Below are 115775 nucleotides of genomic sequence, written 5' to 3'. Positions count from 1 at the left end.
ATTTCTTGTAACCCCCGGGGGTGCCTTGGTGAATAAATCCTCACCAATTCCCTTCTGTGGCCCCGTGATGAACTTATAGGCAGCCACAAGGTCGCCTCTCAACCTTCTCTTGCGGAGGCTGAAGAGGTCCAGGTGCCCTAGTCTCTCCTCGTAGGGCTTGGTCTGCAAGCCCTTAACCGTAAGAGTGGCCCTTCTCTGGACTCTCTCCAGGTTATCCGCATCCCTCTTGAAGTGTGGCGCCCAGAATTGCACGCAGTACTCCAACTGTGGTCTGACCAGCGCCCGATAGAGGGGAAGTATCACCTTCTTGGACCTATTCGTCATGCATCTGCTGATGCACGATAAAGTGCCATTGGCTTTTCTGATGGCTTCGTCACACTGCCGGCTCATGTTCAACTTGGAGTCCACTAGGACTCCAAGATCCCTTTCCACCTCTGTGCCACCCAGCAGGTCATTCCCTAGGCTGTAGGTGTGCTGGACATTTTTCCTCCCTAGGTGCAGCACTTTGCATTTCTCCTTGTTGAACTGCATTCTGTTGTTTTCTGCCCACTTGTCCAACCTGTCCAGGTCTGCTTGCAGCTGTTCCCTGCCCTCCGGCGTGTCTACATCTCCCCACAGCTTTGTGTCATCTGCAAACTTGGACAGAGTACACTTTACTCCCTCGTCCAAGTCACTGATGAAGACATTAAAGAGTATCGGTCCAAGGACCGAGCCCTGCGGGACCCCACTGCCCACACCCTTCCAGATCGAAACCGACCCATCCACCACGACTCTCTGGGTGCGACCCTCCAGCCAATTCGCCACCCACCGGGCTGTGTAGTCATCCAAGGCACAGCCTCTTAACTTGTTCACCAGTATGGGGTGGGATACCGTATCGAAGGCCTTCCTGAAGTCTAAGTATACGACATCCACCCCTCCTCCTGTGTCCAGGCGTTTCGTAACCTAGTCATAAAAAGAGACCAGATTAGTCAGGCACGATCTGCCTGCCACGAACCCGTGCTGATTTCCCCTCAGCATAATTTGCCCTGCCGGGCTCTCACAAATGTGAGCCTTGATAATTTTTTCAAAGACTTTGCCAAGGATGGAGGTGAGACTGACTGGCCTATAGTTGCCCGGGTCCTCCTTCTTCCCTTCTTGAAAATGGGGACCACACTGGCCCTTTTCCAGTCCTCCAGGACTTGGCCCGTGCACCACGAGCATTCGAATATTCCCGCCAGTGGCTCTGCAATGACGTCGGCCAGTGCCTTCAGCACCCTCGGATGGAGCTCATCCGGGCCTGCCAACTTAAAGGCATCCAGTTCCTCCAAGTGACTGCACCATCTCAGGATCTACGCATGGCAGTCTGGCGCCTTGCTGCTGCCTCTCTACAACCCCAGTGAGAGACTTGTCGTGCCCCTCGCTTAGGAACACTGAGGCAAAGAACTCGTTGAGGAGTTCAGCCTTGTCCCCCCTGTCTGTCACCAATTGTTTCTGCCCATTTACCAGGGGTCCTATTCCTCCCTGGGCCTTCCTTTTACTCCCTATATATCTAAAAAACAATTTCTTGTTATCCTTTACTTGGGATGCCATCCTCAGCTCCATGGTAGCTTTGGCCTGTCTAACTGCCTCCCTACAAGCACGAGCAGAGGAGGTATACTCCTCTTTGGTGATCTCTCCCTGTTTCCACTTTTTATGTGCTCCCCTTTTGGCCCGTAGGCTGCCCTGGATTTCTCTGGTCAGCCAAGGAAGCCTCCTGGCCCCTTTCCCTCTTTTTCCTTGCATCAGGATCATCTCCCTCTGTGCCCAAAGGATCCTTTCCTTAAGGCACAGCCACCCTTCCTGGGCTCCCATCTCTTCAAAACTCCTACTCTGCAGTGCGTCCTTGACTAATCACCTGAGTTCATTGAAATCAGCTTTCCTAAAGTCTAGCACTTTCACCCTACTAGTTACCTTACCCCCTCGCCGTCTTATGATGAATTCTATTATTAGGTGATCACTGTCCCCCAGGTGACTACCAATCTGTAGGTCCCCTACCATGTCATCCCCCGTTGCCAATACCAGATCCAGTATGGCATTCCCCCTAGTGGGACCGTGTACCTCCTGTGTCAGGTGGAGGTCCTGTACACAGGTTAGAAACCTGCGTGAGCGGTGGGACTTTGCCCTCTGTGACTCCCAGCAGATGTCTGGTTAGTTTAGGTCCCCCATGACTACCGCCTCTTTAGCTTTTATGGTCTCCGAGAGCTGCCTCAGGAGCCCCGAATCTAGCTCTTCCCCTTGGTGTGGGGGTCTGTAGCAGACCCCTACCACCAAATCCCTTTCTCCTTGCCCCCCATGTAACCTAACCCACAATCCTTCTACTTTCTCCTCCTCCGATTCCGTCTTGATGAGGGTTGATGTATATTGCTCATTGACATAGAGCGCCACCCCTCCACCTTTCTTCCCCACCCTGTCCTTTCTGTACAGCCTATAACCCTCAATGTGTACCGCTGCAAGCAGGAGCGCTTCCTGCTTGTTCCCCATGCTCCTAGCATTAGTGTATAGGCACTTGAGCCCTGTGACTGGTGCCTTTGCTGCCCCCCAGCTCCGATTCCCAAAGGGCCCCTTATTGCTTACCTGCTTATTGCTTACCTGTGCTGTAGTGCTGGCCGCCCCATGGCTTGCAGGTTCCCAATGTTCTCCTTCAGGCTGGGCTGTCCTTGTGGGTGCCACATGGTTTGGTGGTCCACAGCTTCCCTCGCCCTCATCTTCCCCTTCCCCCGACGAGCCTAGTTTAAAGCCCGCCGGAACAGGTCCAAGACGGCTGGGCTAGACATGTGCAAAGACGCGTGCAAGGGCACCCGCAGGTCACAGCAGATTCTTCGTAGTTCTCCGCAGGAAAAAGGTAAACCTTTTACAACAGTAAAACCCCGCATGGGCAAAGCTGCCCAGGGACAGGGTATAGGGGCTGGCAGAGGTGGTGCTGCAGGCGGGTCTGCCTCCAGCCCGCAACCATGGGTGGTCGTGACCCAGCGCAGGGCAGGGCAGCTGCTGTGCAGCCTCGAATGGGGAGCATCAGTCCCCAGGGGCTCAGTGGTCCCCCCACAGCCAGGGCAGGGCTCTGCCCCCAGCGCAGAGCGGAGCAGAGCATCCCACAGGAGGTGTTGCTGGCCTGCCCCTTGCGCAGTTCCTGTGCCTTAGGATGGCAGAAATTCCTGGGCGCAGCGTTGGGACCCCTCTATGACAACAGCAGGCCCTGGGGTGCAGATCCAGGTTTTGCCCAGTGGCCACCCAGCTTATGGCCCTTTGGGGCCCGAGAGGCAGCTCTGCAGCTGGACCTTGGTCTGAGCCAGGCCCTGGGGGAGGGTGTTCGGGCAGGCGGTCTTCTCTGGGGCCCCACATATCTGCGCTCTTCAGGACACGGCTGTCCAGTTCCCAGAGCACAGCCCAAGGCTGCTGCTGCCCCCAAGCCCAAGTCTTACCCAGAGCCAGGTAGCCGGGCCACGGTGCTGCACAGCACGGGCTGGGAGTCCAGATTCCCGTGTGGCTGGAGGCCTCTGAGCCCCCCTTCTCTGCACCCCCTTGGCTGGGCTTGCGCAGGAGCTGGGACCCTGCAGTGGAGAAGCCCAGGGGGACAGGCCGTGCGGCTTTGCTTTTTCCTACCAGCTCTATGGCCGCAAACAAAGGCAAAGGCAGACCTCCCGGCCTCCAGGACCACCTCTCTGGACTCGAGCATGGGTGGCTGGAACAAGTCCTCTCTGGCATAGCAAATATGATGGCCCTCGGCTCGCAGCGGCTGGGCAAGCACCGCTGGGGAAAACAAGAGTGAAAGCCGGGGCCAGAGGATGCTGCCCCTGTGCAGAGTCAAACCCACAGACCCTGCCTGACAGTACGGGCCTTGAGAGGTCGGCTGTGGCTGTGGCCTTCCCGGGACTCTCCTTGTAGTGGGGCCAGTGCGTGTCCACAGGGAAAGAGTCAAGGGGCCCAGAAGTGAGGGTTTGAGCCAGCCAGGCCCTGTGGTGCATGGTGCTGGGCCTTTCAGTGTGGGTACTGAGGTCCTAAGTTCTGGTCCCAGCCTCCCCTGTTTTGCAGGGAGGCGCCTTCCTCTTTCCATGGCGGGGCCTGGCCGCTGCGCTTCATGGGGCCCACGGCAGCAGGAGCTCTCAGCCTTCCCTGGTACTCTGGTGGTAAGGGTGCTACCCTAGGTGGCAAAGGTTGTGGGTTCAAGCCCCAGCCTGGCTGGAGCCCTCTGGCCCCTTGCTCCTCAGTGAGTCCCTTGTGTGCACAAGGAGGCTGTGCTGGGTTGTGGGGAGGTCAGGGGGGGAAGGCTGGGTGGGGGGCCTGAATGAGTGACTCCCCTGAGTGAGCAACAGGGGGGTTTTTTTTGCACTTTGAACATCTTGGGTTTTGCTTTTTGGGGGCCTGGGGCCCAAAATCAAGGCAAAAAAAAACCCAGCGAGCCACCGGGTGGTTCAGGACATTTTCCAACTGAGCTGCACATTCAAGTCCCCTCCGTCTTGCAACTGCGATCACCCCTGAGCTCCAGCTAGTAGGCAAGCGCCGGAGGGGGAAACGGTTGCGTAGTAGATGGTGACCAGGGGACTCAAGCCTTCGGGGACTTGAACCTGCAGCCTCTGCCACCGCTGACAGTGTCCCGAACCACCCTGCCAAAGGGCCAACCTAACTGCAGGGCCTTCCCACGGGTCTCTTCACCCGCCTCGCTGCCTGCCCTGCAGGCAAACATGCACCCAGATGAAAAGGGATATGCTGCTGGCATCAGGACTTAACCCCACAGCCCCAGGGCAGGGCAGTGCTTCGCCAGCCCCTCTCCTCCTGGCCCCTTGACCTGCCGCCTGCACCGTGTACTGGGCCCACAACAAGGGTGCCCCTTGGCAGCCAGCCAGCAACCCAGCCCCCCCACCTTGCCCCAGGGTTTAGGGGCAGGACCCCCCAGGGCATGGTGTCTGCATGTCCCGTGTCAGCTGCTGTGGTGGGCTTCCCTGCACAGGTGGGCTCTCCTCTCCCCCTGCCTAAGCAGCCCCTTCTTTTCTGCTGCTCTGTGGAAGGAGGCAGCTCCTGCTGCTAAAACCTGCAGCAACAACCAGTGCAACCGATGTGCACCCCCCGAGCTCCTGCGCCCGGCTCGGGGCAACCAGAGGGGCTAGCACGGCCCGTGGCACACCAGCTCTGCTGTCGTGGGGTAGACATTTGTGCAACCCCTCCACATAGTCACAGCATCATCCACGGCCGCGGGGCTGGAAGGTCCCGTAGCCATAGCCCAGCCCAGCCCAGCTCAGGGGTTGCCTTCTCCCGACTCCAAACCCTCCTGCCTGGAGACTGCGCCGACCCCGGGGTCATCTCCCCCGCGGAGGCAGTGAGAAGCGCTGCTCAGAGCCGGACCTTTGGCAAAGGAGCCTCTCGCTCCTGTCCTGCCCCCCCCCGGCACGGGGCCATCGCCGCCGCCCTGGCTTCCCCCGCTCTGCTCGGGGCGGCTGCAGCCCACCCTGCCCGCCCAGGCTCGGGGGGGCTCGCTCCGCACAGCCAGGCCCCGGGGCTGGGGGCGCTTCCTGCCCGGCCCCCGGCTCAGGCGCTGCCGGGCCCCGGGGCAGCAGGACGCGGCTGCGGGCGGGCGGGGAGCGGCAGGAGGTCCCGGCCCCGCGGGACAGGAAGGCGGCTCCGCCCCGCGCTCCTCCCGCCCGCACCTGGCCCTGGCCGGGCGGAGCTCGCTCCCGCACTCCGCGCTGCTCCAGCCGGGCCTTGTTAGCGCTAATTGCAGCCCGGGGCGGAGCTGGGCTCGGCGGGCTGCTCCTGCCCGCCGGCTCCGCGCTGCAGCCCCGCCGGGCCGGGAAGCCGGGTGGGGGGGCGCTGGGCGGGGGTTGCGGGCAGGAGTGCGGGGAGCCCCGCCTGTGCCCGGGGCTGCAGCCGCCCCGAGCAGAGCGGGGGAAGCCAGGGCGGCGGCGATGGCCCCGTGCCGGGGGGGGGCAGGACAGGAGCGAGAGGCTCCTTTGCCAAAGGTCCGGCTCTGAGCAGCGCTTCTCACTGCCTCCGCGGGGGAGATGACCCCGGGGTCGGCGCAGTCTCCAGGCAGGAGGGTTTGGAGTCGGGAGAAGGCAACCCCTGAGCTGGGCTGGGCTGGGCTATGGCTACGGGACCTTCCAGCCCCGCGGCCGTGGATGATGCTGTGACTATGTGGAGGGGTTGCACAAATGTCTACCCCACGACAGCAGAGCTGGTGCGCCACGGGCCGTGCTAGCCCCTCTGGTTGCCCCGAGCCGGGCGCAGGAGCTCGGGGGGTGCACATCGGTTGCACTGGTTGTTGCTGCAGGTTTTAGCAGCAGGAGCTGCCTCCTTCCACAGAGCAGCAGAAAAGAAGGGGCTGCTTAGGCAGGGGGAGAGGAGAGCCCACCTGTGCAGGGAAGCCCACCACAGCAGGCGACACAGGACGTGTAGACACCATGCCCTGGGGGGGTCCTGCCCCTAGGCCCTGGGGCAAGGTGGGGGGGCTGGGTTGCTGGCTGGCTGCCAAGGGGCTCCCTTGTTGTGGGCCCAGTACACGGTGCAGGTGGCAGGTCAAGGGGCCAAGAGGAGAGGGGCTGGCGGAGCACTGCCCTGGGGCTGTGGGGTTAAGTCCTGATGCCAGCAGCATATCCCTTTTCATCTGGGTGCTTGTTTGCCTGCAGGGCAGCCAGCGAGGCGGGTGAAGAGACCGATGAGAAGGCCCTGTAGTCAGGTTGGCCCTTTGGCAGGGTGGTTCGGGACACTGTCAGCGGTGGCAGGGGCTGCAGGTTCAAGTCCCCGAAGGCTTGAGTCCCCTGGTCACCATCTACTACGCAACCGTTTCCCCCTCCGGCGCTTGCCTACTAGCTGGAGCTCAGGGGTGATTGCAGTTGCAAGACGGAGGGGACTTGAATGTGCAGCTCAGTTGGAAAATGTCCTGAACCACCCGGTGGCTCGCCGGGTTTTTTTTTGCCTTGATTTTGGGCCCCAGGCCCCCAAAAAGCAAAACCCAAGATGTTCAAAGTGCAAAAAAAACCCCTGCTCCTCAACCAGGGAGTCACTGGCACAGGCCACCCCAACCAGCCTTCCCCCTCTGGCCTCCCCACAACCCAGCGCAGCCTCCTTGTGCACACAAGGGACTCGCTGAGGAGCAAGGGGCCAGAGGGCTCCAGCCAGGCTGGGGCTTGAACCCACAACCTTTGCCACCTAGGGTAGCACCCTTACCACCGGAGTACCAGGGAAGGCTGAGAGCTCCTGCTGCCGTGGGCCCCTTGAAGTGCAGCGGCCAGGCCCCGCCATGGAAAGAGGAAGGCGCCTCCCTGCAAAACAGGGGAGGCTGGGACCAGAACTTAGGACCTCAGTACCCACACTGAAAGGCCCAGCACCATGCACCACAGGGCCTGGCTGGCTCAGAGCCTCACTTCTGGGCCCCTTGACTCTTTCCCTGTGGACACGCATTGGCCCACTACAAGGGGAGTCCCGGGAAGACCACAGCCCAGTCTGGCCTTGTGGTCAAGGCCCTGTGCTTTCAGCCAGGGTCTGTGGGTTTGACTCTGCCCAGAGCAAGTGCCCTCTGGGTCCAGCTTTCACTCTTGTTTTGCCCAGCCTCTGCGGGCCAAGGGCCATCATATTTGCCATGCTGGAGAGGACTTGTTCCAGCCTGCACCATGCACGGGGCCCACAGCAAGGGAGCCCCTGGACCGCCAGCTCCCCCCACCATTGCCCCAGTCCCCATGGGCAGGGGCACGGGCCATGGAGGCACACTCCTCTAGTTTGACCCCCCCCGGGGCATGGCAGCTACACATCCTGTGCCAGCTGCTATGGTGGGCTTCCCCGCATGGGTGGGATCTCCTCTCCTCTCTGCCTAAGCAGCCCCTTCTTTTCTGCTGCTCTGCGGAAGGGGGCAGCTCCTGCTGCAAAAACTGCAGCAACAACCAGTGCAACCGTTGTGTAGCCCCCAGCTCCTGCACCCAGCCAGGGGCAACAAGAAGGGCTAGCATGGCCAGCAGCGACCCGGCACTCACCGGCTCTGCTGTGTCCTGGGGTAGACATTTATGCAACCCCTCTGCATAGTTACCACGTCATGCACAGGTACACAACTGTAAGGTACCATAGCCATATTCCCGCCCAGCTAAGGGTTTGCCTGCTTTTGACTCCAACCCCTCCGAGCTTGGAGACTCCACAGACCCTGGGGTTCTCCACCCCTGGGAGGCAGTAAGGAAGCTCATCCTCAAAGTCAAGCTTTTGAGCAAATTAACCTCTTGCTCCTGTTCTGCTCCCCCGACTGTGAGCACAAGGCAACCGCTTCCCATCCTGCCTAACACCACCGCTCTGCTTGAGGACTGCTGTCAAGCCCAACACCTTCCACCTGCCAGGGCTCTGGGAAAGCCTGCTTGAAATGCTGGGCACAGGCAGGGCCTCTCTGAGCTCACTCCCCCCTGCACAAAGGCTGGCCCTGCCCTCCTGGCCAGGCACTACCTGGAGCCCTGGGTGCCAGCAGGAGCTTGCTGCTGGTCTGGGAGACGCTCCTGCAGTGAAAGCAGCTCCTTCCCAGGGCTCCCCAGGTGCTAATTGCAGCCCTGCCTGCAGCCTGTGCCTCGTTGCGGCTCTAGGAGGAGCTCACTGGCCCTTCAATCAGAGCTGGTGGGCAGGCCCTCGTTACCACTAATTGGAGCCCGGGGTTCAAGCCCTGGGCTGAGCAGGACTCAATGGAGGCTGCCCCTGCCCCAGTGCAGCCCTGGTTGAAGACTCAAGGCTGCTCAGTGACTTCACCTGAACTCCTCGAGCCTCAATGAGGCATAGTCTGCAGCCAGGGCTGCAATTAGTGCCTGGGAAGGAGCTGCTTGGCCAGTGAGCTCCTCCCAGACCTAGAGCAAGGTCCTGTCTGCACCCAAAGCTCCAGGTAGTGCCTGGGCTGGGGGCAGGGGCAGCCTTTGTGCAGGGGGCAGTGAGCTCAAGGAGGCTGTGCCCGTGCCCAGGGGTCAAGCAAGCCGTCCCAGAGCCCTGGTAGGTGTGAGGCTTTGGGCTTGCCAGCCGTTCCCAAGCAGAGTGGTGGGGTTACACAGGATGGCAAGCACTTGCCTCTTGCCCAGGGTGGGGGAGCAGGACAGGTGCAGGAGGCTCATCTGGTAAAAGCCTGGCTCTGGGGATGATCTTTCTTACTGGTTTCTGGGAGTGAGATTACTGGGGTGGGGGTCTGTGGAGTCTCCAGGCAGGAGGGTTTGGAGTCAAAAGAAGGCAACCCCTGAGCTGGGCTAGACTGTGGCTATAGGATCTTGCAGCCCTGCAGGGGTGGCTAATGCTGTGACTGTGCAGAGGGGCTCCTGTTCCCTGGGTGCATAAATGTGTACCCCAGGACACAGCAGAGCCGGTTCCCCCTAGGCGGGCTCTAGTTGCCCTCAGCTGGGCTCAGGCTCTGGGGGTCTGCAAATTGGTGGCTTTGGCTTGTTGCTGTGCCTTTTTGCAGTGGGAGCTGCCTTGTTCCACACAGCAGCAGAAAAGAAGGGCCCTGCCTAGGTAGGGAGGTGAGGTGAGAAGAGGGGAGCACACTCATGCAGCGAAGGCCCACCAGAGCAGCCCACATGGCACGTGTAGAGGGGCTCCACATGCCCTGGGGAGGGGGTCAAAACAGTGGCGTGTGGCTCTGCCCCTGAGGCAAAGGTGGGGGGAGCTGGCTGCCCAGGGGCTCCCTTGTTGTGGGCACAGTGCAGGTGGTCAGGAGGGAGGGGCTGACAGAGGTGGCTGGCTAGAGGTCTCCAGCCAGGCTGGGGCTTGAACCCACAACCTTTGCCACCTAGGGTAGCACCCTTACCACCAGAGTACCAGGGAAGGCTGAGAGCTCCTGCTGCCGTGGGCCCCATGAAGCGCAGCGGCCAGGCCCCGCCATGGAAAGAGGAAGGCGCCTCCCTGCAAAACAGGGGAAGGCCAGGACCAGAACTTAGGACCCCAGTACCCACATTGAAAGGCCCAGCACCATGCACCACAGGGCCTAGCTGGCTCAAACCCTCACTTCTGGGCCCCTTGACTCTTTCCCTGTGGACACGCACTGGCCCCACTACAAGGGGAGTCCCGGGAAGGCCACAGCCACAGCCGACCTCTCAAGGCCCGTACTGTCAGGCAGGGTCTGTGGGTTTGACTCTGCACAGGGGCAGCATCCTCTGGCCCCGGCTTTCACTCTTGTTTTCCTCAGCGGTGCTTGCCCAGCCGCTGCGAGCCGAGGGCCATCATATTTGCTATGCCAGAGAGGACTTGTTCCAGCCACCCATGCTCGAGTCCAGAGAGGTGGGCCTGGAGGCCGGGAGGTCTGCCTTTGCCTTTGTTTGCGGCCATAGAGCTGGTAGGAAAAAGCAAAGCCGCACGGCCTGTCCCCCTGGGCTTCTCCACTGCAGGATCCCAGCTCCTGCGCAAGCCCAGCCAAGGGGGTGCAGAGAAGGGGGGCTCAGAGGCCTCCAGCCACACGGGAATCCGGACTCCCAGCCCGTGCTGTGCAGCACCGTGTCCTGTCCCGCCCCCGGCTCAGGCGCTGCCCGGCCCCGGGGCAGCAGGACGCGGCTGCGGGCAGGTGGAGGGCGGCAGGAGGTCCCGGCCCCGCGGGGTAGGCAGGCGGCTTCTCCCCGCACTCCTCCTGCCCGCCCGCACCTGCCCCTGGCCGGGCACCGGGCACAGCTCGCTCCGGAGCAGAGCGGGGGTAGCCAGGACGGCGGCGATGGCCTCGTGCCGGGGAGGGCAGGACAGGAGGGAGAGGCTCCTTTGCCAAACGCCTGGCTACGAGCAGCGCTTCTCACTGCCTCCATGGGGGAGATGACCCCGGGGTTGGCGCAGTGTCTAGGCAGGAGGGTTTGGAGTCAGGAGAAGGCAAACCCTGAGCTGGGCTATGGCATCACCCCAGATGCTTGCAAGAACCAAGGCAGGGCCTGTGGCTGCCTTGCACCAAGGTCCCTTTTGCCACAAGGTGAGAGGGAGCATCCTATCCTGTATGCTTGGGATGTGGCAGGTGGCTGCTCAGAGCTCTGCTGCCTGTTGTGATGAAGTCCCCACCCCATTAGCCCTCACCGCTGAGATCAATTAGAGGGCATAGGGAAGGGGAAGGTTTAATGAAGTTTAATTTGGTGCAAGGGGGTCAGCTCTCAGGGAGAACTCGAGGCTAAGGGGCATGAAGGAAACCCCGAGCTACAGGCCTCGCCTTCCAGCCCCACCAGTGCCCTTGCATGCAAGCTCTGCTGGCACAGGGCTGGCAGCACTGACTGGCACGGGAGCTGGGCCTTGTTCAGCTCCATGCCAGCTGAATGCTCCCAGGAGACAAGCCAAGCCCGACTTGGCTGGAGAACGTGAGTGCGCCTGGATACAGCCCAAGCTGAGACATGAGCTGCCTGATCCATGCAACGGGGCAGGAAGCTGCGCTGGGGCCCCTCCAATGCTGCTGACCCTTGTGGTTGCATTATCAGCATCTCCCGGGCTAATGAGACACGAGGCCCATGGGGCAGCCTCAGACTCGGGAGCCCCAGATGTATCCCTTGTGCCCCATTTCAGCAGAGCAATGTGCAGAGAAGCTCTTCCACATTCACAGCTCCTCAAACCTCAGATGAGCCCCGCGGGTGAAGTGCCCAGCTGCTGTCAGCTCCCAGCCATCGCTCTGCAGCTGGAGTGGGTTTTCCCCGCGGTGTCTGCTGTAGCCCGAGGATCTGAATTTCTCCGCTTGGGCATTTTTTTCCCCGCTCTTTGATGTCACATTTGGTCTCATCTGAGCTGGAAGAGCCCATGCCCCAGAGCTGCCTGCCTGCGTGCGGATGACAAATCAGCCACGAGCTTTTCCACGGGGGTCAGCAAAACCCTCCCTCGGTGCTTTCAGAGACAGCAGCAGGGCACTTGGAGAAGAGACGGGCAGCAGCTAGAGGTATGTGCTGCCAGGGTGGTTAACGTACAGGATTCCCCGTACACGGCGCCTGCATCCTAGCCCTGATGCTTGGTTTCCGCACACCCGGCTCTGCTAATGCACCTCGTTCCTGCCTTGTGTGCTTCGGAAAGACTTGGGTTGAGTCTACGCTGCAAAGTTTTGCTGCCGTCACAGCTTTGCAGGTCACGAAGAAAGTCACCCTGTCCCCGTCCTAGCCATGCTTTCAGAAGCCCCTGTGTCTTGCCACCCTGGCAAAGAGCCCTGGCATCCACACCTTGAACACTGTGCCCACTTCTGGCCCCCGCCTCAAAAAGGACATAGAAGACGGTCCAGAGAAGGGCAGCAAGGACGATCAGGGATATGGAGGGACTTCCATGTGAGGAGATACTGAAGACGCCAGGCCTGTTCAGGCTAGAAGAGATGCTTGAAGCGGGGGCATGAGAGAGGATTACAAAATACTAAACGGTGAAGAGAAAGCAAATAGAGACGGTAATATTTACTCTCTATCACCAGACAAGAACTGGGGGGGGGGGGGGGGGGGGGGGGTCATAAAAGACAGACTAACGCAAGGAACTTCTTTTTCACAAAGCGTGGGGCTCGTTGCCACCAGACACAGCGAAAGCTGATAGTTTAGCCGGTCACAAAGGGACTGGACATGTTCTTGGCAAAAAAGGGGCATTGATCACTATTGAGCATGGGAGCAAGGAGCACGGCCTCTGAATCAGAGCTCCCCGGACCTTAACAGCTGGAGGCTGCAAGGAGGAGAGCAGTCATGGGGCAAACCCTGGTCAGAACCAGTTCACTCATCCTTTCAGCAGCCGCTCTGCTGCCGTGCGACACTGGGCAAGACGGATCCATGACCTGACCCACTCAATGGCACATCTTATGTTCCTGTGGAGCACGGGTGAGCCCCAAACAGGGACACTGACCACAGCTCAGGTCCACTTAGCCACTATCTCCCGCTACCCATGAGCCGTGTGGCCCCGCCAGGCCCCATCGCTACGCAAGGTGGGAAAGACAAGTCAGATGCAAAACGTGCAAAAAAAAAACCTATTTTACTGACAAACAGCAAAGGACGGGCTCAGTTTCAGGCGGCTAAATCAATCACCAAAGATACAAACGTGGGATCGCAAGGGCTGGTCCGGCTGAAACGCATTCACTCGCTGACCCACGTGAAGTCACAGTGTGCTTTGTTTTTTTCTCCCGCCCTCAAACCCAAATTCACTGCAGCTTTCAGGCGGAGCTGCTCCACTCGTTCACCCTTCCTTCTCGTGCCGTACCAGCACAGCGCCAAGCCCGTCTTCCAGGAGACTACAAAATGCAGATGACAGTCTCATTTGCAAGTGTATTAAAAAAAAAAATAGCTGTTATTGCTTTTCAAATCATGAGAGAGACGAGTCTAGAAGCTGCATCTCCCTCCCTCTCTTCCGGTTTATACCAGGGTATGCTGTGCCTACTTCCTATTGCATGTGTGCAAAAATCGGTTTTGAGTGCATAAACCCGGGAGCACGGGGCTCCGGGCTGTGGGGAAATGGTTCTTCCAAGAGCTGTTGGAGGAGCCCCATCGAGTGCATTGGAAGCACCTTTTCATGCTGGAGAGAGAAAGCCCCCTGCCACCCCTCGCCCCATAGCAATCGGGAAGGGAAAGCAGCCCCCACCTTGCAGAATTGAGGCCTGTTGGGGTGATGCCTGCTCTCTGCTGCACCCACACCCCTGTGCTCAGCTCGACTCCGGGGACCGCATCCGCCGTCTTGTGCCAAATGCAACGTGGCCCAGAACGTGTTGAGAATGGGCCTGCGAGAGCAGTGGGTGCACACGCCGACACGCAGAGATAAACACACACGCGCACACACAGACGGCAACGGACACAGCTGGAACATGACTGCAAAGGGTCAGCAGCGTGCGAGAAGCTGGGGATTCATGGCACCACCTGCCCACCCTTGCACCACCGCCCTTTCCCCCGCACAGGTGGACACTACCGAAACGGCGCCTCGGCCCCGCATGCATTGCAGTCCTGGCATTTTCCAGTAGTGCAGCCAGGCCCTGGCTCATGGACTCTCAGCGCTGGGATAGCTGCAGCTCTGCTGGTACCACTTGTCTGCATTAGTCACTGCAGCCGTACAAGGGGGTTTTGCTGGTTTAACTTGCCTTGAGCCCCGTCTAACTAACTCCCTCCAGTGCTACGGGAGCTGTGAAGCTACAGCTCATTCTTTCGGGCTGTGCACAGGTGAGGAGCTTTCCCTTTCTAAAGGGGAGCAGGTCAGAGCCCCCAGCTCTGAGGAAACACTTGCACGGGACCAGCGTCCCCTTTGCAATAGTGTTTTCTCCAGTGCTGGAAAACTGATGCTAATCCTAGTTTTTCTTAGTACAGAACGAGTGCATCCCCCATCCCAGCATGAGCTAATGCAGGAGGGCTATTGTGGACAAGCTCCGCTGAGCTATTTCCTCCTGGAGCTGAGCCCCCAAGGGTTTGAATATGGTAAGAAAAAGTGAGTCCTTGCATGATCTGCAAAGAGCATCACCCCTTCCAGGGAAACACTGGATTTTCCTGCATACAACATGTACTTTTTCTCCAAAAAAACACCAGCTGCTGGCAATTTGAGTGCATATGATACACAGGGAAATATGGTAACAACTGTGTCTTCTAATTAGGCTTTGGTGCAGAGCAAAGGTGAAAGTAAAGGCTACACCCAGATCCACAACCTGCAGGCGCGGGTCCCTTGCTGCTGCTACCCACTTCCTTTCTCCACGGAAAGAGCTTTTCCTTCGTTCTGCCCTTCTAAAACAAGGTGTGCGTCTCATTCTGGGGTGTATTGTATGTGAGAAAATACAGTAAAAAAATCCTTCCCAAGAAACGATGCCTGGATGTTTTGCAGAGTAAGTAAGCCACCTTCCTCCGCACTGCTAAGGCCAGGGCAGCTGTGCTGGGCTCAGCAGTGATGGGGTGGGGGCGAGGGTCTCGCGTAGCAGGACCACCGGCACGGTAAGTACTGGGCAGATCAGCGTTGCTGTTGCTAACCCCACTATCCCGTGTTTGCATAATACCCGGCCACACTCAAGGATTTGCCACGGCTGCTCTGCAACGCACCCATCACCTGCACCTTTGGGACGGCCGCTGTGAGCCCAGCACCCACTTGAGTGACCCTAAGCAGGGGTAACTAGCAGCTGGAGCATGAGGCTGAGACCCAGGTCCTCAGTTCTGCCCCAGGGCAAGTTGCATCCCCTCTCTAGTGCTCTGCCCCTTCTTGCCTATTGAATCTGTGGGGCCTTTCTTCACAAAGGTACTTAGGTGCGAGAGCACCATCCCTTTCTGGCCCTGCCCTCTCCGATTCACTGGAGACAACCCCAGCAGCCATCGGAGCTAACAAGAGACCCTGGCTGGATAGGCAGGAATTGCTCCCAGCCAAGAAGGGATTAGGCTGTCAAACCCCCTGCCTGGCACAGCTCCACCTGGCATGAATTTGGCCCATTCGCTGCCATTTCTTCTGACCCGTGAGGTCATCAGAAACCAAATGTGATGTCAGCGGTGACAATGATGTCAGATGAGGAGGTAGAGGAGCTGATTGGGCAGGATGGATTCTGACCCAGGGGCAGGGGGCTTTTTAGCAGAGCTGGGAAGACAAGTTTGAACGGGGCAAGGGGCGGCCGGCTGGTTTGATGGGATTCCCCCTCCCGGTGGTGCCCACACGCGCCAGGCCATTTAAGGCAAGGCCACACTCCAAAACGCTTCGCTCCAGCCCCCGAGATCGCCCAGAGCCGGTTTCTAAGCTCCGTCTCGGCTCTAAAAATAGCCCCTCCTGCGGCTGCGGAAAAGTCTCCAACTGTCTAAGTCCACAGAAGGCGTCCTCAGCGCTCCTGGCCAGCAAACCTGCCACCTCGCGGCACGGCCCGCTCCCCTTCCCCGCTGGACTCATCATCCCTGCTCGCTCCCCCTGCCTAAAGCTAAAGCTTCCAGCGATTCAATTCGGATTTGTAGATTCAGCCTTTGAATCACCCGAATCCAAATCATGATCCGAAGCTTTGCACAGCCCTAATGCTCAGTGCTGCAGAAATTCCTCTTTTGGGGAGAAAAAAATCACCCCAGCCTTCCTGGGGTTTAACCATTCAAGCAGAGGACATACTTGTGAGCCCAGATCCTGACCTGTGTTACCCTGGGGTAGACTGGAGGCAGCTCCACGGATGTCTGCCCCCTACCATTGTAAAAGCAGCAGGAGACGGGGGTGGGCCCCAGCATAACTCCCCCCATCTTTTCCTGTTGCTCCCCTGTTCAGACACGTCCCAAGGGCACAAGTGATGCACAGCCCTCATTGCACAGGGGAGACGACTGCCCAGGCCCCGATCCAAGGTGCATTACAGGCAATGGGGCTGCTTCCATAGACTGCCGTGCATGTTGGATCTGACGGGCCACATCCCAGGGGCTCTGGCTCTGAAGGATTTGCACGTTACTCCCATCGCTCTGGATATTTGAAAGCATCAAGGCTAGGAGCAGAAAGGCCCTGAGCCCGACCCCGCAGCTGTGACGGCACCGGGGACCAGAGAAGCACACACCTTGCAAGACGACCTCTTCTCCTCCCTGAACGCCTCGCAGGGCTCAGACTCAGTCACCACCAGCCAAGGCCTCGTTCTTGTCCTTTGTCAGGTTCGTATTTAATGATGCACCCACTAGCAGCGATTTACAGAGCAAGGCAGAACCGCGCTGTGCATTCGGCCTGGCCTGGGCGTCACCGCTCTCTCTCGCTCGCTCGCTCGCTTCCCTGGAGGAGGTGCCGAAGAGACGGGATTTAAAGCCGCTCGAACAGACACATCACATCCCACCGGGTCTGCAAGCTGTCCCGGCTTCGCCAAACTCAGCCAACTGGAGCTTTGGCTGGTGTAAATCCGCAGAGCTCCACTGAGTCACCGCTGATTTGCACCAGCCGCAGGAACTAATGCACGAGGAGAAGCTGAAAACCCCTCAGTCTAACACGGCCAGGCACCTACGGAGGTAGCACGACCATCGGGCGCCCAAACGGCCAACGTCCCAGCAGACGGACACCAGCACAGACCTCAGCTACCATCAACCGGGGCTGGGGGGTGAGTGTGAAGGGAGGGGGCACACCATGGCAGGGACAAGGCTGGCTTCTTGCTTTTGATCTTAGATTGATCCCCAGGCAGAGGAGGTCGATTCAAAATAAGCCACAAAGGGACGAGAGCGGTTTCCTGGGTTTGGGGGTTTCCTGGTTCTTTCTGCCCAGAACCGCGGGGACGTACCAGGCTGCCGGACACAGACCCGCTGTATAAGCATTTGGGAACGCAGGAGAAACGGCAAAAGGGGCAGGGCTCACCGTACACCCCCCGGGCCAAACTCTACCCCCTCCTCCTCCCCGGCGAGGGCCGCTCGTGGCAAAACAGCCCCGCTGCAATCTAGTCTGGTCGTCTCAGACGGGTCCCCGATGCTCAGACCAGGCTCCCTGCAGGATACGTGCCCTCGGAGAGGAGATACTAGGAGGTCCCTTGTCTCAGGCAGGCCTGATAGGAGGTTAAGGCTGTATTCCCATAAACCGTTGCCGCGCCTAAGAGCGAGGCCCGAGGCAAGGCAGATGCCACGTCTCCCATGGGAAAGGTGCCATCAGCCGTTTCCAGCTCTTACAGCCCCTTGGGCTGTTTGGCTCTGGGGTTTAGCGTCTGCTCTGTCTGTCTGCACCTCCTCCCACAGCGGATCTCCAGTGCCGATCCCCCTGGAGCCTCCAGGTGCTGATCCCTACTTTGCCCCCGCGTGATCTCAGGCAAATTGCTCTGTGCCTCAATCTTCCCCTCTGTCAGAATGGGTACGACCTGTCCCGCCTCCCCACGGCAGGCTGGATCATTTCATGTGGGCAATGCAACGGGGCCAGATTGGGGGCCTGGTTTTCTCCACCCTCTTTACATCCGTGAATTCGAGTCTCCTCTCTGTCTCGCTCGAGCTCTCGCCCCCTCTCGAAAAAAAATAACAGGCAAAGGAAAAGGGACGCACCGCACCTTCGGACCGCGACAGCGAGCGCCACCCTGCAACGGGAAGTCATAGCCAAGGAAACAATACAGAGCCAGCACGTGGAAGGGAGCATTACCTCTCCGCTGCGAAACTACGTCTTCTGTTAGCGGTCGCCTCCGATCCCTAGCACAACCGGTTCCCAAAAAAGGTACATTGAGTATGCAGGACAACTTCCAACACTGGGGACGGGCTCTGGAAGTATAATGCAAATCTCTTCCCCCCCACCCCCCATTTTTTTTTTACATATATACAGAAGTCCGACAATAAAACGATGAACACAGTGCAAAGTCTTGGCTGCCTCGGATCCAGAACGGGCTTAGTTGTGCATTCTCCATCTGCCGCAACGACACACCGCATGGGCAAATCAAATGGCATCCTCCACCGGCTTCCGCGGAGGAGCGAACGTGCGGGTGTGCTCCTCCGAGAAGAGCAAAGTTCAACCTCTCCGCAGTCTCTGGAGGGCAGGGCGGTTCTCAGAGGTGTCTGGGGCTCGGGTGCCCGTTATGATACAGCTTCTGTTTGATGTGCACCATGTTGCCGGTGGCCTCCTCGTACTGCCTGTGGTGACGTTTCCTGAACTCCTTCAAGTTACAAAATTTCGGAATCCAAGACCAAGAATTGTCTGGAAAGAAAAGGAAAGAGCAGGGTTTAGCGGCTAACAGAGGCGTCTCGGGTTGCTTGGCACGTGCGGAGATTGCGGGTCGGCTACGTGCCCGCTGGGACAAATCCAGGACCTGCAGAAACCAGGGGAGGGAGTTTACTCCTGGGAGCCATGGGCCCCTCATTTGCAATCCTAGCACTGCAACCGGGGCCCCTACATCCCCTCGGAGAAGCAGACGTCGCCTTGAGCAGAGCGGAGGAGTCCAGCCCGTCAGGGAGCGCGGACGCAGCAGCGTGCCCGTGAGACATTCACCTGGGCTAACGACTGGCCTTTTGGCAATCTTGTCTCCTTTTCATGCAGGGGCTCAGTTTGCAGCGGGGCCCAGATGCCTCCAGGCATCTGGACCCAGGTAGACTCCCTAGCAGAGGTGTAGGGATGGGTTTAAGCCTCCTCGGAGGGCTCTGTGCAGGCCTGAGTTGAAGGCTGTTGGCCCAGCTGGCAGCTGCTGAACATTAAAGAGGCCTTGGCAAAGAGGGAGAAGTGATGCAGGGGCGCAGAGGCCGCAGCCCTGGGGGGCCACGTGAAAAGCAAGCACAGGAGTGAGGCGGACCCCACTGCAAGCCAGGCAACACATCGCACGTCCAGGCAGGGACCTGGACCCGACCCAAGCCACAGGCCCAGCAAACACCTCCGCTGCTGCCCTGCTCCTCTTGATCGGATGAGTCGCACCAGGGCCCGGCTCAGGGTCCCAGCTCTGCTGCCAAAGAGGACAACGGGCTGCAGCTCGGAAGGGGAACAACGAGGACAGGCTCAAGCCCAGGGTTGCACCCATGGCAGGCCTGCAGACTACCCGCTGGGCTGGCAAGGCCGGCTTTCCTTTCAGTCGGGGCATGCCGCTCTCACCCCTGCCCTTGCAGGGGGAGGTTTCAAAGGACAAGGCAAACGGCCCCTGGAGCTGCCTCGCCACAGCCCAGCGGTCGGTTTGCCCAGTGGACAGTGCAGATGAAGGACCAAACTTCCCCTTCTCCACCTGGTTTGTGCTGGAGAGCGACAGGCAATGGCTTCCCCTCTCTGTGGCCAGAGCTTGGCCCCGAGGCAGGAGGCAGCGATGTTGCCCACCCCTCTTTGGGCTGTCAGCTAGAGCCTCTTGCTTTGAAGCAGCCCTTGCCAGTCCCGTCTGGGGGCCCTTGACCAGTGGGCTGGAGAACCACCCCGAGCCCCAGCACTGGTAGGACAGCGAGTGACCACTCAGGGCTGCACTGGGTGTATGTCCCACCTGCGGGCCAAAGCCATTACCCAGGGAGCAAGACAAGACCCAGACACCAGCCCCCGGCCTTCACTGACGGTCAGCAGCAACCCAATTTAGAGGTAGCCCTAGGACGGCTTCTTCGGTGTCTGCCTTGCCCTTGTCTAAGCAGCCTGCTACTTGTCACAGAAGGATGCTAAGTTGCACGACACAACTTTCCTTGGCTCCAGCCACGTTGCGTATTGTCCCGGTTCTTTTTAGATCCAAATCCTCTCTTTCCAAACTGGGTGTAAGACCTTTAGCTGACAGGCCTCTAACTGCTTGGGTCCCCCCTCCTCCCTTTTCTGAATGCAGGCACTACATTTGCTAGGCTCTGGTTGTCAGACGCTATCTTCACGCCGATAGTTTCGGGCAGGATCCCCACTAAAGGAACTGCACGAGCCAGTTTGATGGGGAGAAGAAGAGACCCGGGTTCCCATCCCCACAACGTGACGAAATGGGACAGCTTCATGTTGGACTGCCCCATGGCAGGCCTGGGGCTGGTACCTTTGCCTCCAATGTGCTGAACCCCCTTTGCATCCTTCAGAGCAGAACCTGGCCCGGCCTCCTGCCAGGGGAAGACCTCACTCCACAGGTTAGCGTGGCTCTTGCCTAATGCTTGCATGACAGAGTCTTGCAAGGGGTGAGGGTCTTCCATGCAAGCGAATTCAAAGCCCCCCCTCTCAGGGGACTGCTCGAACTGGGGGACTAAGTGGCAATTAAAATTGTAAACAACCATTGGCCTCAAACCAGAAAATCTTCTGGTTCTTCCTGAACCTTGAGGAAAACCTTCCTCAAACCAGCCCCCAAAGCAGTTCTGGGCGTAGGGGCCGTTGCTGGTGGTCAGGAAGCCCCCGAAGAGCCGCTTGACTACAACTGCAACACGAATGCGGTGATACCCCTGGGAGGGAGCACAGTCTTGCGTGGTTAAGCCCTGACTGTAAAGTCTCATCTCACAAGGTGCAGCCTTCTGCATGATGTGGAAGTCAGACAGAGGGACAAGGGCCATGGCGGGTGGACTGAAACAGTAATAGTCTCATAGCTGTTCGGGGCTGGAAGGGACCTTACAGATTATCGGGTCCAGCCCCCTGCACTTGGGCAGGAAAGACCACCAGGATCAGATGACCCCAGCAAGGTGAACGTCAAGGCTTTCACTGATAGGCAAGGGGGAAGCTAGCTGCGGGCATCCCTGTTAGCTTATGACAGGATGGTTAAACAGATAAAGAGGTACGTTTTTTCTGGACAGCGATGGGTTTGTGCCTACCCCGGCACCTTTCCCCTGTCAGCGGGACTGACCGATCAACTACCGATAAATAAAAGCCTCCCGAACCAGCAAGTTAGAGCCAGGCTCCTGCTCGCTAATCCTGTCCCCCTAAGTCATCCACTTCCTTGTGCCCAGAAGCTCAGTTTCTAGCAGAGCGGGGGGCCCAGCCTGTCACCTGGAGGTTCGGGGCCTCGCCGCGGAGGTGGGAGATGCGGACGTGAAGGTCCCCGAGGCAGACGACCCCAGGCTGTGCATATTCTGGGTAGGTTATCTAATGGCTAGATTGCTAGATATGCATGGCGAGGACTGCATTCCCCACCAGCCGTGTGAAGAGAAAAGGGGGCGACCCTGGCGAGTTCTTCAAATGAAAGGACACAGACACCTGCTGCCCGCAGAGGGCTGGGGCTGCGGACCCCAAGGAAATGGAGGTGCTGCTCTCCGGCCATAACCTGGGCCAAGACTTAAGTCACATCCAGCGCTCACTATTCCCGGCCAGCTAGCTCCGCACAGTTGTAGGAAGGTCCCCGGCCAGCCTGCTGGCAGCCTCCTATCCCCATACCCCGTACGGCGCCCTGCAGGGTGCTGGATTCGGGCTCTTAGGCGTTCATCCCTTAGTCTCTCTCTGTTCTTCCCTTTTGCCACCTGGGAAACACAGCCCCAGTGATAACTACTCCCTGGGCTGGTCACGAGAGGGTCCATTAAGAGGCTACAAGTCTGCACACAGCAGAGCCGCTGGGCTGCTTTCATTTCCAGCCCCCGTCACCTACAGACTTCAAGGCCATACGGTCATTTCCCTCCAGCACCTGGGCCGTTGGCGACAGAGCCCATGTCCTACAGTGGTTTATAGCCCTCTGCACCAAAGCCACCTCTTTACCCCCAGGCAGAGTCCCTGTGCTGGCTTCTCAATCCAGATGCCAGCAATGAAAAGCAGCCTGTGCACCTGTCCTGCCCTGAAAGACCAGCTGCCTCCCCAACCCCTTGAGGAGGGGAATTACAGGAGGCTGCAAGCACGGAGAGAGGGCTGTGATGTCCACGCTCGTGAGTGTGCTGCTCTGGGATTTACCCTGGAGAGAGAGCCCAAGCATCCTACCGAGGGCCTGGGTCTCCTGCATGTCCCCCACCAGCCCTACAGCTTGTCCATCCATTTTGCTTCACAGCGTTGACGCAAAGAGGAAGTTTGGACTAAACAGCAGGGGAAAGTCCCGTTTTCTGAACTCTCATTCAAGAGAACCTGAAAACGTCTCATTCTGGATGTTGAAACCCTCTGGGTCTTTTTCTTCTTTTTTTGGGTGCAAATGAAAAGCCTTCAGTTTGCTTCGAAAGTACTGTTGTACAGAAGAGGAATCCCCTGGCCTGCCCAGCCCTGCGTGCGAGGCTCTGCCGCGGAGGGGGCAGCAGGCTCGGGCCAGGCAAAGACAGGTAGGTCAGGTCTGCCACCAGGTAGGAAGTGGGTCCTGCCCTGAGCCCAGCGACATGGGTATGAATCTGGAGTCCTTCCACCGGAGTCACTTCAGATTTCTCTCCTGAGTTAGCAAGACGGGGCCCAGGGCTGGAAGCGGAGTTGTTCCATACCTTGCTCTGTCAAACGGACTTAATACTATCTGCCTCCTTTCTTCCCCATGTGACATGATCCTGCCTCGTGTGCTGGGAGCCCCGGATGGGAGGGCACCGAGAGGAGGCTCATGAATCAAGAGGCCCATGCGGGTGGGGGCGCCCCTGCCGCTTCCCACCCCTCCATCTGCTTCCCCGTGCGCCTCCACGGAAAGTATCAGCCCCGGGAACCGCTTCTCCATGCTGCACATCCATCTGCTCTGAGAGCAGATTTCCTGGGTCCCTGGGGCTAATTACCACTCCTTCTGCTTTCTTTGCATCTCAGCAGTATGTTGAGAGTGGGGAGGTCAGGGCACCATTGAGCTACATGGTAAAGCAGGCCCCTCAAGTCTGCCAGCTACAGGACTCTGGGCATCACCTGAGCAAACTACCTCCAGCCAGCATGACTGGGATAGGAGGGCGCCCTTCTGCCTGCTCCAGACGGGCTTGACCCATCGAGACTTAGACTGAAGGGCTGTGGGGGGCTTCACCCTGCCCAGAGCCAAGAAGGCTTCTCTGGCAGAGGCAGGGGTCTGAGCCTGGACAGTGACCAACTCAGCAGAGCCAAGGGACCGCAAGGAGGCCATAAAAGCTACCGGTGACATCTCCTCCCCACTCCTGTTCAACCCCCCCGCACCCAGGAGTTGCTCTCTATTGACACTTGCAGAGCAAATGAGATGGTTTTGGGTGCAACGGGGCCGGGGGTTCAGCCTGCATCCACCCCGATGCAAAGCAGACCCCTGCAGCTTCGCAGCAGTCTCCTCCCTCGCTGGCGCCACCAGCCCCAGGAAAAGCAGAGGGTGCAGGGGAGAGGCGATCTGACCGTCCACCTGGGAGCAGCGTGGCATGGTCCAATGGTTAGCAGCACTCCCATGTCCCCGGCGAGGGCCCTAGGACAACCAAAGGAGAAGCTTCCCCGGCTGCTGTGTCGTGTGCAGGGAGACGTCCTGGCCTGACGGAACATCCCCACAGCAGGGCCGAAGGGGTATTTCCCCAGGGCACAAAATGAATACAAGCTCAGAGCAGTGTGCCCCCGGGGGCCTGTGATGGGAGCTGCTCTTCTGTCCCAGGATTTTCAAGGGACCTGCTCTGACGGACATCAGCGACCCTTTGGACCCTGAGCACAGCCCAACATCCCCAAATTCCCTCGGCTTGAGAGTACTTTCAGGCCCCTCCCAGTCCAGGGGTACACGCGTGCACATTTTCTGAAAGTGCACGCATTCAAATGCACACGTTCGGTGCCTTGCACGCGCTCGCACACAACCCGCCAACAGCGCTCGGGCACAATGCATCAGCTGCCAGGCGGAGGCACTCGCACCTCTGCCCAGGAGACGGGCTGCCTTGGTATTGCGTGGCCTGCCCTCCCCAGCCCCAGCCCCAGCCCCAGCACAGCCACCCTCTCTGCAGACTTGAGGGGCAAACCCCCGTTCGCCCGCGAGACTGGCCCAGCGGGAGCTCCCCCAACTGCACAGCACAGACTCCAGGGATGTCCTGCTAGAGGGGAAGGGACTGATCTTTCCCACCTGAGCCCTACTTTACCCCTCCGCACATTTCCATCTCCGGCCTGGCAGGAATATACGGTGTAAGTCACCGCCCTGGCGGCTCCCCAAGCCCCTTGAAAGGTTGCAAAATATTCAGACACAGAAAGAAAAAACAAAGGCACAAAGAAAAAAGAACAGCTAGAACCAGTCTGTTCTTGCCTTTGGGTTGCTCGATACCGCCTGTGCGGACCGTTTCTAGGGGGCTTTGGTTAGGGAGTGAGCGCACTTCGCTTTCTATGCCTCAGCCAGATGCGTCACCGAGGAGCTCGCTCGGCTCTCCAGGGCCGTGACACTCCTGCTTTCGCTCGCTCGCTCGTTTTCTCTGCTCCTGCCCCAGCCCAGGCCTGTTTCCACCGTGACTCCCGACATGCCAGCCTGCCGTGCAAGGGTAGCTTCGATCTCAGAGGACTCCCCCTCCCCACCACAACCACCACTAAACATTTGCTGCCTCTTCCAAAGCAGAAGGCTAAGCACCCTCGAGAGAGTCCTCATTCAGAAACGGACCGCTCCAGCAGGCTGCTGGGGATATGGAAAGACTAATGAGAAATTAATGCACTTTTGATGGAAGTTTTTGGAAAGAGGGAATGAGCCTGAATAAGCAGAGGGGTTTTTTTTAATAGGTTTCCAAATAACTCTCTCTCTTTTTTAACCCAAGTTGTGATTGAATAGACGTTATAAACCGGGTTGCAGAGAGAGTGCAACTTGCAGAGACGCTGATTATACAACGGGATTTCAAGTCACCCATTATTTCCAATCAGTTTTCTCTCTCTTATTTTTCCTCCTAGTCGCGACAGCAGGGAAAGACGGTGGTGGGAGAGCATGGGTTGCGAGGGCAGAGAAACAACAAGGTGTCTTCCCTTGCTGCTAGGGGAAGGCCAATGGACTAGCTGGGCCGGGGGCTTGACGGGTATGTGGAGCCCTGAGTTCCTATGACGGACACTCTCTGCTAGCAGTGGTGCCCATCTTACCCTGTCCCACCTCGTTCATCCCACTGCCAGCAAGCGCTCCCCGGATTACATGTGCAACCTTGCAGACAACCAACACGGCAAGCGTCCACGCAGCCCGCCACGACGCATCCCAAAGTCCACACAGCCTGACCGATTCACAGAGTTGCACCGGTTTAGGGCTGGAAGGGACCTAGCGAGATCATCGGGGTGTGTTCGTGTGCATGCCTATTTCCATCTGATCTCACGGCCCTTGATTTATAGAGCATCTTCCCACTGCAAGGCTCTACCTCGCTGTGAACAGAAGCATTAAAGACTTGCCCATCGGTCAGACCTTCAGCTCACACATGGACACAGGCAAACACTATGGTTTTCCATGACTGTCACATACATTTCATTTTCCAGCAAACACCCCCGGTTGCACGTTAATTCTGGTTTGCTGCAAATGCCCCTCCTTGAAAAAGGGGGACTTTCAGGTAACCATTTAAAGGTACGCCAGCAGAGAGATTGGGACTCCAGCAAAGCAATACATACTCTCTGGAAAGTGTCTTTAAACCAACATACTTCCTACAACCCCAGTCAACAATTAAAACACCCTCGGATGAGCAAGAGGGCTCCAGCATTGCTGGGGGGAGGGGGTTGCGGCACCGGGAAGGCACTTACCATACCGTCGGCTGGTTCTCCAGGCTCGCACGGCGTAATGGAGAACCCCGTCCATCCACACCAGAAACCAGCTTATACAAAAGCCCAGCAAAAGTCCCAGCATCAGATCAATCTCCTGTTTGGTTACATTATCGGTGACAAAGTAATTCTCCGAGGAGTCCACCACCGACTGGTCTCCGTCGTACGGAATAACATAATGGACGTGATGCCTGTGGGGAGGACAAACAAGGAGACACAGTCAGCGGGGGCAAAGCAGAAAACATTCGTTGTCCAGCAGCCTGGATCTGCTCTGCCGGGATTGGGGCATACACTTTGTCTCTGGAGAGCTACCAGCTCTAGCAGAAAAATAAATGCTTTTCTGGTCTTTATTTTTAACATCAGGGATGCCCAGGAATCAGGGCTTAGCCTGGGTTAAGTCACATCGCCGCTCCCTGCCCAGTTTTCCCATCTGTAAAGTGGAAATAACAGTGCTCTCTCCCACAAAGGCAGGCTGAGGAGAGAGCTGCCAGTGCAGGAAGAGGGAAAGTATTAGAAGAGGCCAAATTTGCAACAAGTTCAGCTTTATTTCTGTCAAAGGAGACGCACCTGCTTAAGCCGGTGATTGTTTTGGCCCAGTCTGCACTAACATTAGCATAGTTTGTTCACGTACTACTGGAATCACCAACACAACAGCACCCGTGCAGCGATACGAGGCTGATGGGAGCGATACAAAACCAGAGGAGATGCAGCGGTGCCAGCTCTAATGATTTCATTGCACATCTCATGACTTGGGTTGTTTCTCTTAGAGCCCAGCTCCTCGACCTTGGCATACGGGAACAAAGTACCTTAGTAGCTAGAGGAGCTGCAGGAAAGAGCTGGGAAATGCGGTCTGGGAGGACTCGAAACTGGAATTCACAGAGGAAGAAAAACCCAGGAATTTCTTGCTATTGCAGTCGCTCGGGATTTCGGATCCAACCACCCCATTTTTTGGAGGCTGCTTTGGGGTTCTGCACATGCTTTGGACTGGTCTCCGCGCAAGTCTTCACACTTTAATTATCCCGATGCGGTTCGAGCAGCACAACCCCTTGGCTGGACACAGAGCAGCGCGGAAAGCCTAGCTCCTTTGTGTCTGGAAAGGGGAAGGCGTGATACCGGCAGAAGGCAGCTTGGCTTCACCTTCTAGGAGTAAAGCAGGGCCAAGCACACCACGGGCTGCCCTGCTGTGACCCCAGAGGCAGAACAACCCCCTGCTCCCAGCTGGACACAGGGCAGCACTGGGACAGCCCCGGCCTTGAGGCTGGAAGCACGGCACGGCATGGGTTGTGTGATAACAAGCCTGGGAAAGTGTCTAGCACCAGAAAGTGCAAAGATCTGCTCCCAACATAGTCTTAAGCTGAAAAGAAACCAAGGAGGATGAGGAGCACCCATACCCTCTGGCAAGGACCTGTCCCCGGGAAACCTCCCTGCTCCCTGGGAGAGAAGCGGACACGTCAGCGTGGTGACTCCTGCTTTGTGCTGCCTCCCATCCCTCCCTGCAGTGTCCTGGGACTGAGGCATCCTCTCCAGGAGCAATGCAGGAAAGGGCATGTTGCATGGATCAAGTAGCTGGCGGGTAACGGGGATGGGCAGCTGGGCTGTGAGGAAGTGACCGTTAGACCCTGCACGAGTGAAGCAGGTGGGAAAGCCACAGAGACGTTCCCCCCTAGTCCGGACAGCGAGACACGCTCCTCGCCAGCTCAATGTCAGAGCAGCCGGCCCTACCGACACTCCCGGTCCAAGCCGGCACGCTCCAGCTCCCTCCACAATACCCCGTCGCTTTGCAGGCACCAGGAGCTCACAACTGCATTATCAGTGCTTGGCGTGCCTTGCTCCAGGATCCCGAATCCCTCTGCTGACACGGAGCCAAGCAGCTCTCTCGCCTGACCCTGTGAGCTAGATGCAAGGGCTGCTTCGCTCACCTCCGAGATGCAGCCACCTCTGGGGTGGGGGAGGCTGCACTTGTTCAGAGAGCAGACCACAGCCATACCCTCCTGCTGCCCAGAGGCTGGCACTGCCGTGGCCCCCCACAAAAGCTTGGCAGACATCGGGGGACCCTCTTGGAGCAGGCAGGGTGCATGCAGCTGGCATCCCTAACAGCTCCAACTCGTCAGAGAGAGAGAAGGAGAGAGTCCAAAGGGTGAACTCGTGGAAGGAGCCTCCAGGATGCTTTAACGCCCAGAAGCTGGCAGGGACGGCGCGATGGGGATACGGGGCTACAGCAGGGAAAGCAGACCAGCTGAGGGGGGCTGGGATACAGCGAGACAAGGCAGGGTGAGAGCGTCTGAGACAGGATGCCGTGAAGCTCCCCGGTGCAGCCAGGCCCCTGGAGCCCGCGCTCAGCTGGGCTCCCGCTTGCTGGGGGACCGGGGCTGCCGTGGCATGTGCTGTCACTGCTGCTCCACAACCAGGGAGCCCGCGCAGGCCAATCAGCGGCGGGGACGAGCGCTGGTAACCACCACGTGCCTGTCAGCATCCTCCAGCCTGCATCAGGCCACTGCAGAAGCCGAGTCACTGCAGCGCGGAGCCCCAGCCAGGGCTCCCCGCGCAGGGGGGCTGGGGCACAGCCGGCTCCCTCCCCTCCCCTCCCCGCCCCCCTCCGTCACCCAGGCCTCCATCCCATATTCACGGGGGAAAAAAAAAAAAAATCATTCGCTGGAGGCCTCTGAATATGCATGAGGTGCAGGATTCTGAATAATCACGCCTGAGAAACGTCCAAATATTTACACAAACAAACCGCGGCTCAAAGGAACCTACTGAAAACAGCCCTAATCTCAGCAGCGACTTAATGCGGGCCACCTGCGGGAGAGGCGCCAACCTGCCAGCCGCGCCGAGGGACCCCGGGCCTGGCGAAGCGGGGCGCGAGGCATGGGGCTGGCCTGCTGCCCACTCCCCGGTGCCGCGAGATCAGGAGGCCGAGCCTGGCAGCACCCCAAGGTGACCTCGCAGGGTCCCTGTGCAAAGCCAGGGGGTGGGGGGCTGCTCCCGAGTGACGGCACTGCCCGGTTGGCCCCAGAGTCGAAGCGGCACGAGGCGGCTCTGACCCTGCAGCGCGGCCGGCTGCTTTATCGTCAGTACGGGGAAAGCTCCAGGGGCTTCAGAGCTCATTTCCTGTCAGCTTCAGGAACAGCCCGTGGGGGAGAACGAGGTGCCAGGAGTCAAAGCAGACTGCAGCTCTCCACACACAACACATCGTGTGGCTGAAATGCAGCCACTTCTGGGGTGGAGGCTGGCAGAAGTTGCCTCTGTCTGCACCAGACGTTCAGGAGGCGCTCTGCTCCTAAGGACAGGGCCTGGAGATTTCTGACGGTCACCCCGAGCCCTGGCTCTGAAGGTGTCATGCTGCTGGGAAAGCATCCCACAGAGGCACCACTATGCGCAGGATCATTGGGGAGCCTCCAGACATCTCTGCACAGCGCAGGGTAGAAATACACTGGGGTGTGTGGATGCTGTCACCCCACACCAGGTGACAAGGCCACTTCCAGCTCCACTGATGACGCATTTCACCCACAAAGACCCCCCAAGGCCTCACCACCACACACACACCAGAGCTGTTTCATACACCACTGAAATGCAGCCACCTCTGGGGTGGAACGCAGCAGCTGTTTACCAGCACACAGACCCAGGTGCAAGGCAGGGTTAGCTATCCATCGCACGAGGTGCTGAGCCAATGGAAAGCACAGGAGTGATTTTAGGGATGCTTTGAGCAGGGGTTAATAGGGAGGGAGTCCGAGTTGCAGGGGGGAGACGAGACCTCAGGCTGAGGTTTAGTGGGAGAGACAAGCCGTCCATTAGCAAAGCATGCCGTGAAAACCCTGCTGCAGCATTGACTCAGCACCGAGGGGCACATCCCGAGCCTCCGGCACTAGACATCTAGATCCATGCTGCTAACGCCCCGGAGGGTCCTGAACACCTGCCGTTAGGAGAAGAACCGCACGGCCCTGCCTGCAGCGCTCCCTGGCCCCTGCTCCGGTCAGGAAAGGGGCTAGATGCAGGAAAGGGGCCCATCATATGTCAAGAAAGGCAACTTCTGTCTGCCAACTCCCCCCACGCCAGGGTCCAGAGAAGCCCCCGACGCTCTCCATCCCGCCCGAGTCCTGGGGGCCTTTGCCGGAGTTATTTGCCAGACACTGATACATGAGCTCAGCGAGCTATTAATAGAGCACAAAGACCCGGGGTCTCCGCCGGATGCAAAGGGAATTTTAAACCGAGTGTGGGCTCCACGGCTCCGGGGTTTCCACCGACCAAGGGAGCTTTTCACCTCCAGGGCTAAATGAGGCCTGGCCACCGCAAGCCGTTACCATCTGCTGGCTCTGAAATTAGCCCAAGAACGTCACCTCTAGGCCAGCGCTGAGCCCTACAGAGGGATGGGTGGGCAGAGCGATGCCCCCTTTCCCTGTGCCGGGGCTGCACCCCGGCCAGCCTCTGCATGCACCTGGGGGGAGCTGGGCAGGCAGGAAGCCCCAGCCTTGCCCTGATGTGACCTCCATGCCTCCAGCTCCTTGGCTGGGGTGGACGGTTTACGACTTGCTGTGCCAGCTCTGAGAGGCCTCCAACCTCAGGGCATGGCCCAGGGGCATGCTGCAGAGGTGTTGCCAGCATCGATCAGCCACAGCACAACCACGCAGCCCTCCCTGCGCCGAGGCGAGGTGCCAAGCCATGCACAGGAGCCCACGACTGACTGGGCCATGGAGCCAGGTGGGCTAGGGGCAGGGGTTGGGCAAGCGTGAAGGTGCCAGGCAGGGCCCGGAGCCAGCATCCAAGGGTCAAGCAAGGAGAAATAAGGGAGGCTGTGCAGGGATGAGCTCATGGCACACAGAGGAGCTCCAGCATACCCCAACCTCCGGAAGGACCCCCCCCTTGGCATCTCCCAGCTGTCCCCGCAGAGCCAGTGTCTCTGCCACCATGGGAGAGGCTCCCAGATGCTGACTGCAGGTGCAGCAAACCTGCAGCCGCCAATCGTCTCACTTACATAAGGGCCCTGGGGACATATTAGTGCTCTCTCGGGCCCCTTCCTGGCACTCGGAGCCAACCAGCGCATCATAGCGGGCTGGGAGAGGCTGCTCGGGAGCCAGAGCTAAGGATCTTGCCTCTGACCCGCTGTTTGCTGGGCTGCTGAATGTGCCCTGTTCCCGGGCACTGCAGGGGGATGCCCATCGCTCCCCATCCTCCTGCCTGATGCATCCCATGCCAAGGGTTATCGTGGCACGCCAGTGAGGCTGGCAGGCCCATGCCAGGCCATGCATCACAGGTACGACCAGCTCAGCACCCCTCAGACGAGGCTGGCCAGGGGAAGGGGGTGTCCCAGCTTGTGCTGCTACAGCAAGCCATCACCAGCGCTCCTCCAGGGAATCAGTCTGCCCGTTACCCTGCTCCCCACGACCTCTGCTTCTGGCTGCCACCTGCCGTACAGCACTGGCGCACAGACAGCGGCAGACCATTTGGGTCTGGGGTGTAGGAAACCCAGGGTTGGGTCGCCGGATGCAAAGGTTTGGATCCTGGCTGGAGGCTCTTGCTCTTCTGCTGCAAGTCAAGCTAGGGCTCAGGAAGGACTTTTCCCCTTGGTCACACTAGCAGGGCCCTCAGGTGCCACCCATGGCACAGCGGACGCCGCCTTAGCATTTCAGGGCAGCTAAGGTTTTATCCTGGGGAATGACTCGGGGCAGGTGTACCCTGCAGACTGGAATGGGTCTAGCCTGGACAAGGGCCTGGCAGCTCTGTGTCCTCAGGTGGAAAGCAGGTGAAAGGAAACCCTGCCCGCAGCCCCGGGGAGCGAAACACCCTCAAGGAACATGTCAGCTCCCTGCCAGCAGCGAGGGGGACGAAAGGCTGGACACCCTGAAGACGCCGGCACTTATTTTGGCACAGGCGTGTCCTGGGAAAATAGAAGCTGTGGGCTGTGAGGCGCTTTGGAAACAAATCCCAGGTGCAGGGCCCCAGTGCCATGCTTGGCTCTGCCAGGCCCACGTCCCAGTCGGATCAGCATCCTCACCCCTCATTTCATGCCAGTGGAAATGGCCACGCTCGCCCTGTGTGTACGAAAGGGGTGACCAGATGCTCTGTCAGATCTGGGGTCCCTTGTTGCTTGATGCGGCCCATGCACAGAGCTAGACGGTAGTCCCCGTGCATGCCACCCCGACTCAGACAGGGCACAGAAAGGAAGGTGCACGAGCCCCTGCTCTGCAAACAGAAGCTCCCCCAGGGAGTAAGTGGCAAAGCTGGGAGCAGCGCCCCATCTCCCAACCCACCTCCAGCTCCTAAATCCCCAAGATACAACGTGGGGCCGTGCGTAGGGTATGGGGAGACCCGCACCCTCAGGGCACAGGCATGCCGGAGGGGGTGCAGCCGGAGGGTGCTGGGGCTCCTGACTGCCGCTAGATGGTGCTGCTCCTGAACCATTGCCTGGCATCACCCACTGGCCAGCTGCCCGGCGCCTGGGATCGCTATCGCTGTTGCACTGCCCGGGCTGAAGGTTAGTCGTGACACCCAGCACACGGGAAAGGCCACAGCTAGCAAGATGCATCTCATCCGGGGCTGTTGTGCTCACCCTTTGGAGCCTTCCTAGCCCCCATCTGCAGAAGTAGGTCAGGGACACTCCCAGGCCATGGAGGAGGAGGTGTTGCAGCACCCAGGACCCAGGAATCCTGCACCCAGCTCCCTGACGGATGAGCCTTTCCCTGGGGCTCTTCAGCTGCCTGGAATTTGATTTCCTACCTGGCTACTGCAGCAAGCCTGAGGACACCTGATGCTGGGCTGGGCTGGGCTGGCTCTCCTGGGGACCGGGCCTCAGGGACATCTGCAGCTCAACTGAGCTGCACCAGGCACCGTACGGGCAGTGCAGCCCTGCTCCAGTGTCTCCAGGCAGCGCTGGGCTTTGGCATGAGCACTGGGGCATTCCAGCTCCAGCCCTTCCCCGGTCAGCCCTGCCGCCCAGGTCTTTGTTTCCACACTGCCCATGTCTCGCTAGCTCCTGCCTAAGCTAAATGTTTCTCAGCCCTTTCTGACTGCTCTCTAGAGACGAAAAATATGCACCAGTGCCAGGCTGTACGCACACCGACACCAAACAGAGCCACCGCTCTGCCCTGCCACCTGGCCCTTGGAGCACTGCCAATGCCCATCCTGACCCACAGCCCCTCCAGCTTTCCAAGCCACATATCCACGAGGGCTGCTGGTGAGACCAAGTGCGATGGCAGGCTGATGTACCGGGCACAGCTAGGACTCCCGAGCTGCCACCCCAGGGACACTCTGAACGCCTTCACCAGGCCAAGCCACAGATCTGAGAAGCCAGGACACAGGCCATCTATTCTGCTCTCACCGTACCAAGTGCTCTGAACAAGGCAGCAGGTCCACGTGAGGCTCTTCCCATGGGATTCTGGCTGGCTTTCCTGGAGGCCTGGCCAGACCCCTTCAAGAGCCCAGGCTTGCTGCCAGGGCAGGGGGCCACGCTCCCAGTTCTGGCACGTAGGTGGGCACACAGCCGACAGCACTGGCACAGGGGATGCCACGCTCCCTGTCGCCCAGCCATGCCACTTCCTCCTTCTCTACAGAGAACCAAGGACAAAGCAGGATCCTCTTCCTTGGCCTCTCCACTGAGGGCAAGTCCTGGCCAGGCTGGAGGGATGCCCGCCAGCTACCGTCAGGTCGGAGCTGCCCTGCTCTCCTCCCACACGGCACACCATGGAGTGAAGGGATGCTGTGAGCTCCCAGCCTGGGAGCCAGGAGAGCTGGGCTGAGTCCCAGTCTGGCAGGCGACCAAGGCCACAGCTCTGCCACAGACTAACACAACTCTGCCAGGAGTAGGAAGGAGCCAACAGAGCTGCGATGGCAGCAGCCTCTACGGCAGAGATTACACCAGCCACAGGATGCTTGCACTGATCTGGACAGGTGGGAGCCCTGTGTTGGTCCAAAGCCCAGCTGTGTCAGGCAGACTGTGCCCAGTGCTGCTGGCAGAGCGTATTGGTGCTCTGACACTAGTACAGGTGCCAGCATAACCACAATCCAGGCTGCCTGGCCCTCCCTGACCTGCCTTCTTCAACCATGGCGGAGGGGGACGAAGGCAGAGGCTCTGTGCTTGTGCGACCTCCCGCACAGTGGGACCCTGATCTCCTGGCTGTACCAACGCACCCCTCACTGGGCAGTGGGTCAGGACTGAGCACGGTGCAGAGGGCAGCAGGGACATCTGTGTCCCACCTCCTTCCCCAGCATCACAGAGAGAGAGGGAGACCACCCCCCATCCTACCGCTGGGAAACTGAGGTGCACATGGAAAGGGGCTTGCCCAAGGTCACTTAGCAGGTCAGTGGCAAAGTTGGGAATAGAGCCCAAGGCTCCCACCCCCAACTTGTGCACACAAGTGCCTGCCCCATGCCAGCCCCTCTGTGGAGCAGCCCCAGCTGCTAGGGCAGTGTGTGTCCTGCATTGACCACATCTGGACAGCACCGATACCCTTCGGTGCCTCTCCTTTCTGTGATGTTACCCAGCTCCTGAGAGGCTGCCAGGGGACTTGCTGCTGGCCAAGAAGGTTCAGAGGCGGGCAGTCCAGGAGGGGCATGCTACTTTCTTCCAGCCCAGCCACCTCCAGGGTCCTTCCTGGCCAATACCTCCAAGCAGCAGTTTGCTGTCAGGGCTGACGTCCCGTTTGGGATGGATGTGTGGCTGGAGCACTCAGGCAGGACAGGTGGCTCCTGCACACACAGTTCCTGCCACCCCACCTGCCCAGTGGGACGCTTCTGGCCCTCTGGTTTGCAGCAGGGAGTAGTAGTAGGGGAAGCCCTGCCCTGCCCTGCCCTGCACAGCTGGGTCCCAAGAGATACCGCAGCTCCACAAGGAAACCCAGCTAGGGCCGTTCGGAGAGGTTTCATTGCCCTAATCACCCACAGCTCACTCCTGGGCCGCCAGTTTTAATGGCAACGGACAGACTGTTATCTTAGTGCCAGTCTGGAGAGCCAAGGGTCACCTTGCCCAGGAGGATCCCACTGCAGGATGCAGAGATGTCAGCTCCCACCGTCTCACAGCGTGAGCCTGGAACGAAGGGGAAGCAGCAGGGATGCCTGGACACCTGGGGTTAATTGCTGCCTCTCTTGCAATCAAGGAGCACCTGGGCTTCTACACCGTCTGCCTCCCCAGCTGGGCATGGGCTGACAACAGGCCTCAGCCCCGTGGTGTCCCATGCTGAAGGCACAAGCAGTGGGTCCCTCCCACCCCTGGACCTTCCTCGCTGCTCCCTTGTTCCCAGGCTTTCACCTAAGGGGCAGTGCAGTCCCCGGACCATTTGCCCTGGCCTCAGAGACCCGGTTCGAGAACCAGCATAGCACCGCTGGGTGAATGGCAGCCCCTGGAAGGGGACAAGAGTACCTTTGCTCCCAGTGGAACTGTCCCCTTGCAGGGGAGCAAAACCTAACAGAAAACACTCCTTGGCACAGCCCGCCCTGTCACCTGCCATCTCTGGCACTGCAGACAGCTCCAGGCAGCTCCCAGCTACTGAGCTTCTTCCACACGACTTTCAGGCCTTGCTTGTGCTGGGGGCTGCGGCTGCCAGCGGTGACCAGTCGCAGGCGTAGCTTCTCTGGTGCCAAACACAGCCCCCGTCTGCAGCCTGCCCCAAAGTGACACCCCCCCACCATGTCCCCTTCTGGCTAGGGGGCTCTCTGGGCACAGCAGGGAGCCGCCAGCACAGGACTCCATCAGGAGCTGGTGCTGAGACCTACAGGACAGCATGTGCACTTAGCTTTTCAGCATGCAGGGGAACAGCTGGCATGGCCCAGTCCCTGCCACACCGGTCACCTCTGCCACAGCTCGGTATCACCAACGGGTGCCAAGGTCATCATGGCCTCTCTGCCACCGCTCGCCATATGGCTCCCTGAACTCTGCCACAGCTGCTGCCCCAGCCCTGAGCCCAGCAAAGCCTAACAGGTGCCCAGTGGATGCTGAAATGTTTTGGGCTACTAGCTTGGATGCAGAGACGGGTTCCAGTAACCACCCAAGGTCATGGGCTAGGACAGGGACAGCTCTGGGAGGGGACACGGGGGTCTGTGCTCATGTACGCTGCCCACCACCGTCTGACCATGCTTCCTCCCCTGAGCAGAGCCAAGCCCAGGAACCCAACCCCTGTTAGCCAGCAGTCCCCTTCCACCTGGAAGAGCAACATGCTGGCCTCTGACCGGAGCAAGGCCTGAATAAGCTGGAGCTCCTCAGGGATGGTTAGTGCCTCAATCCCACAGGCACTAGGCAGCCCTTTCGCCCTGGCCAGCTCCTCCTACAGGCCCCGAGCTGGGAGAAGAAAGGCCCCACCAGAGCCAAGGCTGCTCCCACCATGCTGCGTCCCTTCCTAGGGCTGAAGCGGCTATCTTGAGAACCCCAGCACTGCTGAGATGAATCAAGGATTTCCTAGTGGCGTTTTGGTCTATGGATGAGCCATGTTTGCTCAGCTTCCCAAGCATGCCCCGATCAAGTGTCACGGACCCAAGAGAAGTCACATGCATGGACCCGTGTTCCCGACGGAGCCCACACAGCACGGAGAGAGGGCAGCAGGGTCACCCGGGCTCCTGCAGCACTGGATGGCACCAGTGACACCTTCACCATCCACCACAGTGTAAGAGAAGCCAAGCACCCAGGCTAGTGCCCCGATCCCAGACTCTGGCTATTGTTAGGAGAAAGCCCTTGTGTTCCCCTGCAACTGAGCAAGTCTCCTCCAGAATCACAGCCAGGAGCACTACCAACCTGGCTTTACAGTCAACTTTCAGGGCAGGACAGACTGTCAGCCAGGTTGCAGGCCAGAGAAAGAGCGGGCAGGGACAGGATGAGAGCTGCCTCGGCACACAGGCTCCCGCATGCTGCGCTGCAGGTCCTTGCACTGGGAACTCAGCCCTCACCTGGCTTGCACCCTGCCAGGGGCAGCTCTCCAGATCACGTGGACTCCAGGGGGACCCCAGCATGGCAAGGGTGACTTCTTCCACCACTATGAGTCCCAAGGTCCCCCATGCAGGGGTCTGATTCACCCCCTTCTCCTCAGACACACGGGAAAAGGGGTGCAGGACCCTGCCGTGCCAACACGGAGCGTCTAACAGCCCTGCTGGCATAAGATCCAGTCTGCGTTCGTGCAGTGCCAGCCAGAGGAGATAGACATCTCCCCTCTCCCGCCTGTCCTCAGCTAAGAGGGGGCTCAGCCAACAGTGCCACAGCCCAGACTGCTGCCCCAACTTCGGACTTCGTCTGGGGTTGTCAAAGAGCCTGGTCAAGCCCCTGCAGACAGTGGGTTAGTGCTGGTTATGCAAGGACACTAGCGGACCCTTCCCAACCCCACACCGCAGCCGTGGCCCAGTGCCTAGGCCTCTCCTCAGTGCAGGGGCCATGTGGCGATGCCATGCTGTGGGCAGCACGCTTGCAGGACCGGGGAGCCGTGCAGGGAGGGTTGTTAGGTTCCAGCTCCCGATTACCCCCAAGCAAGCCCTTCCTGCTCCCTTGTGGCCCCATCATCTCCTTCTCTGCTCCAAACTGAACTGTTCCTTTTCTATACACCCCACTCCACCCAGGGACAAAATCTGGTGCTGCCTTTGCTCCTTACCCCTGCCAACCAGAACCCAGGACACCCCTGCAACAGCTCCCCGGTGAGCTTGGATCCTGTTATTCCCATCTGATGCAGCAGGGACAGCAGGAGTTACAGCAGAGATTCCCATCCCACAACAGTTTCCCAGCGAGGCTGTAGCTTGTCGGGGTGAGAGTGATGCCTGCATTACCACCCCCCCCAGCAGCAGGCCTTTGGCAGCACATGTAATCCAGCTGCTTCACCCCATCCTTGGGGACTGGACAGGGACCAGCCACAGGTCTCAACATCAGCAGCCACACAACCACACCATGGTCCTGAGCACCCGCTAGGGGCAACTGCATGTCACAGCATTATCTGTGGCTTCAGCTGGACCTCAGCGCACCTGATGTTGGTGGGAGGCAATTGCTACCTATGCAGCTGGGTGGAGGGGAACACCTGGGCCATGTTCCCCTCACATGTGCCTAACACACTTCTCCAGCTCCCTAAAGTATGCAGCAGACTCTGTCATTAGTCTTTCTTATTCCTAAAGCACCCTAAATGGAAAAGTGCTGGCAAGAACAGTTGGCGCCAACCCACAACAGAGCTTCTTCAGAGCAGCATGATGCCCAGGCTGGTGGCAGAGGCAGGATACAAAAGGGTTAACTTAAAAAGCTGATGCTCTCCCCCTCGCCCCCAGCCCCAGCATACAGGAGGGGCTGTGATAAGGTGCTCCTTGGCCCGGGGTCAGGGCCCTGTGGGTCCCACATTGCCAGGAGAGATGCCAGCCCACAGCCCGCCTGCTACACACCGGATGGGGAGCCCCTGCAAGGGCCGAGCAGCCACTGCCCCGCTCTGCTGCTTGCCTGACTGACACTAATAAGCACGAACCGTCTGGTGGTGGACAGAGCTGTTGGTACCCCTGGTGACAGCCACCCCTACAGCCACACCAGACACAGACAACACCCGGTGCACGCTTCCCCAAGCCACAGCCTGCAGCTTGCAGCAGGCAGGGATGTGAGAGCAGACGGGGCCTGGAAAGACAAAGGCCTGACAAATACAGCCAGACGCACACCCTCCTGCCTTGACAGCTGTGCAATCAGGGTCCAGATGGACCAGGGGCTGAAAATACAGCCACCCCTCCCAACATAGACACACACACCTCTTCCCATGCGGGGGGCTGTGGACTGAGGGTACCGACAGATGAAGGGCTGAAAATACACACGCACGCACGCACGCACACCCCCTTCCTGTTTGCGGGGTTGTGGATACAGCATAAAAACAGATGAAGAGCAGAAAATCTCCCCCTCTCCCCACACAGCTCCTGCCAAAAGAAGCTAGGAGAAAAAGAGACGGAGAGCAGAGGCCAACAGAACCGCTCTCCTTCTCACCTGCCCCGACTGAGACCTGGGAATGGATCTGCTGGGGTGGTGGGCTTGGGTTGAGGGCACTTGGCACGCCTGGGGCTGGGCTGACCACACGAGCCGGGAAGGTAAGGACCGACATCCAGTCCCTCGCTCTTGCCCCGAATCAACCAGTCTCCATAGCTGCCACTTGTGCAGGGAAGCCAGGAGGCCGGTGACTGCCATACTGTGCTGTGTGGACCCGCTTGGGTTTCCCAGCAAGCAGGTAAGACCCCAGGATGAGACCAGGTCTCCCCCTTCCTTCACTCTCCAGGCTGCCCACTGGGCATGGCCCTACATGATTTCCTCCCGGGACTGGGTGGGGGGACACAAGGGACCCATCTGGACACAACAATTATTTACCCGGGTTAAACAACCCCCTTGACGGTGAGGGGACGCTCCAGGGGTCTTGCTGGGTTTGACACGGGGTTGGCACATCCCTGTGTGCTAGTGCTCCCACCTCCGGCCTGGGATGTGCTTGAACACGCTGAGCTGCCCCCACGCTCTCGGGATCACGGTGAAGATAACACGACCCAATGCACAGCACAGGAGAGGGGAAAAGCCGCCCAGGACGCATAAGCTGGTGTGACTGCCGGGCTGTAGACGGCGCCACGGAGATGGGACTCAGACGCGCTCCCAGCTGATCACAGGGTTTCTCCCCCTTGGCAGGTGCCTCTAATTTATTTGGATTTCCCCCTCCTCTCTCCTGTCCTTTCCAGCGCTTCGCCATTCGCTCACTTCCCCAGGAGTATGGCCTTCCTCCGGGTGTCGGGTTTTTCACTGTAGGACTCCATTTACTTCTTACTAGAGAATTGACTGAGCCCTCTAGTAATGAAGATCCCTCCTCGAGTGTCGTGTGGGCAAAAACCTCAGCTGCTGTAAACCAGCATCACTCCACCGCTTTCAGCTATGTACTTCGTATAAGCCGATGATGACTTCAGCCAGACAAGGTAATGCTAGTCCCATTTTAGAGTCCAGGAAACCAAAACACTGAGCAGGTAAAGCCATTTTCCTCCAAGACAGAGCCAGGAGCAAAAGGGTCCAGTCTGATCCTAAATCTACTAGATCACATTGGCTCCCCAAACGAGCAGAGTGAAAGACAAGCGTCTCCATCAATCACACCTAGAGACCAGCCCAGGGCCACAGCGTTCCCTGGATTGACATGGCCATTATTTCTTCAGAGCAAGGGAAAGTGGTGCCATTTCCCAGAGCTGTGCCAGCCTGCCTCCTCCCTCAGGATCTCTGCTCGCAGCTTTGGAAGATGGTCGTGGCTCTTTCTAAGAAACCAACTAATGTCTCCTGGGGGAAGGGGGTGTTTAAACAGTGCCCCTGGCGACAGGCGAGGAGGTTGGGGCACAAGGACGGTTGGGCAATCATAAGCTCTGGCACTGCTCTTCCACCCCAGAGCAACCCACACTCCTCTACAATCTACATGTCCTGAGAGGGCCTGTGCAGTGCAGGGCAAGGGAAAATTGGGGACAAAAGGACTGATACAAGCTCCTGTTATGAAAATGCCAGGTGAATTTTAATGCCCTACACACAGAGCAAAATCAGTTGCAAGGAATTCTGTTCCTGGGCTGTGGCTCACACCCGAGGACCTTGGTCCCTAGGTATTTTGCACCTGATAACTACACTGCCCCAGGAGAGTCCTTAAATGCCTGCAGCATCGGGTCACCCAGCTAGCACAAGGGGATCCGGGGGACCCCTGGAAAATGGGCACTCGAACCCTGCCTTGTACGGGCCCGTTCAGCATTTGGGTGGTGCAAGAAGGGCTCTGCTAGGGCCAGGGCTGAAAAGGGACAGCAACACTGGTCACCTTGGTGGAATAAAGCACGGGAAGGAGACAATGAAAGGACAGAGGCATTTCCCCTCGCTAGGCTGGTCCCAGCCCGCTCCAGGCCTAGCCCGCCGGCCGGAGACTCGGAAGGTGCGCGACGCTCGGAGAACCGGATGCAGCCCCAAGCGGCGCACGAGGACCGCTCCGAATCCCTGCCTGCGAGGGCTCCCTCGACATGACCTCTACTCGGCAGCAGCTCGGATGCGCTCGGGCCCGCAGAGCCAGAAAATCATTCTCACGAGCCAGCAGGCAACTTGGTGCAGAAGGGGCCCGTGGAGATGACCGTCTGCCAGGTGCCGCTCTGCCCGGCCTCCCGCAGACCCCGGCGTCACAGCACAGAGACCCATGCCTAAAAAAACCCACGGCACGCACCGCTCCACGCACAGGGCAGCCAGCCGCCAGCCCCGGGCGACTCGAGAAACAATCTTGCACGGAGACAGGGGACGAACCTCACGGTTACACAATCCCACACAGTGCAACGTCTGTCCAGTCATAAGCTCGTGCCCTCCTTACAAAAAAAAAAGGCTTTTCTCAAGAATCCCACCCTGTATCTCCTCCAGCAACCACCGAAACCAGCACCGGGCAAGCACCCCGATACCAGGCACCCGAATCAGAGGGCGAAAAAGCACGAGGAGGGGGTGTGGGGGGGATTCAACGCCAGACAGAGATGGAAGAAAAGCCTCAAAGTGACACCGTCCTCGAGAGCGCCGTGCCGCCTTCTTGGGAGCCGCAACAGCGAACGCCCCGGCTCCGCGCGCACGAATCGGTGTCGCGTCCCCGGGGACGAGGGAGAGGGGATGACGAGCTGAAGTTGCTCACTTTCCGAGGGGGCTGCTGCGCGCGCGAAGGAAAAACCGGGGCGCCGGGCTCGTGGGGCGGGGAGGAAACGCGGTTCGGGGTGGGGGGAGGACGAGACCTCCGCCCGGCGGCCGTGCCCCGGCGCGCGGGGGGAGCGTCGTGCGGGCGGGGGGACTTACCGTCCACAGTTGCAGTGGCAAACTCGGTCCTCTCCTCGCAGATGCGGTAGGATGTAATTGTGAAACCGGTCCAGCAGCGCGTTCATGTCCATCAAGCAAGCTATTGCCTGTAAGAGCCCATAACCAAGGCATCGGGTCAGCTCTAGATGGTGGAATAAAACATTGACTCGAGTTGGCTGGCGAGAGGCAGGAGCGGGCAGACAAGCAGACACGAGCACACACACGCACGCACGCAAAATAAGAAAGGGGGAAATGCGGGCGGCTTTTTTGGAGGGGCGGAGGGGGGTTGTGTCTGTGCGGGGACGCGCGCGGGGATGGCCGCGGCTCTTACCATCACGACGGAGGCGCCCAGGACCATGAAGATCATGGTGTTCGCATTCATGGGCGTCAGGCGGCCGCGGACCCGGGCTGGCTCGGCCGCCCCCGCCTCCGCCCCGCTAGTCCGCGCGGGGCCGCGCCGCCGCCGCCGCCGCCGCCATGCGCCCGCCCCGCGCTCCGGGCTGCGGCTGCGGCCGCCGCGGGCCGGACCCGGGCAGCCGCCAGCGCCGCCCGCCCCACGGCACGGCACGGCACGGCACGGCACGGAGCGACCAGACCGCCGCGGAGGGAGGCGCTGCCGCCCGCCCGCCCGCCCGCCCGCCCGCGCACCGCGCCGCGCCGCGCCGCCCCGCTACCTCGCGCACGCGGCGCCGCTCCAGCGCCCGGATCGCGGCTGCGGAGCCGGCGGGGGGCGGGAGAGGGGAGCGGGGCCTGGCTGCCCCGCACGGGCCGCCCCCGGACCCTTCATCGTGCCCCCGGCCCCGTCTTCATACCGCCCCGCACCTCTCCTAATAATGCCCCCCAGCGCCCTCTTCATCGTGCCCCCGGCCCCTTCGTCATACCGCTGGCGCCCTCTTAATGATTCCCCCAGCCCCATCTCAGTGCTGCCCCCTGACCCCTCTTCATCATGCCCCCAGACCCCTCTTCATCATGCCCCCAGACCCCTCTTCATCATGCCCCCACCCCTCTTCATCATACCCCCATCCCCCTTAATCATGCCCCCGGCCCCTCTTCATCATACCTCTAGCCCGCTCTTCATCATGCCCCCAGCCCCTCTCCATCATACCCCCATCCCCCTTAATCATGCCCCCGGCCCTTCTTCATCATGCCCCCAGCCCCTCTCCATCATACCCCCATCCCCCTTAATCATGCCCCCGGCCCCTCTTCATCATACCTCTAGCCCGCTCTTCATCATGCCCCCAGCCCCTCTCCATCATACCCCCATCCCCCTTAATCATGCCCCCGGCCCTTCTTCATCATGCCCCCAGCCCCTCTCCATCATACCCCCATCCCCCTTAATCATGCCCCCGGCCCCTCTTCATCATACCTCTAGCCCGCTCTTCATCATGCCCCCAGCCCCACTTCATCATACCCCCATCCCCCTTAATCATGCCCCCGGCCCCTCTTCATCATACCTCTAGCCCACTCTTCATCATGCCCCCAGCTCCTCTTCATCATGCCCCATCCCCCTTACTCTTGTCCCCATCACCTTCAATCATGCCCCCGGCCCCTCTGCACCAAGCCCCCGCTGACTCGGAAGCCAGGCAGGTGAAGAAGAGCGAGGCCCTGCCAGCTCCTGACTTGGCCCCAAAGGAGCCACGCGACATTGGAGGGATCCTGCAAACACACATTTATTTGCACCTCACGGGGCCGCTCTTTGCCGGGGCCGCCTGTGCCTGGATGCCGGCGAGGCTCCCGTGACGGGGACCGGGGCAGCGGTTGGCGCCTCCCTGGTTGTTTGCGCGGCCTTTGTTCTCCGAGCCGCCATGGCGTCTCATCAGCTCCCCTTACGTAAGGCCTCCTGTTATGTAATCTCCTTGCTTTAAGGAACAGTCATTAACCTACTACTGGGTACCGAAAATACCAAAATGCTGTCACATAATTAAAATTACTAAATTGTGTCCCCAAATTAGAACACAGATTACACTGCAGCTTATTTTTGAAAGAAGGTGCACATGCATAAAACATCGGCGATTCTGGGTACGTCTGCGGGCCGCGAAACCTCCTCGAGCTGCGCCGGGATGGGTGTCTGCGTGGGATGCTTCGGGGCCAGGGAACCACGTATCCACACAGGAGCCCCTGGGATGCCTTCCAGTCCTGTGATTCACGCAGGCGACACCCGAGACCAGCGTCGCCTTGTCTCAAGTGGTCGCTGCGATCCTCACCCCTCTGACCCACAGCGGCCTCTCTTCAAGTCTCACGGAGCTGCAAAATGGTCTTCATGGTCTATAGGCAGACCTGGGTGAGGGTAATGCAGAGGTAATGCAGCTCGGGCTCTGCTCTTTGTAGAAAAAAAAAAAGAGGCATGCATTTTTAAAGTAACAACCCGAGTAAATCAAAGCGGAGAACAGTTGGCTTTTAAAATGACTCCCAAGGAATTTGGTGCGGCTGGAACTTCTGGCTGGCCCTCGGCCACGCCGGCCTGAGCTGCCATCCTGCCCGGCCTCACCAGCTGGACGGGGCTGGCTCTCGGGGCAGCAGGAGGGGCTGGCGGCAACCCAATAGGTGGCACTCTCAGCTCGAGTCAGCCCCGAGATGGCTTCGCACCACGGCGTGGTTCAACTAACGTCCTGGTTGCATATGAACCGTTGTCACCAAAGGGAGGTTCTCAGGAGAGTGGAGTTGTCGAGCTTGGTTCCCCGTCTTTTTTGCACTTTTCTGGGAAATCCTGTCCCCTGTACTCCCTTGCAAACCCAGCACTGTTCATCCTCTCCTAACCTGGCGAGTGGTGGTGCTGCTAAATAGCCAATGCTTCCCATCTCAGCCACAGCCAAGGGGATGTTGGTGGAAAAGCCCCTTAGCTCCCAGCTGGAGGAAAGCAGCTCCCGCTGTTGAAGCCACTGCCGTTTTCCTACGGATCAGCTTGGAGTCTTTTGCACGCCCACTGGCACTTCCGGAGGCCTGGGACTTGATCGCCGCTATTAGCTTGCAAAGCTCTGAACGTTGTGAGCAGCTGTGAAATTCTCCTGCTCTTTGTTAAATCCAACCACAGCGCAGTGTGTCTGAGTCAATGACCTCCCATGGCATTGAATGATCAGAAATTCCTTCTCCTATAATCACTTCATTTAGTGGCTGGGAGCGAGCGGGGACAGGTATCATTCCAGCGCCAAGAATGGCTGTTTCCTTTACTCCGCTGTGCAAGTTGCAGGTTACATGACCTCCTGCCTCGCTCCCTGTAGCCTTTTCTTCATGCCATTGTTTTCCCTGCAGTCCTTCCCCTGACCTGCTTGCCTGAAAGTCCATCCCTTTTCCATGATATTTCATGCACGTTGCGCTAGTGTCAGTTTTCTGGAGTACCGGTATGGCAAACGTGTGAACCAGCAGATCGCCGGCTGCTGTGTCTGCCCTTGCGGCTGTGACAATGCCAAGCTTTTGCTTAATAACATCCCCCACTCAGTGGTAGCACTACCCTGGACCAGGTTTTTATCAGAGGGTTTTTTTCCCTTCACTGGCAGAAGACAAGATGCTGGTGTCTTAACTGCTGTGCTCAGAGCAAGGGTTAAAGGCCTTGATTGTTAACACGCTGGTGGCTTAACAAGTGTAGTGCTACCACCAGCGGAGCTCCTGGGGGTACTGCAGCAATGGGAGATGTTAGGAGGAAGCTGACTGTGGACAAATAGATGCAGGCTGGCTAGGCCTGCACAGATGAAAGGACACCTTGCTTCCCATTTCATTTGGCACTTAATATATCTGGTTTGGGGAGTGAACCTGATTCTGATTAGCTGAGGCTTGGATAGCAACCCAAGGCAAAGGGTAGAGAATGAGGGCACGCTTCATCTCTGCACCCAAGGAAGCTAAGATCACCAAGGGATTTGTTTAGTAGCAGCAACTGAATGCAAAATGGCATCGTGGATACACATCTGAAGGTGTTAGTTACTGCAAAACCCCTGCCTCTGGTCTGTGCAATAGTTAATAGGTTCAAAGGGCTGCTTAAGCCCTTATGCTTTAGTAGCAGAGCAGTTTATAGTGAATTAGCTAAACCTGTTACCAATCCACCCAAGCTCGTTGGAAATCGGCCAGAATGAGTGTTCAAAAAGCCTTTTGCCCTGATTGGCTCTTATCAGTCTAACCCCTTAAGCTATGCTGGTGCCATCCATCTCGCGGAGACAAAAGCATCGTCTGCATGACAAATGCCACAATGCAGTTTGTAATCAAATCACCAGGGTCATTTCCAACCCAAATGCCTCCTGAGCCTGTTCTGGACATCCAGGCTCTGGCCATTAGCCTTTTGATACCTTCACCAGCTTACAACAATTGCATCCTTCCCCCACCATTAAACAGGCCTTAAACACCTCAAGTGCATTGACTGAAATGGTAAACAGGTGCGCTGGCTGAGATGTCTGCTGGGAAGCCACAGATCTCACTGCCCTATCTCTGTAACCCCAGCTGGGAGTGTTAACACTCCATGCTGGTAAGAATCAGGCTTTTCAGTCAGTGTTTGGGGGGAAAAAAGGAAGAAGGAATAACGCCTTGGAAGTGAAAAAGAGCAGGCAGCGCAGAGAGGGTGTATTGAATTCTCCCACACAAGAACTGCACTCTCCTGGACAAGTCCTTACACTGGCCCTCATCCAAACATAATCCAAAGGTCACTGAAATCCTTTTAAGCCTTAGAATCATAGAAAATTAGAGTTGGGAGGGTCCTCAGGAGATCATCTAGTCCAATGCCCTGCTCCAAACCGGAACACCAGTCAGATACACCGGGAGGGTTAAAACAGCTCAGCACCTGATGCAGAAGCCAAATCTTCGAAAGCTCGAAAGGATAAGTACTGAACTCCTTGGTAAACTCCAGCCTTTAGGAAACACCAAAAGGAGAGCTAAGGTCTTTTAATAATTTGAGTGCTGAACTCTTGGAAACCTGGCCAATCATGTGCATGGTTTAGAGCTGATTTCTGTGTTTGATTTGGTGGCAGATCTTCTTCATCACTGCCAACTATTCTCAATGCTCAGCTGCCCAGGCAAAGGTGACCCTTTGTTCTGGTTGCAACACCATGGCTGAAACAAGAGCCAACAACTTTGCACGGTCCCAGTCTCCAATGCAAACCCATCGAAGGTCCTTACCTTCTGTGACTGCCCACGCAGGATGCGTACTGCGGCGCCCAGGCTGGACGAGGAATGTGAACTTGCGTGCTTCCATGTTGGATGGTTCACAGGCAGATTTAAACATTTTCAAAATCGTTTCTGTTCCCCCGGTGAGTTGTGGGTCCCAGCCTAGCAATGAAAGCTGTTAGGAGACGCACGGGAGGCTGCTTACAGTAGAAGTCTTCTAGATCTGCTGTATAGTCATGGACCAAAAAACAGCCCCACTTTGAGGGGGAGAGAGAGAAGCATCGGACTCAGGATAGCATCATGGAACTACTTTCATAAGCAGCAATAAAACACATAGGTGCTCTGGTTTGGGTGCAGAAGTTTCTTTTCTTACTGGTGCTTGTCTATCAATGTTGTTAACTAGGGGCTTTCCCCATTGTGGGCCAAGGGCAGTTATCCCTGACGCAACCAACAGTTCTCCCAATATAGGTGACTGGTTGAACAGCATACATCGCTCCTGACACTTGCAGACATGGGACAGAAGAAACCAGGAAGGGAGGGTGGGTGGCTCCCATCCTCCAGGGCAGCGTTTCTCAACCTGTGGGTCGCGACCTAGAAGTTGGTCTCAAGAATATATGAAAGGGTTGTGAACAAAGTTTAAAAATGGATTCTCCTTTAAAGGAGAAAAACATAGGAAACCGTAGCTTTTCCCTTGCAGGCTGGCAGAGTCCCTACACACACCTCCCTGCCCCACACGCTGCGGGGCCTGGGGCCTGGGTGCAGCAGGTCCGGAGCGAGGGGCTATGTCAGAACTGGTCATCGATATTTAATAAATGGGTCCTGCTACAAAAAAGGTTGAGAACCGCTGCTTTAGGGCATCTGGTCAGACTTCTCAGTTGTCTCCAGCAATACTGCAAGCCTAGGGAGATGTTCTCTGCTTCGCTGTAGTGCAAATGATTCAGTAGATCTGCCTTACTCCTATGGCAACAGTGGAAACCCATGTAGGGGGGAAAAGAACATGCAGAAGATGAAAGATCAGCAGTGTCCGCCCAAGAACACATTTGCCTTTAATCACCAATTCTTATTTCCAGAAGCCCGTTTGAAAGACATTATCCTGAGGCCTCTGACAAAAGAGAAAAATGATCCTTTATCAGGTTTTAGGAAGTTCGTGGACAAGTCGAGATAAAACACCCAGCAGGAAAAACCGAGACACTGAACCAAAACAACTTGTGTACAGAGGGGTGTTAAATTGTGATCTGGAGGCTGACACAATTCCACATCTCTCACAGCAAACCCCTAGAGCCATTAAGGCTAGAGTGTCCAGAGGACTCGGGCCCCAGGAGGTCAAAACCATCCCAAATTCATGGATGGGTGATCCACAAGCAGAAGAAATAATGCCGACCTCTTAGCAACAAGAGGGAACAAGCCTTGTAAATACTTGCACATCAATGTAAACGATTCTTAAATCAATGTGGCCTTTCACGGCAAGTCAACATAGTGGAAACAATATTGACAAAACGTGGTCGCTAAATTTAGAAAGAGGAAGAAATCACTGGGAGGAATCTATCATTAATGCCACCTCAGCTGGTTTATGGAGCCTGGAGAGAGAAGCCAGATCAGCCAGGACCTTTCCACCAATCACTCTGTGCAGCTGAAGGCTGAGCAACTGTACCCTAAGACCACATTAGAGCATTGCTTCTTGGTGGTTTCTCAATCTTGGAATTGAGAATATCAACTCTTGCTGCAAGGAAAATGAACTGACCACGCTTCAATGCAGAAGGCAGGCAGCAACTGAGCTCTGTGCGGGTTCCCAAGATGGTGGGGATTGTAAAAGTAAGAGAAAAACACAAAGAGAAACACAGACTCAGCAATCTGGTGTTCTTCACTGTGTGGATATCTTGACATGCCTGGGAGGGAATTTCACAAGGGTTTATTCAGGAGACTATTTAGTGTGAATTCTTCCAAACACACCCTTGCTAAATCCCTTCTCCGCAGCAACCTCACAACGGCCATGCAGTGGAAACCCTGGAATCCTACACCCGCTTTCATTTGGACAGCCTAGTGAGAAATGCAGAATTGCATCTCACAGCTTTTGTTTTCCTCCCTCACAACATAGCCCAGTAGGTTGATGAAGTGTCGCCACATTCTTCAAAATGGCAGACTCATCACTCTTCCTTTTATTCTCCTTAGTCCAAAGCTTACCTTGAAAAGCAGTTTTTTGGCAGCGATGTTAGTTTTGACCTTGATTGCTCAAGAAGGGTCGGGGAGGTGTGGGGGGAGGGGGGGTATTTGTATTGTTTTTTGTTCTTTAAGGTAAGTACCCAAAAATGTTCCTTCAGTCACCAGGCTCCATTGTGGACTTGGGTAAAGAGGCACCGGGGATCAGGGGAGAAACGCACAGCTCTGTTTAGAAGGCAAACCCATCTTGCCTCTGCCATCGCATACATTTCATTTTGAATCAACGTGTGTCAGCGCAGAGTGACTCAGGCAGGCAGCGCAGCAAGATAAGACTGAGAAGCAATCTCCGTGCAGTGCAATTAGAAAGCCTTTGCATTGGGCTGTGGGCCATTCTTAATAGTCATCTATACATCCAGGCAGCTGTTAACTAAACACGCTTCAGCACACAGCTTGGTAAATGAAATTTGGAGATTGGTAATATCGGCACTCTCTCTCCTGCCCGAGAGAATTTATTAGTTCCAAATTTAAATTTCATTTGTGAGCAACAAGACACAATTTATAAAGGAACAGGTTGTTCCATAATACCCATTTCCCTTATCATTCCTTTTGATCAAAGCTTCCTGTGTGCAATTTTTTTTTTTTGGCGGAGGGGGTTGCAGGGGAGGAAGAGGGAAAGAGGAATAAGACGATATAATCTGCTAGAACAGCAGCTTCACATTTTGCAAAAGTGAACAACCTGGGTCAAACTACTAAAGTTTCTATACATTAATCTACACTTAATGGCTACAGTCGGGATTCTCGTCTACAGTTGTACACATAGATAGTAGTGTTGTGAGCGTGATAGATTTTGATTCCACAACACTTTATATACAGACACACACTTAAAGCAGAAGCTACCAAAACCCATGTTTATTGACACATGTCCAATAATATCCTCTGTTTAGACTTTTCTTGCAACAACAAAGAGTGTTTAAAATGAAGCAGATCACTTCAACATTAGATCTCCTGGACGGAGTGGTAGAAAACAATCCTACCTCACCTCTATTCGGTCTCTGGAAATTAGTCCGGATGATGGGAGGGATGCACGGCATGTCTCATTCTTAAAGGGATCCGTCTCTAGGCAGTTCGGCCCTTCCAGAGTCATTTTGCCCTTCCGTCTTTGATTGCAAATATTCTCACAGCAACCAGCTATGATATCACAAACCAACAAATAAGCAGCAGACAAAGTTCAGTGAAGTCCTGCCTTTAAGGAAATAGCCTCAAGGAACAAAATGCACCAGATGAGAAGACAAACACAACATGTTTTTGCTTAACAGATACCCTCTTTTAACTCCCTGCCCTCCAGCATTTTAGACACCCGACATTGAAACAAGCAAGTGTCCTTTTTTTAAGATATCCGTGTTTGTTAATAAAGTAGGTAAGTGGCAGATCGTGGCATTTCCAGGAGACTTCACATATAATCTTAAGGTAATCATCCCCAGACAACCTGATTCAGGAGAACACTTAGGTACTTGCTTAGCTTCAAGCAGGCACTGAAATCCCATGGACGTCAACTTAAGTGTAACAACTCCCGTGAAATGGGTCGGGTTAAGCGATTTGTCCGAGAGCACATGATGGAAACGAAACGCAGGAGTCTTGAGTCCTACCCCAATATTGGGTTAATAAGCAGAGGCCTTCTGCATTTCCTCTGCATACATCATCAGTATGGGGGACAAATCTAGTTCTCAAAAGCCTCTGGGTGTTTTGAAACGAGCCATACCAACCAAAGATTGTTCTGGCCTTTAAACAGCTAGTAGCACTTCATTTGGTAATTCCAAATTTATATTAATCCAGTTTACTTTTCACTGTTCAGGCTTTTTCTCTCTGGCATTTCACTGTTTTGGCAAGAAGACTAGACTGAGACATTGCCCTTTTTATAAGAAACGTGTCAGTGCCTAAGGCAAGCTTGCTTTGTAACTCGCCACGTTGGAAGGGAATATTTAGACCCAAAAGACACTGCTTTAATATCTTTAAACTATTTCTATTGCTATCGAGGACCCCGTCCTTCAGACTGAAGACATCTGTTATTGTGGCTCTTAGCCACTGTAATTTTAAGGCCTCAAAGGCTTTTTTTATACTCTCGTAGCACCCCAAGGGATACAGGGCACATAGGAAAATGAGGCACAGAACTTGAGGCCTGGATTCCTGCAATGAGGGGTTCGCAGGCAGGGCCCTATTGACTTCATTTCATCCCACAGCAGCATCAGAGATTCAGTGAGTTGCCCGAAGTCACATGTGAAATCTTTGGCTGAGCTAGGAAGAGAATCTCGATTTTCTGAGGTCCTATTCAGGGGCCTTGACTACAAGACCATCCTCTTCAATAGGGTAATTTGTATGGAACCACCTTTTCAACGGTGCTTCGGTTTCACCACAAGAAGCAAATGCCCAATTTTCCAGCTTCTGGTGTGAAGACAAAGAGATTGGGCAGAATTGGAGATTTCCACTTTTATTGGATGCTTCCAATGTTATACCTAATAATATACAGATACTAATTTTCCATTGTTCCATTCACATCTTCACATATTCCAGCCATTCAATCAGTTACATTAAAATAAGGAAAAAAAAATACACAGGTGAAATAAAATAAATTTGTAAGCTGGAAAAATACAATATAAACTGTATCATATTCAAGAAACATTCTCTTTATAATTAAAACCCCACTTGTAACAATTAAAGTAGGATTTAAAAAAAATCTTGATTTGTATTTTTAAATAGATGGCCTTTACGTATATTTTTAATCATTTGCATATGTACAATTCAGCCAGTATCTCTGCCTGCCTGTGGCAGAATACCTGAAACATACAAACAAAACACTGAAAAGTAAAATTATTAACAAAAAAAAAAAAAAAAAAAAAGGATCAAAGTTCATCTTCCAGGAAAGTACAGTATAATCAGAACCTTACACACATGCTTCTCTCATCTGTATTAAGGCCTAAGACAGAAGTGCTTTAATAAAAGCAGACAGTGTGAAGAAAAGTCCTTCCACTTTTCTCTTCAAATTCCTGTAACAGCTCATCTATTTCGTTTTCCATATCTTCTGTGTGCTGTATCTAAGGAGGAGAGCAAGAACATATCAGTGATCAGAACCGAGCAATGCTGATGTCGTTTGAAACCCCCCTCTTTGCTAAGGGCTATTTTCCAAGTTTAAAATAGCAGGATAGATCAATTTATGCTTTGATGAAGATTTACTTGGCAATTAGACAATAATTCCCAAAGCATTTAACACATAAAAAAAGTGACATGCAGACTTAATATTTGCAAGTAATTTTGTACCACTTTGATACCAAAAAAAAAAAAAAAAAAAAAGTTGATTTCACAAAACACTAGATCACAACTCCAAAAGGTCTTACACAGACCTTCTCCGGCACATTTGGCCATATTTACACTGGGAACAGAATCTGGTTCAAATACAGTAGTCCCGTTCACATTAGGGCAGCTAGGCCAGGGGGGCAACTTACAACCTCATTACATCCTGATCCACTTACAGCTCTGTTCCAATCAGCAGTGCGGATGGCACCCTAGCTTTACGTCAAGATTAATCCAAGCCTTCAGTTTGATTGCAAAACACAGGTCACGATCCCACCTGCACTACAGCTCCACTTCTTGGCAGGTCTATTTAGAAGGGAAACAGATGCCTGTGGCCTGTCCTATGAGCAGCCTTTGGCCATTGTTTCTCTAACCAGCACAGCCAGGCATCATCTTTTGCTGCAGCGAGCATACATATGGAATTTTAATCTACAGCTTTCACCTCCTGTTCAAAAACATACTGGTGATGTCCTTACCCAGGTCAACATGGGCAACTATAATACAGAATCATCTCTAGCCTAAGGACCTTCTTAGCAACATATAGGGTGGCTGTGCTCCTGACATGAAGAAAACCCTCTCAAAAGGAACCAAACCAATGAGTGTTTCACACTATACGTGTAAGCAAGCCCAGGAAACCTGGAAGCTGAGTCGCACCATCAAGCCCACAATAGGTTTGTGCATCCAAAAAGGATCATAGCAGAACAGAATGGACAGGCCAGCGGGCAGAATTACCAGTCTGCCGCGACTGTGGACTGTTCAGGCTCATTAGCTTAAAACCCTCTAAAAAGGTGAACAATATTTCTCTGTGCCCGAAATGGACTTCTCTGGAACAGAATGCATCAACCAGCTCATGCATTGCTGGCTCCATGAAGCCTTCTTCCAGGTGGTAGGTTTAAGAATTGTAAGGTAGAAAATGGAAGGGTCTAACTGAGACTTCTCCCACAGACACAAACAAGGGATTCTTTTAGGCAATTTGTGCAAGATATTTTCCACCTATTTGTAATGACTCAGAACATGACATGTAAACATCAGTCATTCATAATAAGAACCACTTTTATAAAGGGACAGTTCTACTAAATAGAAATAGTCTATGCATGTATAGTGAGTGCAACACTGGCATATCCAGAGCTTGATGTTTAATAAGTGCCAACGCATCCAGTGCTGTGCAATATTGCATTTAAACAATAGTAGCCAAAAGCACTGAGTATTCGTCAAGCACAAGTATCATGGCTAATTATATATTTGCTTTGAACATTCTTTTTCCCCCCTAAAAAAACATTAATTCAATGATGATTCATCCATGTAGACTCATCAGCGCCAAAGAAAAATCCCAGGGAAAGATTTTGGAAATGATGTTGACATGGGGTTTGATTTAGGTAAAACTTCGCCTAAAGCTTAATCATTTTCCATAGACAGCACACTAAGTAGTGTCTTTCTTTTTATTATTTAAAGAAATCAACCAACTTGTAATCCAGTTAGAAAAAAGAAATCAACTACGGCCCAGGCATGGATAGGAAACATGACTTTATACTTACACACTGACATAGCTCGCAGATAAGGAAAGCTCCCAGGGTTGCCTCCTCATGATTATCCTGGATGTCCACGTTGATCACATGTACTGGCTGGCACGTCTCCTGTTCTCTGGAGTTTAAATCTAGTTGGGAACAGACAGAGAAGAGTGACCCTTCAGGAAAAATCATGTTTCACGCAGAATATTCCTAAAGGGAAGGTGGCAGGGAAATAAGAAAAGTGGCATCCCAATTTAGTTCTCCCTCAACCTTGTTTTAAGAGCTCAGTTCATTGTGTGGTTTTCGATTTTGTTGTGCAGAGCCCCAAGGGACTTGTGAGACGAGAGATGGACTAGAGAAATCAAATGATCAATCTGCCCTGCAAAAGGGCCATGAGAGTTTATCAGTCCAGACAGAAGAGCTATTTGCCCAGCAGTTACTTCAATGGCCATTAAAAGACCTAGGCCAAGATTGTCAACAGCGCCTTGTGACTCAGAGGTCTGATTCTTAGAGAACGCTCTGCACTCACACCATGAAGACTGGGTTGTTTACAGGTGTCTCAAGCTGGATTCCCCCCCCAAAATCAAAGCATTCAGGATTTCTAGTCACTTTAGAAAATCCAGATCATAATGCATTTAATTCAATGAAAAACAAGTAGCTCTTCCCAGGTGAGCAGTTTTTGCAAGGTTGTGGATTATCTGATATTGTTGTACTTCTCTGCACTACAGGTTTCCATTAAAGTGCCGCGTATTAACAATGAGAGGCTCTCACTCCTGCCTGCGTCCTGCAACATCAGCTTGGCCAACCCGTCCAGAAACTCCACTTTAAAATTTCAGTCTCCATTCACAGCAGGAGCCACTTGGCAGACTTCAAGCTCTTTCATTTGCTATTTCTGAAGGGTGTCATCACACAGAGAAAGAGGTGCACAATGTGTGAATTAACAAGTGGCGGCCCTCTCGTCCCAACCCCTATGCAGGAAACGCTCTCTTAAAATACCAGGGCAAAGACTGCTCTCTGATAGGATATTCATTCAGATCTCAGAGCTATTGCTCATAAAACCTATCAGTGTCGTTCCAAACCAGGTCCCTTAATAAGCCCTGAGTTCTGTCACTGTTCAGATGACAAACCTGAAACAAGTGCAGAGTGCTTTGTACAGCTGGCAACATGACGATGGAGGCTATGAATGCAAGCAGGAACTCTCTTCAATGTATAAGATCCTAGATTCACATGGCTGCCCCGTGAATTTAAAGGCAACTCCCTCACCATCGTGGGAGACTGTCTAGTGAGTACAGCAAGAGGCTGGGTGCTGTTCCAGGTACTGACACTGACTCACTATTAAACCCCAAGCAAGAGCTCAGTTTCCCCATCTGTAAGATGGAGACAATACCTCCTACCTCTATGATGGATAAAAAACGCCATGACGGCAAAATGTCATTACACCTATGCTGTATGGTTCTCTTAGGACCCTCGCCTGTACTCCATGCTGATTTTAACACCTTGTGCTGGAGCCAAGCACTCTGAACTTACAGGGATGGTTAATGCAGGAGTTTTTAACTCCTATGGAGTAGTAAAAGCCCAGCCTCATGAGGCAGAGTGCACAGATTATAGTGATGATAATGCTGAAAGGATTTGTTAGTAAAATAATGGAGCAGAAGCTTTGCTATGGAGCTTCACAGCTTTATGCGAGTTACTTTTCTTTTTAAGGGTCACAGGAACCCGCTTTCCTTTTTTTCTCCCTACATACTCTCAGTACTCCTTGATACCACCACGCGATCTGGAGAGCGTTCAGACTATGGGGTCATTTGTGCTACAGCTTTCAGTGAGTTCACAGCCAAGCTGGTGGACAGGTGACTGTGGGCCTGTGTGGGATTTCAAACCATGGCTCGTGACTTCTGGCATGCCTTACTTTGACCCTGCCTACGACTGTTATGGTGCAGCATGGATGGGACCAGCCAGTTTCCCAAGTAACTCATGTACTCTACATTGAATGTGGGAGGGGAAGAAGGAAGAAAAACAGTGAGGAGACGACCAAGATGTCTGGTTTGAATACTCTGCTCCTGTGAGTGTCGGGCGGGATGGGGCTACTTGGCGAGCAGGGCCCAGAAATAGGATGTCTCATATCTGCCACACGTTCCAGGGCCATTTCTGAAGCTGTCAAGACAGACTGAGGGTAATTTGCCTGGCAGGTCATACTCACTGCCAAGGGCTGAGCCAGGGCACAGCCTAAGGGGTGGAGGGGGCAAGGCTGTTATAAATGCAGGAGTGAAGGACAGCCCTAGGGACTCTGCAGCTGATCGATGCTGAACCAAGAGACATTTCTGCTGTGAAAGCTAAGATTCAATACTGGTGTCACACACTAGCCAGAGGAAAGCATCGTCGCAGCAAGGCCCTTCATGAGGATAATGGGTGGTTTACCACGGTGTTTTATGGATATAGACGGAAAGCCGAGAGGGAAGCATTCATCATGCCTAGAGGCTGCTCAGGCTGTGGGATTTACAGTTGGGTATTAAACTGCAATTCTCTTTCTGAACCTAGGGAAGAGTTCAGTGAAGAGAAGATTTGTAAACTTTTTCCTAACCTAGCTGGGTTACAGGGAAACAAGGGTGGTCTGCAGAGACAAAGGCGTAGGGAGACCCAGAGAATGGCAATTTTGTACATTGCTTTGGATGTGTTTGTTGCAGTGAACGCTTGCACGTTCGCTTTGGAAAACAGCTAGATTCCTTTCACCTGTACTGACCAATCTTCAGTGGCTAAGGCCTCCGCTACCCATGAAAAACTCCTGACGGCTTGATGACTAGGCTCAGAAATACCTAGAAAAGCAACGAGAGGCTCTCATGCTCCTCACACAGCAAGAGTCTAGGTGACAAATGCTACATATCAGGGCCACGCTATGAATGGAGAAACCACCTCTGAAAAAGATCAGAGGGGAAAGTATTTTTGTGCATGGGCACAAGTAGACAGGTGTTGTGTTCTGCTGAAACCTTGCATTTAAGTGTAAATACTTAAACAACAAGTAAAGGGGAGGGGACTTTCTGTGAGACACCACTAAATTTACTGCCCAAGCTTGTATAAAAAGTGTCCATTGCCTTCCAGATGCTATTTACAACATTTTCTGCACGCCTAAAATGCCTGTTTGCTAACAGACCACTGAAACCACATGGCGCTTTTTTTTTTGTCTGAAGTTCATTTTTAACACCTCTGACACTTCATTCTGTGTAACACCTTGTGAGAAGTCCAGAAAACGACATAACTCGGACCTGTTCTTTTGCAACAAATTAAACTGAGTGCAGGGAAAAACACAAAGGAGCCAGAAGCATAAAAATCATCTCGGTCCTCCCAACCGTGTCACACTTGGATTTGTGTGGGCAGGAGAGACATCACGTGGTGCTGGGCTCTGTGGAAATGACACCCACAACCCTCTGCCCCTGGCATCTTCAGCTGAATCAATACCACAGGGAAAATCTAGGCAGCTCTCCCAAGATATTCAGACCCAGTCATGTAGTGTGGCAGATCTGGTCAGGCCAGCATGTCCAAACCATGATAGTGCCAAAAAACACACTGTTGTGTGGACACAGTGCAGTGGGTTAGCTTTAGTTATGAGATCCTGGTTACTCTCAACATGACCTTGACTGTATTACTAACGGACACGCCTGGTCTTCTGTATTGCTGCACGTGCAAAACACAACTTTTGTACTGAGTGAGGTCAGATGGTTCCCTCATCTGACTCACAGGGAGGTGGCCTTGTCATAAATCTAGGGTGCCCATCATATCCACCCTGCTACATTTCCACCCCAGGAGCATTTTGAAAACCATACTTGGCCAGAGCACTTGGGTTCCCATGACTGCCTTTCCAAATCCTGTACCTAGAGCAGGAAGAATGCCTGCTACCCTCCAAGGTGACACCTGCATAACACACTGAAGAGCTACCAACGCCTTTTGCAAATAAATATTTGGTGTAAATATTTGGCCAAGGCCCCTAAATCCTGGTTTCCAAGTGCTTTCCTAGATGGATCTTCCAGCTAACAGCAGTTGGGTCTGTCTTCAAATTAAGAAAAGGAATCGAAAGAAAATTGGTTTAACCATCCAAGGTCCTTACCTTCTACTACTTGATCATAGACTCTCTCTTCACATGTTAGGATCAAATCAAACACATCTTTGCAGTTCTGGAATCTTTCTGGTCGCGGCTTGATTCTCTTATTTCTGTCCAACATGTGTAAAATCCCATTCTGTGTATATCTGTTGTTGCTTGAGTTAAGTAATTTTGAAAGTAACATTTTGTATTTTCAGTAAATAAATTAGTGCTTCCATTACTATGGACTGTTCCCCATTTGCTTTGAAAATAATTAGAAGAGGAAAAGGCAAAAAAAGAAAGAGGAAAAAAAAAAAAGTGGTCTCTTGCTTGCATATATAAAAGATCAGGGATCTCTGTATTATTCCTAAAAGGCTGGTAACAGCTCAATTGGTATAATTTGCAGAGCCTCTGCAATACACAGACATCTCCATAGAAATGTATTACTACTGTCAGTACATGAGTATAGATGACTCTAGAAGAATCTCTGAAAAATGCTGGGTTCTTTACGAAATGTCTGTCTTGTGGAGCTATATTTGTAGCTATAATCCTTGAAACGAGTGCATGTAGCTGTTTTATATAAACCAGATGTCTTCTGTTCACATAAAACAATACTTCCTCTAATAAGGCTCTCCACCTTACAAGCCAGTTATGTACTGCTCCTAATGCTGATTGCAAAAAAAAAAAAATGTGTGGGTGCTACTCACATCTAGGTTTACATAACTGAATTTGCACAGAAGGATTTTTTTTTTTTTTAAAGAGCATATTGCCTTAAAAATGTTACCAGGCACATGGTGGCCTAGCAGAAAATACTGATTTATGCATATCAGAACTTTATAGTCACCGTGTGAAAGGATTAATTGGCTCTGCTGTTTGGCATCTATTTTTGTGGTATTATTGCAACCTTGGAGTCTGGATTTATACACTGTATCCCATCCCCATATAGACACTGGGCAGGCTGCTGTCAATGCCATCATTATTTTCCCAGACTTCTGCAATACACAGCTTTAGTGACATACGCCAGGGTGCAGTACCATCTGAACCTGTGGCCAGGATGTTAAATTCAGCACACTTTAGTCTCTAGGTTTGCCATCATTATCATAATTCTTATTAACAGTATTATTCATCTATTCTGACATTCTACAAAGCCTTCTTGTAATCTGAATCCTTGCAAAGGTCATTTGTCTATTTCCAGACATTCTTTTTGTAAAAAATCAGTGTTTAATAGTAACATACCTAAAGTATTTAGGCAAAACTCTCTGAAGTTAAAGCTTCAGGAATGGGCCAAGAACACCAAAAATATCTAGATGGAAGAAACCTGGAAATCAATGCCCATCTCTTGTCTCACTTCCAAAGCAGCAGCACGCCTGCATTCTCCAATTACTTATTTCTAAGTTACAAAAATAAAAAAGCCAAGGTATTCTATCAGTTCCACACAAGGGAATTAATTGCATGTAAAGAAAAACGATCAGCCCAAAACCCTTCCTAATCTTGCATATCGCAGAAGGCCAAATCTACTATTTCTTCTCATTCCCCCCCCCCCCCCCCAAAAAAAAAAATCACACCATATTTCCCAAATCCCTTTTATATTCTGTAAAGGACACAGACTTCATTTCTAGGTTCTGGAAATAGAAATCAGAAGTCTCTGTATTATTCATTCCAGTTACCTTCCAGAGCAGCGCTTCTCAACCCGTGGGTCACAACCCAAAAGGGGGTTGCAAGAATATATGAAAGGGTCATGAACAAACTTTAAACATGGATTCTCCTTTAAAGGAGAAAAATGTAGGAAACTGTGGCTTTTCCCTTGACAGCCTGCAAGAGACTGCTTGGAGCTCCCCCTGCCCCACACACTGGGGGGCTGGGACCTGGGGGTAGGGGGCAGCAGGTCAGGAATGAGGGGCACTCGGTCAGGACTGACCATTGATGTTTCCAAATGGGTCCTGGTACAAAAAAGGTTGAGAATTCTCCTCCAGTAACTATATCTGAAACCATCCCAACTCCATCCACGGAGGTCTCGGATATCATTCAAGCTATTTCACCTTTAGCTATAACTGCCTGAATTCTGACTTCTCTCCGATGTTTAATAAAATAGAAATGTTAATGACCTGGATAAAAAATAACCCCAATTCCTTTGCCAGCTTGGGTTTCTGATGAAGACTGAGAACATTGTTTCTATTATTTGGTCTTTCACTGTCAGCGTATGGTTTTCCACAGTGCATTGCATAGACCACTTGTTTAACAAGTCACTCTTTTTTTAAATTCCTTTGCTCTTCAAAAGAGAGTGGTCCAGTCAATTTGGGATCAGGCAACAAACATCTTGCTGTATACATTTCCTCCTTCTAGCTCAACAGTAAAAACTGTTCTTCAGCCTTATACTGTCTAATGCTTCTGGGTGTAAGTGTCATTGGTGTACAGCGATAACCCTTCTTCAAGACTGACCAGGTCCACAGCTTCACCCCCAGTGACACTCTTGAACATCTCCACTGGATTTGTTGGACGTGTTCCTCCTCTGAGTGGTCATGTCAACCATCCTACAATTTAACTAGACTTCAGATCTCTGAACCTGCCTAAAACATGTACCCTGCTACTTGTCACCAATCCATCAGTGCTTGACTGTCCCAAAGGAACTATAAACATCTGGCTTGGATACTTTCTTTAGGAATCTGGGATGGGCCCCATTTGGTCCTGGATTCCTCTGTCTATATACTCACATTCTTGATCATATGCTATGGCACAGGATCATATCCGCTGGTATTTTTCTTTCCAAAGATGAAATGCATCTCTGGCATCTGTCCCCTAAGCTTTCCTGAGCTAACAATGAGGCAGAGAATTAAAATTTGCTAAAAAGCCCACACACTCCAGCTTTACTTCTGCCAGCTTCCAACTACTCTCTCCAAGGGACCCATCTGCCTGCATAAGGAGGCCTGAACCAAGAATTTTTAATTGTATGCCACCTTCTGTGATGGTCTTAATGACACACAAACCTGGAAAAAAAGCCAAGTGACATACACAAGTGAAGGTGGCAAGGGTGGGTATTTCCATTATGTAATCATGGCCTAGGCTGCTTTCCCTTATCAAGTGACCTTACAGAAATGCAACATTTTCAAGTGACTCCACTATCTTGGCCCACATGTCTTCAGGTCATTGGCATCAGACCTCATTTCAAGCAGTGGCGACCATCTCCTACTGCTTTTCACCATACGCATTCCCAATAGATGCATTGCTTTGACTCTAACTGGTCTCCAGAAAGTTTTCACCTGACTTATGACCAGTACTGCTGTCATCTAAAGCAATACTCTCACTGCTGTGATGCTCAAAAAGTCAACACCTGAGGCACAGAAACCCATCTGTGGTGTTATCTCTAATGGCAAACCACCACTTGCTGTTCTGGATGTTCACCCGTTTACATCCCTGACCCAACAGCCTTATAAAGTAAGACTGATTCTATCCTTACACCAAAGTAGCTGCTCTGAAGTTAGTGGGATCCCAACAGGTTAGGGCCCCATGTATTTGGGGAGGGGGGAGGCAGAGTATGCTGCCCATGTGAGCACCTTGCTTTTCCTATACCCCCAACACTAGAACCTCAATTCCTAGTCAATCAGCCACGGCCGTTCTCAAAACACTCTCTCAGTTTTACAAAGGACATTCTGTGTTAATTTTTTGGTACAGAGAAACTTCTCTAGGTCTCTGCAAATTTACAAGAGCACTTACCAAAAAGAAACCCCCAAAACACAAACCCCACTGAACAAACCCTCAATCTTCCTTCCTTTCCACCCAAAGCCAAAGAGAACACATTGAGCAGAATTAGACTCCAGAAAAAGAAAAAAGAAAAGGTTTTCTTCTCACAAAAGTCTATACGTTTCCTGCCTACTCCCTAACCCACTCCACACAAACAAGCCCACCCACAATTCATCCATCTAATTTGAATTCAGGTGCCCATCCAAACACAACCCAGGTATAGACGGTATTAGACTATTTGCATTAGTTGACCGAAGTGCCCATGCAAGTCCCTACAAAGTGAGAATTTCCAGTCGGTCATAATAATTAGCATCCTTAATATCTGTATTAAAGCCACACAAACCATTCAAAATGTGAGCACGTGTGCTGAACAGATAGACTACTTCCAATTGTTAAGTCCAGATCACGGGTAAAACAAAAGGAAGTAGATTGCATAAAACGGTCTAAGTGTGTTTATTACGCTGCACCTCTTCCATCCATTTCTCAAACCCTGCATCCAGTCTAACAGTCGTGCTGTCATCGGCATGGGAGCATCTCATCTTCGTGGCCCATGCTGAAGGATGTTACAATGCCCTGTCACTGTTTACGATGGTGTCTCAGGTTAAGACCATTTCTAAAAATATCAGAATGCTTTGGTGTTTTAAATGCCATTCTCCGAGCTTTCCAACAGGGTGATTTAAGAAAACCAGACAGAGATATCACCCCCCATCCAGAAGAGGATCTATAGGATTAAAAGTCCGAGTTGGGTTTGTTCAGCAAGAAACACTGCTAATGATGGAGCCACGCTGCCAGGTCCTCATTCTCTTGCTGCTGCATTGTTCTTTCTTCTGAAGCAATTGGCCAAAAAGCCCAATTTTTTTTTCACTTAAGTGAGTACAAAACTGAACGAACCCCATTGCTTTTAGGGGAGTCACAGTGGGGTAAAGCCAGTGCAAGAAGAATGGGGCTGGAGCTTTGTAAGTTGGAAATATCTGCAAGGACCCTTTGCCTTCTAAATCATCTCTCTAAATATTTGCTTCCTGATTTATGGATCTTTTAAGAGATTACATACTTTTCCAGAAATATCAAAATTATGTGCTCTGCTTGAACTATAAAGGATGTTTTAAGACAGATATGAACCAGGATGCTGTTCATTGAGTTGTATTCCTAAGAAATGTTGAACCTGTGCACAAAAAGTGTTACACTACATCAGACCAGTGTATACATACAGGTCAAAGATTTACTGAAGACAACAGGGCTTAGTGGCCAAGTACAACTTTGGCCTGCCTCTGGTTTGGTTTTGCTAAAAGTTTGAGGAGTAAAGAAAGATGCTGCTGCCCTATTCAGGAGTACATCCTCAAAGTCTTAGACGTAACCAATCCAGCTATTTGAGTTGAGTTAAGGTTGTAAGAGCAGCCATCAATATTTGGTATTGCGTGTCCATGTAAGTCTCCATTACCAGGTTTCCTTGTGTACAGTATACAATTCTCAGTTGAAGGCATTTTTTTCCATAACACTAATGACAACTAGGTATCTACCTTCCCTTTATACCTTTGATAACTCTTAAACCGTTCTATGGAAAAGAAGTAGCAAAGTCCTTAGATTCTGAAGATTCACTTCAGCAATTTTCTTAACACCTACTAATTTGGGGGCTGGCTATTCTCACTTTTGAGTTTGCCATTTTATGGGCGTGAAGAATTATGCGGCACTACTGATGCCATATATATAAACTCCAGATGCACCCACAAATATTTACAGCTACAAAACCTACATCTGCAATGACTCTTCCCTTGGGAAAGGGAGCCCATCCTATAGAAATCAGGCCTTCCTGAACACTACAGTAAGGAGTGATGATGAGTCTTAACTAACCAAAGTTTTTCCCCTTAGAGGACAGAATAACCAAACACTAACAGATCTACTTTGCTCTCTTTATTCTATACAAATTATAAACATCCCACATTTGAGACTTACAAGATGAGGTATTAATGCGATGTGTTGCTATTTGCCAAACCAGCAAGAACTGCCCAGCTGTTTTCACATACATTTCCATCACTTAGACAAGATATACGAAAAGGGTTGTGCCTTAAATGAGGGTTGGCAAACCGGCCAATTGACCAGTCAAATATTGACAATTGACTGGTCAACTGACTGCATCTTTTTTGACTGGTCAAAGATTGGTTAAATATTATAGGGATGCTTTCTGTGATTATAACAACTAGGGGTGAAAATACTGTTTTAAAAATTAGCTGTTGAAACTCTTCTAATTATATCAGTTAACTATTTAAACGATAAACACAACCTATTTCAAGGGCTGGGGGTGCAGGGTCTGTGTGGGGGGTGCACTGTGGGGGCTTGGGGCTCTCCGCTGCGAGGCAATTCCCCACACTGGTGCGGCTGGCAGCTGGTACCCAGGGCCCAGCATCTCGCAGCCCCAGGCCACCCAGAGCCAGGTGCTCTGTGGGCAGGCAGTGCAGCATGGAGGAAGCACCTCCCTGCCTGTATTTGGCCATTTCTGACCAGTCAAACAGCCAACCCTACCTTATAGACAGGAAAGATAGCAATACTTAATTTGTCATCTTGTACTTACCACCTTTTCTTGGCCAAATACTTCATGAAACTATATTATGCTCAGTTTCTGTTAAATCATTGATTGCATGAACTAGGCAGGCAAGAAAATTGATGCCCCATTAAGATTTGTATTTCTGCTATTTCTCTTGAAAAATGTCTCATTAAGTTTTTAAGAAGTTTGCTTTATCCAAGCTTGAGTAATCTCTCTCTCTTACAGCCTGTATTTCAAACCAGCCAGATGCAGGGAAGCTGATTTTGATTAGGTTAAGAAATTCCCAGATATCTGGAAATTGCCACATTCAACACCCTCAAACCTATTTTGAAGTTAAAAAAAAATTAAATAAATAAATAAATAAAAAGATTTCCCTGCTGGTGTTTTTCATTGTCACGTATCTCTGTGCCCATGGCTGGAAATGGAAGTGACAGCTGACCATATGGGAGCTTGCCCTTGTAACATTTCAAACCCTGGTTTTGTAAATCAAAAAACTTTTTGCAGAGGTGAGGTGGCTTGCAAAGATTTTGGTGCTCACAGGAACCTAATGTCTGATAACAGTAGTAATGGTACAATCTTGGGGTTTTTTCGTGTTAGAATGTCATGGCCATTGAATGAAACACAGGCAATTTAATGATGGCTTCAAGAACATTATTGGTAGAAAACCATTCAAGAAACTTTATGAATGTAGATTATGCATTTATTTCTATAAAGATATATTGATATACACCCATCTCTCTTTATATATAATCTACTGAGATAAGCAGATTTTTATACTAGTCACCCCCATAGTATGGCAGCAATCACCAGGGTAATGTAGGTACTGTAGGTCTTTAGGAAGTCAACATCAGAATTTAGGGGGAAAACAATTCCTTCTAAAGATTATCCTATTTAAGAACTGTAAGACAGCATGGTTATTAAAAAACCCGCTCTATTCTTCTCTTCTACACATTCTCATTTCCCCCCAATTAACATTTTGCAGATCCCTAAAGATGTATACTGTTGAATATCTGCCACTGTTAAAAAAAAGTTATACTAAACGTGCCAGCATTTTTAAACTGAGTGACTCATGTAAGATGAAATACAGATGCAGGGTTGTTTTGTTTTGTTTTGTGGGTTTTTTTTAAATCTATGACTCAAATGTTAGAGCCTTGCTCTGTTTATATTTATACCACCGTAAAGTTATTCACCTTCTTTGCCACTTCTGAGAACTGCACTTATTCCAAATTCTATTTCGGAAACTAAATTTTAAAGGAAGTAACTAGAGCACAGCCTCCCAGGTTTTAAGAGATGATGAAGTAACCCGTTCTGTGTGTGAACAACAGGACCTGGTACACCGAATACTTCAAGCTTTTCTGCTCAAGGTGGAATACTGCTCTCTGTACAGCTCCTTTTCAATAATTGTCAATGCTGAACTGTACAATGACCTATATTGTGATGCTAAAGGAAATGCACGCTGACCTCAGAAAGGGCAGGTCAGTATGAATGCCAATACTCCCGGGGTGCTATATCAATCTGTCCTAAAAAGGGAAGATCCATCAGAGGCTTTACCCACTGGCAACATGTCGATGTTTTTTCTTTCCTTGCCTCATGTTGGATACATCTTCACATCTACAGATCAGGCCAAAACCAACTCCGAACTCACTGCTGTAACTTCCAGATACTAGAATTTTGAATGGAGTTCGTTCCTCAGACAGGACCACAAGGGGACATGAAGAAAGGAAGCTCCCAAACAAAGAAAAGGTACCACGGAAAGTAAGCTGCCACCTGTGTATAAGGTTTTATTTCCATACAGTCATCACAGCAGTGAGGGGTCACTCAAGTTTTACTTTAAAATAATGTGTAAACGAAGCTGTGAGATAGGGAGGTGCCTTGGCCCGCCAGATCTGCAACACAGAAACAGGCCATCTGAATGGAGCATGTTCTTTCAGCATCTTGGTTTTGGGAAAGGTCTCATGCTTGAGGGTGGCAAACTAAGCACTCTGAATAGTGAGAAATAAGAGCAAAGCTTGCTAAATCAGGAGAATTAAGATAACTGTAGAAGTATAAAAGAGGTAAAGGATAGATGCATCCAGTACGTACCAAGTGCAAGATTACAGGCCAGGTTTCTGATTTCCCACCAGTGAGAATCAGGAGTAACTCCATTAACTTCAATGGGAACAACTCCAGTTTTAGTCCATGGTGACCAATATCAAAATTTGACTGGCATCACAAAAAGAAAAAATAATAAATGTGCGTACGTATTAGCAATTCGCCATGCAGTGCAGCAAGCTAGTACACCACCCTTTGACTCTGGAAGAGATGCCAGCGCTCTTTCCTGCCCAGGGCAGGGGGTCGGACTGCATGATCTATTGAGGTCCCTTCCGATCTTAACGACTAGGAAACTTCTGAACCACCTCCCCAAACTACCCTGAGATATGACACCACAAGAAGCATGCGATTAGGAAAGCCATGGAAGAAGAATTGCAGCGTTACTGTGCATCATGAGCAGATCTCTTCATTAAAGTAGGCTAGCACATGCTCTTATTAGCCCTGTCAATCACATTCACAAATACTAAAACTTTACCTTCTATTTATTAAATCCAAGATGAAGGTGACCCTAATTAGCCAAGCCAGCCAGCTATGCACAATCTTATCTTGCAATAAAAAGGGAGTTATTCCACTGATATCTAGCTAGTGTAAGAATTTCACAGAAACTGGACAATTCAGTGAGTCATTAATGAAGAGAGTTCTACACCATTAAGTTGCCAAAAAGTTGTTACCACCTGAATGCCAAAGGGAAATGAATGAGAGCTTCCAGTTAAGTTTCTATAAGAGGTCACCACAGCACAAAATACATTAACACTCACCCAAGGGATCTACTGTGAACAATATCCAAGAGCAGAACTGAATGTGTTAAGAAAATGAACTCATCCCCTGCCCTCAGATGTGGATTTTTCAGGAAAAAAAAATGAAGCTTGCTGGTGAAGCAGTAAGTGAGAGGAAGCCAGTGGCTATGCCATGCCTTGTTTTGCGAGTAAAAAATTCCTTTTTATGATAGACAAGGTTCTTTGGGTAAATCTGTTTTGTTTTTTTATGATTTCACTCCAGTGACCACTCATGGACACTAAAAGGGGGAAGATGCTACAAGAGATCCTTCTAGCTACAAGAGATCCTTGCCAATGGCATACAATGTCCTGTTCTGCCTCAAATCTAGACCAGGCAAGAGGCAAGCATTTTTAGACAATGCTTGCAAGTCAAGTCAGATTTCAAACTAAAAATTAATTAGAGTCAGAAATACCTGTCCCAAGCCAATTTTTTCCCATTTTTTTCCTGCTATCCACTTCCCACTACGCCTTATAAAAAAGTAGATAGAACAAGACAACAGCAACTCAAAAGAAAATAATATTCTCCATGTAACAGTTGAGAGAAGAACAATAGAGTTGTACATTTTGTTGCTGTACTCTTCCCCCTGCCCATCACCACCAAAAAAAACCCCCAAGTGTGATAATGTGGTACAAGAAACCTCCTAAGAAGAAGACAGCAAAATAGTGGCTGATGTCCCATGATGAAAAAACTTCAGTTTCCCCTTCTTAAAATGTGACCATTCCCCTAAATGGTATCCTTGACTATCAGATGCAAAGCCTTCACATTCAGATGCTACCTATCTACTGACCCACGGATGGATATAACTAAAGGATACTTTGAGACTAATACATTTCATGTGTGCCATACTACATAGTGTAGCCTTAACAATGAGATGCAGCCAGCATTTTCCGTTCCCTTAAACACTCTATAACACTTCCTTAAAATTTTATGGATTCTAGGGATTAAATGTCCAAGTGACTAATGACTTTGGGACCTAACTTGAGACACCTTAAAGGGGCCTCAAAGTAAAAATATTTAAAAGAAGAAGAAAAAAAAATATCAGACCCCTTTAATACACTCAAGATGGACATCCTGGATCAAATAGGAGTTTGTGAAAAGTAGCTTTGTGGCTTTGCTTTCCAAGGCAGCAGTCCTTGGAAAATGTCATCGTTCACATGAAATTAACTTAGTCAAGCCACTGCATAAACTTGAGAACTCTTTAGCAAAGGACAATTCCTTACCCAACACCACTGAATCCACCGGGGCCCTGGGCTGTGCCTGGGATTTTGAGTTATAAATAAGATTTTTTTTCCCTGAGCAACTAAGGAGCAACTGAGGGAATAAAATGGAAGAGACTAGAAATAGCATTGCCAAACATAGTGGTCTACTCCTTCCCCTAACTGCATTTGCCTGATGAATTTAGTTCACTGTTAATTCAAGCATTTGGTTTGTGCAATTATTTCTTTGTCCAGCAGGATTCAGAATAAGATATCAATACAGCACAGAGATTCCTACACCATGACAGCTACAGTTAATTAGAAATGACTGAGACAGCAATGAAAAGGAACTTCCTCGTAGGCCACTGTACTTTACAATGAAGTACTGTAAGTGCTTGTATTTGATGCATTTCAAATTTCAGCCACCACTATGTCTTGTGTCTGTTGTACAGTATAAAGAGGTAGCTGATGCAAATACATTTTGTACCTACTTCATTGTCAGCTCTTTTCAGCATAGGAAGCCTTTGTTTCTAGCGGGAGAGAAGGCCCTACCTTCAATTCTTGTCCCCGATTAGGTTTTACTGCTCTGGGTACTATTTTGTTGCCCAGAAAGGGCTGCAAGTTGATGGTGGTACTCGCATCCTGTGAATGGATTGTAACTCCAGAGAGCCCTGCATGCAAATCACTAAGTGAACAGCACAGCAACAGATTAACGGAAACGTGCCAGTGTATTTCCTTTGCATAGCATGAGGTTAAAATGTGCTTCTGCCCATCCAAGTCTTCGAGATGTTCCATATTCTACAAGATGAGCCTTTTAAGGTGATGTTAACAACTAATTTGAAGTCTAGGCATAAGAAATGGACTACATAGCCACCTAATAGGGATTATTTATATTTATTTAGAATCTGTTGATAAATTGCAATTCAGTTTAAAGCTGCAGTTGCCCAAGAAATGTACATGCACTCTGGGGGAATACTCCACATTTTCACAGCTATCCTTGACACCTGGGACTCGGAATGCTTCAGGCAAAAAATATGACATGCAAATGCCTCATAGCATGGCAGCAATCACCCTACTTGTATGGATATTATAATCTTGCCTGGTGAAAAGTAGAAGTATTCTGTTCTGTTGTTCAGGCAATGAGGTTATAGCCGTCTGGCATTTGCAGGTTTCCATTTCCCATAGGCCAGTGTTTTTAACCTGTGGTTCATGGGCCCTTGGGGGTCCATGCGCTATGTCTAAGGGGGCCAAGAAAGATTACTATGATCAAGAGGATGTGAATACCCACACTTACAATTCAAAGGGGTCCACACCTCCATTAAAAAAATTTTAGGGGCCCACAAATGAAAAAAGGTTGAAAACCACTACCATAGCATCATCTTAACTTACTAATTGGCTACAATTTACAATGCAGCTAGCATGTATATCCTATTGGCAGGAATGAAAACTCAACATTTCCTCAAGGAAAAAACCTGCTCTAGTTTTCCTGTATGTTAGGAGCTCATTTCTTTTGCCAGGTAATAAAACTAAAGGGCAACATTAAAAATGCCACATCATAGCCAGCTGTAATTTATCACCACAAGAACCTGGCTATTTCCATCTTTGGAACTTCATTTCCCTTTAATTTGCGACGGAAACTGTAAGTTTTAATAGCATGCGCTTTATGCAACTGAGACTGTGTAATGTATCATTCTTTTTCTTTTTTCTTTTTAAATTTCCATTGCCTAAGCAGAGTGCATAAGCAATCAGTATCCTTTTTGGCTCGTATTGTAGTGCTAAAACGTGTGGACTGCAAACAGCGTAGAGGAGTGTTTCAAACTAAACAAAAGTTATGCACCAAAAGTATTTATTATAGAAACACTTTAACTGGTCTAAGATTGTGAGGCATTTCTTTGACGAAATCTAAATTTTAGGCCTTGAACTAAATGCACAATGAGTACTAAAGACTAACTGTTCAAAATCATAAGCTGCTCTTAAATGGGCCTAACAGTTTCACTTGAAAAAGGCTTCAGTCTTTTTATGCCCAAATTTCACACAATACTTTATTATGTTTCACTTCTGGTGCCGTCGGTTATAACAGCTTACCAAACTACAGAGGATAGTTTTTAACCTTGTACTGAAATGCAGCCCCCTCTTGGGTAGGCGGCAACAAACTGTTCAGCAGTATCCAGCAACACTGCACAAGCATCAAGGGACATTTAGGTAGGCAAAATGCCACTGCTGAAGCCAGAATTTGTCATGAGCACAGCAATGAACGATAAGATTTAGTGAATATAAAAGGCCCTAAAGAGTCGAGGACCTCAGCAAGCGTCGTGGTAGATCTGGAATACGGCACAGATCCTGACCTCATCACAGGGAATTGATCCACTAAGGATGAAGAATCACCACTGCCAGCAGGGCATGGGATTTCCTTGTCTCGCTATGCATTAGTCAGGCTCAGCGCCCCTTCAGAAGACAAGGCACAAGATGGACAGCTGCAACCCCAGCTTTTTAAAGATTGCGTTTGAAGGGGAGAAAACCAAGCTCAAACCCAAGTAAAGCACTCCCGGTATGCCTATCTGACCAAAAGCCATATTTTAGTCCATTACATTGAATGAGTAAACTAAGTATGAAAAATGAGTATCTATTAATACAAATCCACTTCTTTCTTGTTTGCACAGTCACTCATCCTTGTGATTCCTATTAGCAGTTCACTTTAGGGAATGGGTGTGTTATTATGACAATTACCCTTTTTGTTTAAACATTTAAAGCCATGGGAACTTCTTTAATGTTTAGTTATTTAGCGCTCACGAAATGGGTTTTATCAGCTCTAGAGCATGACATATTGCCTGTCCATAGGACAGCCAACACCAGGAACAGGAGCAAGGCTGCTACTGCCCTACATACCCCAGTCTTCCCTGGGGACCAGCCCCTGACTTAGCTCAGTCCTTTAGCTGTTCTTGCCATATGTTAAGCTGCCAAGAAGGAAGCACTTACGATGGCTGTTTGATTGGGCAGAAACGTCTTGGTCACCCACCTTGTTTCACATAGTTCCTAGGCACAATTAGACTCCATATAGCAGTATTATCTTCAAAAGGATCACTATCCCCTCTTGCAGGGACCACAGCTAACTTGTCATCTTCTTGAACTTGCTTCAGCATTTCTGAGAACGCTGAAAACACCAAAAGACTCTCTGTATGACTGAAGAAGGGTGTTAGTGCCCGAAAGCTTGCCAAGAACAATTTTTCCAACTATTTAGTTGGTCTAATAAAAGATATTGCATTTACCCAAACGACCTTGCCACCTCTCACAAGGCATTCTTTATATTAGCATGACCTCTGGTCCATGACAAGGACAGAATAAAGAAAGAGTCCCTGTCTCAGAGAGCTCACAATGCAAGCGAAGACAAGAGACAACAAATGAAAACAGATGTATAGGGAAGTACAAGGATACAGAGACAGTTTCAAGCTGTATGATAAAATAAGTGACCTTGGCATGCCACAAGCCTAAGGAATTGCAAAGTTCTGAGGACAAATTGGAAGAACAGCAAAGTGGAGCCTGGAGAGGTTTCTGGGAGACGCCTCCACACTTGGGGAGCAGCATAAAAGAAAGCATAAACATGAATTTGTTCAAAAGATTTTAACAACGGAGCAAAAATGGGAACCTTGGGCCAGAGGTGGGGGGCAATCTCTCAATGCAGAGAGGTGATAGTTTGGGGACAGGTCACAAAGGCTTTGTAAATGCAGGCATGCATTCCTGTTAAGCATTAAAAGGAAGCCAGGGGAGGAAAGCAAAGACAGGGGTGATGTTATCAGAATGATGTGCTCAAAAAACAGTCCTTGTGGCAGCATTCTGCATGGATATGGCCTGGGCAAGACTGTACTGAAGCTAGAAGAAAAAGGACGTTGCAGCATGTGTGTTGTGGGACAAGAGTTAAGCTGGATAGGAAAAGCAGTACCTTCAAACTGTTACACAGAAATAATCCACAAATATAACGGTCACTAACTTAACTAGCTACTTTGACTAAGGAAAGCAGTGTAGCTGTATCAGTGCAGGGCTCAACATGGGTTATCATGATCTTCTGTTGTAACTGTGTTGAACTTGAGTCAATGGCAAGACACCCATGAGGAGATATTAGAGAAACCAGCTCAGATTTTAGTTTGGACTGGAGACAGGGCTGAACAGAGACAGATCTGCAAGCCAGCATACAGAACACAGCTGAATGTGTTTGAGGACAAGACGACCTAGAGAAAAAATTGTAGGGAAGAAGACCAGAAACAAAGCTTCCTGAACCTCCTCTCCAGAGGTTGGGGATGAGAAGGACCACAACGAGGAGACCTGGGAGGGGACAGAATCTTAAAGATGAAGGGAGGATAAGATGTCCATAAGAGCAGGGTGAGCTGTGTCAAAAGGTACCTGATGGGCCAAGGGAAGCCAGAACTGAGTTCTAGTTTTGAGGTTTTGTCTAGGAAAGAGTTGCTGGAGACTTTGACAGGACCAGTTTCAGTTGGGAGTTAAGGGTGGAAGCCAGACTGGATGTGATCTAGGATGGAACGGAAGGACTGGAGCTCTGGACAGTGAGAATAAACATGTGCAACGAACCTAAAGAAGAAAGAGAAATGAAGAGGCTGGAGGGGTGGGGGGAGAAGAAAAGTGAGCATTTGAAGTGGATGCAACTAACCCCCCCCCCCCCCCCCCAAAAAAAAACAAACCACTTTTTTTGAGAGAAGAATCCAAAGGAGTCAGACCAAGGGAACAGTGAGGAACGAGGGTAGTTTTTCTGTTAGGAAGTGCAGCTTTAATCCACAGAGTATCAAACCCTGCAGAAGTTTCCCCATTTTCTACTACACCCCCTGGTAATGACAAAGATTAACCCATACTGGATGGAGCTTTTGCTGCCTTTCCCATTATCCAGCAGCAGGTGCACATGGTTTTGATTGCCCCCGCTTGAGAAAACCACTTAATTGTGTGCGCGTGTGTGCACGTGCAATTTTAACTTAAATTGATTTTCTTTTTTTTTTTTTTTTTCGAATCAGGGCCTGGAAACTGGCATAGATTTGAGAGCATTACCATGGAAAAAAAACAAAAGCCAGTCCTCAGATCTCCCCATTTGGTCTGTGATGCCTGAGGAGGTGCATTTAGCAGTAACGGGATGAAACTGAGCAAGGTAAAGTCGGGCATCAGGAAACACAACTAACCCTGGCACCTACGAGACTGAAAAAGTCTCCAAGGGAAGTGGTGGAATCTCCACTGCTAGGGTCATTCAATAAAGGGACCTGCACCCAATTCAAGGGAATTTGGCATGAACTAGATATGCTAGCAAAAACAGGGATTTTCTGTAGGACAGAACTGACTTGTTTCCTTACCTTGCAGACTGGCCTATGAACAACTTAGCCCAGGAGTACATTAAAAAAAAAAAAAAAAGATCACGATCGACTCTAGTTCCTTACTGGTAGTTCAAGCTTGCCTTTCCCCTGCGAAGCTTCAAGTGAGCAGAAATAATCAGTTTGGTTCTCACTGCCTGATACCCTCCCAGTACTCCAAGAGCCAATTCTTTTCTGTGTTACCTGCATAGTTGAAACTATTTGCAGGTATCCAATAAGCCCTTATTGTTATTATTTTGCTCCTGTCAATCAGAGCAGGAATTACATCCAAGTATGTCACGTTATGGTGGGCAGGGAAAAAATGAGCCATTTTGAAAGCTAAACCATACACAGAGAAATTCCATCCCCAACCCACAGCTGCAAACCTGGCAGCATTGTGCTGGGCCCAAAGGTTTCACTTGTTGCTCACCTGTTAGCACCGGTACTCCTGATGGAAAAGCATTCACAGCTGTGTCCCTCCTATCTGGAATATAAGCCCTTAACAAGGAAACCACAAAAGCCTGAGGAGTTAGGCGAGTGAAATGCTGAAGCACACCTCTTTTGATAGCAGAGGGAAGAGGATGAAGGAGATGAGGCAAGGCAGCAGTTATCATCAGGGTTCAGATAAGCCACTAGATTTGGGTCCACAGAACAAACTGTTGGGTATTTGTCCCTTGAAGGGAAGAGATGGGCTTGGGGAACACAAGGGGAGTGTATGAGGATGGATAATTTTGGAGGGAGGTGGGGAGGGTAAGCAGGCTGGACATGGGGACTGAAGGAAGGCATGCCTGAGTACAATCGCTGGCAAAGCTAGAGCCTGGAGTTGGAGGGCATCAATCAGTAAAGCTAGAGGGAAAGACTACAGTATGAGTTCAGGCTGGGCTGTCTCCAGTGTTGGCCTCCCCCCACCCCAAACTAGAATCAGTGCTAGTGATTGCATTTTTTCTCAACTCATTTAATACTACAGAAGAGCACAGTTTCCTGCATTTCAACAGCCCCTCAAGCAGCCTTCAGCTCTTCACCTTGGAACACCCTTCCAGATGATCTGAAACCATGCAGACAGAGGAACCTGGCACTAGCTGGGGGTCAGGGAGAAGCTAAGGGGTTAAAACAAGCAACAACGTCCTTCCTATCCCCGTCCTTCCTATCCCCTGCCCGCTGCCTCTCACAGTCCTTAGGGTAAATGTAGCACCTTAAAGAGTTGGCACAGATCTGACCTGCTACTTGTTAGGCACAGGTGTCGCCCTGGGCATCAGCTAATCCTTGCTTCAGAAAAAGGAGTCATGGAAACTACTCGCACCCCTCATCCAGCTGATGTGAATTTGTGAAGACACAAATTCATCCATTATGTCCAACTAAATGTGTGCAAAGGATGTATGGACACACATCAGGGGGATTTCAGACTCCATCCAAGGACCAGGGGCTTATACAGACATGCCTAAACCCATTTGTTGTTGGAAGACCTGTAGTGTTATTTCTCAAACAGTGCAAAGAGGGATTTGGGTTTTGTGAGGCTCGCTATACACCCCTACCTACCATGTCTTGCTGAGAGCAGTTTTGGAACACGCTTCTCAGACCAAACCTCCATTCAAGCTGGTTCTCAAGGCTAATGTTGTTTGGCTCCTGCTGAGAAGAGGGTTATACAGACGGTGGGGCTGTTGAACATGGGTAGCAACAATGAAAGACAGTCTAACTTCTCTCTCTACCCTGAGACCCACAACCAAAACACCCCACTAACTCTCCCTCTAAAAATACAAGCCCCACTTTACCACAGGCCTTTTATTCTCCAAAGGGTAAAACCAAGCTATTTTCAAGTTTGCTTTGCTATGATCTGTGTCTAATTTTGACTCGGTGTAAGATTATTTTTTCCACATGCTGAAGGACCACATTGCCTTCAGGAACAGAACTGGCCAGGTGCTCAGTTTCTTCTTTCTGAATTTGGTACCTCTTCACTGGTTTGTGTCAAGGCAACCTAAACCAAGCACCCTATAGAAAAGGCAAGGATTTGAACTGTTGGAAGGATGCGCTTTGAGCAGCACACAGAAGAGTCTCGCTCAAACACTTCCTGTTCCTAATCATAGGATTAAAGGCATTTCACCTCCCTCCCCAAACTTGTTTCTTAATTTGCCACAGCTTTGGCTGTTTTGATGAGCTTGCACGCATCTGCAAAATGCTATTTATACTACACTCAGACATTCACAGCCTACCCTGCACTCCCAGAAATTCACTGCAGAAATAATTTCTGGGGGGTGAAAAAGTGCTGCTTTTTAAAATGACATTTCTCAGAGCTGATTTAGCACCTTTATCTGGGACGTGAAATTCTTCGAGACACTTCTTCTACATATGCTAGCTGCAGACATTAATGAAGAGATCAAGCTTCAATGTCAGGGACAATTTCACATAAAGAAAGATTTTATAAATCTTGAGTCAATGTGCTTTCTGCTGGGATGGTGTGGCTCATGTATTTGCAACTGGCCTGTATTATGCATCTTTCTCCCAGTCCAATTCAGGCCCTTCCTCTTTCTACTGCCAGACTGCAGTATGTTGAGCTATTAGGAGTCTGCTGGTCCTAAGCCTTTCTGCTTGAATCAAGGAAGCACAGTACCAGAACATGAATGTTTCAAGCCCAACATAAAGGCACAGGGAAATGTGTGATCTTTGCCTTATACTTTTGCCATAAATGGCCCTTCCAACTTAACAGATCATAGAAAATGAGGGTTGGAAGGGAGCTCAGGAAGTCACAACTAGTCCAACCCCCTGCTCAAAGCAGGACCAGCCCCAACTACATCATCCCAGCCAAGGCTTTGTCTAGCCGGTTTTTGAAAGCATCCAAGGATGGAGCTTCCACCACCTCTCTGGGTAACCTGTTCCAGTGTTTTACTACCCGCCTAGTGAGACAAATCTTCCCAATATCCAACCTAAACTTCCCTTGCTGCAACTTGAGCCCATTGCTCCTTGTTCTGTCATCTGCCAACACTGAGAACAATCCACCTCCATCCTCTTTGGAACAACCCTTCAGATAATTGAAGACTGCTACTAAGTCTCCCCGCAGTCTCCTTTTCTCTAAAAGAAATAAACCCAGTCTTTCCTCACAAGTCATGTGCCCCAGCCCCCTCACCATTTTGGTCGCCCTCTGCTGGACTCTCTCCAATTTGTCCACATCCTTTTTGTAGTGGGGGGCCAAAACTGGACACAGGACTCCAGATGTGGCCTCACCAGTGCTGAATAGAGGGGAATAATTACCTCCCTGGACCTACTAGCAACACACCTACCAATGCAATCACAGTTGGGCTGGTGCACTAGGGCCCTTCTACCAGAGCACACAGCATGACAGACGCATAAAACGGCTGCCTGAGAAACCTTGTGATTTCTCCAACTCCAAAACGTTCCTGATCACCGTTCCCTCCCAGCGTGGATTACAGGTAGCGCTTTTCAAACGTGCTTCGGTGACTTAGAAACCCAAGTCCCAGTGACTTTCGCTAAGACTTAAGTTCTGATGTCACTTGGGTGCTTTCCAATACTCTACTCTAAAAGGAGTCTAAAGTCAGGTGTGCCTGCGCACTCTCACCAAACCAGCTACGCAGAAATGTATTTGCAACATGCTTTGGGAAGTAGGTTACTCATATCTAACTCATTCTCAGATGCAAGTTTATTGACAGAGGAATACTGCTGTCTGCCCACTCAGAATTTCAATATCCTGCCTCTTTTGGCAGGACAGACAGCTCAGCGCTCAAGCATCTGAAATCTGAACCACAAGAGGGGACTTGGAGCCTTCCCTTGCTCTTCTGTACCTTCAAATGCCAACAGTCTTGATTTTCATGACTGTAACGCTTCACGTCTCTGGTGGCAAGAACAGCAATATTAATTGCTAGAACTATGAAGACTCAGATCATCGGAGAAGATGCAAATCAAATGCTCTCCAGAAGGGACTCTTCCAAAACAACCTTCTACAATTTAAATTGCTTTGTACTGGCTGCAAGTTACTAGATGCTGCAGGACAAATAAAAGCTATGATCCCAGAGGGCACAAATAGATAATGTGGAGGTGCTTAGCTCAGGAAGTTGGCTAAGGAAGTCTTTTGGTAGCATGGGGAGGCTAGCTCTGCCCAAAGGGAAATTAATCCCATCCACATCCAAGTCCCTTCATCTTAACAAGTGGTAGAGATCACGCAAGCATTCCATACATAAAAATAACCCATACCTATTGAATACTGATTGCAGGCAACCCTTTGGGAAAGAAGGCTCAGATACCTGCTTAATGTCTTGGGCTAAGAGCTCAGCAAGCAGTGTCAGGGATGTTGTTTGTACTAGAGAACAACAATTAATTCAGACATGTTAAAGAGGCAGCACAGACTGCTGTCATGCTCTTTTGGGTAGCCCTCTTGTTGTAAGCAGTGCTTACAAAGAGACTCAACGCAATCATAATGGATTGTTGGCCACGTCCTCAAAGGAAAAGTCAGGCTTAGAGATTTACTATGATTAACGAATATTATTGTGAATGAGATGAATACAGCTTGAAGACACCACAATAGCAGGCCTGAAGACTCAAATTCTCTTAGCAGAAGCAGTAGAGTGACAAAAAAAAATCAAATAAGCTTTCCTCACATTGCTCCAAAAGTTTCCCCAGTGTTCATGTGGAGGAGGCACTTTCAGCTGAGTAAGGGTAATAACACGGCCCATCTCTCCCCTCCTGTTCAGTCCTCCTAGAAACTACCAGCAAAGCCAAGTCAGTACCAAGCAGTTATATGGATCTTTTTGCCAGAGACTGAAATCACACTTGTGTTAATATAAAAGAAAACCAGTCCAGGAAGGATTTGATCTGAGGCCAGAGAGGTAAAAAGTGCTGTGCACCAGTAGCAAAAGTCTTTTACAAAGACTCTAGTTTCAATATCATGCAAAAAAAATATAAAAAAAAAAATCATCAAGTTTGGATACAACTGTCTGCAGAAGTTACAAAGCGGGAGCCTAAATGGCTTCACATTTCTTTTAAGAGGTCTTAACTGCTAGTTTTAAATGTTGTACTTAAAGTACACCCGACTTGCAACCAGGAGAAAAAAAAGCTCTCTTTGCAACTGGTCACTCGATCCACTTTGGACCGTCTCGGCTGTGATGAAAAGGTAGTTCTGTATGCAGACTGCAGTCATGGACACTTTATGTTCCCTTTAAGGCTCTGTTGTGAGTTAAGAAACAGGACTGCAACAGGAAATTTCCAACTGCTGATGTGGTAGCATGTCCCCCATGTTAATAATGATAAGTTCAGCATGCCAGCAGAGGTGTGAGGGAAGGTGTGCCTTTAACTCCAATTATAAAAGGAGAAAATTTAATGATATTTAGGAATTTGCTTAACATGCATCTACACCCACTAAATGGAATTGAATTTTTTTATCCTAAAGCATTTCACACATTTAAATTTTCAGAATTAAATCCCAGGAACCCAGCACAACTCCAAGACTTATCTAGCTCCTCCAAACTTAATTCTTGCACCACCTGAGAAGGGCTCTTTCAGAGGTTTGCACCTGGGAAGAGGCCCTAATTCTTCTGGGTACTTGCACATCATTTTTTTTATTTCCCTCACATGCTTCCCTCTGCCATGTTGAAGGCTCTTAAGAGTCCTGCCTAAACTCTGCCAATGGCAATTTTTTCTTTGGAGGGAAGGCCTGACCTGTTGCCAAAGAGCTCAGATTCTGAGAGAGCAGCATTAGAGCTGTCAAACTAATATGTATTAAAAGAAACACAATGTAAGGTTTGAGTACCATGCTTACATGTACTGCAAGGATAGCCACACAGCATCATGTATGAATATTATTTTTTTAAAAGCTGTATTAAGTACGGCCCTGGATGAGAGAGACGACTGCTGCTAGCACAGGGCCATATACTTGACGAACTAACCTTCTGCAGAAAGAACATCCACAGGAGAAGAGGGACCAGGAAGTGGAGAGGGAAAAGCAAAGCCGTGGAAATTGTGCAGGGACCCAGCCAGGAACAAACAGCCTGATGAAGTGGCAATGACTGAAGTCCCAACTCACAAGGGAGATAAGACTTGAAACTTGTCCCATAGGCCTTTCCTACAAGCAAATACTGTACTGCTTAAGTACAGCATTAGGGTTCAAGTGGCAGAAGCCTCTTCATACAGTCATAATGGTTTAATAGGTGCCTTTCACAAGTATAAGGATTATCCTTTGAAAAGGGGAACAGCAGAGCAAGACATCTTTATACCAGCTCAGCTGTGTCAGCACTAGGGGTTGCACTTATGTAACTTGTGTTCCTAACCAGCTGGTATACAAATTGAGTATAGGCAACCCCTGGCACTGGTACCAGCGCATGGCACACAAAGGCAATTTTGGCTTGGTGCGCATGCCTCAGGGCGGATGGAGGGGAAGGGGCTGGGACTGCGCTGCCAAAACAAGAAATTGGGCCCCTTGCGGCTCCCATGCCGTCCACTCCTGGCACGCCAACATCTTACAAGTTGAGGTTGACGGTGTTTTTGGCGCGCTGCCCAAAATCGCTGCCACCCCCTGGTATAGACTGACTGTGCCTGGACTTCTACAGAACGACAGAGGGTAACAAAAGAAAGAAGACCTCTTGGAGGCCTTGCTTTAAAACCTCACATGCAAAATGAAGTGCCATGGCACAGCCATGTTACTGGTTAAAAAATGCTGTCCCATCCAGATGTGTACACAAGGAGGTAATTACATAGATTAAGATCCTTGTCAGATAGATGGTTACCATTTTTGCCATTTTATAAGAAAAAAATGATAGCGAAAAAGAGGGATAACCATAATCTTCTGGAGATACATAAATATTGAGGCAAAGCCCATAGGAAGCATTTACGAAAGAAGAATGTCATGGCAAGCCAAAATATTGCCGGAGACATCCTATTACACAATGACTAAGGAAGGGTCATCCTCATTCCTAAATTCTTTTTACAAAGTGCACAAGTGGGAAACAAGGCATCCAACAGAAAGCGTAGCAAAAAGCACAAGTAGTGGGAAAACAGCAAGGAAAGGCAGTGGGAGCCATGCCACTGAACTGAGAATCAAGCTCCCCAGGTGCTGCAGTCCTGTGCGAGTCACTTGGGGGAAGGAGCGAACAAATTAGCGCACACTACCACAGTCAACCTCCAAAAGCCTTCTGTTTACAGCACTGGGTTGGTGTTTTGCCCAACAGAAATTGGTGCAACAATTTAATAAGCGTCTGCTATCACCCATCTGATTCACTGTCTTACAGCTGCTAGCTTCAGCCAAAGCAGCTCATCTCTAGGTACTTTCAAAAGTATATTATAGGAGCTTAAATATTTTATACTGGAATCCTTCAGGGTGCAATTCGAAGTGAAGGAAGTCTACCAAATGAACGGCATTTTGCCTCCCGAGTGGTGGCAGGGAAGAGAAGAGGGGGGCATGTTGGCTACATTTATCAGGCCAAACTGTTCAGATTGCCTTAGCATCTGTCCAGAGCAAATGACCCCAAGTTACAGGTCTCATCTTTACTTTGAATGTCTATTTTTAAGGAATCTTCTTTAAAAAATATATTTTTATATGTTCATCCATCAAAACTGACTGGCTGGAATAGATTACATTTGCTATGACAGAAATTCAGCCAGTCAAGGTACTTAAATTCATTTCACTCAATTTTTAAAGACTTTTAAATATCAATTTTACAAAATAAATGAGCTTCCAACTCTGGATCCTTTAAACAGAAACCTTTAGAGTATCTGTCAGTACTACTGAGATTCTTCTTGGCAAAAAAAGGGAATTCATTCAGGTAAAGTATTTGAAAGAAAAAAAAAAAAGATGGGGTTTTAAAGTGCTAAGAAAAACCTAATCCTCGAAAGGAGCTTATGGTTTCTGCTGCCTCCTTGAAATGGAAATACTAATCTAACACAGCGTTTCCATTTTAACATGAATGCAACTAAATGAGATGCCGGTCTTTAGAGAAACTAGTTCAAACTGAAAAGCATCTAAGTAGTGAAAATTGCTTTTGAAAAAACTGTGGGCATTTCATGTTTTGGAAAAATGACTCTTTCGGCTCCTTCTGATACTCAGAAATACTGAACTTTAAGGACTGTTCCAGCTCATTTTTAATATTAAAATTTCCCTCCCTTCTCGATTCAGTTTCTCCACAGACACCTCTTTAAGTCTCCTAAGAAAGAAAGGAAGGGATGAAGTCCTGGCCCCAATCAGTTCAAGTAGCTCTGTCACTGACATCTAAAGAAACCACTTCACTCACCCGTTCGTGCACTTTTGGGTGGAAGGTGATAAATGGACGTTAGCACTACAGAACAGCTTGAGACAGGTAGAGCATATTAACGATCAAATGAAACAAAAATGGGGAAAAGATTCAGAGGCAGAATATGGTTAGCTAAAGTGAAATCTGGCCACCTATAGTTATGCAAGGTAGAAAGTCTACTCCTGTAGAAAGGGATACTTCAAATCTTAAACATTAAATAGTTTGCAGAGGAAAATACAGCTAAAATGGTGTGGGACGGATGATATGAAGAGAGACAGAAATTAAAGTGTCTGCCGAGAACAATGATTCTCAACCAGGGTGTCGCAAGATCCTTCTACGGGTGATTCAGGTTGCCACACAATATTAGGACTTCTGGGTGTCCACGAACCTACATGATTCACAAGAAAAATCCAGAGATTTAAAATAGGAATCCATGGCATCAAAAGCATTCTGACCTGCTGTGACCTTTCTGAGTCCTATGTGACAGAAGAATTGTTCTGTTGTTATGTTTCTGTAGTCAAAAAAGGAGTGAAAGCCAAGGGCTGGCATTTTCCAACAGGTGTCCTGAGCCTAACAAGAGGTGCCATAATCCTGCGGAGGTTGAGCCACTGGCCTAGAGCAACCTCTGCCTAGCAACCTCCCCCCTGCTCAGCTGCTTCTCTTAAGCCATGAGCCATCAGATGTACGAAATGACTTTTCGTCCCCACGTTTCAAAATGTCTAAGCAGGGAGAGGTAACGGCTCAGCGATGCACCTAACCCAGTCAGATTAAAAGAAGGAAGAAACTGCATCAGTATTTAGATAATGAACAATCCTAAGAGTCCAATTCCATTCAGGAAGCAGCAACTCAAGCTGTACAATCTTAAAAAACCCTCAAACACAAACAGCCCTCCCACCCCCCACTAAAACCCCATCTTTTTGGGGTAGTGGTTAAACACTGACTAAGAAAAGGCTGCTGCTAACTGAGCCATTAGGACTGCTCTCTGAAGCACCTTGCTTTTTCCTTGGAAGCTTCCTAGCGTAGTACTAACCTGGCTCTAACCTTGTTTTGCTAGTGAAATATAAGTAATAATCATTATCATTTCATAGGATGTGTATTATATATGTGTATATGTATCGTATACATCTCTTATCAGAGGGGTTTTATCTGCTATACTTGTCCATGATGCTTTCTCCAAGACATACTCATCTGAGAAATAGAAAACAAAATTCTTCATCTAAAACATGGTAAAAAATTAAGATGTCATTTGATCAAAAAAACTCTCTCAAAGCTCCCCAAGATAATGCACATTAAAAAGTTGCAGGTATGTCACTATAGCAATTTTTACATGTTAACTTTAAAAGTTGCAGCCATCTTTCCTTCTAAGAGGTGCAATGTGAAATTACATACAAGACGAAGTATGAGAGTGTGAGATTTCCCCATGAACAAAGCTGTGTTTCTGTGAGAATACGGTTCACGAGCGAGGCTGTCCCAATTATTGTAAATTGCCAGCAATCTTTATGCCAGTAGCGTATAAGAAATGTTGAACAGATCTGCACACGGGCTATTTTTAAGTACTATTAAGGGTGCTCCTGACAAGTGAGAGGAAATATAAAAGGCTATGATCCTTAACATATGCTCTCCGGCACCCCCCCACCCCCATCACAGCTGGATAGTGGGATGTTGTAGCAGGCTTCAGGTACTTGGCTTTCGACTCATTGTGCTACTCCTCAGATGTCAGTGATTTGTTATTGTCTGAATTTCTCTTTTAGCTCCGTTCTATATCAGCACTCAGCGGGAGGCTGTGGCTGCACAAAAATGCAGAGGTTGTCTTTTTAGCAGTTACTTTTGCTCAATAACATTAAAAGGGTTTTAAAAGCATCAGAGTCCAATAGCCCTGCTGTACTACAGATCATGTCCAAGGCTCTGAGCAGTATTTATACCCAATTAGTATAATGCCTCCCTGGAGTTTCCTGCTATTTATTGGTTAACATAGTTTGCTTTTATGAGCATAAATCTGAAGGTGCATATTATAGTCAACAGACATTTCAGTGAATGTCTAGGAAGGACTTTTCAAAACAGCTGCTATAAACAGCCTCATGGAAATGAAGGAACTTCTATGATTTATTATTACAAAGCTCCTGTCACAGTTGTAACATGAGCTTGAGGACGGAAGTCAAGTAGCTACAGCTTAGCAAGTACTGTGCACACACAGATTCACCAAAACTTTCCACATGGCCCTTCAGGGCAGGGTTCATTTCCATTTTCCACGCTGGTATACAGCATGCATTACGAGATCCCATCCCAACGGGGAACTTTTAGCAGTCCAGTAGTACAGAGCACTGCAAGACCTTTCATCTTGGCTCTAACGTGTCCGTTAGAAATGGTTACATCACAAGTCCAAACTCAGTAGATGAAGAGGGGGACAGAGAGCTCCTTCCCTTGCACACCATCTTCCCAAGATGATAGATATTCATATTACAACCTGCAGGATCTCCAATCTTCTGCACTACTACTCATCAGCTTTGGACAAGAGACGAACCCTACGATTTTCCTGTGTTCTTCCTTTTTTTCTTCTTAGGATCGCTCCAAGCTAGTCTACACTAAGTTTTGCCAGAACTCCAGTTCCGCTACTAACATTTTGAGTGCATCCGTTCCCAAAGCTCCTTGATGCCAGAACAGCCATCCTCCTTTCAACTGGCAAGGCTGGCATAACCCTGCCAAGCAGCGTAAGGCTTCTCCTACTATTTGGCAGCTGGCAGAACTTGCGTGCAGATACTTCCACTCCTTCTGCCAGCTGTCATGGCCCCTTCAGCAGCTGTTGCCTACCCAGAGGGCACTTCACACTCCAGCAGCACAACTGCTAGGGTGGTGCTGCCAGAAGTGCATGTGTTCTGGCAACTTGGTGGTGGCAACTGCCATCTGCTATCAGATACTGGTAAATAAGCAAGGGAGAGACCTCTCCCAGTGCCTTAATCGCTTCATCCTACCCATGTGCATTGCTTTGTGGTGGCCATCAAGCACCAAAAATAGGGTATTTGAGAAACATGCCTATATCCAAGTTGCTTCTTCCAGGTATAGGGGGTGGGGGAAGTTATCCCAACTGGAGTTGAGGGAGAACATGCAAATAAAAACACCTCCATCTCTGCAAAAAGGTCATGGACATGTACTGAATGCAAGGGTCAGGACCGTCACAACCCCACATATACACAGATGTTCTTTGGTGCAATTTTGTTAGGCCATATGGGAGGAGATGTGCGGAGAGGGAGAACAGAAAGCCAAACTTATCTAGCAGAGCTGCCCCACATGCAGAAGCCTGATTGCACATTCAACATGGCGGCAAGTCAGCCTCACTAGATCAGTTTGTGCATAAAAAGCAAAGGAGACTGATGCTGTTTGCTTACAGGGTCAGTGATCGCTGGGGCAGAGTTGTGACATTACAGCATTGAATTTCTGTGGCAATTCCCATTAGTTTCTCAAAAGCCTAAAAGAATTCTCTCTGCCAGGACAGAATCCCCTTTATCATTCTAAAATTACTTTGTCAAATGTATTGAAAAGTTCCTTTTGTTTTGCATTACTGCCCAATATCCACATTTTCAGTGAGCTGCAGAATTATGTAGTGACAGGGCATAACTGTGCCATAAACTCTGTCAGGAAGAAACAAGGACATCTGGGCAGCTAAGAAAGGGACGGAAACAGGCTAGGAGATTTTCAAAAGGCACAAAGGACTGAATTATAAAACTGATTTTATTGCTAGTCCTGGAGTATCTAGAAAATTTAATGGAAACAGTCTCCTGAAGCCATATTACAGGAGTCTCACCTTTGCTTTACACACAAAAGTATAACGTTTCTAGCCCTCATGGCTTCGGAGAAATTTTTGAAAAATTGAACCTTAAGTGCTCAAACACTAGACAACAAATGCTTCTCTGGATTTCAGGGGCCCGTCTCAGGGGGTGTGCCCCCATGAGCGTGCACATGCTGTTTGTAGCACCGCAGACCCATCTGTGGCACTGCAAACTGAACACACCACACATGCAGGCATTTGCTGCACTGCTAAATTGCAGTGTAGTGGGTTTTTTTGATACTGGGAGATCCCAGTACCAAAAAAACCCAAGACAGAAAAAAGCAGGGCAGCGCATGTGGCAGCAGAGTACCACCTGAAACCGGGGCCTGGCCAGCCACTATATTCCAGCTGCCAGCCAGGCTCGGCACACACAGATCGCTACTGCTGGAGCTGTGGGAGGCCCCCAGGCAGGGACACCCAGGTGCTGGCCCCAGGCTGCCCTACCCCATCCAGGGCAACTTGCTGCGCACCAGAGTGCATCTGCAGGGGCATTCCCTGGGGACAACTAGCAGCGGCACACGTGCCGCTGCTAGTTGTCATCAAGGAACGCACTTTCCTGTTTGTGAGGATGCGCCCACGGGGAATTTTTTTGTTTTAAGTGCTTGGGGTTGTTAATACAACTTCCCCTTAACTTTCAACAGAATTAAGTAGCTAACCCTTCCCCGTACCTTCACCAATTCACTCTTCAGACAATGGAACCATGATGCAGCTCTGGTTTCTTGCCCTTTTAGGCAGACAGAGGCAAGGGAACCTGAAATCAAGGCAGCTGAAAGGGAGAAGGATGGATGTGAATTATTAGGGCGTGTGTAGACAAAACGAGGGCCATATGTGCACAACACTTTAAAGCAGGATAAATGCTTTTGCACCGCTTTAGTGGTGTTGGTGTTTGCACGTATCAGTGGCATACTGCACATTAATTCCAGCTGCTGTAGCACATTTGGCAGTATAATGAACCTTAAATGAATTTGGGGTGCAGCAAACTAAAACACCTCCGAAGAGTTTTAGTTTGCTGCCTACAGCCACGGAGCAAAGCACTGGGCTCCGTGCAGCTCAGTGGCTGTGCAGGCAGCCCATGCAGGCAGCCTGGCAGAAGCCCAGGAAGGCAGGCTCCATCAAAGGAAAAAAAAAAACCCAGCAAGCCTGATTTCCCCCCAGAACCTGCCTTCATAAGCTGAGCAGGGACCTGGTCCTTCCCTCTGTGGCTACAGGGGCCCCTGGGACCTCCTGAGCTGGGTGCCTGTGGGCAGGTGCCACCTGGGGGGCTGGCTATTGCAGAGGGAAGCACCAGCCCCTCCCTCCCCCCCAGACCACTCCACCCACAGGCAGCTTGCCCTCTCCTCCCTGCTGCCAAAGAGGCAGGTAAGACATGAGTCTACATGACACAGGGGTTTACTTCACCCTAAACTGAAGCAATGTTTTTAAAAACTCACTTCAACTTAGGGCCCCCGTTTTGTCTACACATGCCCTTGGTTCCTAGCTGCAGCAGTTTTTGACAGACACCAGCCACTTCAGCATATCCCTTCTGCAAAATGCCACAGTGACTCCAACAACAGGGGGCAAACATGTTGAACTGGAGGTTTCTGCACAGATAATCAGCAGTGAAATAACCTCTGCTGACCAACTATCCGGTTCTACTTTGATGCCTTATGGAAATAAATAACTACTTAACCAACAGAGGTAAATGGAAGCCTATCATTAGAGACCCCACCAGTGCAGTTGAAACAATGGCAACACTGGTAAAAATTGTCAAGTTAATGGTGTATACACAGTCTTAAATTTGCACAAGGAGACAAAATGTGGGATCGTGGGATCACTGCTGCAACTGGTGGTGGATTTTAGACCTTAAGATTTTGGCCTTACAAAAATAAATGACGTCATAACTCTCTGAACCCAATCTGTTATCTGAAAGAGTTTTTTACCTGCATCAGAACCAACAAGGCTAGGGAGATGGTGTCTGCAAACACAAGAAACTAAGAAAGGGAATAGCATACTAGAGAAAATTCAGGAAACAGTGGCAAGAGGAACAGCGAGGACTCGAGAGCCTCTGCCCAGCACCATTTACTGCAACCAAGAGTTTTATTGGCATGAGGCAGTCTTGGGCTGGTTACAGGGTAAAGAGACACCTGTAGCTACTACTTCCAAGTGGGTGGAGAGGGAAAGAGTTTAAACCCAAATGTTGTCCTTAAAATAAATTCCATTCGACTGAAACAATCTCTACTGGATAAAAAGAGTCCACACTGTATTCCTAAATACCTGGGAACCAGAAAACCTAATGGTTTTCTGAATTCAAGAACTAGCCCGCATATTAATTATTCTGAAGCTGCAAACTATTACTGCCCAAGAGTGACTGATATTAATGATACTCTTACCCTAAAGTAAACAGCAAATGAGATTCAGTTACAGCACTAATATAAAAGCCCAAAAAGTGCTGCCAAGTAGGATAAAGGGATTTTTCTTCCTACCTGCAAATGAGATTTCAAAGTAGACTCCACAGCCTGCACACATTGGCAACTTCTCCTTATCAACCAGGTAGGCTGTTGCCAACAATTTTTGCCTATAGGTTACTGTTAATCATCTGCATTAATTTAGCATTTAAGAATGCTAGCCAGGGACTGGCAGCCCACTCTGCTAGGTAGTATATAAACCAAGAGCAGTCCCCAACTTCTTATTTATCAACTGCTGGGAGTCTCCTCAACCATTTTTTTTTTGTGTATAACCGGGAACAGAAAGTCAGATGGGAACGGTCAGGAGCCTGAGGAAGCAGGGCCAATGAAGGTTAAACCCCAACTGCAGGAAAAAGGTTTATTGCAGAGTACATTCAACTAAAGTTATCAAGTATCTGGGGCCAGTCTGTAGATACCAAGATGACTGCTGCCACCTGAGCTTTCACATCCCTGAACGAGTTAGGAAGAGAGATTTTGTCCAGTGGATGGAGGAATGGTCATTGTCAAATGCCGGCGTCTGAACCATCTGTAGAATTTTTGATGTTATGTTGTCTCCCAAGAACGTGAACAACACAAAGTAGGAGATTCCCCGCCTGGCAGGGTCCTTTAGTATCTTAGGAAGACTGAACAAAAAGGACAGAGAGATCCAAGGGAAGTTCCAGAAAAAAGCAGCAGGATCCCATACTGGGAAATTTAATTGGTGTTTTGGTGGTAGCCTCTTGATCAGAATGCGCAAGGTTAACGGTGGTTAAAGTCTAACCAGTGTTCGTTTAAGTTAAGTCTAACCAGTTACCTTCACATAAAATTGATCAAATTTCACATTCATAATAAAACACAGTTTAGAGAAAACTCCCCATCTACTTGAAAGAATGTTTCATAGACCAGCTAGTTTTGAATAGCCAGTAGGGTAAAGTAATCATGAACTAGGTCTAAGTAATACAAGGGAAAAGGTTCAAGAAGCAGCTCCAGAGGATCTATGAAGTAGTAATAACCACAATACAATACCACTGAAGTCAACATCCTTGGCAGAGCAGAACCAAGGACTAGCACCATGACACTTAACTCTAGGAAATGTTACACAATAAATAAAAGCTAATCAAGAAGCAGAAGATTTAGCAGGAAACTACCTGAAGCATATCAGAAGGCAAAGCAAACAGGAAATAAGAGACATGGGAAGCAGGACAGAGTGGTAAATTACCGTTAAATATTAACATATTTGATCCAAACAAATTATTTTGGTATCTGAAATTAACCCTAGTACAGCCAATAAAAAGAAAAATAAAGCCACATCAGGGAAAATTGGAACTAAGAGGCACTCCGAAGGGCACTTTGCCAAAAACATAATGAAGTTCATTATATAAACTGGAAGGCTGGAGGAAAAAATAGGCACATCTGCTGAACTATCAAAGAGTGAAGGGCCAACTAGGGTAAATAAGACCACTGCAGAAAACCTGAACTCACTTTTATGCATCTGTCTTACGCATATGCCCCAGAGAGGATGCGGGGGGACAGCTGTCCCAGTGCCAACAGACAAATTGGCTAGAGCCAACTAATGAATCAGAGACAAGTCCCTAGTACCAGACGGTATACATCCAAAAGTAGTGGAGAAATAAAAGAGCTGGGTGGCAACAAGAGGCTACTCTCACTGAAGTCCATTACTGCACTGAAGGACAGCCAAAAAGCAGCATCTCAGGAGTAGATCTGATCCAATACAGCAATTCCTGCCTTCTGTGCTAAATATATGACCTTTTTTGTTCACCTTACCTTCCTCCCCCTTTCTGAACACATTTAAGACTAAATATAGAATGGACTGTGCTCAAATTAGTAGAAGCTGTTGAACCAAATACTCTAGGATACCGACTGCAGGGCAGCTCAGCACCACTTCAAATTTAAGGCAATGCTCTTCCAGAGGTCCTCATAGCAAGAGGCTGCCTAGCAAACTCATTGCACTCTTCCAGCCAATAAGCTGGTTGCTCTATTTTGGAAATGATACGTGCCAGTACCCATCAGAACTAGATTCTTCAAAGGTCATTGCCCCTAGAAGTTGAACCCCTTAAACCTCAAAATAGGATGTTTGCCAAAAAAAGGCCTGGCTTTTGAGATAAGCTATTCAGTAATATCCCTTCTCAGAATTGGAGAATAAACTAATCACAGCTGTCACTACTGTAGATGAAGATTAGCTAGAAAAGTTCTCTCTGGAGATGTATGGACTTCTGCTCAGGCTAGATCACACTACTGCCACCAAGAAAAGAGCTTCTGGTACTACTCCTGTTCCTTAGAAGAGCTAGGCAATACACCCTGCATTAGAAACTTTCCAGGGAGGTTGGCTTTGGAAGCATCAGGAATCTTCCTCTCACTGTTAGGTCTTCTTGGATGTGGAAGAGCCGCTGAGAGCAAACGTTCAAGCTACCTTTCTCAGGTGGAATCAAAGAACTTCAGGAAAGGATCAGCCCCTGCTCTTGGGACCGAGTTCTCCGTTGAGATTTGATCTGCTTGAGTTATACATTGGTGTGGACTTCCTATCATGCTTCAGTAGAGAAATTTCACCTTTGCTCCTTTGGATCCTGTGGAGACTGTGTGCATGTCCGTAAGTGCTTCATGTACTAGTTCCAAACGCAGAGCAAAATATAGGTGACAGAACTGTCCCTCAACAGAGGTCTAGCCAGCAGCCATATTAGCCCCCACCCCACAGGTTCCCCCACAACTCTACCCCATGGTGCAGCTTACCAGTGAAGAACGTATCTTCTTGGGAAGGTGGAAGGTAGGGGGCAAAACCAGGGGTAAGGGTATGCTGTAAAGAAACCATGATGCCACAAATACAAATTGGTCTGTGACAGAGGCAACAGCTGTCATTTGCCTGCATTGGGAAGGGTACTAATAAACAGAAAAAGACATTAGCAAGAACACACAAAAATGCTGCAATAGGTAATGGCTGGCCAGCCTGCAGGTCTAGATTTTAAGTAGAGCTCATTCCTACCTGCCTGGATTTTCAACATATTCACTATGGTCCAGTAAGGAATTAGCACGCCTCCAATTCTTTTTTCATATTTACCATGGCAGATATTTCACTATATTTTACCTTGATGGACCCCAAGGAGTTTAGAAATCAAGTGTATCAAATAATTTCACCCAGTAAGGAAATGCATCTACCTCTAAACAGGATGGCCACAAACATGATGGGAAGAGTAGGAGTTTAAGAGAATGCTATGCCCTCTAGAAACTTCAAAGAGCCTTTAGGTCAGTAGTCTCAGTAAGGGTGATGCACCACCCTGGGGTGCCTTAAGATCCTTTCTAGGGTGCCACAGGGTGCCACTCAATATTAGCACTCTTAAGTGTGCAAGCACGGTTCACTATAGAGACTCAGAAATTTCAAAAAGGGACCCACAGTTTTAAGAACACTCTGACCAGTTGCAATCTTTCTGAGATCTCTGCAACCTAAAAATCGCTGTTATTTTTCTGAAGAAAAAAAAAAGCATGAAAACCAAGAGCTGGCATTTTCCAAAGGGTGCTTTGAGTCTTAAGAAGATGGAGAACTACTGTTTTAGGTAGACAAAAGGTAATCTGCTAAATTGCCTTTTTGCTACTTTTAACACTTCCTTCTGGTGGGGAGTGAGAGGTAGAGATGGAGGTAGAGGACATCAATTCTTCACTGAGTACAAGGCATGAGGACCTTGACTCTAGTTTTCATCTACAACAGGTATGGCCAACCTGCAGCATGAGTGCCACGAGTGGCCTGGGGAGCTCTTTGACATGTGGTACTGGGGAGGAGGACAGACAGCACAGCAGTAAACAAGGCAGAAAGCAGAGCAGCAGGTCAGACAGGAAGCAGAAAACAGAGTAGCAGATCAGGCAAAGAAAAGGGATTGGGAGTGGCACTCAGGGAGGGTGTGAAGCTCATCTGTGGCATGCCTACCAAATAAAGGTCTTCCCCTCCCCACCCATTATCTAGAAGACAAAATCCCTGAGAGGACTCTTATCAAAACACTGACTCATATGATAACTAGATCTCTTGTTTGTGCTTTATATATCAAATGCTTAAGAGAATATATGAAAAAGATTCAAATTACAAAAGGGCATTTGCAGAGTTTACATTTACACATGGATTTGGCCAAGAAGCTGTGACTTTCCTCTTTAAACATTTCAGTTAAATGTTCCATACACTACACTATCATCATTTGCTGTATCATTTGGATTTTCCTTGGGGGGCTGCTTCGGTGCGGCTAATTCTTCTGTTAAAATAAATGGGGAAAAATTATAATCCATCAGGGGCAGGCCTCAAGGCCAACTGAAGCCTGATCCTGCTTAATTTGAAAAACTTGACAAGAGGCAGTATGGTGGAAAAAGTAAACCAACATGTGCCTTCACCCAACAGCACGCTCAAATGACTTGAGCCCCACTGCATGAGAAACTGCTGCTAGATCCAAAAGGTAGTTGGGCTTGGAGGGGTTACTTGCCCCACAATTACTTCATTTTTTAGTAGTAAAACAGCAAATCAAAGTTTGGAGACATTTTAATGGAGTCTGCCACAGACTCCCATTTTAGTAGTCTGTCACATCTGTATTATGCACGCAAGCTTTGGCACCATTACTGCCTCCTTTCACAGAATCTGTTCAGTGGTTAATTTACTCATAATTTTCGTTTGAAATATAACTGTTCTCTGTGTGTTGCTTCATTATGTACTGTCTCCTCGTGTTGCCCTTTAAAAAGGACTAGGGCAAAATTCTCAGTCACATTTTCCAAAGGAAGTTACCATTTTCAGAGCTCTGCCACTAGTCTTCCAGGAATTCAAATGCATGTACTTTACCCATAGAGCAATGGCAGCATCAGTTATTAGTCTTACATCTGTAGGCTTGGCAGGATTCAATTTCAATCGACAAACATTGGTTTTACCTGACATTATATAAATAGATGGAAAAAATATTTCCATAAGTAATCATCAAGACTTATAGAAAGGGGACATAAAAAACAGGAATCCAAGATGGGAGTAAGAAAATCCATGGTAGGGGGGAAATTGGTGGCAGAGGGCATCACACACACACATGCACTGGCTGCTGCAGACAGGGTGGGGGGAACCACACCATGCATGTACTGCTCCTCTAGCAACAGGTTGGGCAGCTGCTGCAGTTACTGGGGGCAGCGCTGGTTGGGTTGGGTTGGGTTGGGAGAAGGTTGGCGGCGGAGGGCTGTTTGCAGCCAGGAGCCCGGTGCCACCAACCACTAGCTCTGCCCAGGTCACAGCTGGGAATCAGGTGCCAAATTCCCAGGGAGCCTGGCCCAAATGATTAGGGCAGAGGCCAAACTTTGGGTCAACCCAGCTCAGCCCAGCCCCTGTACAATCAGGTATGCTGTATTGATTTATATTTATTTTTTGTATTTTAACAGGTGATTTTATAAAGCTTTTACCAGTATATTGTCATTGCTAAATTATCTACTGCCCACACCTCTGATTTTACACAATCCTGAAAATTTAAATAGATTAAAATTGAAAGGCTTAAAAATAGACATCCATTTTAGCCACTTAATTAAAAAAAAAAAAATTGAATGCTGCCAAGCCCATACATCTGTAATGCTGAACTGCATCATTAACTGTTTGTTCCATTTCTAATAAGATACTGTTACTTCCCACTACCATGAAATGTAGAGGCCTGCAGGCCCTAGCTGTGTTAATTCCCTTGCTCTCTTGTGCACTTCTGAATTGACAGTGTGCCTTTTTAACAAGCTATTCTTACGTGTTTCCCCTTCTTTGCTGCCCAATACCCAGTCAGGTACCTATATTTATAAAATATGTTCTCTAATCTCTAAAGTGGAGAATTCACATGGCAAGGGTTTTAACACACATTGCTAAGGTCGTGGACAAACTTGCTGTTTGAAGCACTCCAAACAAAAAGGGTATGAAAGTTTACACCTGAAGTGCTTCAAAAATGAGCCTCAAAAAAAGAAGAGGAACATAACTTGCACTATCCAACAGAGCACAACAGGGGGGGTTGTTTAGTCCTCCAGCATCACACAGTGCTCCATTCCCACCCCCCCAAAAGGGAAGAGCAGGGTGGACTGCCAAGTGAGAGCTCTCCTGTGCATACAGCTGTCCTCAGGAACCTCTGGAGACCGGGTGGAAGTATGCAAGGATTGCTGCTCTCCAGACACCACTGACTGAAGGGCTGCTGCCAGCACATGCGTTCACCGACATTTTTGGTGTGTACATGTGTGTATGCGCGCGTGCATGGAGAGGGGCAAGAGCGGGGCAGGCAGCAGCAGCACATATTTGGCAGTACTGAAGCACTCTAGAGTGAAGCGGGAATAGGAGCACTTCAAATGCACGCCTGTCCACACCTGAACACTGGGGAATCTGTACTAGATATTTGTTCCACTAAGAAATCTGCAGTCCAGATGCTTCTCACTTTCTGCAGGCCCGTGGGTTCTCGAGTCTCTTCTTCCCCCCCACCAACAGAGAAGAGATGGAGCTTTCACACACCTTGCCATTCTTAGCTGCTTTTTACCTCGGCTGACTGATGTTCGCCACTGCAGAATCCTGTGCTTGGCTGGGATGGCAGTTCTCAGTGTTCGCTTCGACTGGTTAGCGGAGGGTGTGCTGGAGTCCTTTAGCCAAACTCACTCTGAATATCAAATGTCCATAAGTACACCTAGTTTCCCTGCAGACTTAAAGGACTTGAGTACAGAGGTCCCTCCTAATTACAACAGGCACAGAACCTGTATCTCTCATTATCTCAGCATGGAAAGGAGTCGACACTTGTTACCAGGTTATGCTGTTTCACACATGGAAAGGATGAAGAAAGCTGCTCTCCCCACTTAGGTGGAGAAAGTAAGATTGGGGCAGCATAACAAGCTAATGAATTTTGAGACCCACTCCATCCACCACTTCCCCATGAGACATCAAAGCCCACCACCTACAAAGAGCAGCTCCTCTCACCCCTTTGTATCCACACCCTCTAAAAATATACCCTGACCAAGCAGCTGCCCTAATTGAGACCCCAGTGTCCTTGTCCCAGAATGGATGCTCCACAACTTGTATACAGAAATAAGAGCGCTCCATTTTTGTGACAACGCGTGTTGATGGCCAAGGACTTCCCAAGTCTGGAAATTGACCTACCTCTTACACTGGAAAGGGGAATTTGTTTCCAAGAATTTGTAACATTTAAGGGAGTAAGAATATATAGGTGCATCTACTCTTGCCCCATTTCCCCTACCTCAACTGTTTTTATACTTGGAAAGCAAAAAAAAATTAAGTCAAGGGGAAAAAAGTGCTCAGTGTCACACTGCAAAGATCCATGGAGATGCATTAAGAGAGCGCAAAAGTGCTGCCTTGTGTATGACAACTCCAATAGAAGACACTGAAATAGGGGGCTAAATATTTTCATTTTGCTTCAGCTTAACAGTGCCACGTTCTTGATACAGCAGCAATGGGATAAGAAAAGTGACCATCACAGCAAATCCTTAAGTGCTTGTAAAAACAAAGATAAATCAAATGAGAGAGTTCATTAAAAAAAAAAAAAGTACTGCCACCAAGATGTGAAGCATCTCAATTAGAGCATGGTCTGGCTGGGAGCTCTCTCTTCTTCACCAACAAGTGTTAAAATTACATTGTGTACAAGTCCAGGGACATGCTCTGAATTTAAAATTTAAAAAAAAATTCTCCTCAGCCCTCTGACCAGAAATTGGTTCCCTAATGTCTCTTCACAATAAGGACAGCAATTGTGTCCAAAGACCAAGTGGAAGGAAGTTCCCAACGTAGCATCAAGTATCACAGATACTTGGTACTATTTATGGAGCAGTCCTTCTCAGCTGAGAACATTTCGGAAACCCAACACAAAAAGAAACCACCACTACTGGGGTCTTATGGAGCTCAAATTTAATGTTTTCCAGTCAGCAAATACACAGCTACGAACCTGCTGACTTAAAATCAAGCCACAGTGAAATCTGTACTAAGGACCTACTCCATACTGTCCATGCTATTTTAGTGTCTGCTGAATCCAAAGTTTTATTGAACCGATGGCTAAAAGTTCATCTCTTCCACTGGGCTACTTGTTTTGATTCCTTGGATGGCCACTTAAAATAGGTTTCACTGTATTCCTAGTTCTCTTATCTGTCATCTGTTCTCAGCTTTGTAAAAAAAATGTCAAAAAAATTCTACCAGATAAAAACAGGCTGCTGAATTGTACAGAAATTGAGAGCATACTAAAAGGGGCATGCTAAAAGGGTTAAAATACTTTTAACTGCTTTAAGATTCAACCTCCTTTTTTTAAAAGGGCTATTTGCAAAGACTTAAATGATAAAGGGATCTTAAGATTTGATTACCTCGATTCAACATTCATTTAATGTTTTGGGAGAAATCTAATTCAAGTCCTTCCTTCCTCAAATATAATCAAGATCCCCAGAAATCAGAAAATGTCGATCAGGCAACACTGAGGAATGGGACAGAATGCTACATTAACTTGCTTCCTTAAACAGTGACCTCACTTTATAACAAAGGGCCTCTCAATATTGCTGAGGAACTAATAAGCAAAACCTACATAAGGGATTTATAGTACGCTTAAAATTAAGCAGTTTTTGGTTTTACACTGGACTTTTAATATTAAATATTAGTGTCTGTGTAAAAAGCAAGACCCAAAACAAGTGCCCTGATTTTGCAAAATAGAGATACGATTAAAAACAAACAAACCAACCAACCAACCAACCAAAACCCTTAATTTATGGGCATCCTAAAATACTGTGCGCCTGTGGCTGATGTCAAATAAGTCAGTGTGCATGAGCCTCACTGGCCTTTAGAAGCAAACACTGCATTTTACTGGGCTTCCTGCACTTGGGAACAGACTCTAGGAATACTTTTTTGGTGTACAGTCAAAACCAGAAGAAAGCAGTTAGCTTCTTGATGAGAAGGGAGAACACGTTATGAGTTATGTTCTCCCCACTAAGGCTACTAGCATATATTACTCCTTACCTGCTTGCTTGACTGAGCTAAATATGATTTTAATTCTTGTGGGGCCAGATCGTGGCATGTCCATTGCCAGGAATGGGCTACGCACTGGGAAAACATGACCCGCAGTGCACTGCAGTTAATGGACAAAGGTTCAAATATTCATAGTTCTGTTCAAGAACTACTAATGTTAATTTACCATGAAAAAGTATTCTGAATGCATGCATTACAACTCAACAGTAAGTTACAAGGGAGTGTTAAAGAGACCCTTACATACTGTGAATACCTGCCTAGAATCTTTAAGACCTTGTCACAGTCAAGCAGCTGCCTAATCCTTATGCAAAATAACGAATTACACCTTTCAGAGATGAACCACATTGGATTTTTTTTAAAGGGCATTCCACGGGGATACAGTTCTTTGTCTTTCCTAAGCAGATCATTGTACATCTGATCATATGTCGTTTTGAAATCATAAACATTTGGCTTGTCTGGCGCTGGTCCTGGTAGTTTCACGTGAGTCCCTGTTCCAAAGGATCGGACACTGAATCCTCGTTTGCTGAAAGACACAAAATGCATACAAAAGGTGATCAGGCTGGACAGACAAATTTCATGGCTAGGTGCTGAAGAGCAAAGTACTAAGCATGAAAAATGTTATGCTTAACAGTCCTTCAATCTTCCAAGCATATCTAAGGTAAATGTGTTTGCAGTTCATTATCCAGTTTAACATGCCTAGGGTCTTAATTACATTATTTAAAAAAGTGACAGCCAGAAAGTGAAGTTGAATGCAGTGTGTTGTTCTTGGGCACAAAGTTGCATTTTACTCTCTTGCCAGGGCACAACTGTTTCACAAAATGACATGGCTATTTTTGCAGAGTCCTGCTTCTCCAATGCCTTAATATAAAAAAAGAGTTGTCTGGGCAACAGCATAATGCAAAAGTTAATGTGCCGCTCTTTAAATTGTTGTATTATTATTTTTTCCTGTTCCCCAAACTTCAGAACAAAGCTGATTAGAATTATACAACATTAATACACAACAAAAACACAGTGGGCATCGTTATCGATGAACATGGAAGCTACAAGAGAATCAATAAGAAGAAGCTCTATGTAAATGTTCATGCATTCAGCACCTTCCCCCAAATAGAAACAAATTCCCATGGGGGGGGGGGGAAAATCAAAAATCAAATTAAAGCCTGGAGGCCAGAAAAATTCTTCTGACTCTTCCCAGTATTAGTTGCAAACTACAGTCAGTATCAAATGGACTCTACAGACCTGAAATCTGGGTAAGCTGGACTGATGAAACTCAGGAGCATAGCAAGGTCTCCAGCTAGCAAGGTGGCTAAAACCCACTAAACAAAGCCTGTCGCAAATTCAGCAAGATAAGCCAGGCCAGTCTACCAGTGTCAAAACCTTTTTTTTTTTTCCCATCCATGCAAAACTAGGTTCTCTGAAAAGGCAATACTTAAAAAGCAAAAGGTGGCATCTCTGTAGCTTTCATCTAGAGCTGCAGGTCTTAAACACGAATGTCCGTTCCTGTGGCTTAGAAACCATTATACAAGGCATCTATACCTCACAGCTTTTAATAAAGGAAAGTGGCATTTGTCCTTCATTTCCCATCCTTTCATAAAGGGTGGTGTTTAACAGTGATTAAGCTTTGCTAGAGGGCCTCTAAAATTGTATTGTCCATCACTAACTTATGAGTGCAGGCATGTTATACCTGACACTGACTATTAATGGATTTGGGGATTTGAAGGTCTCAATTTCAAGTCCCAGCATGGAAAGAAATAGAGACAAGTTATTTGGTTTAGCACTAGTAACTGGTTTGAAGCCAAGTGCCTTGAAGTCTGCTGCAACAGACTGCATACTTAACTGGAAGCATCTGTGGTAAATTCACTGCAGCTAGTAGAGGAAAAGTGGGGTTTTTTTGTTATTGAGCCCACCCTAATCCCTGAAGAAACAGATTTCTCACATTTAAGTGTTTTGAACAGAAGAGTCTAAGTCACCCTACATTTTAACTGTTAGTGCACAAACACATCTTACCTTTAACTGTATGTTTTCAAGTATAATTTTTCTACTACAGGGAGAAAAAAAGTCACATAGGAAAACATTTTATAGCTAATCTTGTCCACAGACTGGGCTACTGGTATGTCAAATTTCTTGTTCCCATCCCTTTAAGTATCACAAGTAATTTAATATTAAAGAAACTATTTTCCTATGAAGTTGGAGAAAACCTTTCGAGACTCGCTATAGCAATATTGCAGGTAAACTCTTCTGAAGCTCAACTCTCTACTACGTTTTTCTTTATATGATTAATACTTTGCCTGAGCTTGCAGAGAGCCCGAGACCTTGGTGAAGAGGAGACTATCGCTTGTTAATTCCAGCCAGGACAATATGGACTCTGTAATTCTCTGCTTTTACCCAAGGCAATGATGCATTCAGTTTTGTTGCTATAGAATTTGTCACTTCATTCTGCCAGCCACCTGACCTTGCACTTACTTGACTTGCCTTCTAGATATTTTTCTACACAGCTAACTCCACAAGGGGCAGTAAACTAACTTATACTGCATTCTCCCTGCTTTTTTCCAAGTAGCTAGGCAGCAGGAGATCAGGGAGATGAACTGGAAAACAACTTGCTGTCATGAAACAGGAGCCAGAAGTCTATGCTGAGAGCCAGACACTCTGGAGAATAATGAAGTCACCGGGGAGATGAGTTAGTGAAGCCAATGCAAAGTTTTCCTCCTCTGGGGAAAAGGGGAGAGGAAGATAAGGAAAGAAAAGGAGGCTAGAATCAGACCATCAAAACGGTCACCTGAAAAGCACAATAAAGTCACCATCAAAATAATTATTGGTTTTATATTCCATAACACACACCTATGCTTTTAAGGTTGGAAGGATAGGAACAAAGAGTATTTAATGGAAGCAGGATGAACCACTATTGCTAGGAACCTCTATCAAATAATGTGGTTCTACTGTGCCATGAAGTAAATGATGCCTTTGTGACAACAGAGGCCAAGTAAGCTCAGGACTAGCCTGCAGCTTTGGTGGGGAACACTTTAGGGGGTTCAGTAGAAGCACCTGTTGCTGAAAATATATTTATGAGTAGTACGCCAGGATGCCCTTTTCATCCCAAGGGCAGATGGCAATCTAGGCCTCACAACAGACTGCAGGGAACGCTCTCTGATCAGGCGTTAGACTTTGCGTTCACGCTATAGGTTTTTAATAATTTTGTTATGACTGGCTGTGCCTGGGAGAGAGAGAGAGAGAGAAAGAGGGAAGCTCTGGGACCCCTGGAGAGGGAAAGGGTAGTCCCTGGGAAGACAGAGTCTGAATTCGAGTGGGAGTGGGGTGGGGGGGGAAGCAAAAACACATGTATGAACAATAAAGGAAGTTTGTTTTGAAGCAGGAGTCTGCCCTGTTACTTGGGACATCAGCAAACCTCACCATCACCTCCTGCCTTTGAAGAAGAAAACAACCTTTTTCCAGAGCTGTCCAGAGAAACCGAGGCAGAGGTGTTACAGATTGCCGGGAAAGCCAGGGACAAAAAGGCTGGAAATGGACATTGCTTCTGCGCTACTATAAAAATTATTACGGCAGCACACAAGCAAACAGCTACAAATCTCCAAAATTTGTTGCCACAACACAAGTGACACACATTTTTACCACTTTGTTTGCTGCAGATATCCATTTGCTAAAGGCAAGAGAGTGCAAGGAATTCCTGGGATGTGCAGGACAGGGCCCCTGAAGCCTGAGAGCACCTACCCAGGTTTCCCTGTTTGCAGAGTTATATCCAGAATCCAACATGAGCTAAAAAGTCTTCTCCCATTTCTGTTCTCTGATTCAGTTTTTTTGGCTTATGTCCCGACTCCCCATTTAACATGTACTCCATTACAAAGCAGAAGTGGAGCAGCTCTGGAAAAGAAGCATAAAAGTAGAAGCTGACATCTGAAGTGGACAGGCAGTGCACAAATAACTGAACTCCAGTTTGGTGCTGACACCAATAAGTTTATGTAGTAAACATAAAACTAAGGCAGTACAATTATTGAGTAAATACCAAAAGATATAGAAGTAGTAAATAAATAAATAAAAATCTTTCATCAAGTTAGAAGCAGAGCATCACACAGGTTTTGTTTTTTCTTTCCCAACTTCCCCCCCCTTCTGATAGTCTGTTTACACCAAGGAAGAAATACCATGAAACAGAGTTTTAGTAATGTGCAGACCAGGGATCCAGAAGTCTAAGTAATAGTTTCTCTTGAAGTTTTCTGAAGTTCTTCAATGGCAGCTTTCAGGATACCTAATTAAAGGAGACGTACCTGGCAATTTTAATACCTAACAAGCAAAAGCTAAAAAGTATTATTTAATTCTTCTTTTATTTTGAAATATTTCAAGGATCTTCTGAAAACATGTTACCAATTAAAATTTCCCCAGTTGTTAAGCATACCAACGCTTAACAACTCCCAAAGACCTAAAAGTCATGTCTTCCTGAAACATCTGAAATAACTACTTAAAATGCACATATACAGGAGATAGCTATGCAACTTTAGCAAAATAGGTCAGCCATGCAGTGCATAGTTAGCACTATATTTAGTTACTTCCCAAATACAAGTGAAGAGGCGTCACTCATTACAGAACAGAAGCGTTTCCAAGCATGAGACAGAGCGATAGTTGAAAAACTATGTTCCATCATTTTTAATTAGAAAAATATATATTTTTTATTTTAAAGGCTGAGGATTACATAAGTCTTTTCTTTGGCCAAAACAGTGCAAAAATACATCTAAAATGCATCATTAAAGTTTAATAAATATACAAGCGTCTATGATAGTGAAGGAAGTTCTCCAGCCAGACTGAGCGTACTTGTCTTACTTTGGCAGTCACATTATTGGCTCATAACTTACAAGCCTGGGATGCCAGGTATGTCTTCCATTCAATTATGAGTAACTCCATTATATGGTTATAAGTAGCTATTAATTTAATAATTACTAGTAAAAAAAATTCTGAGCGCCAGTAAGATACAATCAATTGCCTGATACTGACTTCTAGGTCTCCTTCCTACTTGCAGACGGGTGTGGTGGGAGGGTGGGGAGGGAAACTCGCACACAAGCTTATATTTAGTTGAATATTTGTAGACTTACAAGATCACAATCCATAGCTTCATGAATAGTAGGATGACAGCTCATACTTCAAACTTTAAAAGTCCTCCTCTCCCAGATTGGCTTGCCAACTATAACTCTATGCCCCCTTGTCACATTTAATACATACAGTAAAATCTCTGTTATCTGGCATCGGGGGGTGGGGGGCGAGAGGAGTGGCGGCAGCACCCACCACATGCAAGCTTCTCCTCCCACCTCATGTCCAGCTGGCCAGAAGGAAATCCCAGTTAATGGAATTTCCGGTTCGCAGAGATTTGACTGTATTAATAAAGAAGCCAACAGCAAATAAGTGCCACTAATACCTTTAACCCTGCCAGCCTGCTCAGTGTCCTTGAAATCATAAGAAACGCACTGCAGAAAATGTTGTTGGGTATCAGAACCTAGAAGAATTTTTCCATTAGCCTGTCAAAGAATAAAGGTGTAAGGAATCTAAATGAAGTGTCTTGTCAGTGTTGTCAGTAGGTAGAAGCATCTGGATTTATAATTCTGTGGTGATTTCTGAAAAGAGATTTCAAGAGTGTGGCTTGGTCTCTGCTTTGGAGATCCAGCCTTGCATCTTCATTGAAATATCAAACCCTGAAAGAAGAGAGCAAACTGTTACAGTGAAGAAATCATCAAGTTTTAAAACAAGGTTATCATATCTCCTGAGATACAGAGCAGGAGACCCGAGGATGTTTTTGAGCAAACCAGCTTTCAGTGTCTTAACTCCTGGTTCATCATACAGCCAACAGGAAAGAGTAAAACAATTCAGGTTTAATTTTCTATGCATCAGATCATATCCCCCCCTCCCCCCCACAGAGGCTGAGTGCTCTTTCCCCTCCTAGTTCTTAAAAACACTCCTAGCACAGACTGTAAAGAGACAATATTTCGTTCTTACTTCTGATGTACTGCCACACCTCTATCAAGCCACTGTTTCTTCTATTTAAATATTTATCCTATCCTGATCTTTGATCCACTCTCTCTTCTTACACTTTTCTCTTCTCCAGTAATTGTGCAGGTGTTGCTATTTGTATGCAACAGGGCCAGCAGCAAGAATGAAAGTGGCCTCATCCTGGGTAGTTTCATTCTGCTGGGTCATGGGTAGCTAGCTGGGTACAGACAAAAGTAGAGAAATCCAATGCCTAACGGACAGGAAAATGTGTTTCTCCTCTCCTCGTCTCATTTGCAGAACCTAATATCTGTACACTTTTTGTCCAAGCATTTTCCATGTAAAGCAGATTCGATTAAATCTATTGTGGTTTACTGGACAACAGAAACAAATACAGGCAAAATGTTAATGAGGATAACCAAACTGTTCTGTTTCTGTAAATTTGTTGCATAACAAATCAGATCTAAAATCAGATCTATTTTGCAGCCAAAATACACGCATCTAATTTCTACCTGTGGGATCCCAGACAAGTGTTTATTACAGGAATTACTCCTCAGAAGAGCAAAAGTCCATCTCTCATTCTTCAGACATGAAAATTCAAGGTTTATCCAATTAGTGGGCAGCAGTGTATTTACCTGTACTTCAAAGTCGTCTTATAAAAAAGTGAAATGATCTGCCTTAATCATGTTTACATCAATTTTCATTCCTGAAACTACAATAGCCAATAAGAGGCTTTTAAATCTATAGGAACAGGTTCTTTTGAGAATCAATTCTATTAGTAAATAAATAATAAATCAATAACATCAGTACACCAAAAAAAAAAAAAAGGATTAGGAAAATCAGTCTCCCTGGTAAACTGTGACGCAAAACGCCACCTAGAATGTCTAAGCACTTGTATTACAAGATTCTGCCAGCTGAGCTCTACTGACCAAAGGTCTGAAAAGCTCATTTTCCACAGCGGAGTATGATCTGCCAGAAAAATTCCAGTATGAACTCTGTTCTTTGGCTAAAAGAGGCTTCTTTCATGTGGATAAGTTGGGATGGCCCTGCCAGCAGACCTATGTCCACACCAGACAGCTCAGCCACCAGCTCAGTGTATGCACTTCCACCACAGTTAAGGCAGAAGACATAGCTTAAAAATAAGAGTGTGAAGTTCACTGCTTGAATCTGTACAGCTTTTACAGAAGCATCAAAATGGAGCTCTCATCCTTCTTTCTTCCAACACCAATGTGCTGTTCTGCAAACATCACTTCAACCAACTGGCAGGATTTTACAAGCGTTTTTCCCTTAAGACAATGGCTCAGATGAGGTCTTTAGTACCCTACACTTCTTTTTTTTCCTCTTCCTCTCCCAGAGTACAAAAGAACTGTGATAAACAAGCCACCTGCAAAATGTTTCCTCCTTGTTCTCTCCCTATAGTACCACTAACTATACTGAGTTGGCCAGGGTGCAAACATACTGGCTTCAGCACAGCATTTACAAACCCACTTCTCCTGAAAGGTTTGAGCTATGCCAAAGCAGTTCTCATATCTGCTAGAACTCATGATGTAAACCTCCATTAGCAAGGCTTCCCACACCAACACTTGAGGTTCTGAAGCATTTTAACTATGTTAGCCTTCCTTCCTCAAATTAAGTGCAGCTCTCAAGTTTAGAAATCTTGGTACTAGATGCCCAAGTACACCTTGGTGTGCAATTTACAGGACAAGGCTCTGCTACCTGGAAATAATTGAAAGTGTTTCAGCACATTATGGTAACTATGAAAAAAAAGGCTCAATCAGCTCTGGAAGCTATTTTCCAGAGTCACTGTCTGCTAAGCAGCGGAACAAATTTGAATGAGCGCATCAAGTATTTGCTATTTAGTAGCTAGCAATGACTTCCAGTCCCATAAAAAACAAACATTTACTTTAGGAAGTCATTTAGAGAGTCTTACTGAATCAACATATGGAAAATCTTAGATGGCACATATGCTATCTACAGCAAGAGTACATGGTACACTAACATCCCCCAGTGAGTGCTCACAACTTCTGAAAATGCCCAGTGCTCAGCCTAGGCATTAAGAGGTAGAGCTAGAGATGCAAGCAGTTTTCACTAACATTTGCTACAGTTATGGCTGAATTTGATTTCCTGGTAGTTATCAAAGTGACATTTGGGCACTTACAAAAGGCTGTTTCCGGGACATGCAGCTCTGTAGGTAAACCACTACGTATGCATGTACCAAGGAGAAATCCCTATGTTCCAGCCCCAAAGTTGAGAGGTTAGAGAACTCACTTCGGAAGCTGGAGACATAAGGTTTTAGGTCTCCCCTGCCCAAAGATTTGAACCTGGATCCCTCTAGTTTCCCGGAACAACACTCTAATCTCCCACCACGAGTCAGAAATTACTCAGGCCCCGCTTCAGCACTGGAAAGTCACTGGTGGAGAGCGTGTGGTGCCGCAGCCCCACCAGCAGCACCACTGCCACTTGACCCCAGGGAAACAAATATTCACACTTGTGTAGATGTGGCCAATGAGACCAAGGCACCAGGATAGAAACCCAGGGTCCCCACCCTTCCACAGCAGCAGCCATCTCACTGAACCACACATCCTTTGGTTTGTTTTCTTCTTCCTCTCCACACACATCTCCCCTCTTTCAGCTGTCCAAAGCTCCCACTTCAAAATAACACTGGAGAATTCAATATCAAAACTGTAGAAGGGCATAAATAATACCCAACCTATGGTATGGTTGTCAGAGCCTGGTGCTAGGAAGTCAGGAAGACAGGTTCAAACCTTACTCTAGGCAAATACCCTAATCACTCAGCTACTGAGAGGGCTAGGGATGGGTTTAGGCCACCTACATTTTCAGGTCTTGGATATCAGCATGCATCCAAGGTGTGCACGTGCATGCACATAGCCCTGTACATACCTGGCCAGTGCATAGCCTACTGCACATGCTTGATCATGCAATGCACATCCCATCCCCACTCACTGCTAGGAACAGAAACCCAATCCATGCATGTCAGAAATGCCACTGATGACTAAAAAACTGACACTTAATTGACTAAAATCAAACGGAATTCTACCTTATGAGCACAGATGGGAAAAATCAATAACTTTACACACACAAACCAGGACTCAGCAGGTATTTAGGCAGCAGAAGGCAGTCTTGACATCACTGGGACTACTCAAGCACGTAGTAGGCACACACTGAAGTACCTTGCTGAATCAGAGGAGGATCCTAACATACTTTACAAAGAAAAATTACTATTTCTGGATGGGAGCAAAACAGCCAAACAGCTGTCAGCAGCTCTAGGTGCCAGTGGTGAATCAACAACACTTGGAACAGGACAAAGATGTCCTTCTAGAGCTCTAGGGATTGATGGCACCAGTACAGGAAAAACAGAGTTTGGATCTAAGGAGATGAGTAAAAGACTCAAAGGAAGTTCTGATCCTGGTCAATGTTTTGGACTCTTACCTCTTACCACAGATGTTTTGGCTTTGTGTTATAAAATGGAAAACTCAGTTAAGTTTCAGCTCAAACTTACGCAGAGTACTCTCTCAAATGACTAATACCAAACCCCAATAAAGGGAAGGCTTAATGTAATTAGGTGTTAATATTACTGACCAGCAACTTTCTTTAGGAAGAAATTTGAGTGAAGATTCTGGGCAAATTTTAATACATCTACCATCACAGTAGGTACGAGAATACTGAAGATAAATGCTTTGGGGGGGGGGGGGAGGGGGGGAGGTGTCAGACCGAGCTGACAAAAACTGGTATCCTGAAGCCAATGTACATATTACTCTTAAAAATCACGTTTTATCAGGGCCTTTGGATGTAATCATGTTGGTCTAAGGACATAAGCAGGCAAGGTTCTTTGGGTAGATGCGATATCTTTTATTAGACCAAAAGATTAAAGATATCACATCTACCCACAAAGCCTTGCCTGCATTTTGTTATCAAGAACTATCTTGTGAAAATAAGCATATCATTAAATGATTTTGATTGCAAAATATTCATAAAGTTGCCAACTCCTTCTATTTCAATATGCCACTTGCCAAAGTAATGAGTTTTGTTAAATAAACCGCATTAACTTAAGAATCTAATAAATCATGCTGACATTTGCTCCCTCTTCAGTGATGCCAAGCTAAGCTCAATGTTTTCCAATGTGGTTTGTTTGTTTGGGGGGGGGTTGGAAACTAAGAGATAATTTATCTGATAAAAAGGTAAGTGCTCTTCATTTAATTCAGGTGCTGACAGCAGACATGTACTCCATCAGCACCGAAACTGAAGCCATTCACAGTAAATTGTGCTTGGCTGAACTTTCATTTCTCTTACTCAGTTAAAATGCATTATATGATTCAGTGAGCTTCCATTAGAAGGATTTTAACTCTCACTGTTTGCCACCCATAATATTATTATTATTATTATCTCCCAACCCAAATCAAGCTTTCTAACACTGAACTCATATGAAGGAAAATGTACACGTAGCACATAAACCCTCCTTCAAAACTACACTTTGCATAGAGTAGTATTAGCTAGCTGTATAAAATCCCAATTCTAAGAGAATGAGATAACATAGCAACATTATCCGGAAGATTAACAAACAATACACACAGAGATGCTAAAACAGGTCACACTTACACACTTGGCGTTGTACAGTACATTTTATAAATTCCCGTACACAGGACATATATGAACTTGGAAGTTACCATCTGAAAATTATTTCTTGATTCTTGTACCACTGAGTCCTCCCTCCTTTCCCCTCCCCCAGAATTGCAGCCAGCCTGGAAGCTGTTCAGTAATGAGCAAATAGATAATACTGCAAGCTTCTAAATATTGTTTTGTAAATTTATTCCAATTCCGTTAATCTCGTTTCCACTGCCCTTCCCTACAAGATTAACTCAGCAAATTGCTTCAACTAATAATTTTAGGCAACACGCCATAGAAGTTATATTCCATCTATAGGGCGCATCTTTTCAGTGTCCTGTTACTTCAAGGAAGATTGTGATTTCCTAGCTCTCAATGGAAGATGGGATTCCCTGGCTGCTGGGAGAACACGGACAGGTTCCAATTAAGCTGGAGAAGTCATTCCCTTTTGAGGCTGAATGCTTTTTGCTGTAGGACAAGAAACAGAAGCCGAGTTCAGTCATCGAGTCTCCTGGACTTGAAGCTTCCAACTCAATAACCGACCTGTCAGGAACTGAAAGGAACTGCTGCAGTTATTCTTGTGCCTACAAGCTGGAAGCTTTAGACTGCCTCTTTCCTAGTTAATTTAGTTTCTCAGTGGCTCAGCACACTTTCTGTATTCACTGCCATGGTGTGCATGTATGAACACATGCAAGCTGAAATGTATACAGTACTAGCTATTCATAAAAATAAGCAAGTCCTCTGTCCTGAAGACTATTGTGTAAGTAGCACATTTCTACATATACTGTATGTGGCAACAATACTCTATTGAGTAAGGGAGATTTCTGATATTAGACTTTTCAGAAAAAACAAGCAATTCAGAATCATAACACCATAGATGTCACTACTCTGTGTAAATATGGGACTTTATCATTACCTTCCCCATCCCTCCCCCTTTTTCTTCTGTTGTACCGTTTGTTGTTGCTGCTGCTCTTAACCAATCATCAATGGTCAAATCCTGCCTCAACTAAACTTTCCAAAATGCCTTATGAGAAGTGTCATCTTATGCATTGGTACAGAGCGGCATGAAAGCGGCACCAGTCCCATTCCAGGCCTTTGGAAGTGACAGCTGTGCAAATAGTTACATAATGATCGATTCAGACTACTGTTACATGATCCAACTGCATTTAGATGAGTTTCTCAAGTAGCAAGAAGTCCATTTCCATTAGGATTCCTCAGTGACAACGTAGAAAGATGTTTTCCCTTCCTCCAAAATGGTTACTGCTCTTTACACAAAGACCAATTTAAATCAGTTAGCATCAATTGTCTTGAGTCTGTCGACTTACTGTAGGCCATTTGTTACTTAGTTCTTCCGATCCAAAACAGAAAAGATACTCCACTAGAATGTGCATGTACACACACTGAAGTACTTTTATTCATTTTGCAAAAGTTACTCAGTAATCACCCTCCAGGTCTTTATGCAGTATTGCTACATAAAGGTAAAATGCTGTCCAAGTAAATAAGGTGTCATATCATGCTGTAGCTTTATTTTAAATGAAAATTATGAAAGTAATTACAGCATATGACGAGTCGAGACTTGACTGAATGGTTACAGATAAACATCTGGGCGTAGTAATTTTACAACATGATTAAGTCATTTCTATTCAGTCATGTTTGTTTTCCATTTCAAAATGTAGCAGGAACAGTACTACCTATCCAAAAAACTTGAGACTTCCATGTCTTTTATAACCACAGTGGTATGGGTGGTAAGAAGTATATAAAGTACTAGTTGTACCTTGGGACATTGGGAAAGTCATTAAAGACTGAAAGAAAGCTAGTAGGGTTCTCGCAGAAGGCATCAAGGAAGGTAAGCAGCCAAATACAAGAGTTGGGAAAAAACACACAGATTGACTTTCCAAGAAGCATGTGACAGGACAAAGCTACAAAGAGCATCAGGTTTGAGAAACTTATCACCTGAGAAACCAAGCTAAATTATAACTGAACTCTCTCCCCACTACAAGGAAGCTGCTGTGTTGCAATGTAAAAGGATTGAGACTTTTACAATAATGGTGGGGGGAAGGAGAGGAGGGGAAGAAGGCTTATCCCCCAAGTAATTCATAAACAATATGCTTGGCAATGCTAAATTAAGCTCTCATTTTATGAAAGACTTATGGATCTTCAAGTTTTAACCCTTTCTGAAAAAAGAAATGAGCATATGTAGGACTTGATCATTTTAAATACCAAGTCATCCCAAAGTAAAACTTCTGTATGCAATGACACTGTGGGCCACCACAAGGAAAAGACTGTAAAATGAACCAGAAAAGTGAGATTTGGAACTTCCATTTCTAAATCCATAACAGGCAGCTTACAAAGATTTTAGCAAAGTAGTCTTCCCTATTGTACAAAGTTGTTTCAAACAAATGATATTTGTATGTGTTAAAAAAGGATAAAGCATGAAAAGTCTCTTACAATAAAACTATAGAAAAATGATGATTATGTGTTCTGAATTCTAGTGCTGCATACACCTGATTACATCAATTTTTTCATTTAGATGGAGTGTATAGAGAATAAATCTTGTGTTTTATAGAAATGTAAAATGAGTAAGCTATTTTGCTTAATGATTTCAGAAGGAACATGTTTTGTTATTATCAAAAAATGAACTCAGGTAGAGTTTTATTCTCTCTTTCTATATATCTATATTATCAGGCAGGACAGAAATTATATGACACTGAATAAATTTTAAAATACTGCAATAGATACAAACATTTTTTCCATATATTAAGGACTATTATAAACATTACTGCTGACCAAGTAAAAAGATATTTATAAGGAAAAAATGGGCTTTAAACAAAATCTGTAAGTTATTTAAAAGACTAAGTCCTAAAATATGAATACTGAAACAAGGTAAGTTTAAAAAAAGGATTAAAGACACTATTTTGAATGTGTAGAAGAAATATCTCCAGTACTATAGCAAAGCCCCTTGGCAAAGATGGAGTTTATTATGTTTCCAAAACAAAGTAATTTTTAAATAAACTATGGGATGCAACAGTTTTAGACACACACCCCACCCTTCCACTCCCCCACACCTGCAAGCATTACATTTTAAAAAGCTGTTCAAAGTTACATTTTTAGAATGGATTTTAACACAATGCTGATTTTTTTAGAGGGCCACTGTCCTGTGGTTTTATAAAAGTCACCTTTCCACCTTAGCATGGTAATTTAAACTTCTGTAACAGCTCTGTTTACATTAAATATCTCCATGCATGGTTTGCTGCAATATTTTAACAGCACTGTACTTTAGAAAGATGAGTTACATATGGCGTAAGGCTAAATTGGCAAGATGGCTTGGATGACCTAATATGATTTCCCCCGAGTTGTTATTTTACAACCACAAACTGAAGTCTTGGAAAATAACTGTTATCCACTATGTAAGCCAGTAACAAGCAGAATGTCATAAGTTGAAAGTAAAAAAAAAAAAAAAAAAAAAGTGACTGATCTAATTTATCTGAGCTGAGAAGACAAGGAACTCCCCCCACCCCATTTTTTTTTTTTTTTTTAAAGAGATTTATTTGGACTGTAACCGCTTAATACCGATTTTAAGGAGTTAACTGTGTGCACTAGTTTTTTTTCCCATAAGCTTATTTTCAAAAATCTAAGAGCGGAAGGAATATTCTCCCTTTTCCTTCTTCTTTTAAAAGATTCATGTTTTAGCACATTTCTTTGTGCAACTGACTACACAGAAACTGCAAAGCACTGGTCAGCTGACAGTAACTTCATGTTTACTCTGCCATCCCAGTTGAAGAAAGCTGGTGCTGTCTACTTCCGTTTGTCTATGACGTGCCAATCGACCCTGCCTGCTACGCTGGAAGAGCTCAGAGAAGTAGGAGCAAGCCCACAGCCAGGTGTTAAAAGCCAGCCAGTTTAACAAAACAGGCTATTTGCTTTTAGTCAAGAGGACGTGGCCTTGATGCCCAAGCAGCAGCAGCAGAGGTGTTTCTCATGCTACTATTGTCTGAGTTCAGCCTGCACCAGCGTCGCCAGCTGCCCTGCACCAAGATGGCTGCCCGCACCCAGCGTACCCCCCCGGCTTCTCCTTTCCAACACCAAGATCCCCCTTCTCCCACGGTGAGCGCCGAGCCCAGACCTGCCCTGCCCCGGGGGACACTCAGCAACACACTTTCTGGCTGTTCACTTTTTCCCCCTTCTTTCCACCGGGTTCAGAGTGGAAAACACGTCCGGGCCTGAGCCGGCCGGGTGCAGAGGAGGCCCTGCCAGCTGCCCCCTGCAAAGGGGAGGGGGGGTAAAAAAAAAACCCCTTACAAACACCTGGGCAGACTCCAGGCCTCATCCCACCCACCCTAGGATTTGAAAGGAAGGGGGGAGGGGGGGGGGAAATCAGGCCATTTTAGAGGCTCCCTTAAGTGCCTGAGCAGGCTCCAGCACTCCCCCCACCTGCCCTATGGTTTGGGGGGGGGTCAAGGCCATCTTAGGGGGTCCCCTTAAGTGTCTGAGCAGGCTCCAGGGCTCATCCCACCCACCCTATAATTTTGGGGGGGTTAATGTTGTTTTAAGGCACCCCTTAAATGCCTGGGCAGGCTCCAGGGCTCATCCTGCCCACCCTACCATTTGGAGGAATTAACACCATCTTAGGGCCCCCCACCCTGCAATTTGGGGAGGGGGGCTACACCATTTTAGAGTCCCCTTAAGTGCCTGAGCAGGCTCCAGCACTCGCTCCACCCCCCAATGATTGGGGGGGGGGGTTAAATCCGTTTTAGGGACCCCCTTAAATGCCTGGGCAGACTCCAGGCCTCACCTCGCCCACCCTATAATTGGGGAGGGGGGGGGGTTAAAGCCATTTTAGAGCTCCCTCCCACCCTATGATTTGGGGGGGTCTAGGATATTTTAGGGGCCCGGGCAGGCTCCATGCCGAGGCCCAGGGAAGCCCGCGGGGTGCGGGGGGGGCAGGCCCGGCCAGGCCCGGGCGCGGCGGCGGTACCTGAGGATGTTGTGCGCCTCCATGCTGCGGTTCTGGTTGCTGGAGCAGACCACGGCGACACGGAGCGGCGAGGAGGGCATGGCGGCGCGGGGAGAGGCCCGGCTCCGTCCGCTCCGTCCCGCAGCGCTCGGGCCCGTCCGGCTCCGCCTGGTGCTCGCACAAAATGGCGGCCGCGGCCCCTCGGCGGGCGTCACCCGCCCCGCACCAGCGAGAGCGCGACGTAGAGCGGACGCCGGCGAGGACCGTCGAGAGCGGAGCGCAGGAGAGAGCGCCGCCCGGGGGTAAGTCCTCCAGCCATAGAGATTGGAGGAAGCGAAGAGAGTCCGCCTCGGCGCTGAGAGCGAGCGCCGCCCTAGTGGCGGAGGGTGGGGAGGTCCTGTGCTTCGCACGTGGCTCAGGGGAAGGGGCTAGAGCTGGGGACCGCAGGGTCGAATCCCAGGGGAGGCAACAGGGCGTTTGCTCCATTTCAGCCTGGCCTTTAAGGGCCTTGGGACCCTATCTGAGCTTCTGCAAACTGGAAGGGGGAGGGTGTCACATGCACCACTGGCCCTACATAGCTGCCTCAGCAGCAGATCTCAACCTCCTCTGTACCAGGACCCATTTGTGACCAGCACTGGCTAAGGCTTACACCTTAAATAAGAAAAAAAACCTGAACATTTTCATTCTGTGACAAAAATAGACATATATATATGGCTCTACAATTATTATTCATATCAAGTTCATCCATTTGTGCAGAAATAATAATAATTCATCTTAAAATGTCATTAAAACCCATTTTCATGGATTATTTTTATCGTATGGGGCCTCTTAAGATGGACATGTCATAACCCAGCATGGCTTCTGGCCCGCTGCCCCTTGTGTGTGGGGCAGGGGTGGGTGTGTGGATCGGGGGAGCCCCCAAGCAGCCCCTCCCAGGCAGGATCTCTGCCAGCCTGCAAGAGAAAAGCCGCGGTTCCCCACCTTTTTCTCTTTTAAAATGTTCATGACCCTTTCATATATTCTCGCGACCCACTTTTGGGTCGTGACCCACGGGTTGAGAAACGCTGCCCTATTGAAGTGGCATCCTTCGGGAGCAGAGGCCTGGTGCTGCATCTCGCGGGGGATTTACAGTGGCCCCCCTGAACCAGGAGCATCAGACCTCTCTGCGCAGGTGCAGGCGACTGCACAAAGCACAGGTCACCTGCGGGGAGTTAATTCCCTCCTTGGCCGCAGCCGTCATTGCAGTAGGTGACTTGATCTCCTGTATTGTAATGGATGACTCCCAAAGTCATCAGGCGCCTTTGCAAGACACACACGCAGGCTGCACGTATTGCCCATTTCTTCTCTTTTATTCCATCACCATCGCCCAGAGAAATTAGACTTTCTGCCCTCAGCACTTCAATACAATTCTCAATGGCCCTTCTTTTCTGGCCTCTTAAAAGCACTTTCTGTGGACCACAGGGGGTCCAAATTCCCCGTATTCCCCGGCAGTGACCCACATTGACACGAAGGAGGCCAGATAACTGATAATGGAGGCACCCATCCATGCAGAGCATCTCCTGTGAGGAGTTGCTACAATCCTAACAGGAACTCCTTTAGGGGCTTGCTGCTCTATCTCTTTAAAGACCCTCTCATCTAGTCCCTGGAGAAGGGACGAGCCCCCGGTCAGCACCACATTCCCATAGAGATGGCGGCAAATATCCTGATCACACTTCTTAATGCTGTTGGAAATCATGGTGTGAATCCCCGGTGTATCAATGCCAAGGGTGATGGGCATGAAAAGGATTTCTGGTGCTCTGCAAAGATGAAGACCAATTCTGACAGTATTTCCATCCGGGAGTTTATAATCTCGAAGGACCTCCTCTGGCCTTCTCTTCATTTCTTGACTGCAGTCCAAAGCTACATAGCAAAACTTCTCCTTGATGTCCTTTGCAACATTTCTCTTGCCCCTGCTCAGGAAGAACTGGCCACCTGCCGACAGGACCCGCACAAGGTATTCGGTGATATCCCTGCCCGCGACATTCAGCCTGGAAGCAGCGTGGGGTAAGCAGTGCCCTTCATAGATGGGGACTGTGTGAGTAACTCCATCCCCGCTGTCCATTACCAATCCAGTAGTACGGGCTGACGCGTACAGTGCCAGCGTTGCCTGGACGGACAGATACAGAGCCGGCACCTTAAAATGCTCAAACAACAATTCGGTCATTTTCTCTCGATTCTGAAGCGGGTTCATCGGCGGCTCCGTCATTACAACTGGCCTTTCGCTGGCATTGATCCCAAGCTCCTGCTTATAGATGTGTCTCCAGAGCTTCTCCATGTCATCCCAAGAAGTCACTATGCCACGTTCAATGGGATACTTCAACAATAAGCCAGCCTGTTTGGATAAGGCTCCTTCTCCAATGCAGTAGTCCTGGCCAGCTCCAGCCGCTTTTGCTTTAGGATGACCAATCACTGAAGTGACGACTGACCGTGGCGTAGGCTCTCCTGAGATACCAGCTTTACACGACCCGGATCCATTGTCAAAAATCACAGCGGGGGTTTGTAAGACTCTCGAATCAGACATTGCACCAGGAACAAAAGGATGAAGCTGCTAAGAAGGGGATTCAGTTATTTCTTTCTCTTCCTTGAAACTTAGAAGCCAGAATCCTCGAGAGGAATTCTAGATCCCCGAGGTCACAAAATACGAGCAGACGCAACAGTGCTTGGCACGCCGATGGCGCTTTCTAGTCAAGGATTTTGACGATCTGTCCAAATGTTATCCTCCCCATTTTACAGATGGAAAAACAAGGCACAGAGAAGATAAGTGACTTCCCTGAGATCACCTTGGGTGCCAGTGGCTCGTCCGGATATCTGGATATCACGATTTCCACTCCTCTGCTCTAGCCGTGAGACCACACGCCCTTCCCTAACTAAGACCAGAAACTTGCTTGATCAGAAAACAGGGGCTGGATGCAAGAAGCACCGGGTTATCGTCTCTGGTCTATTTGATGCAGGAAGGCACAGCAGATGGTCATCAGCCTCTTCTAACTAAATCTTTATTAAACTGAGTCATGACCTACAGGCTCCTGCACAATTAGTCTGTGCTACTTCCAAGCCGACCCATAAAGAAAATATTGCCAGTCTGTTCACAGAAAAGTCTACAGCAGAGACCACTGTAGCTATCTCCAGTTTTATGTTGCTCTCTTCTTTTGCCCATTAAGGGCCTTCAATCCAAGCAAATGTGCCCCAGGCAACAAAGCCATATTTACGGTAAATCAAAGCCACGTTAAGAAAATCTTCATAGCATCACTGAGATTCAGTGAGAGCGCCCAGAAGTATGCATTTATACAGATGTGGTGGTCTTACCAACACAGCCCGGCTCGAACGTCCCAAACCCTGGGAGCAGCACCAGGCCGCTCGGGTTTGCAGCCCCTCCGTGGCGTGA

At 49.3% G+C, this 115775-nt stretch overlaps 3 protein-coding genes across 4 annotated transcripts; all 3 read right to left on the bottom strand.

Moving 5' to 3' along the window:
* Positions 1-12881: 12881 nt before the first annotated feature.
* On the bottom strand, positions 12882-42063 carry TMEM240 (transmembrane protein 240). Of its 2 annotated transcripts, none has more exons than XM_019476949.2 (4): positions 41826-42063; positions 41495-41601; positions 25744-25952; positions 12882-18477 (listed from the first exon to the last, which is right to left on the bottom strand). In XM_019476949.2, the coding sequence occupies exons 1-4, from the start codon at positions 41874-41876 to the stop codon at positions 18329-18331; spliced, it is 516 nt and encodes a 171-aa protein (XP_019332494.1). In that variant the 5' UTR covers positions 41877-42063; the 3' UTR covers positions 12882-18328. The 2 variants fall into 2 exon arrangements, with proteins under 2 accessions (XP_019332494.1, XP_059572238.1); XM_059716255.1 differs by having other exon boundaries at positions 41495-41636; positions 41826-42048.
* A 7567-nt stretch (positions 42064-49630) lies between these two features.
* Positions 49631-112566, bottom strand: SSU72 (SSU72 homolog, RNA polymerase II CTD phosphatase). Its single transcript, XM_006269150.4, has 5 exons — positions 112376-112566; positions 97178-97321; positions 57686-57825; positions 53617-53735; positions 49631-51825 (listed from the first exon to the last, which is right to left on the bottom strand). The coding sequence occupies exons 1-5, from the start codon at positions 112453-112455 to the stop codon at positions 51724-51726; spliced, it is 585 nt and encodes a 194-aa protein (XP_006269212.1). The 5' UTR covers positions 112456-112566; the 3' UTR covers positions 49631-51723.
* Positions 112567-113692: 1126 nt separating this feature from the next.
* On the bottom strand, positions 113693-115133 carry LOC102559716 (actin-related protein T2). The gene has a single exon (XM_006269149.4). It carries the CDS (start codon positions 114912-114914, stop codon positions 113790-113792), a length of 1125 nt encoding a protein of 374 aa, XP_006269211.3. The 5' UTR covers positions 114915-115133; the 3' UTR covers positions 113693-113789.
* Positions 115134-115775: the final 642 nt, after the last annotated feature.

This window comes from Alligator mississippiensis, chromosome 13, assembly GCF_030867095.1.
Source record: "Alligator mississippiensis isolate rAllMis1 chromosome 13, rAllMis1, whole genome shotgun sequence".
Taxonomy (NCBI): Eukaryota; Metazoa; Chordata; order Crocodylia; family Alligatoridae; genus Alligator; species Alligator mississippiensis.
The sequence above is the reverse complement of the archived record's forward strand: the minus strand, read 5'-3'. Positions and strand labels throughout refer to the sequence as shown.

Coding starts and splice junctions, on each gene's coding strand:
- TMEM240 (XM_019476949.2), bottom strand. CDS start 41,876: ATGAATGCGAACACCATGATCTTCATGGTCCTGGGCGCCTCCGTCGTG. Junction 41,602..41,825: donor TGGGCGCCTCCGTCGTGATG/GTAAGAGCCGCG, acceptor GGGCTCTTACAG/GCAATAGCTTGCTTGATGGA. Junction 25,953..41,494: donor TGCCACTGCAACTGTGGACG/GTAAGTCCCCCC, acceptor TCCTCCCCACAG/GCATCACGTCCATTATGTTA.
- SSU72 (XM_006269150.4), bottom strand. CDS start 112,455: ATGCCCTCCTCGCCGCTCCGTGTCGCCGTGGTCTGCTCCAGCAACCAG. Junction 97,322..112,375: donor GAGGCGCACAACATCCTCAG/GTACCGCCGCCG, acceptor TGTGTCTTTCAG/CAAACGAGGATTCAGTGTCC. Junction 57,826..97,177: donor CTTAGGAAAGACAAAGAACT/GTATCCCCGTGG, acceptor AAGCAACAACAG/ATATACACAGAATGGGATTT.
- LOC102559716 (XM_006269149.4), bottom strand. CDS start 114,914: ATGTCTGATTCGAGAGTCTTACAAACCCCCGCTGTGATTTTTGACAAT.